The sequence below is a fragment of the Micropterus salmoides genome, unplaced genomic scaffold, assembly GCF_014851395.1.
Source record: "Micropterus salmoides isolate LMB-PRFRI ecotype aquatic unplaced genomic scaffold, ASM1485139v1 Ms_hic_scaffold_16, whole genome shotgun sequence".
NCBI lineage: Eukaryota > Metazoa > Chordata > Actinopteri > Centrarchiformes > Centrarchidae > Micropterus > Micropterus salmoides.
In genome coordinates, this window is record NW_024040707.1 from 21,026,573 (window position 1) to 21,148,468 (window position 121,896).

At 39.6% G+C, this 121,896-nt stretch overlaps 3 protein-coding genes across 12 annotated transcripts in view; 1 reads left to right on the forward strand and 2 right to left on the reverse strand.

The window, feature by feature from the left end:
* The window catches only part of exosc10 (exosome component 10), a 14,932-nt gene extending 13,267 nt beyond the window's left edge, over nucleotides 1–1,665 (reverse strand). Inside the window, exons 1-2 of the mRNA XM_038723492.1 lie at nucleotides 1,495–1,665; nucleotides 443–579 (exon numbers count right to left, since the gene is read on the reverse strand). Of these exons, the coding sequence (XP_038579420.1) occupies nucleotides 443–579; nucleotides 1,495–1,617 (260 nt within the window). The 5' untranslated portion in view covers nucleotides 1,618–1,665. The remainder of the gene's footprint in view (nucleotides 1–442; nucleotides 580–1,494) is intronic.
* Nucleotides 1,666–2,941: 1,276 nt separating this feature from the next.
* Nucleotides 2,942–41,345, reverse strand: cntn3a.2 (contactin 3a, tandem duplicate 2). Of its 2 annotated transcripts, none has more exons than XM_038723773.1 (23): nucleotides 41,175–41,345; nucleotides 38,131–38,268; nucleotides 37,450–37,585; nucleotides 34,304–34,479; nucleotides 32,729–32,824; nucleotides 32,332–32,535; nucleotides 31,387–31,489; nucleotides 30,846–31,030; nucleotides 29,881–30,017; nucleotides 28,490–28,619; nucleotides 27,840–27,990; nucleotides 27,345–27,472; nucleotides 25,901–26,070; nucleotides 24,487–24,604; nucleotides 15,866–16,024; nucleotides 14,030–14,179; nucleotides 13,843–13,913; nucleotides 12,985–13,219; nucleotides 12,410–12,519; nucleotides 10,715–10,901; nucleotides 10,361–10,473; nucleotides 9,783–9,954; nucleotides 2,942–8,631 (listed from the first exon to the last, which is right to left on the reverse strand). In XM_038723773.1, exons 2-23 carry the CDS (start codon nucleotides 38,183–38,185, stop codon nucleotides 8,534–8,536), a joined length of 3,084 nt encoding a protein of 1,027 aa, XP_038579701.1. In that variant the 5' UTR covers nucleotides 38,186–38,268; nucleotides 41,175–41,345; the 3' UTR covers nucleotides 2,942–8,533. The 2 variants fall into 2 exon arrangements, with proteins under 2 accessions (XP_038579701.1, XP_038579700.1); XM_038723772.1 differs by having other exon boundaries at nucleotides 40,899–41,345.
* Nucleotides 41,346–57,896: 16,551 nt separating this feature from the next.
* On the forward strand, nucleotides 57,897–119,025 carry LOC119906060 (neural cell adhesion molecule L1-like protein). 9 transcript variants are annotated; one of them, XM_038723552.1, is made up of 29 exons: nucleotides 57,897–58,148; nucleotides 82,564–82,735; nucleotides 82,961–83,069; nucleotides 83,232–83,419; nucleotides 83,558–83,680; nucleotides 86,302–86,472; nucleotides 86,765–86,800; nucleotides 86,989–87,103; nucleotides 87,217–87,398; nucleotides 87,543–87,677; nucleotides 88,842–88,982; nucleotides 92,419–92,530; nucleotides 93,411–93,577; nucleotides 94,295–94,460; nucleotides 94,963–95,087; nucleotides 95,286–95,390; nucleotides 97,546–97,743; nucleotides 98,554–98,624; nucleotides 98,715–98,937; nucleotides 99,816–99,931; nucleotides 102,238–102,442; nucleotides 103,142–103,264; nucleotides 105,298–105,480; nucleotides 111,648–111,710; nucleotides 112,161–112,274; nucleotides 112,596–112,757; nucleotides 113,144–113,329; nucleotides 114,583–114,655; nucleotides 118,527–119,025. In XM_038723552.1, the coding sequence occupies exons 2-29, from the start codon at nucleotides 82,654–82,656 to the stop codon at nucleotides 118,723–118,725; spliced, it is 3,873 nt and encodes a 1,290-aa protein (XP_038579480.1). In that variant the 5' UTR covers nucleotides 57,897–58,148; nucleotides 82,564–82,653; the 3' UTR covers nucleotides 118,726–119,025. The 9 variants fall into 9 exon arrangements, with proteins under 9 accessions (XP_038579480.1, XP_038579479.1, XP_038579481.1 ...); XM_038723551.1 differs by lacking the exon at nucleotides 57,897–58,148 and adding an exon at nucleotides 80,266–80,545; XM_038723553.1 differs by lacking the exon at nucleotides 57,897–58,148 and adding an exon at nucleotides 80,266–80,545 and having other exon boundaries at nucleotides 86,992–87,103.
* The last annotated feature ends 2,871 nt before the right edge of the window (nucleotides 119,026–121,896 follow it).

The window sequence follows — 121,896 nt, forward strand, 5'->3', positions numbered from 1 at the left end:
AAGCGTATAAGAGGAGGAGCGAACGCTGGCAGAAACAGGTCGAAGTCCTACTGAGGCAAAACTCAAAGGAAGCATCGACATACTATATACTCACCAGTAGAGTTGCAACAATTAGACGATTAGTCGTCAACTATTAAATTAATCGGCAACTGTTTTGATAATCAATTTATTTATTTAAAGAAAAAAAATACAACTTTCAAATTCTCTGATTTCAGCTTCTCAAATGTGAATATTTTCTGGTTTCTTTACTTCTCTGACAGTAAACCGAACATATTTGGGTTGTGGACTGAAGACGATATTTGAGGACGTCACCTTGGGCTTTGGGAAACACTGATCAACATTTTTCACCATTGTCCGGACCTAACAACTAATTGATTTATCGAGAAAATTATCAACAGGTTAATTGATAATGAAAATAATTGTTAGTTGCAACCGTACTCACCAGTGCAAGAGCTTATCTCCTTGACTTTCACAGAACTCCTGGAATCCCGGGAAGCTCCTATAGAAATCATATTCATCCCCTGCTTGAGGCAAGGCGGCGGATGCTTTGGTGGCGGATAACACAGCACCAAATCCATACTGCAGAGGAAGGACAATGCTATTTGTCAATACTTCTTGACAGGATTTCAATCAAATCAAATGCTGTACAATCAACTTATGGCAATGTCTAACGTCACAGTTCACAAGTGACTTTAGTTTCCATGAGGCACTTCATTTGTGCAGTGGACAAATAAGACTAATACAACAATCACAGACAACCACAGCACAGCCATAGTGCTAGTGTTAGTTAACAGGTGGGGACAGGGAACAACACTACATCTATAGCCGCTCAGCTTTTCAATTAAAAACAAGATTACAGTGACACATGTCGGTTGCACAGCTTATCTTTTAGTTTATATTTCACAAGTGTTAAGATAATTGGCAATGCCCCGTTTTAGCTACATATCTTGTAAAAACAACAACAATCTGCTGCTGACAGCTTCTAAAATTTTTGTTTGTTAACTTTCACGTTCCTCCGTTCACAGCCATCACTTTTGCAAGCTAACGTTAACGTTAAGTTAAATAGCTTTGAGTTCAGTTACATTGCTTCAGCTTTGGGGCTGTTGATCCAAAGTGAGTCATTTTAAACCATCACTTTCAGATATGTCAATATTTTTTGACGAAACCATTAATCGACATATTAGTCCAATATGCAAATTTGCTACAAGTAAACTAAACTCACATGAAAACATTTTAACTTGAATCACTTTTTTTTTTTTAAAGCTAATGTTAAATAACACACCAAAGAGGCTCAACTCTCGTGTTGCCGACCATTACCACGCCAATTACTTGAATAAACGTGAAAAGAGATCCTGTGTCAACACATAGCTGTGCGTGTTTTCTACCTAATTTATAATGTGTCTGCAGCTCTAGCCAACAAGCGCATCCACGTTGCGCACCTGAATGCTAGCCTGAACTCAAAACCTCTGCGTCCAGCTCGGTCAGTTCACTTACTTTAACAAAGGCGTCCACATCTTTAAAACCGGGACACAGGTCGTCTCTTTCCTCGTCGTTGGTGTCTGAATTTGTGTCTTGAAGGCCACTGTTTGTGGAATCATTGCTCTTTGAGGAAGCCATCGTCTAGTTTGATACTGTGTACATGTGAGCCGCAGGAAACAGCCCCTTTCCTTAACGTTTTCTTCTGAGCCCCTGGGACGGACGCAGAGGGGGTACAGCGCCACCTAAAGGTGTGGAGGGGACCGCCCGCAGAAGGACGGACTACATTTTCTAAAATTTATTGACATCTTATCGGACATATTGCTACATGACAATATGTAAAAGGATAGGTTTGTTCATAAAATGTATAACTTTTATTTTATATATCTGTAACATTACAGATCTTCTTTATTTTAGTGTTGTGTCAGACTGAGCTCCAAATCAAGACTGGTCATGAAACTTAGCTTTTTTCCACTGCATGGCCAGGCTCTGGCCATCAGAGTACTTATTCTATGCAGCAACACTGCAGACATGGCCTTATCTCCCCCTGGCTCACCCACCCAACCTGAGAGTGTTGCACCAGGATGCTGGTACCATGAGGGGGCAGTGTTGACATTTGCAATCTGCAGCAGCTAAGCCACAGAACCTGCTCTCTATTTTTGAGGATATGGGGAGAAGTAATATGCACCAATCACGTCTTAAATCTTAACCATATCTGAATCCAAAGCAGTTTTCAGCAACAGAGGTGATACTGTGGGTATACTAAATACGTAACACCGTCCCTTTAGAGTCTGGTGTAAAAAGCAGTAGCCTAGTGATTGTGATTCAGTGGTCAATAGCATGTGAAGAGCCATTGCCTAAGTATTGACACACCAGCTCATTATGGATGATCTGTGGTGTGTAGGGAGAAACCTCTCTTTTCTTCACTTCCCCTTCCTATTGATCTCTTCACAGGGTCTTCTTATTATCTTAAAAGCATCTCTGCAACACTGGCACAATCAATATTTCACAGTAGCTTTCCATATCATTCCGTTGTTTTAGTGGAAGGTATCTGAACATCAGCAGATACATGTTCTAATAATCCAAAGAAATGGATCAGTATTCTTTGCAAAGGCTACAGTACAAAGCCAACTGCTTGAGTTTTAGATTGTCTATTCTTTCAAATATTGCATTTGATAGTTATATTAGAAACATTAGATCGTGTGTGATCCTTATTATTTCATAAATCAATTAGTGCAGTATATGCAGAAAAAAACCCTTTTTGAATGTGTTATCCACTGCATCTGACATCAACGTTGCCATTTACTCTCATTTATATGCTTTTTTGATAACATTATGCATTTTATAGCTTTGATGGTGCCCCAAGGCGCCACTCAAATTCCTCCTGCAGTAAAAGACACTAAAACTGCTGATGCTGAAAATGACACCATGCCACACATAATTCAAAGAAATCCAAGAGAAAATCCTCAGTGAATTGTTTTTATTAACTCCTTCATTTAAAAAACACAAATGCACCAAACAATATCATACATGCACAGCTTCAGCATATCTAGATCAGCTGATGACTTTTCAATGTGAAAACATTACCGCCACGATCTCACGGAGATCACCCGGACATCAAATTACTGAGGAGTCACAACAGAAAGGCCAAGCGTTGTCACCCAGAGCTCTTGCTGCATTTCTTCACCCAGCTTTATGGAATTACAAATTTTGGGCAACTCATTTATTCATGTTCTGATCAATTCTGCCTTTTCTTATCTTGAAAGTAGCAAGAAAATTGTAAAGTTGTGTTGGTATAAAAAGACTTACTTGTAGATAGTACTACTTGTATCATCTGCTGTGCACACTTACCTTGTAACAGGTAGTGTTTGTGTCATTGCACCAAAAGGCAATGTGTAGTAGCAGCTGCTAAGAAATGTTACTCTCTGCTCCTGTATTTTTTAGATTCTGGGTATGACTGAGAATTACAATTGGAAGTAGGACACCACAGTTTGGGCTCCCAGTTGGGGGCGTTGCTTCAAATCACAACAAAATACCTACAATACTGTATGTACAGCATACAGTATGAAGACAAGAGAATTCTCATTCACTGGCTTTTGAACTAGCCAACACTGGCTCTTAATTGTTATTTTAAAGCAACACTTGACCTTTGTGCAGAAGTTTAGCAACAAAACAAATTAAATTGAACAATCAGGAACCATATCAAACATTGAAAAGAAAAGAGAAAATCGATGTCAAAATCAAAATCTCCACAGTACTGATACGTTACAAAACAAAGAGGTTGGCAATGCTTTTATGTACCCAAGACACAAGCTCATAAGCTGTGTAATGTCGTCTTTTTTCAGTTCATATCGCTCATAACGTTCATATCAATAAATCAGCCAGAAAGATGCATGTCCTGTGTAAACATCTGTTAGCTTACCAATAACATTCTGTGATGAAAGAATGCATACAGATTAACCACACGTAAAGCCACAAAAACAACATAACAAGATTCAAAGACTGCTTTCAGAAAGTTATCAACACTCGTCGTGGGAAGAGAACCTTTTATTTTCTACATTTAATACAAACTATGTCCTGCAAGTTGCACCTGACCTGGCCTTGGATTCTGGAGCTTTTTTCCCCATTTGTTCCTTTACATTGGCAATCCATTGCTATTTGATAGAAAAATAAGACATTTCAACTCGTCCCTGTATTAAACTTGGTTTTTCTACCTCCCATATCGACCTTGTGTTACTCTATTTGAATGTCCACAATGCTTCAGTTGCCCAAAGCCCTGAACCATGGTTAAGTACAAGTAATGAGTTTAAACTTTTGTTCTTTTTTTTATTTAACAAATAGTGGAATTGCCTTCAGTTGTCCATTACACTGTAGGGTATGGTAATAACCAAGCACACACACACTCACAGACACACACATGCACGCACACGCACACACCCTTGAATCTTCCTGGTGTCATCTTGATGGGACTGTCCTGATTTAGTCCTCTCTAAATTCTGATATATTAATCTTATGTGGGTGTCATTAGTACCATTACTCCTATGCCCTTTCCCATTGAAGCCCCCCAGGCCTGCTCTAATTTACTAAGATATTTGAATGTCTGCTAAACCATGGCACATATCAGGCTTTCCATTCGTCAAGTCAGACTGTTAAATAGACCCCTGTGTCGTGCTGACAGATTTGTGATCTATCTGCTCCTGCCACTTTAGTGCTATTGAAAGGTATGGTGAAGCAGGTCTGAATACCTGAGCAGTGGGGTTTCGCTGAAACATATAAATAAACAATGACAACACATACCACATTAAAAAGCCAATACAACTGACAAGAAAGGACAGATTCACAAAGTATTAGAACACAGCTGACCATACATTTTGCCAAATAATGTCTAAGCTGGTGGCTAGATTTCAATTATCAGACTGGCACAATTGGCAGCACTTTAAACCCCTCGTCTCCACTGCAATGGCTGATGATGCATGTTGATTGGCACGACTCCTATGTGTTTCCCAGATGGACGTGGACTACTGCTGCAACTAATGATTATTTCCAATTAAACGATGCGTCTATAAAATGTCAAAAAATGGAGAAAAATGCACATCACAATATCCCATAGCCCAAGGTGCAGTTTACCAATGTCTTGTCTTGTCCGACCAACTGTTCAAAACCCACAGCTATTACACCATGGCCACTGAGAATTTGGAATTCTGATTGGCTGGCAGGTGTCCTTTTATGTCTGGTAACAACCAGAGACCTTCTGACACAGGCGTTTATTTACTATTATAAATGAATGCACCACTATTTAAGTCATTTGACAAAATTATCTTAAGTCAAGGTAAATATAACATTTTGAAATGATCTTTCAGCCAAATCCCACAGTTTTCACGAGCAAATGGAGTTTGCTCAGGACTTGGTTTCACAACTGAAGTGACATGACTGACATAAGGAACCTGAAACTATAGGTGAAGACTGACTTTTCACGCTCAAAAAGTATTAAACTAATCCTTTTCTCTATTCTTGTATTTTGACTGTGTTACTGCATGATTTGAGTGCAGGGAAATATGCCTATTCGATTTCTTGCTGAGCGTAAGATGAGAAAATCAATACAACTCCGATGTCTGTGCATTTATAGTGTACTCATTTGTAAACACATAGATGTGTAAAAATGACAGAGAGAGAAGTTCAATCCCTGCTTACTTTGGTTTTAGGAACCCCCCTAGAAGCTGTTTCAGTTCTGATTTAGTATACTTGCCCCTTACAGATTCAACAAAGAAGATAAAACGTGTTAAATAGTGAGCTTGATGGTAGGCGTACTTGTGAACATATTTATGGCAAAATAGCCTAGTGGATTATGCTGCACATTTGAATTTGTTTTTTTGGCATGGCATGGCTGTTGTTACAGTGCTGTACTGTTACTGTTGTAATCTAACTGCCATCTGCTACAAAGAAGCATGCTGCAAACTTTTAAGGGCCACCTCTCAAGCCTACCAGTGGTGAGTTTTACATACTCAAAGGGAAATTTTAATGTGTGTGTGTGTTCAATACAGGGATAGGTCCATGATGTTTTAAGCCTAGCTTAGCACAAAGACTGGAAGCAGGAAAAAGAGTTAGCTTCTGTCAAAAGAAAAAAAAGTCACAGTAATTCTAGAAACTATTAACTTCAGTGTATTATTAGGGGTCCAAGCCCAGCGGGCTGGGGGCCACGCATGCAAGGCAGTATGGATCCCAGTACCAGCGGTGAAGCCCGTAACTCCCACATAGTATGTCCCACATCTGTAAAAACCTTATATTCACATGTTCCCTGAGTTGAGCTGCATCTCGTGATGTAGACCACTCCCATTTCCACCTATAATATTTTACACAGAATCTATGGACCCTTATGATGAAAAGTTATTAAATTAATTTTGGAAAATCCCCAAAATACACAAGTTGTAAAGGAACAACTTCCTGTAAGTTACGTTTAAAACAGTAAGTGATGTTATATCACCACATATGTCAGCTTCATTAACACGAAACGGGCCAGTACCTTCCCATGCTCAACTGAGGCTCTAGGCAAAATCAAAAGTTGGGCCAACAGTGTCCTTGGCCAAACTGAAGCACCAAAGTTCCAGTCTCTGTGCTGATCTCCGCCGGCAACTTGCGTAATACGTGTCGGGCTGTAGGTCCGACTTGCATTGCTTCTGCAAGCCACAAACAGCTGTTTCCCACTGCTGATTTTGACAGGCAATAGTTCAGTAACTCAAAACATATTAAGTTCTTATAAATTGTTATGTGAGTGCTCTGATTAATAAATGTATTTTTGGATTCTTTGAGGAAGTCATATCTGTACCGCTGTCAGATGTATCGTAGCAACACTGTCACTTACATTCTCTGTTTGGGTAATGGAACATAACATAACAGACTGGCCGAGGGATAACAGAGCAGGAGGGTTTCCTTTTTATCAATTAATAGTCTAACCTATCATATTTCTCTCCCATAGACTTGCACTGAATTTATTCTCAAACATACTGAAAGGCGCGTCCTGTCTCAGTTCAATACGGAACACATCTTTTAGTGCCCAACTATGGGATGATTGGCAACCCTAAGACAGACTAGCTGTTTCCCCTGCTTACAGACTTTATGCTAATTGGCTCTAGCTTGGCAATTATCCTGACATGAGAGTGGTGTCAATCTTCTCTTCTAACTTGGCAAGAAAGCGAATAAGTGCTTTCTCAAGATGTGGAACTATTCCTTTCAACATGATTTTACAGTTAGTGGGGATTTTGACTCTCCCTCAGCGGGATAATCAGACTGCATATCCATTTTGTTTCACTTCATTCTATGGAAGGTCTGGAACCAGGCTACAACTCGTAGCATTGCCTTGTGAAACGTTCCCCTTCGTAGCATCAGTCTGTTTGGTGCTTAGCTGCATGTTGCCTATCAATACAAGCAGCAGGAATTCTAAGATACAGAAGGAATGGTGCATTTCATGTTGTTACTGTAATAGCAGAAAATGGTGTTTTTTGGTTTATTTTGATGACATTTAGCAGCTTGTTGGCATGTGGCCATGGTATAAAGCGAGATAATACCCTTCAGATTGGATTCCTTGGAGACAAATAAATTGCAATCGAACACACACCTTATTGGGTATGTTTGGAATTTTTCCCAGAAAATGACTTAAATGATTGTTGTTGATTATTTTCTGTCGATTGACTGATTGTTTCAACATTAGTGTGGAAGGAAATACACTGGCAGTTGTATACCTCTCTCACTACTGCTGTCTACAGGCAGATGCAATCTTTGTGAAAGCAGAGTTAAGTCCAATCCATCAATTAGCGAGCTATAACAATAACTGGTCTGAGGCATTAAAACCTGTAGGAGCCCTCATGGTACATTCAGCTCTCCACAATCAAATGATAAAAGGTAAATGGCTAACACTGGCAATGTTTTACGAGTTTCATCTGGAACACAACCAACTTTTTTATGGAGCACGTAAAGATGAAGGTGGTTGCAGTATGTTCTGAAACACTAAGTATCACTGACTAGTGTCTATAAGTGACGGTGTTACAAGAATCTCCAAAGGCACGGCCATGGGTGAATGAATGTTCTGACTCACCAATTCAGATGTGGAGAGGAAAACTGAAAATATTCAAAAATACAACTTCTCATCACGACCCTCCGCAAAGTTCACTGAGACCTTCAAGAAACTGTGAGGAATTAAATGTTGAGGAAAGCATGTAGCTATATTAGCAATAACAACAAGAAGGCTGAAACTACTTTGGCACATGAATGGAAGTAAGGCATCTGTATCATTTGAAAAAAGAGTTGAAATGGAGCATTGTTCCCAACCGGCAAAAATGTCAAAACAGACCTACCCAAAAAAAAAAGCATTTACTGTTAATTAAGTGTCTGACAGCACTCTCCACTCTAGTGCTGCCTCATACCCGCAAACTAACACTGCAAAATAGTGTATGGTTACCTCCAAAAACAAGAGAGGAAAAAAAAAGAACTCAGCAACTTTCACGAATTAAAGAAAAAAATACCAATAAGAAGGTTGAAAAACAGAGCAGAGTTTGTCATTGTGTCATGACGTTGACCTGAATGTTGATATTGCGATGGCAAGGAGCAGAGAGAGGGGGGAGGTGTCCACACTCCAGGCTCTCGAGCCACGGGCACTCATACCTGGAACACACAGACAAAAAAAATAAACACAATACAATGATGTTAAACCTGCTAGAAGAAGCAGACAGTTGGCAGCAGCACCAACACTTCAGGACATCTATCTGAAATACTAATTTCTTATCTTAAGGTTTAGCGCTTTGCTAAGTTATCAGTAAAAACAGACTTGCCAAAAACATTCTGAACTGAAAATTAGATACTTAAATTTTTTAAAACATAAAACACATTAACTGATGACACAGAGGAACCTAAAATCTGTTAAAAATGTATTTATGTCCAGGCTTATAACTACGATTGTAATCGACTGTAGTTCCTCACTGATCACCGACTATTGCACTGTAATGATATACTTATAATAGACTTATATACATATAATGCCCTTTCCTGGATAAAATATATATTTTGATGCAAAAGAAACCTCCTGAACCACTTCTGGTGGTTCAGAGCTACTAGTTTATATAAACACAGCACTCTGTTTTGACTGCTAATGTGTTTTTGCCCACATCTTTTTCTCTGCAGTATTCAAAGAGTCTCTGAGAAAAAAGTATCCTTTTTCAAATTAAATTTATAAGAAAAGCCAGTGTGGAATTCTATCTCTCTCAACTGCTTTTTTCCCGTGATTCAAAACAGAATATCAACAATGCAAATTAGCATTTAGAGCAGAAGAAGAGCCCCCCTGGAGTCCCACAGGACAGTAATAGCATCTAGTAAAATAGGAAGTCAACCTCTGCGACAGAGATGGATTGTGCTGCATATTTTAGCAAAATATAAGCCAGGAAAAAACCAATTGGGGTGGCTGGGGATACGAGTAATGGTGAGTCAAAGGAGGACAAAATGTCCCTGTCAGGTTTAAAAAGTGCTAAGTGACTTCATTTACAAGAGAGGGTAAATCATAAAAAATTGAAGTTCTGAGAGATTGAGGTCCAGGTGGATGTATATGTCAAATGTTGCCATTCTGTTGTGTTTTTCTACAACATGGTGGCATCAGCATATTTCAGTGCAGTCTTTTTATTTCACCTCAGAGTTAATCAAAATATGCAGTCATTGTGTTTTTGTTTTCACACAAGAGAAAGCCAAACTCAAATGACTCCTTTAATCTACTTTTTAAACTCAGGAACCACTTCAACTTGGTAAACCCTCAGCAACGAGCTTACTTAGTTGGTGGATTCGTATGGGATCCGAGGCCGGGCCCAACCCTCCTTCACTCAGAGTCTGAACCTGGATGATGTAGTCGTCATCGTCGTCCTCTGGGAGGGTCAGCTCTGCTGTTGAATTGGCTGTTGTGAGTGTTTTTACCTCTTTGTGTCTCTGTCTCCTGTATGACAGCTGTATGGGCGAGAGAAAAACGCTGGGTAACGCATTGTAAATATTTATTCTTACAGCCTGACAGCTCAGAGTGAGCAACCACACAGGTAAACCATGTCCACATGAAAACCCGAGAACCTCAGATTTTTTAAATCAGTTATAAATATTTTGCACTCACTGCACAAACTACCATATTGCACATATTATTTATCATTATTCTCTTAATTCTTTTATAACATCTTAATTTAACATTTTAATATATATATGTTTGATGTTTATTGTAATGCACCAAATCACCAAACCAAATTCCTTGTATGTGTAAACCTCCTTAGCAAGTTAACAATGATTCTGATTCTGTAAGGTCCACACTTAAACTCAGTCTGAATAACCACTTTATTGTGAAGCATTTTGAGAACGTAAAACTCACTTGGTAGCCTGTAACTTCTGACTCTGATTCCATCGCCACCACAGGTTCCCAGTAAAGAGACAGCTGAGAGCCAATTAGGGTCCATTCAACATTCAGCGGTGGTTGGGCTGGCGCTGCATGATATGAAAACAATTAATTTCTACAAGTCAGCACAGAAACATCTTACTGTCACATTATTATATAAGAGTGATCATAATTAAAGTTGACATTGTTTCGACCAATTGGACTGCTGTGATATGAAGATGCAAACATGCCACAACATATTACCTTTGTTGTGGCAGCTAAGAATAGACTACCGTTCATGCTTTCCACCTCTGAATTATGATCAGAGTGACCCTGGGTGCTGCAACTTACGTGGCTTTTTTGTGGTGACATTGATTGCAGGGAGGAAGGGGCCGGTGCCTGCTGTGTTGAAGGCGCTGACTGTTAAGAAATACTGTGTGTTTCCTGCCAAGCCGCCCACTGTGACTGAGGTTTGGTTCCAAGGCACCCTAACCTTCCCCATGGTCTCTGGTTTAGTGTCATCTTCCCAGTACACTACCTGTTTGAGACAGAGAGCAGGTCGTCTGGGATTTAACCACGATATGTGGCTTTGGATTGGAGCGAGATGCGTAGCATGCATTTTCTACAACATACAGCACAAACATGTATTTCTAGTTGTTTTTGATGTCTTGAAAGAAATGTGGTGATTGCCTCTGTGTGCATCCTCTTAAGAGAGATTAGTTTTCTTTTACCTTTCCAAATTATGTGCTTTTACAACTCCTAAGACTGGATAATATTAAAAGAGTGACACAATGGGGAATACATTAATTATACTTGTTCTTAAATCTACTGATTTAATAAATGATCATTAAAATGTCAGAAAACAGTAATTATTTATCCTATTATAATATCCGAATACCCAAGGTTCTTTTGTCCAACCAGCATCCGAAAACACAAAGGCATTTAATTTACAATCACATAAAACAGAAAAGCAGCATATCCTCACATTTTGGAAGCCAGGAACAGTTTTGCATTTCTGCTTGATGACTGAAACGATTCATCAATCTTCAAAATTATTAAGATTGTTTTGTCGCTCAACTAATTGATTTATTGTCTAATCATTTCAGTACCATAATACATCAATCTCTGTTGCATAACGTGCGGGATGTGATATTTATTTTTCCACTGATGAAAATTGAGCTAATTATGATAAGCATTCAAATGAAAATATTACAGATCAAATACTAACTAAAGTTAGCCGTCCCAGAATAAGTGACCATCTTGTTATCACTCCTTCTAACCATCAAACTGAAAATAAATGATCCCAAAATGACATACATCCACCACCCATCTACTTTTCTGTCATCATTTTTCAATGTTAGCTGATGCTGACATCTCTGGGGTAGCTCAGATATGAAATGGCTCCAAAGCTTACTTTGCCTGACGGAAATATTGAAACTCTGATTTCATTGCGCAAAAGAACAACAACATCTTACATTAAAGCCCTTTGATCACCCTGATTATTCAGTCAGAAGGATGCAGGTGAGGCACTCAGACTGTCCCAGTTTTTGAAAGTAAAAGAGAATACAATCAACTGTTTTGGGTTTAAACTAGTAGTTTAATATTCCTATATTAATTTGTAAACAATGAAAAGAGTAAAGATCAATTCCCATTGTGCTGCAGTATTCATCAGTAGACAGTTCCCTGAATCATCATGGTGTGTGTGTATGATGGCATTTAATCGTAATCTGACATGAGGTCTGGTATATTATTGCAGCACAGACTATCATGAAGCTGCGTATTATGATATTCCATAACTGACAGCAACATGAAAAGGCATGTGGACAGGCAATTTTCTTTTGTTCTCTTGAAAACGCTCTGACACGTTTTCCTGTCGTGCTGGTACAAAGAACTGTATAATTTTGGCTACAACAGTCGCTGAAACAGCCATTTCCATGGCGACGCAGAGTTGGGAAAAGATGGCATTGAGGTACAACAAGGGTGATGACAAGCATTTGAATTGTGCTGTGTGTGATTTCTATTTCCATTTAAAAGGGTAAAAGGTACCTCATAGCCCAGAACCCTTTCAGGGGTGAAGGAGAGAGCCTGCCAATTCACCTCAATCTCAGAGGCTGAGACACTTCTGGCCCAAACTCCTGCTGGCATCCCACTTGGCTCTGAAATCAGACGACAGGAGACTGAGCATAGCTGCTTCCATCCAGAGAAGAAGAGTGAAAAGCAGAACAAATCTCTTTAATTTTTTACATTTACGGCATTCTTGTTCAGCTCTACTTGGATGAATCATCACATAAACGTGTTGCTGGTAAACAGACGACCACTACACTACAGACTGACCCACAGCGTAGATTTAAATGCCAATCTGTTTTCACTTTGGCACAGCCATTTATAAGAGTGGTGATATTTGGAGGCGATCTACATTTGCCAACATATTGGTGTAGCTATTTTTTTCTCCCCAGTTTTCTACCCTTTTTGACTTGTAAAAAAGATTTCTGCAGATCTATTTTCCTGCCCATCTCTTTATTTCATGGTGGAAAATAAATGTCGAATACCACTTTCATGATCTTTGTCCTTTTCAAACGGAAAAAGCTTTGCAAAAATCCCACTCACGTTCACTCCCTTACCTGTCTCTGCAGAGTAGATGGTGACCACGGGGCTGAAGGGACCCTGTCCTTTGCTGTTGTAAGTGCCAACCTTGACATGAAATGGAGAGAAGGGCGCGATGCTGTCGTTGCGGTACACATAGCGCGATGCGCCGGGGGCAGAGGTGGCCACGTGAGTCCAGCTAACTTCTCCGAAGGCGCGGAAAGCAATGATGTAACCAAAGCTTTCACCATTCTGTAGTTCTTCGGGGACAGGCTGAGAGTGAAACACAAAACTATAGTGATATTAAAACATATACAAACCACTCACGTTCACCCCATCGCTGGGCTGACACATTCACCACCCACTCTCATGGTGCCAAAAGAAGTTCGTGACCTACAAATTGCTTTTGTCAACCACCTGAACAAATGAAATGAGCAGTAAAATGCCATTTTAAAAAATCTAAGCTCATTACAGATCGTCCAGGCAGCTTTTAAAATGAAAAGTTATTTCTGAATTTAATGAAATGAGAAAACTCAAATAACGAGATTTAATATAATGAGCTTTGGCCAACTAATGACCTTTTCAGTCTCTACATTATTTTTACTATTTGAGCATTGCATATATGGCTGAACAACAGCTATTCACCACAGATCCAAGGCTTGTAAATGACAATAATAGTCAGATTCAGTGTTCTGCTTGTGTATGCATTGCTGCTGCCTTACATGCACAATGACTGGAGCGCCATACTTCAACTGACCCAAAATTGATGACGCCCACAAGCCAAACAGAGATGGGGCTTTGATTTAGCAAGAAATATTAAGCACCTCACTCAAGAATAAAAAAGATTAACTGCCGGTACAGACTAGACAGACTAGAACATAAGACTGATGACTTACCTCCCATGTGATGACCAGTTCAGATCGGCTTCCACCTCCTCCACCCACGTCACCTGGTGCTGCATCAGGAACTATACAACACAGACCTTGTTCACACCTCCATATAAGAAATACTTAGTTGCACAAAAAGTCTATCTGGTCAGGATTAATGATTTGAGGGTAAAAAAGTGAATCGCATCAACTGTACCTGCGTCCTCTGTCCTGGTCTTGACTGACACAGGGCTGGGTTCTCCAACCCCTACACTGTTTTTGGCCAAAACCCGAAACTCATACTCCACCCAGGCATTGAGGTCCACTACAGTAGCTGTGAGTGTGTTCCCATCGATTATCTCGGGGACTGGAAAAAAACAGAGGGAATAGCTCAATATGTGTAATGAAACTAAAACAAGAGAAACAAATCTATGCACAACTGCTAAATAATTCAATGAAAATGACATGCAAGTATCTCTTAAGAGGCCTATAAAGAAGATTATCCGTCAGAGTTATCCAAGGAAGGTTAAAATCAAGAGCAACTGGACTTGGTCAGAACTGAAGAAGCCTCTTCAAGTATCTTCAATCATAAGCAGTATATGTATCAAGTATATCTTAAGCAGCGTGGACTGATCCATAATGTAAATGTCAATATGATGAATCAAAAGTGGTTTTGAGTCTGTACCATCAAACGTCCGCCACAGAGCTAGAAAATAGACCTTGCTTTCCTTACCTTGTGTTGTGAAGTAAAAATAAACCAGAGCCACTGAAACACTGGGGTTACCAAAGAAATTTTCAAATCCTATAAACACTGGCTTTAACCCCACATTGACATATTTTTGGCTACATGGGGATAGCAGAAAAAATATGTAAACACAACACTAACTGATATTGATATTATCTATCACCTTTTAAGTTTACATGGGGAACTTGTTAGAAATCAGTCGCCAATTTATAACATCCAGCAGATATGGAAGAATATTAGAAATCATTTGGAGTTGTAGTGCTGTTCATCTGATACGTCTGATAATATTTTCTTTCATTTTAGTTTTGTTTTTGGTCTCCACCAGCTACTAATGGAAATATCTATCTTTAGCTTCTACGTTCGCTATGGGGAACTTATGGGGAAAACGGTCTAAAAGGCACATATCCAGCATATAAAGACAGCATATCCACTGCATGCTATCAGCCTTTAGTCCTATTTCGCTGAAATAGCCAAAATTGACGCTAACTAGAAGTGAGTGTGAACTAAAACAGTAAAGTTGCGTGCTGGACAAACCAAAAAACAATGAGCTGTAAGAAATGTGAAGACCTGTTGGGAAGTGCAAAGTTGGGTGATAATTATCTTTGGGGTTCATCAATATAAGCATCACCTTAAACATTACACATAGTCATTTGATCCCTCGTTAAAATAAAATTACTGATCAAAGCAGCTGACCCAATTTTTACCTTGTTATTTTCCTCTTACTTTCTTCATTAGTAGGAATTGTAGCTAACTACTGTGTGTTACATTGTGGCAATACATATTGGTGGGTGTGTGCTATACTCGTTTATGCATTATTTGATGTTGTGTATATGGATTTTATAGGTTTATATGTCATTTTATGCAATTTTAGGTGCCTATTTAATGTATAGGACAACAGATCAAAATGAACTTGTGGCTGTTGATCAATCCCATAACATTCATTCCACAGCCACTTGCAATACGTGCATTCAGCCTCCACAGGAACAAGAGCTACATGTTATCCAAAAAGACGTCACTTGACTTAAGCAGATGAAAAGGATTTTGGTTTTGTCTGAGGCAGGTGCAAAGGTCAATAAAGTGGTTTAACAGAGATCATGTAAAAGCAGCAACAATGACCCCTAGTTCCCTAAAGTAAGACCCTGAATCTCAACCATCTCCAGAGCCTTCCTTTTGTAGATGACCCTGCACTCTGACCTCCCAGCTGAAGAGAGAAGAGAAGTAAGAGAATTTCCCTGTGGGGATCCATGAATTATCTGAATAATATTCCATGTGGTATAAGATGAAAATTCCTCTTCAAGCACTGCCTACCTGTGTTAACCCTCTGCCAGCCCACAGTGAAGGGAGTCCTGGTCTGGATGAGGTAATTGGTGATGGGGCTGCCGTTGTCTCTGCCGGTGCTCCAGGCCAGCTGGGCCGTACTGTCTGTCACCTCCTCCACCGTCACAGAGTCTGGAGGGCTGGGGGGGCCTGGCTCAATCACAGGAACAGACGCTGTGAGGTACTTGCACATGCAGTGGCACAGACAAGACTACAAAATGTGGATGTAAATATGTGTGTTCGCACAAACTGCAAGAGAAACATGAGCAGCAAATATATTTGCAGAAAATACACATCCACCTAGCTATATTGCTATGAGAGATTACTATGCTTAGTTGAAAGCCTGTTATGTCTTGAAACCAACATTAGCAAAAGAAAAAACACTTTCAAAAAGCTTTGAGCTTGAGGAGAAGTTATGCCCTTCGCAAGGAATTAAAAGTTAATTCAAGACTTATCCTCCAATATTCACCTATCTTGTAATCCTTCCCTTACATAGTCCTCCTGGTACCTGATTGATGAAACAGCAGGCATACATAGATGCAGGAAGTCAAATTAAAAGGTAAAAGATGAAAAAGGGCCTCATAACCCTGAATAACCAGAGTTTTATCATTTATTTTCATTATCCTGCCAATTAAGCGGCGTGATGTTTTACTTTAGCCTCATCTACTCTTTCCTGTTCTAATAGACGTGTCGGCTCATCAGAAATAATAGACCACTAGAGAGCTGTGAGACAGGCCGCAGACTAATAACGCCCCTAGCTCTGCTCACAATCCTCACTGGCTCTGAAGTGATTTCTAATCTGAAGAAAAATATTCTAATTATTAAAGTGTAAAATTATTATTTCAATAAACAATCAATGCTTTGGAAACAACAACAACTGATTTTGTGGTTATGGATTATGCATGTATGTATAAATATTTAGCTGACTATGTTCAACATGCATGCTAAACGAACAAATAAACACAATTTTTTGTTTACAGAAGCCTTGAATGTGCTTCCCATATACATTTGCCCTTAAAGCCCTGGCTTTAGAGATATTGATCTTTGTAAAACTCATTAGCAGCTCTTGATGGAAAAAAACCTTTAATACACTGGCCTCATTAATACATATTAATGGAGCACACAATCAAGGATCAATTCCTTATCCTCTTAATTATATTTCATTGGCTGAGGCGAGAGGTGCTGTCAGTGTCTTGATGGTGTTAAAATAATCTTTTATTAATATGGACAGACTGTCTGGGCTTTTATTGTGAACTTGGCACAGGGCAAATTAATATCTGGCTATAATATGAATACTTACAGACACGGTAATTTTATATTCAATCTGAATTTAATAATACCAACATTTCTAATAAAAGCTGTCACAAATGTCAGAAGGGAGTCTTTGTAATAGTATGTTATAAAATTGATGGGATAATAACAATAAAACACATCGTTGTACAGTGTTGTATTGACTGTGTAGTACATACTATCTTCCTGGATGATGATGATGATGATGATGCAACTGTCAAACAAGCACAAGTGCTCACCAAGTGGTTTGAATGCTAATGACCATGATGATATCCGTATAACGTGACCTTCTCCATAACCACCACCACCACCACCACCACCCAGTGGAGTGTTTGTGAGGTATCATGGAGCGGTATCTAAAACATTTTCCATTGCCACTGTAAAAAACACAAACCCCGATGATCACTTAAGAGTCTTTGTGTCAGGAGCGATTATCATTGACCTTCAGTGCTGCGAGAGGAGTGGAGTGCGACAGGGTGGGAAATAGCACCAAGCAAAATTGATGATCTACTATCACTGGCTTACATGATTGCAATAATGTGTCTATTGCCAATAACACCAATAATCAGTGTCACTGTGAATATAATCATGAAGGTCCATATATGCTTGCTCCAACTTAAAGCACAATCTCACTGACACAGTTAAGTTTGTCCTGCATTATCTACATAGTTGTCTAAACATTAAAGTTTCAAGCGTATGTAAACGCAGCCACTGAGGGAAACTGGATACGGTGTTCTCTCCTACCTCTCACAGTATATAGCCATGCAGATAGTTTTGTTTTATTTTTCAAGGTTTTGAGCTATTCATCTATTAGATTTCTGCCTCCACTCTAAAATATTTTTTTTTGCAGTGATCCCTGCTTTGAAAAATGACATTCAAAAAAACAGCAAGATCTCTTTCCAGATCTCTTTCCAGATTCTGTGTCCCCATCGCTTTGGATAATACACACAACACAGGGCATTTTTTCTGGTAGAACGTACAAAGAAAATACATTTACTCAAGTAATATATTGAAGCACAATCCTGATATACTTGTTCTTTACTTGAGTATTTCCATTTTATCTGACTTTTTACTTTCCTTTACATTAAAGAGTAGGGACATAGCCAGGATTTTAGAAATACTGAGGTGTATCAACGTGAACGCTGTTGAACATTTTGTATCTTTTATTGATAAAACAGCACTGTGAACAAAGAGAAAAAGGAACTGACTGTGCAATGCAAAATCGAATTTACACTATTCAAAATGTGATGTTTAATTAACAATATAGCAAGAATGTGAAGTTTTATTTTAACATGCTGATTTAAATACAGGAACAGTAGAAACTAAACCCAGGAATGGTTTACACAGAGCCGCCAGTCCATAAAAGATAAAGATGTGATGTCTGGTTTTGTTTAATAGCAAATGAAATAGGAAATGTGAATATACATTTAAATAACAAATTCATTGATCATAGCTTGCAGTAAGGCAAAGTGTAAGTTGGAATGCCAAATCTAACATCCCTGTCTGTGTGCCTGCTGTCACCCTTCCTCTTTTCATCTCTCTCAAGGGGAAGAAGGCAAAGGCACATTCTTACTTTCTTTGAAGTAAGGTCATATGGTGATATTCTGACACTGACATGTATTGAGCTTTATTTTACTACATTAATTTGCTGTGCATATACATACACATATGCATCAATATAGACATACGTACATATGTTTGTGTATCAGCTGTTGTACAACATTTAAACCTGGGCTAATACAGAAATGACTTTCTCTTACTACACCTCTTGTCCCCTGCCTCTCTTCAGGTACTGCTCTTCTCTTCAGCTTGAAGACACAAATTTGCCCTAGCTGTTGGGTCCAGAACGCTACTGGGCCTGCCTGGAGATCAGCTGAATATCGAGCCGCACCAAAACGTACTAACGGCCAGCACCCAACCAACTCTGAAAAAAAGAAACCTTCTGCATAAAATCTGCTCCAGTCTGGCTGCTTAACACCTGCACTTCTAACATGACCCAAAGACCTGGAACATCCAGCCCATAGTTTTCCAAGGAAGGTTAAAGTCAACCACCGCAGCTACCAACAGTGACCTTATCACTGCAACAGAATCAGTCATGAGGAAAAACAACAACAAAAGCAGAACAGCTCAGGCTGAAAGTATTGGCAGCCCTTTCCAACCTCACCATCCAGAAAAGAAAGGCTGTGACATCACTGAGCAAGGATCAAAAAATCACTATCCTACCTGCTGATAAAGGAAGATACACAGTAGTCCTAAACTCAGTGGACTACCATGCCAGGGTCAACACACTACTCCGTGACACTAATACATATGAAAGTCTGAGGTGAGAGCCCACCAGTGGATACAAAAAAAAAAGACCAGAGAATGTCTATAACAGCTACAGAAAGAAAAACTCATCACCAGTGAACAAAACCACCACTTGTATCCAGGAGAACCCATCCCATGCACAACCATGATTTGACCTCCATGTTTACATGTATCCCCACCATGGTAGCAGTAGAAACCATAAGAACTACAAGACAACACCTTGAACAGAACCAACCTCCGCCCAAACCAGATTTGTTAACTGCTGGACTACAATCTGAAAACCACCTATTTCCAGTACAACAGAGTACTCTACAGAGAGAAGCATGACTGTGCCAGGGGCACACCAGGATCCCCTAATTTTGGCCAACATCTACATGAAAGAAACAGAAAGCAGAGCCCTGAACTCCTTCAAAGGAACAGCACCAAGTCATTGATACAGATATGTGGATGATACATGGGTCAAAATTAAAACCCAGGAGGTGCAAGCCTTCACAGAACACATCAACTATGTAGAAAGTAAGATCGCGTTCACATGAGTGGATGTCATCAACAGCAGTTTTGCCTTCTTGCGCTGTGTTGTACAAATTAAAGAGGATAGGAGCCAGCAAATTGGAGTAAACAGGAAACCTACACACAGACCAATATTTACACTTTGATTCGCACCACTTTCTGAAGCATGAGTTAGGTGCAATCAGAATCCAGCAACACTGAGGCAACAACATACCAATAAGTGCCCAAGCCAAAGAGAATTAGATCCAGGAAAAACACCAACAATACAGGTGATGAGTAAAAGAAAGTAAATGCAACTACATTATGATTCCATACATGTCTGGAGTATCAGAGAAAAGTCAAACATAAGAAAAGCAATCAAGTGTATCCTGTCCAATTCAGTGAGGAATGCACCGACCTACATATTGGGGAAAATTAACAACCACTACACAAACACATGGCTCATCATTGAAGGGCCAATTACTGAGGCCAATACTCCGCAGTGTTTTACATTTGAAGAATAAGGGACACCTTGTTAGTACATGACAACAATGTATATATTCTGGACAGGAAGGTCACATGGTTCGAAAGAGGAGTGACAGAAGCCATTTCTACCATAATGGAGAGTCCATTGCTAAACAGAGAAGGAGAGCTAAGACACCACTTATCCCTCACTTGCAATGCTGTCCTTTCTTCTCTTCCCAGGAGAGTGAACAAACACTCACATTTGGCCTCATGTGACAATGCCAATGATGGACGTTCACACGACCATATGACTGTCGTTACAACAGCCAGGATCACTAGCAAACCAAGCTGTATCCATCACCATGATAACAACCCCACAGAGGTTAAAGGGCTGGGATTCCCTACCAGTCAGTCAGAACGGAAGAAGTCCGTTGGATGAGAGATGAAACATCTTCAGGTATCTTCAACCAAGTCCAGCTGCCCTTTTAACTTTCCTTGGATAACTGTAATGAACGCTGAGTTCAACAAATTCTGAAAGCCATCATGGCTCCATCACACCAAGCCAAGGGGTGGGCGTAAAGATGTTATCGCCTAGCCCCTGCTGAACGGAGAGAGACAGAGACAGCCAAATCGCCATGTGGGATTGCTTGGGAGCTCCACATGAGAGAATGAAACATATCAGCTGGCCAAGCTGCAATGAGGGACCGCATGGGAGAATGCCCAGGAGTAGCCCACACAAGAGAATAAACTTTTGTCTCCCATAGCCATCTGAACCACCACGTGAAACTTTTCCTGTGACATTGGGTTGAAACTATAGATTACTACAAGTAATTTAGCGTTTGGTCAGGAGTAGGATTTCCCTTTGTAAAGTATTTCACTTGTGCCTCCCAATAACCTCTCAGCTGCTGAACGGTGCATTAAAGTGATTTCATTTGTCAATATTAAAGTTTTATCCACTTATGATTTCCTGTGTTTAAATACGTTAATACAGTTTCCCAAGATAATCATTCACTGCATCATGAGGTATAAAATGGCCCTCACTTCATGCATTCATTGTTTTCTGTTGTATTCATGGCTTCATTGAAGCACTTATTAATTGTTCATCGTTGTATTCATTCATAGTTTCATTTATCCATTCATTTGTGTGCCTAGTAGTTATTAGTTGTGTGTGTAGTTAATAGTTCAGTACGCCTTTCATTTATAAAGAACCTGACCATGTGTTTGTACATACACACAAGTCAAGAATTAGTAGCAACCTCCAGAACCGAGACTGAATAAATAAAATGGTGTCATTTTCCCTTGTCTAAGGGCGGTGCCCCAAGTTAAATTTAATGCAAGCTAAATTCTGTTATTTAGTATAAATACCGATTATTTCTGGTAGCCGAAGTTGAGTGTCATCCCTCTTCTTAAATTTTGTATCAATTATGAATGATCATAATGATCATCAATATCAAAATAAAATGAAGGGGTATTTCTCATTATTAATCAATGAATTATAGTGAGACATGATGTATCAATGAAACAATTTGGTAATAATAAATGGACAGACAACTATCAATGCTCATTTCCTGTACATTTCCTGTTATCAAAGATTCAGATGATGGAGCTACATTAGAGAGCAGAGGAAATATTGTCATTCTAAAATCTTTGGCAGCACAGTGACCCAGAAGAGAGTGACTTCTCTCTCATACATGTGACCGTATTTATTTTGGCAAGGGACGCTTTTTAAGTAGCAATGACAGGCAGCGTGACTGGAGCATGGTACGATAACTGTTTGTTCAAAGCTGCTGCCACGCAGTGTAACTTTATTATAACGCCTATTTCCCACGTGAATATTTCTGACACTGAAAATGTCAGAGCAGAAATTGATTCTGTACACAAAAGTCTGGATATGTCACATTCTGAAAGCATAAATGTTAATAGTTTATGATTGCTTCTGTTGCTGTGGTGTAACTAGTTACTTATATAGTTACTTATTTTGAGTGTGTAGGTCAAAGTTGGTACAGTCTACGGTAGGCTGTAGCCAGGCCTATCATTCATGGCATTGACTCCGTGGAGGGGCTGAGGTTGGGAATCACTGGACAAAACCACCATTAAATAAAGCAGTTTAAACTAGCTACAACTGACCAGCTACAACACTGAAATGTATCAGTATTAAAAAAAACAATGGCATTTATAATATAACAGCCAAAGAGGCCATTTTACTGCAGTGTGATTACTTTTGAAGTTCAATTTGCTGACAATACTTACCTTTACTTGAGTAGGATGTTGTATGCATTACTTTTACTTGTAATTGAGTATTTTTTACATTATTTTATTGCTTCTTTTACTCAAGTAAAGGTTCTGAGTACTTCTTCCATCACTGTTATTGTCGATTGTATTGAGGTGGCGGCAGAGATGGATATGTCACATCCCGGGAGCAAATAAAACCAAATCTACCTGCGTGGCTAGATACCATGCAGAGAAAACATGTTTCTTTGTAATTTAGGCGACCACAGCTTGTATCTTGGGTGTGTTGATATACCGCATGTGCTTAGTATGGTGTTGCACATTGATTGAATGTGAGTTACTTGTGTCCTTTATGGGTCATAGGTATGAGGGTAATGACTGGCCAGCTGCTAGATTGGAAAATCGACATGTGACCACTGTTTTAGGTCTGAAGTTGTGATCAAGCAAAGCCATTCTTTGCCCTCCATGAATGGTTTTCTATCCAGATTCATGCTTTGTTGCCCAACATTTGAAGCTATTCGATCCAAACAATGAGACATCCATGACAGCTGCCGTGAGCAGGAAGTGTAAATAATGCACAATCTGAGTCACAGACAAGTTTCTCTCCAGTCAATACCAGGCCAGTCCATTTTCTTGGCCTTGATATTGCTTCTACTTGATAAACAGCCTTATTTCCACTTAGTCCTCAGCCATTTGGAAGAGGAGTGCTTATTTATGCCATTTACATAGAAGATCTTCAACATGCCTTCAAAGATGAAAATATGGATCCAACCATTTCAAATCCTGACACTAAAATCATCCCTGACCTCATATGACATTTTACTGATTTGCGTAGTGTCAATTTGATGGGCTATTTGGTGCACTGAACAAAGCCAGAAACAACCCTCCTCTCACTCTGCACACAATACAAACCCCACCAAACCCCAAAACATATAACAAAAGTTATTGTATTTTGTTCTACCCGAAGTAGCTCTTGACAATTGTGTCTCTCTGGAGCTATACATACTGCATGAGTGAGCACAGACAGGCATCTAAACATTCCACTGTCAAGTACATTGCAACAATATTGAAAATTGGTCATTATAAAGAGAGCGAGAGGGGGGAAAAAACACATTCTAAAAAAAACGATATTCCTGTAATTTCACAGTTTTGTCAAGTTCTCTACTTCCAGAAACATCCCTGAATGCAATATAAAAGAAAAGCAAGCCTCATCTATTTGATGTAATCAAGCAACTGCTGCTAAAAATAAGCAGGACATAAAAACTGTATACCCCCTGATGACATCCAGAATGATGTTCATGAGGATATGGGCATTTTGATCACATTGCAATCAACAGCTAAAACGAAACCCATTTGTGTTTAAACGCTTAAGTGAACATTATACAACCTGACAGTTTTCTTTATATTCTCAATAAAGCATATCCATGTGATGTTTTCAAAAATATCTTTTTCCTTCATTTTTTATGCGACACAGCTTTATTTGGTAATCATTGCATAGTGCATACATCTCTTAAGCGTGGGTTGCTTCGTGGCGACATCCATCACCCACTTTATAGCTATTACGCGTCAGTGTCCTTGAGCAAGACACTGAACCCCAAGTTTCTCCCAATGTGCGAGTGAGTGTGTGTGTGAATGGGTAAATGACAGACAAATTGAAAAGCACTTCGTCTGTTAAGGTAGAAAAGCGCTATATATTTACAGGCCATTTTCCATTTATACTTATGTCTAGATTTTTAATTTCCCTTTTTTTATAAAACAGAAACCAAAAAACAATCCTGGCTGTAAGCCCTGTTTTAATTAGTGACTGCAGAACAGAGAGGAGGTTTTCTTACCTTTCACAATCAATACAGCCACGGCTGACAGGCTCTCCACGTCCGTGTCCACCACACAGATATATTTACCAGCATGGTAAAGCTGAATATTCCTGATCATCAGATCTCCTGCTGTTCTCTACCAAGGAGGAAAGAAAGCTTTATGTAGCATGAAAGATAACAGACCTTGTGACAGCTTATTAAAGAATGTAGTGAAGCATATATAAGTGTGCAGTAAATAGCGGTGCCAAAAACATTTGCAGATCCTGCAGTTATTTAGCCAGGGCTTTGCAGAAGAAAATCGTGCCTATTTTAAAGAGTATTTTAGACCAAAAACATTTTACACAGATCTCTTGACAGGTCTTGCAGTCAGAGCTGTGAAGGCAAACGTAATGAAACTTTTCTGACTGAAAGAAATTTGTGTGTCTGGCAAGGCCTTGGCTATTTCACTTGTTTTTTAGAAGTCGTCACCATGACCTTTAAGACATGTTGCGAGAAATACACAAATACACTTTTTTTACAAGTTTTTGCTTGATTGGAGAGAGGGGAAAAAAGACCCTCTAGATTCTCATCTGAGAAGACACCCTTAAGCAGCAAATGGTAAATTAGTGGTGAAATCATTCTCTTGGTATTGGCAGGGAAATGTGGCTGTAGAGCCAACATGGTTTAATTATGGAAATTAAATTCCTTGAAGCAGCAAAGTTAAGTTGATAATCTCTTTGGACTGGGGACATTCTAGCATTTCTGGGGAAGGAGTCTCTTTTCAGATAAGAACCTTGTCTGTCAAACACACACAGGAAGAATGGTTAATCTGGAAGGGTGTGAGGGTGTTCTGAAAGTGTTTTGTCATTTGCAGCTCTGCCATGCTTTCATTCCTTTAAAAGACACCTCTAATGATGTGTATTCCCTTTCTGTTATAAGGAGCTCTTCAGTAGGCTATGTCAAAGTAGAATTTTAAAAGAATTCAAGACCAGCCAAAGTATTAAAAATAGATTACTTCAGAAGGCTGAGCCTGGGTAGGAGAAGTGTAGTCAAAAAGATGACAACCTGTTACAATGGCTGAGCAACTAACGCATTACCTACACGATGATTTTTATGTAGGAGTGTATTTTGATATAGCTACCGCCATGTTTCCATTCACAAAAGTACAACTGAAAGCTTAGAGGATCTGAACGATCGAATGGTGCTTCCTTAGAAATATCTCCACACAGCTTATTATGCTTCCAAGGAGACTTTTAGATTTGTGAAAAGGATGGTGTCACACCCATTGCAGCAAAACTTGCCACATTAAATCTCTCCAAGAAATACCGTGATGTCAAACCACAAGCTGTCTCTTCTAACTAATGGCAGGGATGAAGTGAAGCAAGATGGGAAGGGAAGGGGTGCCAACTACCCATTCGCACGTTCTGAAGAAGTATGAATGCGGGTCACTCACCCCGCCCACTAGCTCAAAGTGACCGTCTCCCTTGGCGATGAGCTGTCCGTTGAAGGCCCAGGAGAAAGAAACGTCAAGGACGGGGTCACTGGCGACCTGACAGGGTAACACGATGCTCTCGCCCACAATGATCTCCATGTCCACTGGCCCCTGGGTGATTCTGGTTGGATCTGCACCAGAAAAAAAAGTTGTGGGAGGAAGTCATTTCTGACGGGGCAGCTGCCAATCTCACAGGGATCATGACACATTTCATTGCAACGACATGAGCAGTGCTTTGTTGATTTTCTGAAATAGACGCTGCTGCTGGAACACTAGCACATGCTCTGTAATACATTAAGTCACAGGCAGAGCGGTATTATCTATATAAAGGAAGGTCTCATGAAAGTCTTAGTCGAATAATGTGATAACACGAAGCTTGCCACTACTAAAATGGCCTAATACTCGAGGCTGACACAGCTAGAATAATCTTCTGAAATCCTGATAGTAATTACAATACACTGTGGATCAGATAAAACTTGAGGGGCACTGCTTCAAAGTCTACAATAGCATTCATTTGGTTAAGTCTGCTGTGCTCCAAAAGTCAAGATAATGAATCTGCTAGAATCAAATAAAGGAGCTTCAACACAAAGGAAGAGGATTTGCACTCTTACATCCTACCTCATAGACCGTAAAGGGATAAAAAAAAAAACACATGTAAAAAGTATCCCCTCAGTTCTGAAGCTAGTAATAATCAGTGTCTGGGTCATGGATCTGTATCACTGACTGCATTACAGCCTTAAAAAAAACACTCCAGTCATTTAAAAAATAACTGGCCTTGACAGTCACAGCAGCAAACAATGGCATTCAGCACATTAATAAAACCAATAAGAGAACACGCAACTATCACTCCTCTGGAAACACGCTCAACAATAACAGCATCTGTAACACCTCCTCACTAATGCATTCATTGCTTCCACTCAGGGCACTTTCATTTGTTGCAGTAAATTGGTTGTTTCAACTGCTTTGAAGAAAACAATGATCGAGTATTTTCTCAAACACTTTCCAAGTGCATTACTGCAGCTGCTGCAAAACGTAGCCAAAAATAACAGCTCAATAAAATTAAAGACAGGAGGTTGTTTAAGTTGCCGTTGAGTTTTGGTAACAGTTACACACCATCAAATAAATACATGCACAAAAATCACTTATGAAAATGTATCTAAAACACATTTAGGGATGTTAATTAATTATGCAAGGACTTTATGTATAGCTTTTCAAGGAGACTTACCAAAGTTTTGACATGCCCCTCAGAGCAAAACCTAAGTTTGTTTATGTTTTCTACCCACCAGTTATTGACTCAAGTCCTCGCAGTACAGTAGCTCTCTCTTGTGTTAATCCATACTGAGCAATAAATTCTGCTTACTAAGTGGGATGCACAATCATTCTGCTATTTCACTGCGGAGCTTACCGGTAACAAGGAGCCTTCCAGTTGTACTTGACATGCCAAATCTATTCCTAGCGAAGCACGTATAACTGCCTGCATCAGACTTGCTCACGTTAGCAAGCCTCAGCGTTCCATCTGGGGAAAGTGTGATCCTATAGGAGTGTACAAACAGAAACAGTAGTTTACAATCCAACTTCTAAGAACAAAGAATCGTTAGAATCATTAGATAAACTCTGATTGTGGATTTGCCCACACGTCAATGTTCTGCATGATCGTTGACACTGAACAGTCGAGCAGTTTTGGTATTTGCTGTGAATATTGATCAGTTAGACCAAACAAGGCTTGAAAAGAACACAGGTGGGATGAATAGTGCACCTGATCTGATATCTATACAGAAAAATGACTGAATTGGTTAGGTGCATGCATTACTATCACTTTGAACTATTAAGTTTTTGTTATGGCCTACCTTCATAAAAGTGGTTTTAGAACACATACATAAACTTTCAGTCCAGTCATTACCTGTCATTGGTGTGGATGGGAAGGTTTCCTTTCTTCCACAAAATACTGGCGATGGGATAGGCCTGGGGTTTACACTCCAAAGTCACTGTACTTCCTGCTTTGGCTTTGAGCAAAGCTCTGAGGACATTCCCTGTGAAGTCTGGAGGAGAAGCTGATGGGAAACAGTAAACTTTAGCACAAGACTGCAGCAGATCTCACAGGGCATTTGAAGCATGCTTCAGTTTGATCTGTGAAAATCTAATTGTAAAGTAATGGAGATGTATTAAACACTTAAACACACAAATAAATATAAAATTGAACCACTACTGATAATTTTTATTCCATTTACTATGTATAAAATGGATTTATGAATGAAGCATATCTGAACGGAAATATTCTCAAACATTTAAATGGTTTTACTGTAAAAGATCATGTTTATTGTTCAACTGGGAATTCAATATCTATTGCCTCATCCTCATATCAAAGTAAATCAAGAAATCAAGAAGGTGAATTCTTTTTTTTTTTAAATGCATTTGGCCCCACAAAACCATCCTCACTGACCCCATTCCCCGCTAATCCAGACAACCTTTAAGAATGACAGGAAGTTGACCTTTAAGATTCTTTGGCAACAATGATTTGAGGATTTAAGAGCGAGATAAATGCCATCCTACCTAAAACCATTAGTTCAGCAGCAAAATATATGACGCCGTGTTTATTCTCAGCCACACACTGGTACATGCCGGCGTCAGAGAGTGTCAGCACTGACACTGACAGGACTCCGTCCTCCACATGGATTCTGTCCTAGAAGAGGATGAAAGAAAGCAATTATTGTTTAAGACTTGAAGGTAGCTTTCGCTTTGCTCAGCACATTCTGGCAAAGCTCAGGGAGCATTGGATCGGGTTAGAAGCGCTGTCAGTGGGCATAGATCAAATCAGGATTATTTTGCAGGGAATGAAGAACACAAACCACTTTTTTGTTTTCTAAATCTGCTTCTTCTCACCATCATGTAAACCAGCTTGGCGTTTGGTCCTGCGGGTCTGAACTGCTTCTCAAAGGATGTTTTCAAGACTATTATCCTGTAGTGAAAACTGAGCTTGCAAGACCGGTGTCTATGTGGCTGAATCAATAGTAATTATATTATTTTCTGTATACTTTCCATTTTCATGCACCATCAAACATATCTGATGAATGATTTATCCAGAACAGATGATGTTTGAGGTGGTATATAACTCTACAGGCATCTGTCTGATCTTTTATTGTTCAATTTTGCCCATGAGGATTAAGCTCTCACATTCATTCTCAGTATCATTTTAATTACATATAAGTATAAACATTCACACAGCAGTATGCTTAACATAAGCCATATACTGCACATCTGAAACCGAAGCCATGAAAACTAGATAATGTTGCCCCTTTAATGATAAAAATGGTAATCATTCTTAAATCTTACAACAGTGAATATATTCTTAAAATCAAATTGACGAATTTAAAAATTAGTTTTTAATAATAAAATCAGGCTATATGTGTTAAACTTGCAGTTCTCCTCCTGAGCTTCATTAAATGCCATTAAGAAAAAAAAATGTCATTGTCACAAGTCAAGTCAAGTTTAAAGCCAGTGATCTCAAAATACACAAGACCACATGTATTTTTCTCCTGGTCTGGAGCAAGGTGTGCTGCTATATACAGTATATTTCACAGAAGATTAAACCCATTGTCCCTAAATCTGGAGGAGCTTAAACATGCACCATGAATAATGAAAAACAACCACTGATTCTCATTCAAATGAAATGGGGCAATCTCCCAGGGACTACACTGATCTACTCTCTAAGACTGTGTAATCTGCCAAGGTAGAGGAGAATAAGAGACAGTTACATCCATGTCTCATCACTGGCACACCTCAGCAAGATGTTTACGCTCTCCTCTCATCTCACTCAATGCTGTTGGAAAAACAGCCATGTGTTTGACACCAGGCTCTCTAAAATCAAAAGGATGAGCTGAAGCTGAAGATTAAGGCTTTAAAATGAAACATTGGTAGGTGGCAGAAGACAGGCAGTAATTTACCTCTGAGAGTAGCTGTTGGCCGTTCTTCAACCACGTGTAGGAGGGTTTGGGCTTCCCATTAGCCCGGCACTCCCAGTATAGTCTCTCCTCTATGGCCAGGGCCGTGTCCTTCACGGCCTGAATCCACTGAGGCTTGGCTGAGGGAACAGAAATATACTCCAGTGACATATCTGACGAGAACCACGAGGACAGATTTTTGAAGGAGCAGAATTATCTCATTAAATATGCTGCATCCAAAATAGTTCAAAGGATAGCATGCGTAGACTGACAGCTCAAGTAAGTGGAAATCATAACACTTAGGAGAGAAGAGTGAATGTAGGGTATCATTCAGTTTCATCACTTAAATGTGTCAGAAGCCTTTGGCAATTCAAGATTAGCACCAAACACTGAGCCACAAAGCAGGATGCTCTCAAGATGGGTGAAGTGCACCTGACATCATGGCTCACCCCGAGCTGTCACCTTAATTCTCTGTATAATAAACCATCACCCATCCAGCACACAATTCCCTGCATCCTGCCTCTTACATATTTACAGCTTTTCAGGAATTTTCATGGGTAGAGTGTTGTACTCATAATAAGCACAGCTCACTTCGCAGGCACTGTAAATGCCGTCAACTTCAATTTCAAGTGTCATTTTCCCTCTCTCACAAATTCACAGCTGAAGCAAGCCAAGAAGCCAAAAAGTAATCGCTGCGGTAAAATTAAAACCAACGGCCCTTATTATCCGTGAAGAAGGTAATGACTTTTTCCGGCTGTGTGTTTAACAATGAGCTGTTAAAATTGTAAATAACAATTAAGCAAATCTTGAAGTCACAGACAAACAGCAACTGCCTTAAATCTGGAACAGGATGGGTGGATTTTTATGTGTAATTCAACAATAGCGAAGATCTTACACAATTCTTAATAATTTTACAATTAGTAAGATTTTCTGTGTTGTCTCAGCAAGCCAAACAAAAGTCTTGGTACCATAGAAGGCCAGTCGACCAGTGGCTGTGTTCTTGCCCATCTTGTTCTCAGCCACACACTCGTATCCTCCTGTATCATCTTGCTGGAAGCTGGGGATCTCTAGCACGGCGTTTGAATACTTCATTTTGACTTTGCTGGGGAAGGGGACGCCGTTAGCCCTCTTCCACGTGATTTCTGGGACAGGGCTACAAGAGAGAGATAGAGGGGTATTAAACCTCAAGCTGAGATTCTGGTTCAAGTTCCTTTGAACTTTTAAAATTGTCGCTCAGGTTGCAGGTGTCTGTAATAATCCTGCAATAAAGTGTTTGATGGAGCTTAAAGCCTATTCGCTGTATTTTCTGCGGATGAATGGTTTAGAGTTAACCCTATCCAACAACAAAAAAAAAGCCATCTCACATGGATTTCAGACTAATCATGGCTTGATGCCACACTCTAAGGAATATAATTGCTACAGTAACTGTACTATATAGGAATCCAGAGGTTCCTCGTCTAGAATGCAAGGGAGCAAGATTGAAAACATGCTTCAAGGAATCCAGCTTACTTCCCAAGGGCGAAACACTCCAGCGTAACTGTTGATCCTTTTGCGGCGGGTACATTGTCAGGGAAATTAACTTCTATTTTCGGCTCGTATTCACCCATCACTCCTATGAAGAGCAAGCACAAGAACTTGCTCACTCTTCCATTATTCATGACTTACAAGCAATATGGCTTGCATTATGGACCAAACAATAGCACTGTAAAGCTAACAGAGGAGAAATAAAAGACACATGAGCAAACACTCTCTCATGGGTAAACTCAAAGCAGCACATCACTTAAGTGTGCAGACGCCGGAGTGCAATGAAATACCAGCAAGGAATAATTTAAATCTCCTCTTTGCGGAAAAGACAGAGTATATTTGAAACCTTGTTTTTTCAGCTAGTCCGGCTGTTTATCTATTATTTCTAAGCTTGAGTGGGCAGTCCCCAGCCTCTGGGGTTTTATTGCTTATATCAGTATTCGGGGAAGACAGTCGAGACAAGGATCAGAAAGTGATGCTATGGGATTTAAATTTATGCAGCTACATGTACAGTACACTGAGTGGAAACTAACTGGTTGAGCCACCAGAACACTCAATGTAATGGTCCAATGACGTATAGCTTATGTTTAATTCATTCCAAAGGCAATCTTTATTCACTCTTTCTATGAAAGCATAACAGAGAATAGAACAACAGGACCGGCCTGAGATTTCATGTGAAAGCGCAGGGAAAGCTTTTAAAGGCAATGCGAATTATAAGAAAGCTAAGTCAGCAAAGAAGAGATTTAGGGTGCTTTGTTTGCTGGCCTACATTGAGGAGCAACTATTTACATTAGCACTCAGAGACTCAACTACAGTGAGGCACGACAGGACAAAAAGCACTCATGCTAGTAGGGTGGCTAAAGCCACCTTGAAAGGAAAGGTACATGGCTGAAAGGCACACACATCACGGCCTTAAGCTGTGTGTCTTACCATCTGTCCTGAGGATCAGAGACGTAGGTGAGCTATGAACTTTGCCCTTTGTGATGCTGTTCATCACTACGCAAGTGTAGTTACCCACATCAGAGGGCTCCACCTTGGCAATGTAAAGGTTTCCTGTCTGCTGGGAGACAAAACGCCGATTGTCTTGTTGAACAAAGTACGGGTACTCATTGAAGACCCATGCATAAGTAAGGTCTGGAAGATAGACAAAAACACATAGGAGTCAGTCATGGACCACATATTGGCTAACGTGATATTAAAGCTGATTAAGAGCATTAAGTGTGATTATAAAAAGGCTAATCAATGGTGGCAAGATTATACTTTAATCTTGTTAAAACACCTAGAATTTAAATAACTGTAGTGGTGGAAGAAGATGAAAAGAGTATACCTCCTGACGAAGTGGGCGTTCCACAAAGTAACACCACTCCTTGTCCCTCTCGGACTGACACTGCACTTCTGGTGTGGACTTTGAAATGATCTAAGTCTGGTGGTGGGAATGAAAAAGAAAGATCACCGCAGGATCTCAGATATCAGAGTGGAACAGAGCTGAGTAAAAGCTTTCAACAAGATACTGACACAAGCCCACAGGGAAATTGTCATGAGAATTGCACTGCTGCAATGCCAGAGAGAGAGGAGAGACAGAGTGAGACAGAATCAGCTTGTACATATGAGACCAAAATATAGCACAAACATTTTTTAACCCAAGCCCTAAATAAGATATTTGATAGACATTTTAGGACATGGCAATTAGGCTGGTAGGATCAGGTTTTAACTCCAGCTGTGTTCACGTCTACATGAGCACAGCATGATGGGATATGCTGCAACCCAAACCGGGGACACAAAACAACAAGAATAAGTTAAAAAAATGTTTTAAAGTGAAGATGAAGACAGTCAGATGTGGATGGTTGCTTGGTCGAACATAAGCTTTGGTTGGTTAAAAAAGTAACTACTGCTTATTATAACATTATAATTACATTATATCATCACATCCAAATAATGATGAGATAAAACAAACTAAAACACATAATAAAACTTACACTCCTTAGGTGTTTATATTATTACATGTTGATAGTTAATGGGCCAGGGTCACAGAAAAAAAGTAATTTCACATTCTACCTCCAACTGCAACTTCGCTGCAATCAGTTTTCAATTGGGACTATTTTCATTTAAATGTTAAATTTGTAAAAGAAAATTTAAAAACTCAGCAACGTGCGTAGAAGTAAAGTGTAAGCACAACATTGTTTCGTTATTTTTAAATGTCATTATTGAATTTTCTGTGCACCACAAATGACAGCTGTGCACGTCTTATAAAACCAAAAATATCTGCATGGCGAGATACCACAAAGAGAAGGTGTGAAAAGGTGTTATGCTGTGATCATGAATAGGAACCTTAATGAATAGTACATATAAAGCAAGTATTCACTTCTTTATTCACCTGCGATGTTTGTTAGTTTCATCACCAAAAGATATGTTATGTGGAATTAGTCACAGTTTAATTACAGTAATGTATTGTGGCGATGCAGCTGAAATATAAAGCCATTTTTGCACAGTTTCCTTTACTCATTTTCATTACTCTTTTTTTTTTACATTATGTTCCAGTCAAAGTAAACTTTGGTTTCTTCAGGCGTCAGTCCTTAAGATATTCCTCATATACTACTTAAGCAATTTGGCTGACTACTTTATCCCAGAATACATCAAACATAACACCAATGACTGACTTTGATCGAGCTAAGCAATGAAAAATGAAGTAGTCGTTCTTCCATCACACGTACCACCGCAAGTAAAAAAAGATCATATTGTCCCATGTTGTAGAACTTCAACATTTAATACTGCTTCACGCTAACGTTGCAGCACTTTTATAAATATTGCAGTTATCGGCCACCCAGTTGGGTGTGCGTCGGCATTATTTGTTAAGTGCAGTTACACTTCAATGCCACGTCTAAAAACACTGACTGTGACTTACAGGCAAACTGCAGACTTGCTCTCCTGCTGAGGATAGCTCCTACAGTGTTGTACGCCATACACTGGTACATCCCTACGTCTTGGTAGCGGTCCAGACTGCTTATAATGAGGTTGCCCCCAGACAGACGCCGCCGGCGATCCAGGCCCAGATTTATGAGAGTCCCATTCAGTGACCATCTGTGAGGGCAAAGACACCATCAGTCCCTGGCAAAACGCACTGTTCTTTCTACCAACCAAGGTGGTCTGACAGGAGGTGAGGAGAGAATACAACCCACTGTAGTAACTCACATAAGAATAATACACTGTATATCTGTGCTGGTGTCAAGCAATTCACAGGCTTACAAGTTGAAGCATGAACAGAATGTGATTTTTGCCATTAATTCTTTTCCCGCTGTGCTTCAACTTTCCTGACAAACAAACAATGTTTCAAACAAAAAGGTTTTATAAAGTCATAAAGAGGAACTTGGAAAAGATAAATGTGTGCACGTCTGTCAAAAGTAAACATACTGATAAGCACTTGAATGGCCTCTGTAGTCTTAGCCGAGTTTTCTTTAATCCTAAATTCTTGTCAGCAGACATTTATATAAATTGCAAATTAGTGATAATTTCATGCTGCTACCTTAACATATTCTGCATACGTTTCATGATTTTTGTCCCTGTAATCTAATAATTCTGTAATCCATAATACTGCAATAACCATGCATCTAAGTCATTTGTTTAACTTACATTATTGGTTATGTGTTTTATGCAAATGTATTATTTATACTGCACTTTTCTTTTATTCTGTTTTTTTTCTATTCTGTTTTTGCTTTCTTTTGCTCTATCGCCATTTGCTGCCGCAGAGTTCCTATTTTCCCCCGCAGGAGTCATTAAAGTTTAATCTTAAAGAGTATCATACACAAAGCTGCCCTCTGCTATTTAAGGGAAGCAGAAGATAAAGGTTTTAGAAGCCATCCTAGATATTACCATCAGTCTTAACCATAATCACCTCTTTGCTGTCACATTATATTTACATAATGTGACATTATTCCACCTTTGACTTCTCATTAGGACAAACCATTAGCACTTGGCAAGCGATAACAGTGGGTTGATGTAACAAACGATGGCTTTTACACTCCTTTTCACCTTCCATTACATCTTTCCCACACTTAGCAGGCGTGGGAATTAAAAAAAAATACTAATACTTTTCGATTTTCAAAAAACATGAGGTTAATTCATTGATTTAAAGAAGTCCCATTATTCAGGATGAAAAGACTTTTCTTTCTCTGCCTCCACAACACTCACAATCTCTTTTTAAATGCAGTTCAAAAATGGAGCATTTATGGGTTCAAGGACAGAACACTTTTCAAGAATGTTCCATCATTTTTCTCAAAGGGTAGAAAATATTTTTTTTCTCCCTTCAGTCACATTTTCCTATTCTGCTTTCCTTAAGAGGAAATGAAAGATGTGGAGGCCATAATGGGCAACTTTGCAAAAGCTTTCAAGTCCAGCCTTCAAAATAATTTCTTAAAGAATTTATCCAAACAGCTGAATGTTGATGAGGGCTTCCTGCAAACGCTTGATGGCTGTGTTTCTGTTTGCATTGTGATTAGCCCTACTACTTCTTAAGGCAACACATTTTGAGAGACTGTTTGTACAATGTATAACTAAAGTGTTGGGTCGGCTAGTGTTACATGCCTGTGTGTTTAGGTGTTTGTGTCCACTTTCACGCATTCAGCTGTTTATCTACCATTTTCACCTCTTTTTGACCTGCTCTGAAGTGCCTCTGCTGTTCAGTGGTGCCATGAACATTGGGCAGGTGATTGAATAGCAACTCCGAAACTGAGTTACTCTGCTTGAGACTCATTTTGTGAACACATGTCGTCTGGCCATCTGACCAGAGAGAAACTCGAGTATTCCAGAGGATCCTACAGACCGGAGCCACATGCTTCAAACTTCAGGTCAAGTAGAGGTTGGGCAAGTCACCCTCTGTTTAGATTTGGAAAAAAAATCACTTTTACGACCTGCTGTGGAAAAGATGTGGTTTTCTCCCATGAGTTATTATGCTGCTTCAGTGTGCATACTATGAAATTCTCCTCTCTTTCTGAGTGACAGTACTGGCAGAGGAAAGAAGAAGGGAGAACAGAGAGGAAGGGGGAGGGAGCTCTGTGAGCCCATTTGCACTTCAAGAGAGGAGCCAAAGAGGTGCTGAGGGCATGCAGAGCCTAGCACAGCCAGCTTGAAAAGACACCACACTAAACATGCTCATCTCACCTTTAATCAGTACATGGAAATACCTGGTCTTAGGCGGGGAATGTGAAAAGCCTAAAATATTGAGCGTATGTACCCTACACCACTATCATTCACCTTGTCTGTGCTGGCTGTGCTGCAGTAATTCCACTGCTGAACGCCAAAGATGCTTGCAATCAATGCCTGTTAGTGCCAACTGGTGTCTAGCAACTGGAATGGGTCTGGTGGCGTTTTATAAAATGAGACTTACGATGCATTAAGATGCTACACGTGTGTTACTAAGATAATATCTGGTGAGACAAGAGGCAAATCGGCTTAAGTCAGTCCTAAGTTAGTCAATATGAATTAGTAAAGCCATAAGGACGCCACTGCTTAGTTTCTGTATGCATTTGAGTCTAATTTGAAGGAAATTTAAAGGATAGCAAGCACCTTCCTATAACATGTGATTAAGCTACAAGACTGACAGTAATTTGTAGAATATATCAGTATGTATAATATATTTATACCTAACATATTTTTAGTTTTTTAAAAGATTTGCACCCAAAGAATATCCAGATTTCTTTTAAAAGGTGAGCGGTGTAAATTGATTTTCGCACTTATTTTATGTTCCCGTACAACTAAAAGCTGTTTCCTCCACTGATCACCGTATTTTTCATGTAAACATGTAAATGTCATTATGACATTTACAGCTCCAGAAAATGCTTTCAGTGATTAAAGTGAAGAGGAGAATAGCGAGAAAGTGCAAGTGAGCTCCCGATTATTTTTATAATCCAGTTTTCAGAATGATTTGGGGGTTATTTATTTGTAAATCAGATTTCCCCTTGCTATAATTATCATAAACAAACATTTTAATCATAACAAGCCACATCGTTATCTAAATGCTTACACACACATTAAAATTAATCTGCATTTTCTTACCTGTACTGAGGAGGTGGTGTTCCCTTAGCATCACAGGTCAGAGTAGCTTCTTCTTCAATGGAGTCGACAGGAATAAACAGGTCACCTGGCTCCATTCGCCATCTTGGACCATGGTATGGTCCACTGTCCAGACAATCTGTCAGAGAAACAGTAACAGCCTGAGCATTAAGTCAGAAAAAAAGGTGCCATTCGAATGAATTAAAAACAATTGTATTTTCATATGATACAAAATGGATTTTTTTCTTATTTAATCATTCATTGGTAAGTCATTTTTCTATTTGTTGTGAATTTAGAGGAGCAATCATTGATCTCTGTTCCTGATGAACATAAACTCTATGATTGACATTATTAACTAATACATTTCTTTAGGTAACACAGGTGGTAGTCTTTGTTCTGTGTTACTTAAATGTCCCACCACGTGACAAGGATAAGAGTATAAAAGACCGTGAAACATGAGCAAATGTCTCTCCATCAGGTTACAATAACGGAGTAGTGAAGAGGAAGATTGAGAGTATTGTGTCTGTGTTGTGAATGAAAGTCAATATCGAGGAGTGTTCCTTTAAATCCGGGCCATCCTATCATCTCTGACACTGACATGATTTTCAGCTCTTCAGCTATCATCCCGCAACTGTAAATGTCTGAACATGAAAGAATCATTACTCATATAAAAAGGTGGTTTACCTGCCAGACAGTCGATGATTGATAACAGTAGAAGCTGTTTCCATGGCAACGTCATCTTTGGCAGCCAAGGGCAAATGAGCCTTTCATCCAATAAGCTTTGAAATGGCACTCGTGTTCTCCGAGAGATGGGAGCTTGACCTGTTGGAACAAGAATTTAGTTGTAAAACACTAAACTCAGCAAACCCCAAGATTTTTATCCCACTTAAAAAATTATGGTTTTATATCATCTATCAGAAAGAGACCTGGAAATTACAGTGTACAATTTAGTGGTGGATTATAACAAGGATAAAATTGGATATGGAGATTGGTGCAGGATGTGTCTCATTTCTTCCATCCACTCTAACATTCATAACATCAGAAGAGATCCAGGCAGTGTCACTTTGTGCCCTGTGGTTTGGCCAACTTGCACCCGGAGATGTCTGAGGGTGATACCAGAGGCATATGGGAAGATGCCCATGCCAATCTATTAGGGGAGTGACCAACGCCTAAGCTCATCCTTCACTTGGACGGATTCACTCTGGCTGCCTGAGGAGACTTGGACTGGGAATTGGGTGCCATCCAATCAATTAGATTCACCCACAGCAGCATGTGTCTCCCCACATGCTGGGGTGAATCAAGACAGCCTGATGAGGAAGCCATTCCACCCAGGTCCATAATCAAGGGCAAGTGTCTGTCTGCTGGTAGCATGTGTTGCAAATTGCAATGCACCCGCTTCTTGCAGGAGGAGACTGAGCGAGTAATGATGCAATTATGAAATGTCAAACATACACACAACGGAGAACAGGCAATAACACAGCAGTTAAGTGAGCAGTCTCACACACACACACACACACACATACGCGTGTATCTGCAGATCTCTGTACATTAGCGTGCACCTGCATGAAAACTTGTGCACGCATGTAAGCAGGTCTGCGCACACAGAAAAACACACAAAACACACATTTTTTTCAAGAGGTGTTCAAGATATAGTAAGGGCAGAATAATAACGCCTATCTGCTAAATGTCACACAGCCCACACACACACTTTCTCACCGTGTGCAACACATATAACACCTTCACACACACACACACACACACACACACTCACTTTCCATTTTCAAAACATAAGTCGTGATGTGCGGCTCATTTGTGGCCTAATCCCGGTGAGAGCCTGGTTCAGAGCGCTACTTATGGATGGTCTAATTGTTTGTCAGCTGCCTCGATGTCAAATCAGACACGTGGGGTCTCAGCCAGGATTTTCTTCCCTACCTTTCATGTTTGCTCAGTCCTTTTTCTTCCCCCAAAGTCTGCAAAATTGGATTGGTACGCTTCCTCTCAAGAAGAGTCCTGCATGCCATACCTCAGTGATAGGCCCATAGCATGCAAACTGCTGGCACCTCAGCACTGAGCATTGGTGTGTGGAAGGTACAGTGGGTATTACACTACTGTTGACTTTACATGTTTTGGTTTGCATTTGTAATGGGGTTTTGTCAGGGATGGCACCGTGTAACAGCAGATGCAATGTGTTCCTTTGTTTTTTTTTTGCAGATCTAATTAATAATTTACAAATGCAAAATACTGAGTTACAGAATTCTGTCAGTTACATTACATAGGAGCAGATCACTGTGATTCACATGTACATACTGTATAAGATTGTACACACACACGCACAAGCACTTAGACACCCGCCCCCCACACACACACACATTCTCAGCTTGCTCTCATGCATAATGGTGTTAAAGATATCGGTGATAAAAGGTGGTGAGAAAGATTTACAGGGTGAATCACTCTCAATCAAGGAGGGTACCTTCCTGTACCAACACACCACTGGGTTAACTGACACAAAAAAAATTATGTATAATCACGATATCTACCACCTCCATCACACTCCGCCTGCATCCAAGTAACACGCTGGTTGAACAAATAGCCCAGCTGGCAGAGTGGGAGTGTACTTACTTTGAAGGCCTGAGCTGCATTCATCACAGATATTCCAGCTGACATCGTGGCATACCAGTATGCAATTACCTGGTGAATGTTGGAGGATAGAAATAGTACGTGCGTGTGTGTGTGTGTGTGTGTGTGCACATTTTGCATTTACTGTATCTCAGCATAAAGCCATTCATTGCCATGCCACTTCTCAATATTTGAAGGTATCTTTACCTTTTTATACATTTTTATACATTGGGGTCCTTGATAACATTTGAATACATTCATGGCATATTTTCAGCCAGTGCATACAAGAACCATACATGTAAGTTCACGGGGGGGGGCTTAAAATGACAATTTAAGCCCTAAGATGTTGGTGTGTTGGCCTATAGCCACACATTTCAGAGGGTGAGGTGAAGTGAAACCGGGCTGCAGTGTGGCATCGCAGCAGGTAGGAACCACAGTAGCAGTTAAGAAGCAAAAATACCACTATGAGTAATGCAACAGCATCTTTGCATCACTTTGACAAAGAAAGGCATGGCTGAGCTACAAAACAACTACTTATTTTATTATTATTTTTTTTTTATCAAAGTGTCTGAATGCATGCCCCTCCAAAATCAGACTTATCAGTGTGGAGGAATTGGCTGCAGTTGGAGGGCACGTCACGTTAATCTAGCCTAAAACAAATAATTCTAATCAAATACATAACACTAGGAATTGATTGGCCGACACGTGAGCCTATTAAAGTAAATACATTATTTAGCATATAAATATCACTGTGTAAATAATTTAGCTTTCTCTATGTGTGCACGTTCGCAATTGCCAAGCGCGGTCATGGGCTATTTTTTTTTTTTTTGTCTTACCTCTTATCTTGAAATATCTTGAGACCAGCAGGAACCAAATTTAGCCCTCAGGGAAAAAGCGACAGATTGATCTTCCATGGAAACCTCGTTAGGAATATTTCGGTCACAATCGCAAGGTCGTTCATACAGGTGAAAAACTGATCCGGTGGTCAGTCAGAGATAACGGGTAACGCAGTAGGCATGGACACACACGTTTCATATCGCTGCTCTTCCCTTCTCCTCCACTCCCCACCAAAAAAAAAAACATACACACACGTACACACACACAACACCCACGTTGTTTGCTGCGCTGAATCACATTTGAAACATCCCCAGTGAAGAGGGTCGACTCTCGTCTGTGTGTACGCTCTCAAATCCAACACGCGCAGGTCTGAAATTGGGCTTGAAAAGGAATCTTGCAGAGATGATTTATTATGCGCATCAAGTCAGCTCCCCCTGCGAAGAAGAAGTGGGCTGCACGGCGGCGAGGAGGCGATGGAGCAGCCAGAACCAGCAGCGCTGGGATGGGAAGGTGCGGGAGGGAGAAAGACGCACCTGGCAGAGAACTGCGCCCCCCTGCGCCAGACTACGATATTGCAACCAGCCCCACAGCGGGTTAGCTCGGGAGTCTGGGGTCATTTGTATTTTCTTTGAAAGGCATTTCTCCCAGATTTATAAAACAAAAAGTCATCAGAAACCTAATTTCTAAAGATTGTACGTGTGCAGAAATCCACGGTAAGGTCCATCTGACCCACATGCAACCAATTACAAAGGGAGGAGGCACAATCAGATTTTATGTCTATAGAAAAGACCAACACTTTATTTAACCTTTATATTTCTAGTCCAGATCATGAAGTGTAACTTCAAACAACGGAGCATATAAAACTGATACCGAATAACTAGAATTGCATGCCATTTTGTGCAAGCGTGCAGAAGTCTTCATATGATTCTAATCCAAAATACTCTGTCAAAATGTAACTGTCGGTTTTGTGTGCACACTGAAAAAAATGTATGCAACTGTAAATAGGAAACAAATCGGACCGAGCCACACAACACTATTCCAGCCATGATTTGTATGTCAGGTAACATTAAATTACTTCCCCACGGACCTTCATCTAACTTTCTTGTTAGCCATGATATGCTGTTGTTGTGATATTAGCTATAGCAGCAGGAGAGTGAGCATCGCTGTCTATAGCGCTGGTGTGCTGGCTCTGGGATAGCTCTTCCTCTGCATGTTTTAGACCATTTACGCCTGGCATTAAAGTGCATTTCGGTTGGTGAGTGCAATGGGATAGTGGTTGAACACATGAAAGTACAGGTAGCCTAAATGCACCCAAGACGCATTGTGATTCGATCACTAAACCACCTCCAGGGGTGGTCAGAGAGGCCTTGTGACCACATTAAACACAAGTGTAAATGCAAATGTGTAAAAGTGGCAGTCTCGAAATTAACAGTTAACACATGCAGTGAGGGAAAAAAGTAGTGTTGTAAAAAATACTGAGAGGAGACTGAAGTGTTTCTATGTGGATGAACATTAAATATGTCATTTTAAGCATTCTGAATGGACTATGAGTGATGGGGTTGTGCGTAAACACACACTTTTCTGAAGTTAGAACAGTTTTGGTTATTTGTCATGAGAGATTTCTGTCTGTGCTTTTTAATCTGTTCTCTTTTCAATGATTTGAAGGGGATGGGGCTCAGATAGAAAAAGGATGTAGGCTACTGTATTTCTTCCTTTCTTCTGTGCACAAATCAGAATTGAGCAATTTCAAAATCTGGTCACATTTTTAAAGAAGTAGATAAGTTTTTGAGTGTAAAACACTTAATAATAATAAATAATAATAATAATTTAAAAAAAATACCTAAGAACCATTTTTTAAATTAACTTTAATTGTGTCTTATGCACTGATTAATATTTAATTTTATAGAGACATACCTATTTTGAAAATACTTTTTTAGGGGCTTAATAAAAACATATAATTTAAATTTACAGTGGCCAGAACAAGTTTCTACAAATATTATGCTCAGTATAAGCTTTTTCACAGAGGGTGTATTTCATCAGTGTTTCTGAAAAACTGAAACGTTGCTGTGGTTTTCTGTCTTTCTTTCCATTATTCTATAAGTTAAATCTTCTATTGTAGGATAGTAAGCTGCCCTTTGGACACGTTTTTGAATACTAACACAAAGTAAAAAAAATGTTTTGGTTAAAATGATGAGGTTCTCAATTTAATGTAGGCTTATATATTATTTTCCTCAGAATATAGGACATTTTTCATCTTTCAGAAAGGCAGATAAAAGAAATCCTAGATGAGAAACACCAGGTCCTATCTTGGACAGCCTATGTAGGAAAGGCATTAATACTAAACAATTTCATACTTACTTGGCAACAAAGGCATCCTTTGAAGTCCTCTTTCTGGCAAGTGGCTGAATTTAAGTTGTGTTTTAAATTACATTTACTTTTACTCATTTGGCAGACGCTTTTATCCAAAGCTTAGATTTGAGGAACAACATACATTCATTAACAGAGCATAAAATACAGTACGGGATCTGTAACTGACAATACATAATAAAAGCAGTAGTAAATACTAGTAAGCGCTAATGGCACATATCGCATCAATGGGGTAAATACCTAGGGAAAGAAGTTAGAGTTAACAAAAAGTGCAATTAATACAAGAAGGAGAGCACAGGAAGTGCATGTTAGATGTTAGGAGTTAGAGGTCTTATAAGAGGAAGTGTTTTCGGAAGAGATGAGTTTTAGCCTGGGATATCTAACCTATGAGAATATGTAAAATGTTAGCTGTGGCTTGCTAAATTGGCTATTTTCGCTCTATGATGAAGGTAGTGTGTACCCATTATGTGAATCATTAAGTAGCTGTAGGTAGCCTGTTTTTTACCAGGAAGTGATTGCTCATAGTTTTATATGAGCTGAAACCCACTTAAAGTTATAGTTGACATTTTGGGAAATAAGCTCGTTCATTTTCTTGCCGAGAGATAAATGAGAAGGTCAGATCCACTTATATTTGTCAGGAGACACTTACCCTAGCTTAGCATAAACTGCTAGCAGCTAGCCTGGATCTGCCCAAAGGTAATTTAAACATTATCTTGTATAAGTGTGGGAATGACATGTTGCAGTTTTATGAAGGGTTATGTCCCAGACTACAGCATTTATTGTGCAATAAATGGAGTCAAGTGTTGCTAACTCTTTTCCAATTAAAGTAGCCAGCTCTAGCAACAAAAGTCATTAAAAGTCGCCAGAAGGAGTCATATGCAAATGTGCCAATCAATGACCTCATCATGCATTAATTTTTATAAAGATTAGTGGTTGTGCCATTTGCACTGAGTGTACTGTATAGAGTGTATGGTTGGTTGCTGTGACGGAGAGATCACCTTAAGCCATATAAAAAGTTGATAGAGAAATCTCTAGCCAAATAATCACATAGTTAATAAAGTGTTTTTTAATCTACAAAGGTAGGGAGAAGATCAAACAAGCTATTTAAATATTTACAAGATCAAACTAACTATTTACATATTTACCAGCTATAGGAACACCTTGATTAGAGAACCCGAGAGAAGGGGTGAGAGAGAAGTGTCTCTGACCTGCCTGCCCCACACGCCACACCTACTGCTGAGAGAGGGGTAAGAGTTGAAAATAATGTATTTCTCGCCTTTTCTCTGATGGTCTGAATAAGTCGCAAAATTTGTTGCTAGTTGCTTTTTTAGGAATGAAGTCGCTCGGAGGGTCTGTAAAGTTGCTCGATCTAGCGAGAAAGTCGCCAAGTTGGCAGCTCTGCTGGAGTCCTGTTGTCACCGTGAAGCTGCCAGGCAAAAACTGCAACTTGTCACACATTTCAAGGAGATAATGAAGTGTTAATTAGTGAGATTTAGAGATGACAGTAGGCAGATGTTTTACCTTCGGACAGGGCCAGGCTACCTGCTATTTCACCCTGCTTTCAGTTTAAGTGCTAAGCCAAGCTAGTAGGCTGTTGGCTCCCTCTTGAAATAACGGAAACATACAAGGTTGGTTTCAATCTTCTCATTTAACTGCCAAGAAGCGTATTTCAAATTATTCCTTTAACAGCAATCAAAAGCTACGTAGGGCTGTAAAATAGGGCTTTCTCTCAATGTTATTGACAACAATTTTACAGAAGACCTTTTGATTTTTTATATCAGGAAAAGCAGGGGTGTTGATAATACGATTAAAAATGACTGCATTTCATTTAGTTGTGCTATTTTGCGTAACAGCTCACTGGCATGGTTTACTGCATGGAGTGGAGCCGTTGTCAATGTTATTACACCTGTGCGTGTCCTGTGATTTGATTTAATGTGTTAATATAAAAATAACTGCTAAATGCATCTAGACATAAGTACAACATATCGCCTCTGAGACTCGCTGAAACAGATTCCTGTGACACTGTCAAACAGTGCAGATTAAGCAGTAGTGCTCTGTCTTATTCCTAGCAAATTAAAAACAAACACATTTTTTTAAATCATCTTTTGTGTTAATTATCTAATATTTTTAGTTTAATCTGACACATAAAGCAGCACTAGGGCGCACAAAGTCTCCAAAACCAAACTGGGTCGCTTTGCTTTGACTTCACCAGTACACACTGTCTTTCACACAAGACAGGCAGTATAAAATCAGTGTGAGCTTATGATCTAGGAGTGGTTGTCAGTTATAATATGTGGGGTCAGTAAGAGCCACTGGGACTCGAGTATACATGGACCAGAAAACCAGTATAATGAGCTGCAAGTGGCTGAAAACATAGAGCTGTAGAGTGGGGTGTTGAAATTACTCCAACATGTGTGAATATGGCTTCTTCTTTGTGTGCAAGTGGGACATGCATGGGGGCTGAGCAGCATCACTCAAACAACTTTCTGATTGAAGGGGACTGAAGTGTTGTGGGTACAAGTGAATCTGTTTTCTACTGCACGGAAGAAGCACCTTGTTGTTATAGCAAAGTAATGGAGCAGGTACCTGCTATTAAAACACACAAATGCAAATTGAGTATACTATTAATGATATTGATAGCTGTGATATTTCTCCCTTTCTAATTGGCCTTTCACTGAAATTTGGACATATCACAAGTGGAAGAAATACAGATGTATATAACAAATTTAATGACGGCTGAATTCAAATGAGCTGCTTCATTTTCAGGATCCTGGTACTGAATTGAACAGAGACGTCATGAATGTCATTAGTAACACCTACACTTTTTGCACTTTGACAAATCAAAATGTTTGCTTTGAAAAACAAAGAAACAGTTTATGCATGTACCTGATGATACAGTAACAGGAATGTGATGTTTACTTAATTTACTGTATTAACCTTTACATTATTTACTTAATATTGTCAATATGTTTCTTTTCAATATACTGACATTTGACTTGACTTGACTTGACTATAATTCAAAACTGCATTCGCCAACTAAAACAAATTGGGTTGCCGTGTGTAAGAGTTACAGAAAGCTGACGTTTCACTGTTTTTGATAAGCATCGGCTGACAGCTTTAGTTCATGGTGAAAGGAGGTTTTTCCCATGACAAAACTGGAAAGAACTCCAACTCCCTCTCTATTTCTTCAGTCACACCTTCCCACTCTCTCACATACACAACTGCCCTTCACCACTCTCACTCCCACAAGCAGTGAATTCCTCTTCTTTACTAACACAGTCATTTTACCCTTGTGTACATCACCACCAGGTCAATATCTGTACCGGGCCTCAGTGAAGCCTAGCTGTATTATCGTAGGTCCTGTAGTTCCTCAGTCTACTAGGAATCTCATTAAACCTACATTGATCATCTTCATCTCAGACCCAAGTTCCTTTAACACGACCAGGGCGTCGTTAATAACACTCCATACAGCAGCCATTTGACATTTCCTTTAATTATGCCTGTAATTTATTCATGCACTTGATCCTAGGAGCTTGTTGTGAAAAGCTTCCTCCAGGAATATTTTATCCTGCTCCTCTTAAGGCCCACAGATTAACCATCTTAATAGCAAACCCCTGAAGCTATTACTTCCTTCATTGTGTGTGAGTGTGTGTGTACACGCACTTTTGGTATGTGCATGCGTATGATGGCAGTGAGCATTGTGCCTTGAATGCGCGTGTTAAGCTGCAAAAGTCATTAGGTCTTATTCCTCAACCATTCAGAGGACTAAATGTGAATCCTCCTGTATTACTAGGTTGTCTAATTTTGGGCAAGCACAAAGAAAAGTGCAAATGGTTGCAAGATCTGTGCTTATCGCACAATGCAGCGACCCCCATGTTTAACCCACTTTTGCAGAGGAAAACATCACCGCTTAATTTGCTCACTCTGCAGGTTGGTTAACAGACAGCGAAACACAGCAATTTTCCACAAAGTAGCGGAGGAAATCTCAAATTCACACACTTCAAATGGGATTTAAGATGTTAATTATGATGTTTCTTGATCACTCCTGACTGCACACCTGACAGTAATTCTTCAGGATGTGTGGGGAAAAATGTGTGGTTTGAAGACTGGGAAGTGGAGGCTCTTTCATGAAAAGGACACACACACACACACACACACACACACACACACAGACACTTTCTGGAGACATCCTAACTGGGGACCTGCTTCATGTCCCCAAAAGGAAGGCAAGTCCTTACAATGTGACTGTGTAAACAGATTTATGTCCCCACAATATAAGTAATTCACGCATACACACACACACACACACACACACACACACACACAGACAGGTAGAAATGGAATGCAATTTGTCACTTGTAAATGGAAAGTTATTTTACGATTTGTGAGGATTGGAGGAAACACTATATAGCCTACTTTATTATTTCATGAAAAATTTAACAGCTACAGTATTGCTTTAAATATGTAAACTTTCACTTTAGTTTGTAATCATTTTTCGCAAAACCATAAATCCTCTTCTTTTTTTCACATCCTTTTGTTCCAGTGTATAATACATGTGAACATAAAAACATATTTCATCTGCGTGGTTGTCAATCTAAAATTATTTTGCTGTTGTCTGCAGTTCACTTATCATGCAGACGCTGTCAGTGATGCTCTCTCTTTCTCTCTCATATTAACTCGGTAAGTTTCCTCAGTGCTTTCTCTTTTCTCCTTTTCTTCTTAACGTTTCTGGTAGCCTTAGTTCATTAGCCAGGCTGTTGCATAGAAGACTAATGGGCCAGCATACCCTTTATTGCATACTGCAGTTCCATGGCTGTGGAGGTCCATTACTTTAGAGCATCAAGAATTTACTCTCTACTGCTGCTCATAGGGAGGCCTTGGTAGGGGCTAATGAAGGGAAAGATCCACTTGGTGATAAATTCTCCTGCAGGTCAATAAAAAAATTGTTTGGCTACAGAAGAGACCTGAAAGTAGAAATCAGCTTGTGAAGTCTGGACTGTCCAGCAAATTCAGCAGGATGATTCTGCACTATCTGTATGTCTCCTTATTTATATATGGAAATGCATATGGCAGCAATTAATTCATCATAGGTGGTAATATCTTAGTTAGCATGGGATGCATACTGTATAAGATATCTTGAATTAAACTTGAATTTGTCATGAGTTTGATGTGGCCTAGATTTAATACATTTGTGAAATCCCATAGATTTCAGTAAAGGTAGTGTTTCACAATTCATTAATTATTACTTAAGATATTTTGAGACACTGATTACACATAATACCTGAACAAACAAACAAGAATTTGGAAGCATCTGCATGCCTTTTCACTGGATTTGTGAGTCACTGGCTACAGGAATTCTGGATTACACTACATTTATGGCACAAATAATAGCTGAAAGGGCGGACAGGACAGTATTTATAAAGCATAAAGTGAACTAAAGCTTTCTTGCAACAACAGATGGTGGTATGAGTGAAAAACTGATGAAAAATTTATTCTATCCAATATGAGCTCTATATTCTTCTTACTCTATTAAACAAACTCATGTGGAGTGATGCCTGGGGGAACAAACAGTAGCCTTCTCCTTTGCAACAGGACGTAATATGGGTTTAGGAAATACGGTCATGGTCTGGACCACAATTTACCAGCACTTACAATACCTCTGCTGTGCAACAAAGGCTACTAGTACTAATATCTCCATCACAGTTTCAGGAGCAGCATGGCTCAGGTGGTCTAGTAATCCTAGCTCCTCCAGAGAGGGTGTCGAGGTGTACTTGAACAAGACACTGAACCCCTAAGCGCTCCTGTTTGGCACATTGCATCAGCGTATGAATGTGTGATGTGTGGCATGTGTTGTAAAGCACTTTGAGTAGTCGGTAGGCTAGAAGAGTGCTGTATAAATGCAGTCCATTTCCCATTTCATTAATGATATCAAGGAAACTCAAGTAATTTACTGTAACAGTGATACATATTGATTGCAGTAAAAATGCCACACATTGTACAGTAACAGCTCTAAATGACATTTTCCTGTCTTTTTACACACATTGAGCAAAATAACAAAGTAAAGACGCATTTGGTTAAGCTCATAATGGTCACTTGTGCTAGAGACTGTCAGAGGTGTTAATTCAACTCGATGGTCATTCAGAGGCTGTAGTTTGTAGTGTTATTAAGCAAATGCCAGGTTAAGTGCTTTTTAGTCGGCGTTGGTGAGGGTCTACTTGTGAACACTGGTTGTCTGTGCTTGAGCAGAATCCCTATGTGTGGAATATGTTTATTGAGAAGTTGCCTTTGCTGCATTATATAATTTCACAGTGTTTGTCACTGACGCACCAGCAATTTCAGCAGTGACAACTGCTTAAACAAAAAGGCAGCTTCACACAAATGAGTCATTTCTAAGTTGAATACCAACCAGCAGGATGTGCCAGCTTTACAGAGATCTGAAAATCTCAGTTTTTACAATGAGTTTTCAAGTCAACATAAGGCAACTTAAAGCAACATTTTGTAAGATGTGTTTTTTGTGTGATTTGGCGCCACTACCGTTTGAGTGTAATTCACCTGTGTCATAAATGAGGACAGCTGTACACGTGCATTTGTTATGATGATATTGTGATCGAATACAGGTGTGACAAAACAAGACATAGCAATATTACTAGTAGTAGTATTAGTAGCAGTAGTAGTAGTCCAACTATGTACACAGAAAGAGTGCCAGCTCGCCATCTGTCTTGCAGCCTTTTATTTCACAAAGCTCTCGCCAGTGTCCAGGTATGGAAGCCCTAATCAGCCATCCATTCAAATGTGTTTTTACTCCGTTTTTGCGTTAATGAATGTTGTTTTTCTGTGATAATGGGATTATTTGTTTGTGATCTCGAGAAAACAAATGATAGCTTAAAACAGGGGTCGTGTCATCTAGTCAGTTTGTTAACATCAACTCCACATTTATAGCTAGCAGCTACACCTCTGTCTGTGAAACCTCTGGCTGATTTTCCTAAAGTCAACAACTTTGCTAACAAACTTTGCAAACATCAAGCATGTGCATACTAGCCCAACATCAAGAAGGCTGGCATCTTTCCCGAATCCCTTCAGCTCCTTAAGCTCATGGCAATGAGAAAAAGCCAGTCCAATATATCTTGTCGCGTCGCTTGCTTTTCACTCTCTCTTTTCTCTTCCTCACTTCCTCTGACATCTTCTTCAGTTTCTTTGCAGCCTCTGTTCACAATATCCATACTGAGAATACCAAGCTTGCTTCTTCCAAAGAACTTACATTGTACATTCTATACTTTTTATTCTTCTTCTTATAGCTTGCTTGCTGAAGAGTTGTGTTGGTGCTGTAAAGCTTTACGCTGTTGTCATGGTAAATGTCCTGCCCAGAGTGGCAATGACAGAGACTCCATTCACCCTATTACAAGTCAGTGTATCATCAAAATGATTTTAAAGCTGTTATTTTAAGATAAAAATACTACATAATGTTGCTTTGAGGAGGCCAGAAAGTGTCTTACACTTACAATTCACACAGCAGCAGTACATCAGCCTCGCAGTAATTTGGGGTTTATTGTCTTACTCAAGGGCTCTTTAGCAGTGTTTGTGGTCTGTAACAACAGACACCTTACAGCTGATAGTGTGCACATTTAATGGCCTACAGTCCTCACCCAGTGCCAAGAATTAACCCAACGGAATTTCTTACATTAGTTTGTTGATAGTCAGTATCTCTACCTCTGGGCCAACCTTGAAGTTTTGACAAGATTAAATTGCACTGACATCATCATCTTCCGATGCCTTTACGGCCCTGGTAAAAGGTCCCTAAATCCTAAACTCACAGTGCAAACAGAATTAGACTCACCGCCTGTGGCCTTGCACTGCTGAGCAGAAAACATTGGGAAAGGAGCAGGTGGCAGCAGACATTACTGCCCACGCCCTCATGCCAGTCGGAAGAGACATTTTCGGTGCCGCTCATTTGGTTATAAATTCTGCCAATGGCAATATATAAAGTGATAACCAAATCAAAATGCTTTAATACTTTCGTTTCGGTCAGGCCAGGGGGAGGGGAGGTGTTAAGTGTGGAAAAGGGTGGGAAGAGGAGATTGTTAAATGGAACAACTTGCAGTGTATTATGAATCTTTGGACTGGAAGTCTGTCCTGCTTTCATATTAAGTGATGCTTTATTTGACAGCATGAAGTAGATGTTCAGATTTCAATCATGCTTTTATACAACTGAAACTCTTTTTATCTATAGAGACTCCCTAGCCTCATGTACCACACGTTTATACTCACCTAGATATCACCGGTGTTGAGGTTATGCGGCTGATCCATTTATTTAAGCAGCTATAAATATTTTATCTGTAAAACTGTTGTGGGGGATGCTACAAAAGTACTCTCGGCAGAATATTCATTACCTATAAATATTTTAGCTCTCATTTCACCATCTTTCCATTGATCCACCTTGTGTGTGTGTGCATATATACGAGTACGTTGTTTTTAGGGTTCCATTTTGCTGCCCAATATTAGGTTGTCTGTCATCTGCGATCAATAAAGCTGCTGAACCTACAAGGTCAGCCTACCTCATGTGAGATCCCCAAAATTTCGGAAAGCTCCATGGATCCACACAATCACAGGTTGGCAACAGGATCTCATTTTCTTCTCTTTAACCATTTTAGAGACCAGCTATATCATTAATTAATATCAATTTATATGCAGATTATTTATTTAAGTAAATGTAGGTATCTTTCAACTGTCTTGCAAAGGGCCAATGCTTATTTACCCTAGTAGCCATAAAAACCTGAGTGAATATTATCTATAGTAAGCAACAAAAAAAATCTCTAGCTTCTCCCAACTTGCTTTGCCCATCAAGTGGTGCCTGGCCCTGTTGTGTTCCTCCTTAAATGAAATGTTTGCCTCCTTCATGAGAAAACGAGGCAGCTGGGAGTTGTGTTTACTTTCATTTTGAGAGCATTAGAGGCCTATACGTATGTGAACCCTGCAGTATTATGGAACAAACAAAGGGGATGCCACCTAAGTGGGTTCTCTCCTGTACATCTCTTCGCCAGAGAGAGTTCCTGCACATAGGCTTCCATCACAGATGTTCACCTAGTGTGCATCCCGGTGCTGCTGGCATTTGTTTTCACACATTGTTCCCAAGTGTTCAATGAAAATCTCTATCCTAGGTGATTGGGATTTAGATATAGATAAGTCTGAGGTGCAGACCACTGTATAGATTTCCAATAATGTCTTCCTAATGAATGTTTTCACTCTCTACTTGTCAATGAACCCCTGCACTTAGAATACATTATAAGCTACAAGCATATTAGCTTGTGTTTAAAAACAAAAATTATCTCGGTTGATTTTTAAAGATGTGCTTTAGTTGCAATTAGATACCAACACAACATGAAGCACACAAAACGGTCTCATCAGCACACTCAAGAAAATGCAACAACACAATCAGCCTCCAACAGCTGGCTATGAGCAACTACTCTGCAATTCTCAAGTGTTAACTTGCACATTTTTTGGTGACAAATGATGCAGAAATAGTGTGAAAAGGCAACGTTTTCTCATTATGGCCACCATGAACAGCGGTGGAGCTGCTTGGTTCTCAGATTTTCATGGGTGATCATTAGCTGGTTAAGGGTGAATGCATCTGTTTCCCAATGCCTTTGCATAGCTTAGCATTCAGGATGTCAAACACATGAATTATTCAAACATCTTGATTAACATAAAGAACCCCTTAATGGTCAACATGCTGACTTATGAGTGTACATGAAACAAAATCTATATTACAAGTGTACACAGATTATGCACATGTTGGTGCACTCTAAGGAAACTAATGGTGGCTTGCACTGTGTCTTTTTGTCATTGCTACAAATATATACTACTGACAACTAAAGAAGGCAGTTATTTGGAATACACACACACACACACACACACACACACACACACACACACACACACACACACACTGTATATATCCAAAGCAGAGCCCAGGACAACACAACAAAGCATAAATGCAACCCTTAGTCACATATTCCCAATGTGCACATGTATTAAAGTAATTTAACATTTCAATTTTTCCCTTGGGCACCAATAGTCTAGCGAGCTGCCTGTAATACTGTTAAGTGGTGATGATGTAACTTCTCGTATTCCACTGCAACACTGATTTTACACACACTCTCACACACACGCACTCACACCCCTGGGTCTTGAGTCCATAAATGGAGGCAGCTGGCTTTGATTGCACTTATCAGTCAACATTTATTCCCAGTCCATCTCCATTTAGCGCCCATCGCCATGCTGTTATCGTGTTGGGCAGAATATATGAGATAATCCACTGACAGTACAACAGAAATTTTGAATGAGGCGTTTGACGTTTCCACTGTAGTCTAAACAATAAGAGCGGTCATTAAAAAAATGCATGCAGCACAAGGATTCTCCTCCGATACGAGACACATGTTCTGTATTCTCGGAAGCATTCTTCTTCGGAGAAAACATTGCTCAGCACAGCATCACCTCCTTCCTTTCTGCAACCCTTTCTTCTATCTGGCACTCTTTTATGAATATGACGAATAAAGGTAAGGTTGGTCACAGCAGATGCTTTATTTTGTATGGCGGCAGATTCTGAAAATTGTATACTGAAAGGGAATTGATGCACAGAAAGATCCCTGACATCTTCAGGTCAATGTGCCCACATGCTGGGTCTCAATAGATAGAAATGCATAATTGGAGGAGGCCTTGTATTATGGATAATCCTTGAAGCGCTGCTAATATTCACAGTCTGAATGATAGCCTTGCGATGGCAAAAGGACTACCAGTCAAAAGCAAATGGCAGTGCAGAATGCTATTGAAATGTTGGTTATATGGATGAAGAAATGTCTATATGTGTGAATGTTATGATCTGTCAACTACATTTCACTCAAACAAACTTGTTATTGCACCACTATTGATGCAGATCATAATAACAATAAATGTTACTGAATCTGCCATTTAGTAATAGTCAAACATGTTTTAATTTACGTTCCCTAACAGTTATGTGGAGGTCAGTGCCACCATTTGGGGAAGACTTGCAACATTATGCCAAAAATTTCAAATTAGGTAGCATGATGTTTTCTGTTGGGGCCGAAACATAATACAGAAAACAAATTGTTAATTGAAAATCGCCACCAAGACATTTTTGGATAAACTGCGAAATGTATTCCTTAACTGCAAGGTCAGTAGATTGGATGTTTTGATAATGAATATTTGAATATGAATATTTTATTTCATGTCAAATCACTAACTGGATGGCTGAAATAACTACACAACCCTGTGGTCTGTGTAAACCACAGGGACAAGCTCCCTCTAGTGTATAACTCAAATAACTTAAATGTGCCCACAACAGACCCAGCAGCAGAAACTCCAGAAGAAAATTCCTTCTCCTCTTGCTTTACCAACTGAAGGATCCACACATATCCACATTCAACCAAGAACAAAACACTGGGAGAAGCAGTTGTGGTGCAATGTTTCTGCAGCTGGTAGAAATTATGTTTTAAGCTCAAATGCATTTTAGAAAAGATTCACTGTCTATCTATTGCATGCGATTGAAATAGTATAGTGCACATATCATCTTCTGTCATATAAAAATTGTACATAAATCTGAAATTTTAAATATTCTCATTTGGCTTAGTCAGTCAACTCTCATTTCCCAACTTTTCTAAAAACAGATGACATCAACAAGTGATGTTTGAACATGTCCAAGAAATACTAACATTTTAATTAAAGCCTGGGGAAATTATTTCAGACTTTCTGAGCTTGCTCCAACAAGGCTGTGAAAATCGTATTTCTGGATTGAGTAGCTGCTTCCCTGGTGTGCTGGGCCATCTGACATGGCACTAGGGGGCATTGTTATACCACAGGAGGAAAGACCCGCCACCAATAAAACATATGTACATCCATTACCATGGCAACTAGATTTTATACACTCCTCCCTCTATGGTGTATGTATGCATTTTCTCTGTAGTTCAAAAACATAGGGCAATGTGAACTACCACTGGGACTGTACCTATTGATAGAAATAAATTGCTATGAGGTGTCAGACTCAATACTTTGATAAAAAGTTTTCCATTTGGGATAAACCTTTTTCCCACATACTATAGAATTACTTCTGTTAATACTGTGACTCTAAGGTAGAGGGGAATCTACAGATCTAACTTATCAGCAGTGGAGTGCTTCAAGAGAGAAACACAACTTGAGGTCAAGATTACAGGTCAGCTCAGCACAATGGCCTTATAATGGGTGAAAAGATGTGATCTCCAAGCCGTGCTCTGTGGAGGGTAATGTCAAGGTTCAGGACCAAGTCTTCATTGCTGGTTCGAGTGGTAATTGGAATGTAAGCATCTTCTCTACTTACAACTAAGTTTGGACATTGTAGGAATGGAGCATGGCATGAACAACTTGAAGTGAAGAGGTTTATTTATGGTCTATAGAACTTTTTAGTATTTTAGTGTATCTGAAATCCACAAAAAGCCCACAAGGTCAAAAGTCACATCAAGGTTTTATAAGATTAAAACAGATGAACACCCCAGGTTAAAGCCTCTAATGGTAGGCTATATGCTATAAAATGCAAATGCTTGAATTAAGTTAAAAGAAATCTAATATTGTGGGATTTTTTGAAAACTAATGATATTAGAGCCAGTTTTCTTTTCTGGAGGGTGTATACATGTTATGTTGCTTTTATTTCAGCAGTTGTGCACAAATCCCTGTTATATTGAAGGTTCTTGCCTTTTGAAAGGTCTAACCTTGATTGCCAAAGTATGCCTGCAAATTAAAATCTTAAATTTATAGTCCAACTAAGAGCCTTTGTCAACAAAAGTCTATTTTTACACAGGTGTTTACAGGGGGAGGTAGAGCATCCTTCACTGTGGATTTGATCTTCTGATTACACAGTGAGTGTCAACAAAGACATGCTGTACGTAGGATGAAATGCTTAGTCTGTGTTGTCAGTATGTCCTCGACAAAATAAGGTAAATAAATTGTGTCTGGTGAATAAAGTGAAGCTGAATCAGATTCAGAGCAAAACATATATAACTGTTAGTTTTGAGGTCTTGAATTTGAGTAGAGAGTGCACTTGTTAGTAACACCACTGGTATTCAAAAGAAATCCATATACTGTAGATATTTTTCAACATCAGTAAATGCACTTTGTGTGAATAAGATTACACAGACCACTTTTATCATTAGTGACAATCTGACAATTATTGTCTTGATTAGCCAAGAAAAGGCAAATCCCATTTTTCTGAAGCCGAAGCTGATATATTCAAACAGTCCAAATGTTATTCAGTTTGCTATCATCCATCCATCCATCCATCCATCCATCCATCCATCGTCAACTGCTTATCCTGCCTACAGGGTCGCGGGGGTGGGGTGGGGGGGCTGGAGCCAATCCCAGCTGACATTGGGTGAAAGGCGGGGTACACCCTGGACAGGTCGCCAGTCCATCACAGCTGCTTGCTATATAGAAGACAAATAAATTCACTAAATATTCCATCCATCCATCCATCGTCAACCGCTTCTCCTGCATACAGGGTCGCGGGGGGGGGCTGGAGCCAATCCCAGCAGACATTGGGCGAAAGGCGGGGTACACCCTGGACGACCTGTCCAGGGTGTACCCCAGTCCATCACAGGTCAGTTTCCTATATAGAAGACAAATAAATTCACTAAATATTCATATTTGAAAAACTGCTACCAGTGACATATATCAATTAATCAATTATAATATCTTCAACAGGCTTGTACGTTATCTGTGTACTGGTGTTTAGTTTACTTTACAGATAATTCAAGCTGTTGATGTGCTCAAATGGTCTGGATTTGTATTATCAGATGGACATTTTCTTTGGGCCCATATCTGCAAGAATGCTCTCTCTCCCTCCACACACCTGCTACTGGCATTCCTCCACAGTCACATGAACAAACAGTCCTGGCAACAAAAAGTTTCAACTCTGACTGGGACAGTACAATACACAACACACGTTTCACTCTTGGTTAGTGTTAATTGTGTTTGTTCACTCACAGAGCTGATCGACTCTGCTCCAGCTGCCTGTCAAGTGAACTCGGGTGGGTGTGTCACTGCACAAACACATAGGTTCGAGTGCATTAACCTACCCTTTCTAAGTGTGCATGAGCGACATATTGTACAGTAGCGCTTGTAATTAATTCTAAGCTCTTTTCTGTATCGCTGTAGAGAGAAAGAAAGTCCACCCAGCAGCCATTCATCCTCTTTAGACATAGGCCTACGCAAAAGGTAATTACGTGCATGAATGAACTGTCATTGTCCTTTAAAATCACCAATAACAAATGTTACTGGCGTTTATAAGGAGGCTCAACTGTGTTTTTGCATATCAGAAGTAGAAGTGTGCGTAGGTAATGAGGGGAAAGTGATGATGACGCCTTTCTCGCGCATTTGCCTTTCCCTTGATTGACATTCGATACCCGCGCGCTCACACGCAGAATGAAATATTACATCACGTACACACATATTTTACTCAAAGCCTATGGGCGAATGCCGGTCATAGTTTATAAGAGACGTCATTCCACTCTTCAGAGTCAGTGCGTGTCCTTTGACCTCTGTCGCTTCTAAAATAGAGAAACGCACTTGTGGAGACTTGAGTCAGAGTTGCAGTTGTTGACTGCGCGGTTTTGGCAGCAGGTCAAAGAGTTGGGCGTCTGAGGTAAAAAAAAATAAAAAAAAAGAGCCTGCTGGAGTTGTGATGTTTGTTACTCCATCAGCACTCAGTCATATCGCGGACTAAAAGTTGCTTGCCATTACTTTTACATTTTGGACACGACAAGCTTCTCGTGAGGGAACTGAAGACGAAACGTCGATAGGTAGAAGACCCTTGTCATCACTCCGGTTGCCTCGTCTCATGGGTAAGCTGTACAACAAAAATGAAAAGACTGCTATTTCAATTAGGTTTGTGACAAAAAAGAGCCATGCGTTGCCATAGCAGGCATATTGTGATACATTGCGGTGTCATAAAGTAAAAGCCACAGCACTTATCAGACAATCAAGTTGCTACAAGTTGAACGTCTTATTTATCAGATTAAATCAGGGGCAGTTCCCAGAATTTAGCGGTGAGCTGTCTGATCCTTGGTGCTCAGAGACAAAACATTGCTGGGTTTTGTAGTGAAAGTATAACATCTTACAGTGAATGATATAAAAAAGTTAGAAACAAAAGGCCTGATTTTTATTTTGGCTATGCAGTGTCTGTGATGGAGATACAGTATGTTCACTATTGTGTAAAACATATCCCCATTAATATAATGTCATATGGCAGCTCTGTTGTATGATCATCTGTAATCTCTTTCATGTTTTCTGTAACCAGCATTGTGCATGGTGCTTACTAAGCAGAATTAACTTGTACATTATCCAAAATCATTCAAGCAAATTATACATTTTCACCCCTCACTTTGATTCTGATTCTGAGATTATTTGTGACACATGATTTTTTTTAAAGGGGTCTAAAAGTTAAGCACCTCTCAAGAGCATTACAGAGTTTGTACCACTTTTCACTCCTGTAGCAAGCTGCGTTGATTACCATTGAGATCTTATTCCTGTCCCTCATGCTGAGAAACATTTATCAATGCATTTCCTACAGCAGATTTAATTAGCACGTCTACTCTCAACAATTTTTTGGGGATTTTTGGAGCTGTTCTAAGTTGTCAGATTTACATGGTGATTTTGCTGTACACTGGCTTTCCAGCTCTTTCAAAAGTCAGCATTCTTACATGAATGCAAGTGGTTCATAGTGAGATCACATCTCTCTGTGTTCCTCTGTCTGGCCACTCAGAGAGTGAAGAGGAGCGGTGGTGGTGGGTAAGTTGCCCAGAGCATTGGCCACGCTCAGTCCTGTGAAGCCGGGCCTATTCAAGTCTCTGAAGCTTTGTCATAGCGAAATGGGTCGAGTCTCCCTCTTTGTGTGACCCAACTTGACTGAAATGTGGTAATTGGGAAATCCTGGGATCCTCGCTCCCCGTGGTGATGTTTGTGCCACGCTTTCAATAAATTCATTTACAGTACAACAAGTTGCTGCATGAGAAACAGGTCAGCTTTTAATTCAAACTTTGAAAAACATCCAGTTATGTGTTCATTCAGGCGTGGCGGGCTCTCTCTCAGATTCTCTCCTCTCTTCACATGTTATTCAGTCTTAAACGATGACAATGTACAGTATGCGATTTGATCATCAAAGTACCTGCTGATTAATTTTATGTCGATTGTTGCAGCTCTACTTGGATTCAAGAACTCAAAATGCACATTTCTCGCTCTGCTTTCTTCAGTGTAAAATATTAAAATCCTTTTTTCTCTTTCTCTAAGAAACATTGTATCACGCAGGCTGTTTTGAATAAAAGGTTCTCCACAAATATGGAGTGAACCTTCCAAATCCACAGCTCACCGGCATTTTCTGGTTTATTAGAGGCAGAGAAAGGATGATAAATTCTAAATGTCAGATGGTGAGTGGTTTGTCTGAGTGCACTTCTTATGAAGCAAGCACTTGAATGCAAACTGACAGTGGATTCACGCTGGAAATGTCATAAAGCTTTGACACCGTGAAATGGAAATCCAAACTTTCTAAAGCAAATAGCTCCCCAGTGGTAACAATGACAGAACATAAATGTATTAAGTGTCTCAGTAAATCACCTCCTACTACTTTTTCAGAGGCTGTGCACACCATCACCCTGGGACAGGAATATCCAGCATGTGTTGCCACATGCCAAGCATGCTGTCTCCACCTATCTACTCTGCTTACCAGAGAAAAAGAAGCGATAATAGCCTCTCAGCAACCTCTGTAATTGCATAATTGGAGCCTGTCAGAAGGGTTTGACAATATCCACTCAGTTCTGCAGTTCTTGGTCAAACCCTGGCTTTACAGAAGTGGTAAACTGACAAAAACACTTCCAAAACGTCAGAGTTTGTAGAATAAAGATTATATTATTACTGTATTATTATGAAATGTTGTATGTAGCCTATTTATGACACACTCTGCTATTGCATCATGCATCGAATGGGTATGAAATGCTGTCAAATGTGTCGTGACAGAACAGAGTTTGTTTAGCTGCTGTCAGCATCTGAGCAGCTCATTGTTATCCATTAGGAGCAGCTAGTGCAGAGTAAGAGCCTTACCAGGCAGGGGGTGGGTTTCTTAGCCACTTAATCAGTGTGGTGGTGAAGAGTAAAACTCCATGCCAGTCACTTGTAGTTAGCAACATTAAGGTAGAGTTGGTAGAGTAAGATAACCTAATAATCTTATTTAGTGGTAGAATAAACTGTTTAGGTCGCAAATAACTTTGCCCTTCTGCCGCTTCCAGAGGGATTTCAGATGGTTAAATGTGTGCATTTGTTGTTATCTAATTCTGAGAGCCGCTAGGATATCTGTGTTGGAACGTTATTGGCAAGGCAGACACAGTTAGGGATTCTTTAAATTAAAAAATCGGAAGGGAGGCAAACACACATACAAATGCTATAAAGACATTAACTCATAACATCAGACCAGTAGTTAGCTGCTTATAAAACAATTTAAGGCTTTTCATCTGGGAAAAATATAAAGGTTGTTTAAGGTTCAGTGTGTAAGTTCTAGTGACATCTAGTGATGAGGGTTGCCGTTTTATTGCCAATTAGCGATCAGCTGATTCTCCCAAACATAACATACAAAAAGCCTAAACAGAGTGCTAGAGAGAGAGAGAGAGAGAGAGAGAGAGAGAGAGAGAGAGAGAGAGAGAGAGAGAGAGAGAGAGAGAGAGTCACTACATGAAATTAATCCAACTAACATAACACCACAAGCCAAAACACAGTGCTGGAGAATAAACCAATCCAACTAACAAAAAACGTTTTTCTACCAGTCAGTAAAAGTTTAGCTGGCTGATGCTCTAAGCTAAAGTTACAGTTTTATTGCCAATTAACGTTACTGATCAGCTGATTGTCTCGCTAACGCAACTGGCAAAGCCAAACCACAGGCTGGAGAATAAGGCGACATGAAATTAATCCATATTTTACACCACTGACAGGGGAAACATGTCACAGCTCTCTGTGATTATGGCCAGCTTCTAGCTAAAGCTATCAAACAACAGTTTTCATTTGCATCGCTAAAGTCTGACAAACAATGTTAATTACCTGTCCAGCAGAAAACAGACAACTTCAGCACCGCTTTGAAAACATCTGTCCTACATTAAGGTTATAGCCTACCATCTGTGAAAATCCACAAAATCCATGATTTCTGCCGTCAGCTGTCTTTCCCGACTCCGTCTGGCTGTCAGCTCTTGTGCTAAATAACACATGTGCTCCTTCATTTGTCCAAATGTCACTTCTCTTCTTACTTCTAATAAACCAGAAGACTACTTGGAGACTGTATATTACTATTAATATTATTATTATTCCCTCTTCTTCTTCTTTGTATGTATTCAATGTAGTGACGGGCGTCTACACTACCGGAATTACACAAGCAGAAGAAGAACGCTGTGATGATGAAACGCGCTCTGTAGGGATGTTTGTTTGTTGACGGCTACGGTAGAAACATGTCAACAAAATACAGCGACCTCCACAGCAGGGGGTGCTTGCCCGTTATGTAAGGTCTTTACACACCACTGAAAACATAGTTATGGATCTTATATTGCATTTCTGTCAATAGAGCCTCAGAAATATTACACACTGGACCTTTAAGTTATACAATGCTAAATGATGTGCAGTAGGAACAACAACTGTGTAAATGAACAACAGACAACAACACAATTTCATTCATTCATTCATAAATTACCACAACCAATTTAAGAAATTGTCAGTGGGAAACAAATAGACTGCTTGAAAATACATGGCAAGGGCAGCAAAACATCTCTTATTCCTGAAGCAAAGAATCACTTGTATGTTGACAAGTGAAATGGGATTGTTTTTGCTTTTCTAGAGAAGTTCCATAATCACGCATTTTACATATCAATAGACTCAGAGAAAGCATTCATGCGAATTAATAATTAAGAAGATAATCTGACAATCCTGCATAGATGAATACATTTAGCAGGAATATAAGAATTGAGAATATAAGTCACAACAGTAACAACAGAAGTCAGAAACATGATCTTTGCATGTTTAAATGATGTTTTGTGCAAATTGAAATTGTCTGGTCCAGTCTTCAGTACCTCAGTGCCGTCCATCTTCTGCAACCAGCCCTCAATATAAAACTAATGAATAGGAAGAATCTAAAGGAGAATTTTTATGTTTGATAAAGAATGGCAGGTGGTTCTGCTGTGCCTTTCCCATGGCCTTTCCTGCAGTGGGTATTAGTTTGTGTAGTAACTCCCTGCTTCTTCTCCATAAAAGGACATGCAGGACTCCCTACCCGGCTTCGCGCTCAATAATTTAATGATGCTTGGTTGGCTTTGATCAGAAGATGACCATGAAAGAGAAACTAAACGTGTTGAGCACTGATGTGTGTATTTGGTGAGGGAATTCATTGCACTTCAGGGACGGCCAGTCCACATTTGGAATGCTTGTGAAACATTTACTGGAGTCACTGACACAGGAACTCACCACTGTCAACACTGTGGTTTAAAATAGAGGTGTCTCTGTCAGAAATTGACTGTGTGTTTTGTCTGCCTTGTTTTGCCTTTGTTGACAGATTTGTTAGCATGAAACTTTCACCCATGATGAGATAAAGCCTGCATCCTGTGGAAATTTCTTTAAAATTCCCAGTACATGTTTTCAAGCATAGATACCAGTAGTCTTGTTACCATGGTGTCTGGCTTTCTGCCTCCCAGCTCTGGTGCTTCCTAACAACTAAGAGCAAAGGTCATAACCACTCCAACCGACATCTGTTTGGTGAAATAAAAGCCTCACACAGCGGGCACAAATAACTTTGCACCCTGTCTCAGTAGGAGCAACTGAAGTTTCTCCAGCGAGCACAAGAGAAGCAGGATGATCTGGTTTTGAAGGTGGTCATGTATACCATCCTCAGCCTCCCCGTGCTGCACTTTCAGAAACTTTTGCACAAGTTCAACTGACAATAGGCTGCATTCCTCCTAGTGATGAGGAACATGGTTTGCTGGCACTTGAAATGCTCTTCACAGCATTCATCTGGACTCTTGCTTTTGAACTGTGCCCTCACTGTGAAGGTGCCTCTTTCGGGACAAATGCTCACTTTGAGAGAGAAATACAAAAATAAGTTGTGGCATATACAGCACATCGCCTTGTTGACAATGACAGCGTGTCCCAGTTACCAGACTATGAAGTAAATATACTCTCCGCGTGTGGTCGCCTCCCACTGATTTCTCAGTGGATCATTGCAAACTCTGTTTTGTTTTGTTCCTGGAACCTGTAGAGAAGGGGCAACTTTAGGCCTGTTCAAAATCATGGCATGTCACACAATCGTCACTAAATCTGACTGTACGCAGGCATATGTGCGTGTAAACAATGATAAGAGGTCTCCTGTGTTTAACAGGAGTAAAGAATTTGGCTATGATACATGTTCATTCATGTTCCCTTCCTCCCGTGCTTTAAGGCTGTGACGATCTATATGAGCCACAACAGGTCCCCACCAAAGAGTTGGCTCAAAACATATCTCTTTTAGTTTTCTGCTGTGTTGTATTCCTTGGTTTTTCAGTAATGCATAAAGTGGACAGTTGTACATCATGCCACCAAAAGTGGATTATTAATCATTTATTGGTGTGGATTTGGATTGTTAAGTACACAAATCTTGAATATACAAGGTACAAGGTAGTGTATTTTTTCATTATACAACACAAGTTTGTAGTCCCATCCTGCTACACAGAACTTAACAGATAATTTAATAGGCTATATACAATTATTTATATACAAAGGCTAGGCTATATACACACATACGTATACACCCAGAACATTTCACAGTGCACTTTTTTGAATTTGTGTCTGAGGAGAATGTAAATAGCAGCAACAAGATGATAATATGTTGTTCACATTGAAAAGTCTGACATTTGGAAAACAGTGTCCATCTTGACTGTGTTGAGCACCAGTTCACCTCCTCTTATCATGCCGGAGTCTTGCGCTGCCTGCTCGGAGCAACACGAGTCCCATTTTTTCCAGACTGGACCTTTAGGAGCAGAATTAAGTTCAAGCTGGGCCAACAAGGCTTCTATCCAGGCTCTCTTTCCTCTCCTCTGAGTGATTACCACACCCTCCGTGGTGCCTGGTTCGGCTGATCTGGCTGGTGCGTCGTGGTGCGCTGCTCTTTAATCCAATAACCCCGTCTTCCTTTTCCAATGACAGTATTTCTATCATAGGTAATATAGAGCTGCAACTAACAATGATTTCATCATCAATTAATCGGCGGATTATTTTCTCTGATAAATGTTTTGTCTATAAAATGTATAAAATGCCTGTTATAAGGCATATTGTTTTGTCCAACCAACCGTCAAAAATCCCAAAGATATTCAGTTAACTATGTATGTATGAAAAAGAAAATCCTCTCATTTTAGAGGCTGGAACTGACAAATGTTTGGCATTTTTGACTAAAACCATTATTCCATTATCTTAAAAGTTTGATGTAAGTCGACTAGTCGATTAATTGACTAAGCTTTGTTGGTCTACTTGAATCATCAAACTAAAGTGCAGAAAGCGTAGTCATGCACAAGATATGATTTAATTAATTAAAACACGTTGAAAATATTATCTTAGTGGCTTCTTTTATAACCGTTAGAAGCAGCAGCCTTTTTAATGCTCAAAGTTTCACCCCTATGGTGAGCACATCACGCAAGTGTTGTACAAGCTTGTTTGAATTCCTACAGCGTGTCATGGTAATATATGTTGTTTTATCTTTATCATATTTTCCCCAGGGCTCTGAAATCCTTCGTTCTACTTTTGTAGCACACCATGTGAGGATTAACGTTGACCCTTGCACTCAGTGCAATGATTTTGGTCATCTACTGCTGGTATTCCTAACAACGGGCTCTGAACTGAATGTCTGTCTTTTCCTGCTGCTGGAATTTGATTCATATGCTAATGAGATGAATTCCCATGGATTTCTCTCTCCTGTGCCGTAGATATCACCTCCAACACTCGATGCCTCCCCCACTCGCTTTCTGTCAGTTTTTGTCTCTCTCGCGCTCCCTAACATTCATGCTCTCTCTGGGTCACAAACTTGCTCACAGTAATCTTCTATATGGTAGTATGCAGTTCTGCCTTTGTCAGGTTGTGGAGAGGTTCCGGCAAATCAGCATACATCTCTCTGTTTGTCTGAAATGCTTCTTTCCAGTGAATAGAAATCCCTCAGATAAACATTTGGCTTTGGCTAACTTGAATTTCTGACTTTCTTATGGAAAGATTCTTCACATCAAAGTGGAAAATTGTTTATTTTGTTACTTTATTAATAAAAGGACTGTAACTAAAATTATACCATGGCCCTATACAAGGACATGTGAACAAAATCAATCTGTGTTTACAGGCAATAAGACGTGAGGCATGGGAAAACAGTGGGCTCAAGACACTCAGTATGCCTACGTGTGCTGCAAGCATTTCTTTTCAAACTGTAGAGGCTGAATCTAACTAAACTATGCAGGGCCTGGTTTTGTTGTTTGCTAGTTTAATCGTGATCTTACCTGGTGATTTGACTAAATAGTTGTAAATATCAGACTCATTTCTGGCTATTCAGTGGGATACTTTTTCCAAGAAAAGCAAGGTAAGGATAAGGGACACAGAGGTAGACTGACAATATTGAGTTTATCAATGTTTTCCTCGTTTCCTCTCTGATAGTAATAGAGCTCTAATAATCATTTAGCATGCTGAAATCTAAGGTTTTTAGCTGGCTTTAGGCATTTCCCCTACAGTGGGTGTTGCGCTCTGTCTCTATGTTGAACCGCATATAACAATATAGCAGCAGTTCCTGTGTTTCCTTCTAAGTTACTTGTTAATTCTTATAGGTGAAATAAAAGTTAGGAGCAGAAGCCTTTTTAATGCTCAAGTAAAATGAACTACAAACATTTTTTTTCTGTGGTAAGTAACTATGGTATAATAGTGATAACGCACTCTTAGGTGTCTGTATATTAAAAATAATGGACTCCACCATTGTCCTGCACTGTTGTGAAAAAACTGTTGTGTTTTAGGCATAGACTGTTTATAGATGTAAGTAGAAGTAAGAAGTAGATGTAGTTATCGTAACGTCACCCGTTGGTTTGTGGAATGCCATTTTGAAGCCCAGAGTTTGGCCGATGGGGCGCCGCTATGTTGAGTTTTTGCAACCAGCGGCACCGGACGTGACCATGTTTGGACGAGACGGTGGAGCTAATGGCCGTGTGTGGAGCTAGCTAGCTTGCTTAGCTAGTTGCATCTATAATTCACGTTAACTGTCACTTTAACAGGGCTGACAATTTTGTGTAGCGAACAACAATCTTAAAACTAAATGTACTCACCAGAGAAAGTGAACAGCCAACTCCTAATATGCTTTTTCAACGCCGCTGGTTAAATTTACACGGTGCCATGGGTACAAGTCGGCTCTAGCCTGATTGACAGGTCGCCATGGTAATGACTTGTCAATCATAGATAATCCCGCCCTGAAGCATACTCTGCTTTATGGTCTATTTTCCTAATTTACTAAATGAACATCATGTTGTATTAAAGAAGACATGAAACTAGTGATTAAGACCATACACTCATTAGGAAAGTGTTTACTGAGGTAATAATTCAGCTGAAAAGAAGGGTAATTTAACCATTATTTCTAATAGGCCAGACTTATTTTTGCAATCAGAAGAGTCGCCCCCTGCTGGCCGTTCAATAGAATGCAGGTTTAAGGGACTTCCGCGTTTGCATCAGTTTGCTGACCGGAAGCTTCCCGCTTGGTTTTAGGACACCTCATCGTGTATCATTCCCTACATACACCCAGTGGCCACTTTATTAAGCACACCTGTACAGTCTAATGCAACTGTTCTGCCATAAAGTCTACTTTTATAATGTCTATAATGTTAAGTTTTTGTGACACTGTCATAAAGGTCTTTATTCATTTATATGATTTAGCATTGGTGGAGCCCTCAAAAAAGTTTACCTTTCTAAAATAAAGCTATAAATAAACCACCAATGTTGCTATACTGTACTAGCTTCTAATTGTGTCTAAATGCCCTCACACCTGACAGTTTGTGTATGAGCACATTTTGTAAAAACAACCAAAAACATATTTCTCTGCATTTTCAACATTAGCTCTTTGACCAGCAGCTGCATGTTGGATGTTCAGTAAAACACAGCACACACACAGGACACAGAGTGGTAAGGACCATCCGTACCTATTTTTAGACCAAAAACACAATGATAAGCTGGTCGGTTCACTATGACAGAGTTTAGTGACAAATCAAATGCAGACCCAGTTTTCAAAAGACAAGACACAGAGTAAAACTCACATTACTGCCCAGACTGTTACATTGAAAAACATCTGACTTTCTTTTAGCTTTTGGAGGCATTTGATGACTGGTTACATTACAAATATTGGGGGACATGACTGATGAATACACACTTGATTGTACCTCCCTCTGCTTCTTGCCATGAAGAAGAAGATATTACGACCAGGGTGTTTTCTGGTTGTAACATCCAAATGTTCTCCTTACTCCTAGCAGTACCTTTGTGTGAGAAAATCAGGTATTTGTTAGTCAGCAGTGTTGCCAGAGGGGTGTTGCAATATCTGACTTGCCGTAAACAGGCTTCAGTTGATACTTGGCTTTGCATGTGAGACCAGCCACCCAGTTTAATCACAACCTGCCAAGATGTTCAGTGTCTGTGTTGAAACATTTATTAAGCTGACTGATGTTGGCACTTATTTGGCCCACCTGTTCACACACTGAAAGATGTCAAGCAGTGCATCAAATGCATACGGATTGATCCGGGCCACCATGTCCTTCAGAACATTTTTTTCTTTGTCAGTTTTCCTCCATAGACCAGCTCCCAAACTTCCGACCCAACACAGTGGAACCTCTAAAACACTCTTTAATGGACCCCTTCAACTGGGCACGCAGACCAGAATAAACACTTTCATTCATGGTGTTCCAAAAATGCTAATGAAGCGAGGTCCTGACACTTTCACAGGGGTACCCCTGTCATGGGCCTGTGTTAGACAGCAGTGAGGCTATCACTCACACGGGGTGTGAATGCAAGGTACAACTCCTATCGTTGCTGTCCTAAAAGTAATTTAGACCTAGCAAGCTGATGAGTCTCCTCAAGCGGCATTGGCTAGGAGCCATAGCATTGATTTGAACTTTTCAAGCCAGTTTAAAACAAGCTGAAAAAGGAAAGTGGAGCAACTTCCCCGAAACAGCTTACGAAAGGCCTCATCTGCCTTTAGTGCTGCAATAGTAGCTGTAATGCTTATATTAGCATGACCCTGGTGGTGTTTTTAGTTGACTTTTCTCTCAGTGATTGAGATAATATGACTTATAAATTATGTATCAGTGGTCTCTAATAGTCATTGTAGTTTTAAAGGCCAGGGCTTAATTCATTTCCCTTTTAATTCAATTTGATTTTGTGTTGTGAGTCCTTGTCAGAGCTTGCTTCACATGGAATGATGTGTAATGAATTGCTTTGAGGGTGCACATTAGGGTGACTCATGAGCCTTCATCTTTTGACATGTTGCAGCAGATGCTTCAAAACTCATTGAATGCCAGCTCATCATAAGTAGGCGGATAAGTAATTTATTTCTGATGGGTTTCTCACAAGTGTGATGCTTTGTAAATGCAGAATTTGCCAGATAAATTGGCTTTGCGGATTTGTTTCTCCCAAAGAACACACGGGTTATGAAGAGAATTCCAACAATTAACTATCAACACGTTATTTATCTTCATTTAGTTGTTAAGAAATATTTCACTTTTATTTATTTTTTGTAGAATGCTGTCATGTGTTTGACTGTGTATCATCATTACCCCATACACAATTAATTAAAATGAATTATTTTTTAATCCGCACATATTATGCGTGATGCCTACCCAGAACATCCTGAATGTTCCCTAAAGGTCCTCCAAATAACGTCCCCAAACCATATAAAGAACTCCTCATCGTGACTGTCTGGGAACGTTGTGGGAACATTACCAAGCAACATTCTTGACACCAGCAGGACGTTCTCAGAACGTTCTGGAAACATTGAATTTCTGAATTAAATATTGTCCCCTAAACGTTCCCAGAACGTCCTGAATGTTCCCTGAAGGTCCTCCAAATAACGTCCCCAAACTCTTTAAAGAACTCCACATCATGACTGTCTGGGAACGTTCTGGCAACGTTACCAGGTGACGTTCCTGACACCAGCGGGGATGTTGTCAGAATATTCTGGTAAAGTAAAATTTCTAGCTGGGTAATTCACTCTACACAATTTTAAGCCAGATTTGCCGGTCAGAGAGCTGGGTGACCGGTGTCAGGCTGTGATCAGGGGTAAATTAGCGATCAATCGGCGGTCACAAGTCGTTATGTGTGAACTACTCAAAGACGCACCCCTGATGCTCCCTGATGCAGACGCCAGCCAGGAATATCGTGCATGCCAAATATCTGGAGGAGTCGGCCGACTCGACATCCACATCCAGCCAATGAGAGCAGGTAGCTGGCAGAGCAGGCACCTTCTTTTCTCTGCAAAACACTTTTTACTCACGTCCAGCTCTCTCTGTAGCACAGACAATCCCTGCTACCTGCGTGTGCTAATCCATTCTTTCACCCATATTCTTTTCCTTTATAATTACAAATTAAGAAACAGCTTTTTCGTGTGTAGTATCTTGTCATTGCTCAATTTCACGTGTTTTCTTGACAAAACGTGGTTTGGAGACCAGCATCAGGTGACACAGCAGCTGTCAGCTCGTGTAGTGTGCGACCCCCCTGTCTACTATCAGTCACGTAGTGTGAATGGCACAACAACTTCAATACTCCCGTCACAACACGACAAGTTGTGTAGTCTGAAGAGCATGGCGATTTGCCGACCCTGAAAGTCGTGTAGTGTGCACAAGCCTTAAATGTCACACACATGTAAGAGATAGGAATCCTGGCTCAGACTTTCAGACAAACAGATGTTAAGGTACAACTATTACTCGTTTTCTGACTTGTCTGAGGAGAAACTAGGTTGCAGGTGCAACCCATTTGAAGAAAGACCCAAATGTGTTTGACAGGAAAATTGCTCTTATCATTTTCTTTTTTCCTTTAGTCTGCCTAAGGCTTGAGCAATGGCACCCACAAACGAAAAAGTAGGATTGGAGAAGACCATGGGAGGGTGAGAGTGTTCACAATGGTGTGTGCATGCCTCAAGACCAGCCAGGTCTCGCCCTGAATTGAGGCTTCAGTACGTTCTGTGTCAGAGCCCTTTGGATGTTTGAATGTTAATCCCCAGGATCAAGCTGTTATTTCCAAACATCATAAAATGCCATTTATCACAACTTGTCACTAAGTACATAGACGTATGTACTCTGTAGCTTCATGGGTGGCTGTTCTTCCTTTTCTTCCCACCAATGAGAAGAAGAGGGGGATGAGGAGTTAAGTATGTCAAGTGGTGTATTCCTTGTAAATTTCCTGCCATAACGTATGGATAAGAATTTGTATTGGCTGGATATGTGCAGTTGATGATTGTTATGTATTATGTATTTGATTAATAAATGCATTAGGATTTATCTATTTCATTTCATACTACAAGCTACAATCACAATCCCTCTTGATCCATTAAAAAAAAAAATGTATGAATAAAGAATGAAAATAACATGTACAGTGCAAACCATTTAAACAAGTTCCCCAACATTTCAAGTTCTCTAGCAGGAATGCATTGTTATACTTAATTTCCCCATGCAATCTGTATCCGGATACGTTGTCTGGATACTAAACGGTTCGATCTTGCCTTTGTGTTTACACCTGGGGCTTCAAGTATAAAAGACTGCGCAGCTTTCATAAATAAAGGATGGCACACTCACAGAATTTGAAAAGTACGTACGGACAGAAATATGTATGTATGTATATAAAACCAGGTGTACTGCAGGACCTGCACACCTTTCCTTTATACATCTCAATCAACGTGAAATTAGGCACACATGTACGAGCCACATACCCCGCCTTGGCTTCTCCCAAAAATTACTATGCAAATGACTATAAATATGCCCCCCCCCCCTTACCTCCTATGGTCCAAATAACAACGGCCAATCTTGCTGCAAAAAACGTGAAAATGAGAACCTTTACCGAGTGTGAGATCGAGGTGCTGATCACTGAAGGGGAGGCGAGAAGAAAAATCTTATTTGATGGTTTGAACCCTTTGATCAGCATCAAATGCAAAACGACAGAGTGGCACAATCAGAAATATAGTCTGACATAAAAGTAGATGTCAAAAAAGACAAGGAAAAGAGTTTTTCAAAAACAGAATTCGAGGTGCTTGTGAGATGGAAGTTAGAAAGCACATATATTTTGACGCAGCATGTTCACAAATAAAAGACAATTCTGCAAGTTTAACAGAATTATATTTTTCCCAAAAGGGGCTTTAGGTAGTAAGGGAAACATTATATATTGTTGATCACAAAGACACACTTGTTGGCTACCGCAGCTAAAGGCCGGATGCCAGAAACTCCACAGTGGTTTTATGCTACTTGTATTTAAACCAGGATGGTGATGTTCTGTCAGGTTGGTCTGTCTAATGCTGGACCCAGTTCAGCATACAGATCCGGCTCTTGGGAATCTTAATCGACATATTAGCCACTCATCATCACGGGCCAGGAAATCTTCATGGACACTCTCATATTGTTCCATTCCTGTTGTCCTCTGCATTACCATAACGCTGCAATCATGCAGCATTAAGCACAAGTGCTGTATTTATATTTTTACAGCAGTCAGACTGAGTACTTCGCACCTTGCCAAAATGATCGCTTCAATCAGTGGTATGCCCCACCCTGCAGGTTTGACAGGTTTTTCAACACATTTTCTTTTATGTTGGTTTTGTTATGAATGGCCTGCAATATGATGAGGGCTGATGGTGAGGATGGAGTGTAGCGATTGTTTGAGGTCATTTACACAGTCCATATGTGCAGATAGTGAAGATGTGCCGGGTAAGTCGAGGTGTGAAGACAGATCTGTTTCCGCGCCACCGCTGTGTCTCATTGCGCTCTGTTCGTCAGCACAGTCATGTTCACTGATGCGATTTTACACACAAAAACTAAACTGAAGACTAAATAATAATAATAATAATAATAATAATAATAATAATCCTTATTTGTAGAGCACTTTTCAAAAACAAGTTACAAAGTGCTTTAACAAGTGTAAAGAATAATACAAAAAAAACAAAGAATAATACAAAAAAATAAATACAAAAAAAACAAAATATAAATGGTGATATATGCACAGAGGATATTATTAAAAACTACTGACGCTCTGTTCTGCAATACTTAAATTCTATTTGATGTTATCTTGGATTTTTACGATGATGATAATTCCATCAGTTAGCTGGTTAAAGTCTTAAATGGGACTCGGTGGCAAAATTCATGCCTAAAATCGGGAGTGAGTCTGCATCGTGCCACCTGACATTACACTGGCCTTATGCTGGCAGCTCTACAGCTGTGGTGCCATCCCTCCCTCTCCTCTCTGTGGGGCTGATAAAATATTTAGCGGACATGGATTTGAGATTTGAGTTGACACTTGTCTTATCTTTTACTCCTTAAAGGTGCAATTTGGAATAGTTGGCTCTAGCGCAAGCACAAGTAACACTGCTGGATTAAATAATAAAGTGAAAATGTGTGATATTTAATGCGAGAGGCATCATCATACCTATTCCTCTCCCATTCAGTATATTTATTTTGAAATTAAACATTATCCACATACATGATGAATCTTTTATGGTGAATCAGCGGACATAATTAGGCGTGGTATGTTTTTACTATCTGTAGTTGCTTGTTTCTTATTTCACCATTTTAATTATACTTCATTCTCCATCTTATTTAAGTGTCACTAATTGAATCTGCCTCCTTTCACTGCCTCAGTTCTCTTTTCCCCCACTCTCACAGTCCTGACGTACCTCTGTTGCAAACACATCAGCGTGCTCCGCTTCTTTCCATCTCTCTCTCCCTGTATTTGTCTTCTCTGTGGACTTTCTCCATCAGTTGTAGGCTACGTTATGTTAAAAAAAAAAAACAGAACTCGTCTTCTGAGTTCCATTCACAGAAGCAGTTGTCCTGCACGTGGAGGAGGCGTGTTGACAACATAGCCTATCAAATCAAAACAAAACCACGTGGCAGCTAACTAATGTAATCTGTACTGGTGTGTTCACTGTCACTATCTGGTCCACGCTTGTAAAATATCCACCGTGTCCCTTACTTGTAACGTTAAAGATAACAACTCTGTGTTTCTCTGCAAAATGGCTCCCCAAATATACCTGGGCGGCCATTAATATACCTGGGCTGCCCGCCAAAGTAAAGTATGGGAAACACCCACTGAACAGTTGTTTTTCTTTTTACAAGCCAGGTCTTCAGCAGTGTGCAGCACTGAGTTTCCCTCGATGTTGCTAGATAGTTTGAGAGCTAGAGAGGGACTGCACAGATGCAGAGGGAGAGTGGGGGAAGGGTTGTGTGGTAAGGGAGAGAGAGAGAAGCAAATGCTGGCAGGACTTTTTTAGGGCTGTGGATATACAACACAACCCTACAGTGATACTGCAGGATATGATTCTCTTATATGCTTACTTATTACTTATGATTGCTCATATGATACTCAATAGTGTGTGACATGCTTATTTTAGGTAATTCAACAGTTAAGACAGTTAGAAGCTTGTGCTGAATGCCCGGACAATAATACACTCTGACACACTTCTCTTAATACAGTCACACACACACACACACACACACACACACTCACATGACAGCCCTTAAGGCACACTAGAACATTCTATACCAACTGTCAATCACCATATATGGCAAACACGAGAGACACACAGGGGTGCAGTTTCCAGCATATAATCATTGCTTAGCAGGAAGTAGTCAGACTTTGTGTAAGGGAGTCTCCAGATATATCTGTATTGGGTTGAATAAATAAACATTGTGTGAACTTGATACCTTGTCTCATCTGATCCTTCGCATCAACGAATTCGGGGAAGTCGTTGCACTTCAACAGGGCTGTCAAACGATTAATTATTAATTAATTCGCGATTAAGCGCTGAATTTCAATAGTTAATCGCGATTAATCGCATGTTTTATCACATGATTAAAATTTTCTTCTTCTTCTTCTTCTTCTTGTTCTTCTTCTTCTATTTCTATTTCTATAACTGTTTTAAGTCTGTATTAACAATGATAACAGTTCTTGCCAGTGTATCTCGATTGGAAATCAAATTAATGCACAGATAGTTAGTTTTTGAACTTGACTTTAAGATTAATTTGATTATTTCAAAAACAGCAAAAGGTCATGCACAAAATGTACACACATTATGATAAAGTGCATAACAAACAAAATACTCCATTGCTACATTATTTTTGAATTCAATTGAAACCAATGAGACAGCACTTGCTTTAAGTAGGAGTTTCAGTTTGACTGCTTTCTGCGTTTCATTCAGGTTATGTATGCGTGCAATAATTGTCCCCTGCGACGACAATGTATATAACTTGCACTCTTCAAAATAGTGCTTTGCCTCAGTCCGCTAGCATCAGCCTGATTAGCTGTACTAGCTCTATGCTTAGCTCATTGATGATAACGTTAGCTTAAGCTTGAAGTTTTGATAATATTTTAATTCCATTTCACGCAAGGTGCATACTGCTTTTGACTTGTCAACGCAGCCATCTGGGGCTGTGTTGTTGTTCATCTCTATGGCTGCAGCAGGAGGTTGGAAGTGTCTGTGGCAGCATGACAACAAGTAATGGTGCATCGAAGGGTCAAAATAGTAGCAGCCAAAGATCTATTTAGCAAAGATTCTTTGTTAACAGCACCAGTGACGGTGTAAAATAAGAATATTTGACACATGCGATTAACACAATTAAAATGCGTTATGATCAGTCCTTAATCGCATCGTGATTAATGCTGACAGCCCTAGTCATTTTATGTCTCTTTTGAAATTATATCGGTATGCCTTATGATACCGATATACCACACATTCTCTTGGCAGCTCAAGACTTTGCAGCATGGCCCACACATTCTCACGTCACATTCATTTTTATACATCATGTGAAAACCCATGAGGCCCTTGGCCTTTTAAGTGTGTTCTTGTCATCCTCATTGAGATAGGATCTCTGCCCTCCAGTGCAAAACCTCTATGAGTAATTTGAGGTGGCAGCAAATCTGCCCCAGACTCACATAAAACAATCACATAGTTTTGTGAGTTATTCAGTTAGGGGAAACTTTGTGTCAGTTTGTCTCGGTGTCTTGCGGTACCAGTGTGTACGCTACTATGTGACTAAATAAATAATATGTCTTGTTTACTACAGTCGCACACCCAGTTATTAATCACTGTATATCATTTCATTCAGCTTACATTTTTCACACACTTCTGTTGAATAACGCATCTGGCGCTTTCACGGCACAGAATCAGTCGAGACACGTCTCTTTCAGCCTTCTTGCTTACTATTAAAACAAAACCAAAAATCTGTAGGCTATAATGTAATGTTGTGTATGGATGCCAGCATGTTGTATGGATTGTGTTTACACCTACCTAAGATCTGAACACAATGTGAGCCAGACTACCTCCAGATATGGTCAGGCAGATCCGATCACTATAATTGCACAAAATGTTTATGTTTTATGTCAAACATTTACAAACTTAGCTTTCATGAAAAAAAAATACTGAAGGATTGGACCTATGCAAATAATGGTTTAGAAGCAAAATCTCTTCCATGTGTTGCACTCTTCTAACCCAACAAAATACCACTTTAGGCCTTCAAGATTATCCCATAAACTAATTACCAGCTTAGTTCAGACTATAGAGCACAACACTGCTCCCTTATCTGCCTCTCTGCAACAGTGTTGAACAATGTGTCAGAGTGAAGGAAGGTGTGAAGAGGTCTTCTCGTGGCCTCAGTGTTTGAAGGGAGGAGGCTGAGTGTGACTGTTTGTCTCCATGCCATCTCTCCCTGTGCTGCAAGCTGTGGCAAACTGATTAGGCTCCTGAATGCCACTCTTTGTCACTCTTCACTACTGCTTGGGACTTGTTTCTGTAGTGATTCGTGTTGTTTACTACCCCGTGTCGCTCAACATTCTTGAATTCTTTTTAAAGTATGAGTGAGTGAACTCTTCCAACTCTACATGACATTCCACAAAGTGCTGTGTGTGTGCCAGCAACCACTTAAAGCACAGTGGCAATTAAATGAGCGTTACACCTCCATAAGCTCCACGAGTAACATTTACATTAATTGATGGAGGAAAGAAATCACTGTTGTGGCGTTAATGTTGGGAACTGAAGTGTTTTAATGAAGTCAAATCCTATGTGGGGTTTAAATCCGCTATAGGGATCTGATCACTGATCACAGACAAAGAGTACAAAACAGTGTGTGTTTAAGTCATACAAATCACAAGCCAGTGGAGTATGAAAAAAATGTTACAGTAGGGTAATTATTAAAATTATTTTTTTAACCTCTAACTTTATGTTTTGCTTTGGAATGTTTTTGTTGCGTTTTAGTTGTTTCAATATGAGCTGCCACACGCTTATAAAAACCTGTTGTACTTGTACAATGTAAATTGGGGAACTCTTGCCTCCTGCCTAATACTGGAAGCACAGGTTTGATGTGGCTGTGTTTGATTCGTGTCAAAGAGATGTTTGTATAAATTCCAGACTTACATGATTACTAGCTTGTTGAAGGGCTCGGGGGGCTGAAACAGAGAAGCACTCGTCACTGTACCAAAGAGTTATGACGAAATGTTATGACGTGTTTAGAGAGAAACACAGGTATATGCTGTTAATCCATTTTGGTATGCTACAGAGGCTTGTATTGCATCACATAAGCCTCGTAGAGATGGAGTTATCTGTGTTTTTAAAAAATTCTTCAACAATCAAAAATGCACTGGAATCCACTTTCGTTTTTGCTCCTCATTGTTACAGAGAAAAACTGTATATCAGACTATACACTTTAAAGATGGGCTTTCTTTCATTTTAAAATGTGGTTTTCACACTTTACCTTAACCATAATAAGAATAAATTACTATACTGAATGAGCAGGCTACTGTACCTGACACAAAATGTGTTTGATACAATCATTGAGATATACTGTAGAAGGCACAACAGGAATTGCGTGATGTTTTTGGACGAGTTCAGTGCTTCTGTGTTGTTGAAGAAGCCAAGACAATGAAATGTAGATAAGCAATTTGCCACACAAAGAGTAATTAGTCAACAGTCAGAGATCAAACAATTTGTGTCACTAATATGCCAACATCTAGCAAAGATGGTAACTATGTCAGTTCTACCAGACAAAAACACAGACAAACTGGTCCTGAGTCACATTTTCAGAAACACATTCCTCATAGACACTTCCCTTTTGCATGTGTTTTTTATTGTTTGTGTGTCTGCTGCCAAGTATGTAGATCAAACAAAAAACTATTTGAAACAAATGACACTTTAAGTATCAGTTAATTATCAGCTCCCATCACATAACTCAGTTGCGTGGATATATGCATGAGAGGTTTTCTGGAACAGCCGGAAAATTTGCTTGAATACACATCCTTTACTAACATCCTGAAGTTTAAGAATGGGACCTAAAGCAGCCCAACCCAGTGAGTTCAAATCGTTTAGTGTGCTTTGACAAAACAAAGTGCAAAGTGTTTTTGTTTGTGAAAGCACTCTAGTATTTGTTCATGAATAGAGTTTGTCTGAAGGCAGCACCAGCAGATGTTTATGGCATCTGAAACCTCTGCTAGCTGCTATTGTGACAGCTTTACAGTACATACTTAGGTGTGTCCTGGTATTTAAAGATACTCATTACACTCACACTCATTCGTCATTCAGTCAGTCATGTCACTCATCTCATGCGGCAGTAGGTACTGCGTTGTTTGTTTGAAAGGTATTTGTAATTAATGTGTCATTTATATTAGTTAGCTTTGCATGAAAACAGAAACAAAATACTTGTAATTATCAGCAGGCACCAGAGGCAAGAAGGAAACAGAGGAAATGCATCATGACAAAAGCATGAGGCAGGTCAACCTTTTCGGTTACTCACCACAGGGGATTGAGATGTTGGTGGAGACGCGAAGTTGGAATTCACAAATGATGTTGTCTGTGGTTTGTTTTCATCATTCACGTTAATTTAACAAGTACAATGAAACTGGTCATGAGCAGAGACCCTGAAAACTGGCAACGTCCTGTGCATTTCCTTTTGTTTATTCCATTGTGTGAGTGTCTAGGTGTCATCTGTGAGTCATAATTAGAAGGATAATATTTTGAATCTGAAATAAGTTAATGGATGTATTTTATACATAATTTGCAGTGCCAAGTAGTGTTTCTACTGTATTTCCAGTTTAATCATTGTTTGTATAATAATTCTTTCTTTTTGTCTGATTGTTGTCATTAATCTGGAGATTATTTTCTAGACTGATTAGTTGTTTGTTCTGTAAAGTGACAGAAAATATTTTATATTTTTACATTTTTTGCTTGATAAATGGACTACTTGTTTCAGCTCTATGTGAGTGTAAATATGTTTCCCTAAAAATATTTTATGAAAATATTTTGTGTTACTTATTTATCACCCACAACATACAGCCAGGTGACTCTTTCTATATATTTACTTAGACCAGACAATGTATGTTTGACCAGGCTACAGCTGCTATCTTGAATTACAATAATCTTTTGTGCACATGGTCCCATGTCTACATAGTATGTCAAGCTTTGACTGGACAAGTCAAGTCTGTTAGGCTGCCTCTCAGGTTTTTTTTCTCTGTTTACAGAAGCAATGCTCTCTTAAACCTGGAAAGGCCCATTTGGGTGATGACAAATGGCTGAAATGGACTGCTCAATTATGTCCAGCCATTCTGCTAGAGTGAATTGTAGTTGAATTGCTGGTAGGTGTGAATCAGTCAGTGGTTTAAAAGAAAGAAAAAAAAAACTGAAGTAGAAATTGTGGAGCTTCCTAATTAATGCCATTTTTTAAATCTGCAAATAAATAGACAAAGGCCAGATAACATTTTGGAAGACACTTCTAATTTCTTTACTAGTGACAGTAAATGCAGTTAAGAACTGTTCACTAAAGCGTTTTTTAAAACGTAAGTAAGTACTATTCTTCACTTTAGAATAGATCATCTGAGGGCTATGGTGCTTGCACTGCCTAATATCAGGCTTTAAGATACTGGGGCTGTTAATGCTGTTTGGATGACCCCGCAAGGCAGTGAGAGCATTGCTTACCCAATTGGTGCAGCCATTATGTCTCCATTAGGCTTAGAAAATGACTATGTAGAGCCAATCTCCATTATTCCTAATAGAATTCAGATCTGGAAACAATTTGGAAAACACTCTAAATTCAGGACAGTGGCTGTTGTGCTACCTGTATTGCAAATCCCTGCTTTACTCTTTGGAATATAAATGGGGACTATTAAGAGAATTACAAATAGATAAAATCGGAGACCTCTGTATAAAAGGAATATTTAGGTTGTTTGAATAGCTTCAGGAGAAATACAGATTTAACTAAATCATCTTTACATCTCCAGATAAAAAAAAAGCTTTTCTTGCACAATAAAAACCTTTGAAAGAAAAAAAAATGGAAGGGAAAACCCAATGCTATTGTTAAAGCTCCAACAACAACATCATGTCTATTTCAGGCATGTTCTCCCAAGCTTCTGTATATCAATACCCTGGAGCATTGCATGAAAATTAAAGCACACTTCCACAAAAGCGCTTGTCCTCTGAGAGAAGATGACTCCCTTCCCTTCAATGGAGCTAAGAGAAATTGCATCAAATTCATTGAGTTGGGGCCGGGTGTAAATGGGTGTGCATAGTTTGTGGAAGGCAGGATGGAGGGATCCATGAAAAAAGGGAGAGAAAGAGAAAGAGAGAGAGGCAGAGACATGCCTGAACTTCCTCTCTGCCCATTCTTTAATGCTCGCTGAGTAGCCCCGCAGTGCAGGCTTTGTCCCAGTCATTGTCACAGGCTTAGGGAGACTCTTTGCCAAGTGAGAGGCTTTGGCGACATATGTCACTTCAGTGAGTCTCCTGTCGCTCCTTTAGCCGCTTGAGTGGAGGGGCGGGCAGGGAGGCGTGTCTGTGCACCAGGAGAGGAGCAACGTGAGGTGGAGGAGGAAGGACATGTCAGAGTAGTTGGTTCAGAGAGAGTTGTTGGAATGATCCCTTGATGGTCCTGCCCTGTCCTGTTTTATGGACTTGTAGCACAGCTGCCTTGGGCCTCCGCTAAAGGTGGACTGAAGATGTGGAATCACTCAAAATCCAGTAGGTATCAGTTACTTCATGAAAAGTGTGCTTTGATTAGCCACTGGCAAATGGTTTCTTTTTGTGCTTACTGTATGTGAATTTGAGCAGAATACCGTGTGTACAGATCAGTTCTGCATTACATTCCAGTCTGTACTTTGAGACTATATGTACATAGTCTGTAGGGGTGCAGGTATGCCTGAGGGAAGTGGTGAATTTGAGCTTTAGGGAGGGGGGGCATTGTATACAGTGTGTGTTGCCAAAGGATTAGTCATGTAGGAGTCACACTGTTAGTACCTTGGTCAACTATTGGCTTAGGGAACACAATCCCTGCAGATTTGTGGCTATGATCTGCCATATGTTCAGGTAATAGAGCCTTTGCTCCCAAAACAAATGCTTTATCTGTTTACATAGAGACTCCATCTCATTTTACACTCTAAGGATTTTACCTTTTACTGCGTCTTCTTTGTTTGAGTTATCATTAAAGTGGCAGGTTTGCAGATCTCCACATGCATATAAAGTCATTTGCCTAACCCACAAGGTTCTTTGGGTGTGCACTAGGCGGTGGATTTGCTGCACATGAATGAAAGTTGCCTGTTTGATTGTTTCCGTGTTTACAGGATCAGCACAAATCTGGGTAAAAAAGTCCCACTTCTCATGTCAGTGGTGGACTGTGGGCCTCCTACCTAGGACTCTGCATGCTCTGGTGGGCTGATATGGTTTTCTGTCTGTGATTTAAATCACAACACTATCACTGAAGTTTTGGCCTGTACAATAGTACTGTAGGTGGTCTCTAATGGAAACTTCTGTGTATCTGTGCGTGCAGGCGTGCACATGTGGGCATGTGTGTGTGCCTCTGTGTGTCTGAAATAAAGTATACAGCGCCACGCTAAGAATGAGAGAGGCTTACAGCTTTATTACAACATGAAAATGTATGTTTACACCACTGGAACAAACATATAACCAGCTTTGTTTACTATTCAATCCGGTGGAAGTTAATCACCAAAAGTCCTTATTGCAAATAATACTCTGCCACAATCTCTCAATTTGTTTAATTGATTCTAAATTCAAGCAGCTTAATCCTGCACCTAGTCTAAAACAATCAGGACATTAACCTTTCTCACTAAGAAGGGACAACACATGTAGCTTTGTGTCCTGAAAAGAACCCTGAGTAGCACTCAGTCATTGTTAAGCAGCGTACTGTATGACTGCTGGAGCTCCACGCCTTTATTCTCCTGATAGCAGGATTAACTAGAGGGTGAACCCATTTGGCATTGCCAGGGCTGCCGCCACAGTCTCAACACTGTGAGAACTAAGCCGTGAAATACTGATGGGCTTAGACCAATTTATAGTCTGCCATCTTGGATCTAGTGATCGTGGCAGACAGCAGCTTTGTGCCAGTAAGGTTTACTGTAATCATGCCATGCGATGCCACCAGCCAGGCTTTGCAGTTCAAAGGGTAATCTCCAGACAAGCACTGTGCTGTGTTACAACATCACAACAATGAGGGACAACTGACTCTAAATGGCTAGTGTTTATTTGACATATATTAAGCACCGGTTCTTTAAATGGGCCTTATTACAAAACTTGAAATGCCTTTTTTATATACGAAAACCAAAGGTATTTGATGTGCAAATGGCAGTAACACATGAAGGATTTTAGATATTTAATTTGAAATGATTTAGTCTGCTGCTGTTATTAAGTCTTTACTACTCCTTTATGACCAGCAATCCTTTGAGTGCTTAGCCTTCAAATGAGTACAATAAATGCCCTTTATGTGAGTACTCTGAGGAACAGCATATTTGTATTTAAATTAATTAACAGAACAGAATGGATCTATTTAATATGTTTTAAGTGGTTATTATTATTGAAAGACATTGCAAAGTACATTGCCATCTGGCTTTTTTTTAACTTTCACCTTGCAGTAAGCCAAGTTGTATAAAGTGCCTGTTTTCAACACCTCACCTACCTAAAAAAATTTTTCAAATTAATTAGTCGACTTATGACCATGTATTTTGATCTTATTCTGAATCTTCCAGGTCCTCTGTGCTTTACAAATTCCAAGTGACGCCAGTTGATCAGAATCAACACCTTCTCCTGATCTCTACTCTATTAACCAGTGGAGGGTGATGAGGTTGGTGGGGAGCCTGCAGCTTGCTCTGCTGTTGGCCTTGACCTCCAGGTCAGCAGGCCTTGATATCCCTCTGGAAGGTAGGATTGTCATAATACTCATTAAGGCCATGCTTAATTAATCACTAATTACCTACTAATGTTAGCAGCATTTTAAAATCATGACATAATGAAATAACACCCCAAAGTAAATTGTTTAAGTCAAGTGTGCAACAGAGTGTAATCTTGTAACAAAAATGTAATCACCAATGTTTACATTTACCTTTTTTTGTGATCATTCTGTGTGTATGTGTCTTCATATTATAGTGGAGCAGCCTCCAACCATAGTAACTCACACATCTGGTCCCGTTGTTGCTCTTCCTTATGATCACACCGTAACTATCAGGTGTGAAGCGAGGGGCAACCCACCTCCAGAGTAAGTGACATCAACATGTCATAAAAGACAAAAAAAACAACCAAATACCATCACCGATTCAGATTATCTGTCACAAAAGATCATATCTTTCATCAGTTGCACAACCTATTCAGTATATCAGTGAATTACTGAGGAAACCTGCTGTTTATTTTGCTTCAACAGATACAGATGGACAAAAGATGGAGAAGATTTTATCCCTCCACACGTTACGACAAACAAAACACACCACACAGATGGCACTTTTGTGCTTCACACCAAGGACCTTGCCCACTTTAAGGGTAGATACCAATGCTACGCTTCCAACAAGCTGGGCACTGCCATGACGGAGGAGATTGAACTGATAGTTACCAGTGAGTAACCTTTAAGAAGTTCATCTATTATGTGATATTGCTGTCTAATACTTTTCAAAGTCACCATATGTGGGCATTTTCTTTTCAACTTATCACAATGAGGTTTACGATTTCTTTAATGTCTGTTTTTTTGATTAGGTATCCCCAAGTTTCCCAAGGAGGCAATTGCCCCCATTGTGGTTAAGGAGGGAGAGCCAATCACACTGCACTGTAACCCTCCAGAAGGCGTGGCCCCACGTAAGATCTACTGGATGACTATTGGTAAGTCAAGAGGCAACTGTACATGCTTAGAATTTAAATGGTTGATATGTTGGATGGTTGACTCCCTCCAAAAAGTAGTTAATGTTCTTCAACTATAAAGACTCTTCAAGCCACCACCTCCCGTTCACTTTTGTTACATTGATGGTGCACGGATAGAAGAGGCAAAACGCTCGCCCACCTTTGCCTTCTTCTCGGTTCAATCCTTGGTTAGTGGGTACATCTGACTTGATTGATCTAAATTAACTAAGTCATACAACGTTTCAGGAGGCCATGTGAAGTGTTTATACCTGTGGGTTGAAAAGCCTGCCATCACAGATAGAGTTGATGAATCGTACAAATAGTGATAACGTTGCACACATTTGGACGGTCTCTCTTCAAAGGAAAAGCTTGTGTATACATGACAAGTGTCAAAAAGGAAAAAGAGAGCATGAGATGGGAGTTTAAATCCTGGCTTCTTTCTCTCCTCTGCATACCTGCCCAATACCTGGCACAAGGTGGGTGGGACTGACTGTTTTCGAAAATTAAAAATCTTGATGAATGCAGGATGGAGTGTTTCAGAAGCTACAAGACAAACAAGTATTCAAAGCATGAGTGGGAATTCTGTAAGGGATCACATCCATGTCACTACGCTAGTGTTGTGCAGGGTTCTAGGCTGGGATAGTGTGAAGTTCTGTCTGCGTCACAACTTGCTGAAGTTTCCCACAGATGAAAAGAATAAGCTAGCAGCACCATGTGCTTGGGAAGAGGCATGTCCTCTGGCTGTCCTCACCCTCAACTGGACATCAGTGAAGTTAGCAGTGACAGTAAGGACAGTTAAGGAAAGGTACACACTTGAGGCCCACAAGTTTACCTCACACCAGGGCCCTTCTTCCCACCACTGTCAAAAAAGTCACTGACTGTGTAAAAAGTAACCTCAGTTCTGTCTGAAGTGCTTTGTCAATACAGAGTTTTCTGTCCAACCCCTTGAGAGCTCCTCAACCGCCTCCAACAAACCCGACTGATGTCAGAAAGTAAAATATATGAGTTTGGGTACGGGTTGAGTTTGCCCAGAGGCATGGGACAGAGTGAAAACACTTGTTTTAAAGTTAGTTTAAAATCTTTGTTTTCTACCCTTAGTCTTAGTTTGACACATTTATCATCATCGAACATAATACAGGATACACAGTAGCTTGTCTTAAAAATATGCACATATCAAAGAAAACCGTGATGATATGTGGCTTCACTCCGTTGCAGAACATCGGGCTCTCTGCGTGAAGTCTATGTGCATGAGTTGGAAGAATTTTTTGTATTAGTGAACTATCTTTCCCTCAAGTGCCATGTAACATGAGTCAGAACCAAACATCCAAAAATCAAAAACAAGCCACCAAAAACACTGAAATTACTTTACTATACTTATTATGAACAATAATTTCTGAGGATGAACTTAGGGTTTATAGTGACTACATTAGCAATACTTACTCTGCTTTGCATTTCACATGGGCATACAGTCCTAAAAATGGCCAATTTCTGGATCTTTTGAGCACAGTTAATGAAAACAGACAATTGGAGACATCTATCTATTGAGAAGAAACTGACAGAAGTACTATTTTACATACCACTAGTTGAAATCCTGAACATATGATCAGTAACATACCATATGGTCAGTTTGTAAGATTGAGAAGAATATGTAGTGAAGAATGGGATTATTAAGTAAAGGCTATAGAAATGTGGCGGAGATACTGGGTACCCTGCCCTTTCCGTTCAATGTTAAAAGGACAAAGGTAGGACCTACAAATTATTTGGCCTACGGCACTTAATAGTTCCTTGTCAGTGAGCTTCATAATAGTCTGTTAATGGACTTATGTGATATGATATTATATTATTATTATTTTAAATTTTGTGATATTATTCACATGTATGCTGTTTCTATTATAGTATTTTGTGCAAGATGTTGATTTTATAAAAATTAAAAAAGACAACAAAACGTAAGAGAAAAAATGGAAAGTGGGAGTACATGTGACCTACGCAGTGCAGATTTAGCACACCTGTGAGTGTTTTTGCAATTTCACTGTGTGAACCTGAAGCCATAGGCGAAACGAGTTGTTCCTTAACAAAGATAGTAAAGTCGTTTCAGCGTGCAGTGACTTGTCTTTGATTTTTCATTGCCAAATCCAACAACTTATCAGCACCTGACTTTTGTTGCTGCTCACTTTCTTGTTTTTTATTAGTTTGCTTTGAACATTGACTAAACAACCAATGACTTAAGGCTATGTCATAAATGAAGCTGTGAAGCGCTGTGAATGGGCTGACCGAGGAGTGACACAGAGCGTCACTGACCCGTGGCTTAAATAACGTCTCTATGTAAACCAAATATGCGGTCACAGTGCACTTACAGTATGAGTTCTATACAAGGAAACTCCTCAGGGCATTTCCATTAGCGTCTAGCATATGTGAGGCTACGCTTTGTTGCAATTTGTTATCATGTGTCTCATTATGAGGTTGTTGCTACACCTGATGGATGCATTTAAGAAGTTCTATCCAATGTGTGCTTTCTTACCATTCAAAGTGAATCTCAAAAACATTATGCACAGACATTGTCTACATTGATAACATATCATTAACACAAATATGCTCTTTTCCAGGTCTCCAGCACATTGAGCAGGATGAGAGGGTTTCCATGGGCATTGACGGCAACCTGTACTTCTCTAATGCCTTACAGAAAGACAATCGTCCGGACTACTGTTGCTTTGCCTCCTTCCCCAGAATACGCACCATCGTCCAGAAAAACGCCTTGGCTGTCGTTGTCAAGAGCTGTACGTTTGTAGCAAGTAGTCTATTTAGCTTTAACTGAAATACTGTAGCTCACAGTTTTAGCCTGACGTCAAGGACAGATCTCTGAGACAAAATAATGTGAAAGATCAGTACAGCCCATTTTGGCTTTATTTCAGAAGATATATTTTAAATGTTCCTCCATTGCATACCAAGAAGCAGTGCTTGTCTTGTCATGTTTATGCTCTGCTGTGACACTGGATTGAGCAATACATGTTGGTGAAGACAATGACTACGACTGCCAGTATTATTCTCACATTGTTGTTTCCATTCCAGTGAAACCTGACAATGAATCTGCTGACAGCAGTGCCCGTAAGTGATATTCACACATCAAAGCCTTCCCACTATAAGTCAAAACAGGTGTCATGCAAAGAGGCCGCATAGTTAGGTCTTGTATGTTGCAAAAGGTTGCAGATTGACTGTAATCTTGTGTGTTGATTGTATGACCATTGAAAAAAATTATACAAATGACTGAGAAAGACTGTTCTTTATGTTCAAAGCAGCTGAAGCCCCCCCAGTGAGAATGCCTGGCCTGCTGCTGCCCTCTGGTGTTCAGACAGAGAAGGTGCTGTTGAAGGGAGAGAACCTGCAGCTTGAGTGTATATCGCATGGATAGTATGTATACATGCTGTATCATCCCAACTGCAACCACTTTTTCACTAAAGATAATCTATTATTATATTTATCTACCATTTCAGCTCATAACATGTCTTTGTTTCATGTCGAAGTCCCACTCCGAAGATAGGATGGATGAAATTGGGAGACAGGCTTCCTCCACGGGCACAGCTGAACAACTTTGGGAAGATGTTGAAAATATCTGCTGTAGAAGAGAGTGATGGCGGGAAATACATGTGTACAGCCAAAAACTCTGCTGGAGAGGCTGTCCACTACTTTGACGTAATAGTAGAAGGTGGGTTAACATCAAGAGCTAATTATGCATGAATGTGTGGGGGGTGCTTTTATTTTTATTTTTTGTTTCAAAGAGAATGGTGTTGACACAGGGATGGCAGTTGTTTTGACTCAGACCAACGCAGCTTTTCTTAACATCTCCCAGAGCCGCCAAAGTGGCTGACAGAGCCTCCTCAGAGCCAGCTGACTGTGATCGGGTCTGATGTTCACATCAAGTGCTCGGTCAGTGGAAAGCCACCGCCAGACATAACATGGAGGAGGAATGGAGAAGTTTTCAGAGGTGAGTAGGAATAATTCTGGCTGTTGGTTTATGCATCTTTTGCCATAAAGGGCGGGAGGACAGTGCAGCGAGCAGCTGCACCAAACTTTGACCTCACAGCCCTCAGTTCAAGTCCACAAGTAGCTGCTATTGGGTTCTTCAAAGCTCATGAGACAAGCTTGATTTCTTGACAGAGAATGATTTGTACATTTTCAGAATTTAGAAGACAGACTACTCTGAATTGAAGTATACACTGGTGCCATAAAAAGTAATAGTCCTCTTCTCTTTACTGATTATTATTTGCACATAAAAGAAAATGTGACCAAAAAATGTCTTGCTGCCAAAATGTCTGAGTAAGAATGATTTAATTTGATTATTGTTAAATGTCTTAGCTGGAAATACAACACAATCCTGCAGGAGTGGTGTAGTGGTGTAGTCTAGAGGTTACGGGTTGATATTGGCTTAAGATAGATATACTGGAGTCGGAGTATATTGTACAACGTGACAGTATGCAAAAAGAAACTGCAGTCCATACTGTAAATGTTTTCAAGGATTTGATCTATTCTTACGATTATATTTCTTAACAAATATCATTTCAAAATGATTTAATTTCCAGTGAAATTTGCTTTTCAAAATTTACCATCAAACCTTATATTTACACATAAGCTGTAGTTTTAAGCTGTAGTTTTTTGTTCAGCTGCAAAATGTCCTGCCTCAGTAGATGTCTTTGGGTCTTTCTTTATGTTAGGTGTTTGTGTAAAAAAGAAATATTGGCCGACACACTTTTTTAACGATTATTTTCAGTATGGGTTAATCTGACAATTTTGTTTTATTAAATGATTAATTTTTTGGTTATAAAATGTCAAATGATGTCAAAATTCAATCCATTTTCTTCCTACTAACAGCCAAAGATATTCAGTTTATATTGTTAGAAAACTCAGAAAAGTAAATATTCACATTTAAGAAACTAGAACCAGAGTGTGTTTGTCATTTTTGCTTGAAAAAGTACTTGTACAGTTTGTTGATTATCAGAATTGTTGCCAGTTTTCTGTTGATTGATTAGTCAACTAATCGTTTCAGCTAATATTGACATTAGTGTTAGCCTGAAAAAACATGTTATGTTTAAGTGCAGTCCTTGTAAAATGATTTTGATGTTATGTTTCTTTGTCTTTATGTTGCCGTCAGATGACCCATCCAGTGACACACGAGTGCTTGATGATACTGTGGTGATCCATAACGCCAGGCCAGAGGACAGTGCTGTCTACCAGTGTGAAGCCTCCAACAGTCATGGCAGTATTCTGGCCAACATTAACATCATGATCATGAGTGAGTATTACAGTCCTGCACAACCAGCGAGGACATAGTTACTACCTAATAAACACAGAGGCCACTTTATCAGGTACACCCTGAGTCTGGGAAATGTTGTGCAGTTTATGTGGGCTAACTAGCATTTCACAGTTCCTTCAGATTTTGAGCTAGTTCATTCCCTCTTCAAACCTTGTTTTATCTGATCCCAAACTTTCTAATGGTCCATTATCATCCTGGAGGCGTTTGCCAAAGGTAACATATTGCCTTTTTCCCCTGTCCCTGAGAAGTGCTTCCTTTAAACAATTTGTATATGCTGTCCTGTCTGTCTAGGTCTTCCTATTTTCTTTTATTTTTGTTAACTTATCTTTAAAGTTTCTAATTGTCTGTGACTGAAGCTGCCCGTTACTGGAAAGCCACACTCTTTGACCCAAATGTCCAGTTGGTCAGTGCTTTGGTTACCATAGTTGTTAATCATGTAATCAATACTAACTATTAACTCCATTACTGGAGATATCAGAGGATCTCGTTCCTTTTAGCTGTTAGTTGAACCCATTTTCTTTGTTTAGTTCTTAAATACCAAATTACCCAAGTGTAATAAAAATGTCTCTCTTCTCTTTAGGCATTTAACTAAGAATTAATTTACTAAAAATCTCATTTTGTTTTGAATTTTGGGAGGTTTGTTTTGTCTTACACTTATAAGGACCTTGAAGCGTCTGCTTGGGAAAAGATTGTTAACAGATCTGTAATTTTGAGGGTTTTTTTATAACTCTGTATTTTCTATATCATGGAAAAGCTTTTATACTGAAAAAACGTTTTTATTCTGTTTACAAAAGCATTTGTTCAACATTCACACATGTTCTGTTAGTTTGGTTTTTCCTCATTCACAATTCGTTCACACAAGGCTGTTTTCAGATCTCACTCAATTTTTTTTCATTCGCAGTTCAGTCATACATCTGCAGTAAACACATCCAGCATTCAACAATACTGTATATCTACTTTGGATTCCCTTAGAATACCATCCCCAGTAAAAACCCTTTTTACTTAAATTTTGTATTGACTCCTGTGACTCACACACCTCTCTTTTTATTATGGGTCCCAGACCCAAAAGAAAACACAACACAACAGTGATTTCCTGACTATAGTACTTTTACACCAAAGCTTTGTGGATTCACCCAGGCCCAACCTGTTGACACGTCTGTCACGTACACCCTGTTTGGTAGCGAGAATCGTTTCACTTGAATAGCCTACTCACCAAAAAGAAAGTGTTGCCAGCCATCAGGTTCTTATGGATCACAGCGGTGAGCAAGCCTCGGACACTCAGGCATCTCACCGATAGTTTGGAGGAGAGGTTTGAAGTCCAGAGCCCAAGACTCCAGCCGTGCACGGTTTTACCTTCAGCTCCGAGTGTCAAAGTCTTCTCACGCGTGTGATCCTGCCAACAACGGCAAAATTTGTGATGGCATTTCCAGTTTTCAAATAAACAGCTTAGGCAAACACTTGTCTTTCTGTGAATTTTATTTAAGTCTTCTGCAGAAGGAACTCACTGGGACTAACACGCATCAGAGTATAATCCAAGTGAGCTGCAGTGTCTCAGCAAATGCAGCTTTTATCCTAATCTCAGGATCATCACTATCTTACCACTGGAACATGTTGTCTTTCAGAGGTCCTCTGGAGGACATTCAATCTAAATCTATTGAAATGACCCCCTAGGCACATCGTAAAGCATCACACACATTTGCCTCCCACTGACTCGGTACCCGATTAACCAGAGGCCCTCAGTGAGTAACATTAATTACATGACTGTGTTTGGAGATGGTACTCATGGAATTCCCATTACACTATGACAAACGGAGCCTGGACAGGGTTTATATTAGATGCAGCCTATTTGGAACATTCTTTCACTCTTCTATAGAGCTGCAACAATAGTCAATTAATCGATTAGTTGATCAAAAGAAAAAAATATATTTCGATAACCGATTAATGGTTTAATTTTTTGGTTGTCATTTTTCAAGCAGAAAATGTCAAACATTTGCTGGTTCCAGCTTCTTAAATGTAAGGATTTGCTGTTGTTTGTTGTTTATGATAGTAAATGAATAATCTTTGGGTTTTGGACTGTTGGTTGGACAAAAGAAGCAATTTGAAGAGGTCACTTTGGACTCTGGGGAATTTTTTATATGTTTTTGACATTTTATAGACTCAACAATTAGTCAGTTAATAATGAAAATAATCAGAAGATTAATCAATAATGAAAATAATCATTAGTTGCAGCCCTACTTATCACTCAATTTTTGCTCCCTTGCTTACTGTAACTTCCTATTGGGTGACAGATGTAGCTCTGCATGTTTGTATTACTCGTGATTTGTCTGTTGGCACAAATGAGGAGTTTTGTCCCCAAGCTGATATATAACTGGATCTTTTATTTGTTGTAATATTCCTTAAAAGATATATGGCATATGGCTGCATTTATATAGCGCATTCATCCAAAGCACTTTACAATTTGCCTTTCATTTACCCATTCTCACACACACACACACACACACACACACAGGCAGTGAGCCACCATTCAAGGTACTGGACTGCACTTTCAGGGTTCAGTGTCTTGCAACACGCGGACAGGAGAAGCAGGGGATCCAGCCACCAAGCCTGTGATTGGTGGATGACCTGCTCTACCTCATGAGTCACATCCACTGCTATTAAATATACAACCTTGAACAAAAATGCCAGGCAGTCAGTCCCCTCTCAGATTATATGGCTCAAGTATTTTGCACTCACCTATTTCCATTATAACACTCAGTTCAATATCACTTGTTAGCAGGTCTGTGTACTGTGTACTTAATGTATGTGAGTCACCGTCTGGAGGAGTAGACTTAACTTCAGTGGAGGTGTACCTGATAAAGAGGCCATACAGAGAGTGCCCCCTCCTGGGTAGCTTTTGTTCTGCTAGCTGTAGTCTGTAATTCATTGCAATCTAATTGTTTTCATTTGTGTTTCAGAAAAATGAGGCATTTTATGATCAGCGTTCTAACATAAATGAGTATCTACTGCAGTACTAATTATGGGTAGCTGGAAGCTTTCTATCTTTGTGATTATCGATTATCAATTTATTTTTGTTTATTATTTTCTTGATTAATTGTTAATTGAGTGGCCTAAGTACAAAAAAAGGCCCATCACAATTTCCCAGAGCCCAAGTTTACATATTTAGCTTGTCTTGTCTCGTCTCATCAATGGTCCAAAACTCAAAGATTTTGCTTTTACTATCTTAGAAAACTAAGAAAACAGCCAATATTCACATTCTAAAATTTGGAATTAACAAAAAAAAATGTTGGCTGGCAATTCATTTTCTGTCGATTCATTGATTGATTGACTAATTATTTCAGCTCATAATACAACTAAATCGATAACTAGTAACTTGACATTTAAGCAGCTGTAATTTCCTCTTTCCACTTGCTCCCAGATATAACTCCTCAGATACTGACAAGGGACTACCAAGAGTATGCTGTAATACTGGGAGGGGACATCATCATGGACTGCAGTGTTTTCAGCTCTCCACCACCCTCCATCAGTTGGTAAGTGACCAGGGAGAATAGGTATTAGTTTCACAAAACATTTTAACACATATTGTCCCACGTATTGCAGACAGGAGAATGTCACCCCTTCGTTCTGTGTGATATGTTTTCTTCAGTTAACTGTGGTTTTTATTATTTAAATCACTGTCAGTCAGTTCGGTGTAGTTTGCAGATGTCTGTGCTGTAGTCTAGAGAATGAACCAGAGCACATATTGTATCACAGCAGTGAGTCATGCTATTAATCCCACACTGCTTCAGGTGTCTGCATGACATAGTCTGATGTTGACACTTATGTCTGTTTAATGAGATAATCCTCTTCCATTCCTTGAAATCGGGCTAATTAAATCCTATCAAGCACCACTGCTGTTCTGTTACATTTCTACGGAAGGGTAATAGGATCTCAGACAGTCTATGACAACACGCAACGTTACAAAGACCTTCACTATATTAGGATAGTTCTTCTGATTTTAATAGATGATATTCCACTTGAATTCAACAATCTTAAGCATAATTTGTTTTATGCTGTAACTCAAACCTGCCTGAGTAATCCGAAACCAGAAGCTTTAGTTCAGTGTTTATTTTGTATAGAAAGAATGTTGATTTATTTCAGTTGAAATTCAAGGAAAGAAAATAAATATTGAAGATAATATGGATTGAAGACGAATTCACCTGGACTGACAAAAATTAAATAGACAAGATTAACTTGTCCAGGGTGTGCCCGCCTCTCGCCCAACTCCAGCTGGGATTGGCTTCAGCATCCCTTGCGACCCGGTACACAGGATAAGCTGTTGACGATGGATGAATGGATGTAGCGAAATGGCACCTTAACTTCTGCTGTCGGATAAGTTGTACCAACACTCATAAACACTTTCTTTCCTAGGACCAAAGATGGGCTTCCAGATACCATCGAGGGGGAACGGGCTTTTGCTCTCCAAAATGGATCTTTGCAAATCTCCAATGCAGAAAAAAACGACAATGGGAAATATTCGTGTATTGCCTATAACACGGAGGGCTTGTCAGCCGTCAGTGCTGTGCTTCATGTGAAAGGTATCTCAGCAACATGATCAGTGCTTTCTAAAGCAGGAGTAGTACTAGTCACTGCACACAATTATTCATTAGAAGGCCATTTTGCCCAAATGATAAACAATTTCTGCTTAGCTAGACCAGTGAATTCAAGGTGAATTGACCCTTTAACGTTAAAGTCAATAAAAGTGGGGTTGTGTTATAACCACACGTGGCCTAGAAGATTTGTGACTGATACATACAAACCTGCAAGTTTGAGATCTGGGAGGTAGAATCCTTGTTTTATTTTATTTTCACAAAGCTCTGCTGTGAATGATCAAGTAGTTACAAATAAGTGGTCTGACTCCATCAGGGCATCTGAAATATGTTTGTGGTGAAAAGCCAATAAATATCTTTAGACTTTAAATTCATCTTTCATTGAAGTAAAAAAAAAAAAAATATGCAGCATAAATAATGCGGTGGAACATTTTGTAAATATATTTTCATGGACATTTCATAAATGCAAATTACCATGGACATTTATTGAGCAATGTCAAGACATTTACACTTTTATTACCGATTTTACTCACAAGGCAGTTACTTTGAGAAAAACTCATTTACAAAGTAAATAATTTGGCTCAGCTTCAGATATTCACATCTTATTTGAAGCATGCAGGAATTATGAATAATAATAGCCTAACAAGTCATTATTTTATGTTTAATGTATGTGCTGTTTGTGGCTTTCCCCCCCCTTATTTTTAGACCCCACGAAAATAATAAATCCACCTCAGGATGTACAGATCATCAGTGGGACCACAGCTCAGTTGATGTGCCAGGCAGAGTATGATAAAAGCCTGCTGGGCACCTTTGAGTTGGTATGGAGGAAAGATGGGAAGGAGATCCCACTTTCCTCTGAGGAAAATTCCAGGTAGGTGGCTGTGGTTTGATAGTGTTCCCATTAGTTTTCAGGGGCGCTTGTGTTTAAGATGGCTTTGTTTGGTGCCTTTATCTCTATGCTAATGCAAGGGAAGAAAAGTGCATTACAACTCCCTAAAAGATTTGTACCTTATCCTGATCAGTAGAGGGTCAAATACAGGGGATTTTGCTGGTCTTTTGTCTGCTTGATAAATGACTGATAACCTCCTTGGCAGAGGTAATAATTTTGTTTGCCTGGTTATTTGTTATCTAAAAAAAAATGCATCAAACAGTTAGGCACATAAATACATATCTGGAGATAGATACACACAAAATGTGCATATTGATGCTGATCCAGACTGAGGTATACAGGGAAAAATTTGAACTTTCCCTAGTGTTAAAATCAATGGCTAAGGACTATGCAGATTTGGTGGAGGTATCTGCTCACCGACTACTTTCTTCTTGATTGAATTTACATTCCAGCTATATACTTACCAATGTGCTTATATGTTCAGATATTTTGTGGCCGATGGTATGCTGCACATCATGAATGTGAACCTGAGTGATCAGGGAATATACACATGCATTGCTAGAACCAGCCTAGATGAGGACAATGCTACTGCACTGCTCACCGTACTGGGTAAGAGGGTTTGTAAATAACATAGTATCGAATCATCATTAATTATTGATTACACATTCTTTGAAAAGAACTTTGAATATAGACCGATATAAATTATTTAGTCCGAAGTGCTGCATTGTGACTTGGATGCCTGGTATTGATGTTTTGGGTATTACATTTGCTACTAAACAACTAATGTGTTGTAAATTTGTGTTGCAGACGTTCCTGATGCTCCCCAAAATTTAGAGATATCTGAAATTAAGAGTCCGAGAAATGTTCGCCTGTCTTGGGTACCAGGGAGTGATCATAACAGCTCGGTAACAGGTAAAAGTGAAAGTAGAAGAAGTAGAAAATCTGAGGTCTGAAAGGGAGTCGGGGCTGCTAAATAATGCAGAGAAACAACATTTACTCAAGAGATCATCAACAGTTGCTTCTATACTTTGTACTGTTGTGAATGTTAGCCGTTACACTTCAGATCACATCCTATAATGGTGTAATGACAATGACAATTATGGGCCCATGCCATCTCTGGCCAGCCCTATGACACTCCCCGGTTGAGCAAATGTAATATAATGTCTGAACACACACACACACACACACCCTAAAGTCTGCAGACTTCTGTTAAAAACTGGATTAGAATTGTTCTTTGATGCAAGTTCTAATTCAGTTACTGTACATGACTAAATTATGTCACATCTCCTTTGTTGTGAAAAGGAGAGATTTTGCTGCAAATAGCCTTGAAGTACTGAGGACCCTGGCAGGGAAGCTTATTTCAAATGCTTCAAAAAAGGGACTAATTTATTCTGGGAACTTAGTGATGATAAGAAGTTATATTAACTGATAAATGTATCCTCTTGTAGGCTTTTAATGTTTGCTAGCTTTGGAATGTGTTATCTATGATCAGATATTAGAATAGACATGCCTGAAGAAGATCCCTTGTTAGAGTGAAATGCACAGTCATTTTATTTGTTTAATTAAGAATCTTCGAGCAATAGACATCAGTTGAGGCCAGGTCTTTTCTGAACAATCTCTGTATATCACACAGTTCGGCTCAGCACCAGGTGGATGTGTGTAGAAATATTCATTTAATGTAATTGGTTTGCTAGGGAAATTGCCAAAAGCTATGACTGTGTCTGAAATCACTCCCTTGTTTACTCATTGATCATTCCCCACATGATAAATAGTCATTTGGGTACTCTTAGCAAGTAGTTAACTGAGACGCTTATGAATCATCCTAATTTTTGATACACTTAGTGTTGCATAACTAATTTATACATCTTTCATTTCAGAATCAAGGATTGAGCCATGCAGTAGGGGATTTTTGGCAAAACGTATTTATAGTTTAGTTGCAATAGCTTATTTCTTTGGCCTCTCGGGAAAGCGGAAACAAGTTTTGATTGAGCAAGTCGTGACAACATAATACTGACTGAGTTGATCTGGTGAACTTGTTAGCAAACAGTAGCTTATTTACACACCCAGCGACATTGTCATTTATTTGGAGTCATGTTTCTGGCCACGTGCTGAACGCATGTCCAATATTCACTCTTGTTTTGCTCTGGTTTCGGTCTCCAACTCCTGAATGGAAATAGCTGGCTCCTTAGCTGCTAAATGCTCCACTGTGTGTTGTTCACCAGCTAAGTTTGTCTGTTGTCTGGTGCTGAGCAGATAGTGTAGGGTTTTTTGATCACTCCGCTGCAGCAGGTACTATGAGAACTGTAAAAGTAAACCAAAACAGCAAAGTTGCATGCCGGACAGTTAAGCAGTTGAGCTGAAACACGAAATAAACCTGTTAGGCTGAGAAGAGGTTCATCACTAAGTGCGACCGGTTTTTCATCGTCAAATTATTTTATTTAAGTTTAAATTTTTTTTGATTAAATCTGCTTCAAATCTATTTCTGAGGGTGCAAATTTACATTTGAATGAAATAACAAAAAGATAATTTAATACTGTATTGCATTGGTGCAGGAAAGTAACTTTTTAAGCTATAGTTCAAAGTTGTGAAGTTTTGGGAGATGCACTTTTTTAGATGAGATTAATACCACTCGTCTGTGAATTAAGTACAAAGCTGGAGTCAGGAGGCAATTAGCCTAGCTTGGCATAAAGAATGGAAAGCCAGGGGAAAACAGCTAACCTTGTTCTCTCTAAAGTTAAAAAAAATTCTCTTTCCCCACCCCACATAAGCTTTATGATAAGGTAAGCTAATCGCCCCAGACTCCAGTTTTGTACTTAATGCACAGACATGACATTGACATCTATCCTCATCAAGTCTCAAAGAAATCAAATAAATAGTTATTAGATGGTTGAACTATGCCTTACTGGCCTAGTAAAAGCATTAAACGTGTACTGTAATCAATAATGTATCATGGACTGTACTTTAAGTGAAATTAATAAAATGAGTTTAATGCATGCTTTCTCAGCAGTTGTGATTATCACTTGTATGGTAATGATTGAATGTGTATGTGTCTCTTCTTCGAGCACAGAATTTATAGTAGAGTATGAGGAGAGCCAATGGGACCCTGGCAAGTGGAAGGTGCTACAGAAAGTACCCGGTAACCAGGCAACAGCAGAGCTTGCACTACATGGACACCTAAACCACCAGTTCAGAGTTTATGCTGTTAATGCCGTTGGACCTGGACCCCCCAGTGAGCCAACTGAGAGATACAGAACACCCCCTGCTGGTGAGACTCGCTCCCTTTAATTAACATTTCCTGCTGTGGTTATCTGTTGATTGTGAAAGCTTGCAAAGTTTTAAAATCTTTAAAATTGTGCAGAGAGGTGCTGTGTTTAGAGGCCAGCCTTTGGCTACAGGACTTTGTAGTGGTAGGGAGAGTGGATATTTCTGAGTCTCAGAAGCCCTAAAAAGCACCAAGTATTAAATCCAGCACATGTTGCTGCTTAACCATGGTTGCTTAACCATACTACACTTGCCAAAAAGTCTGTTTTGGCTTAACAAAATGCATAGATATGTTATGTTAAACGCTGACTTAGGAAAACAGGGGATTTGGACCCAGGCGCAGACACCAGGCAGAGCAGATACAGTTTAGTTAATTGACACAAGGTGAAACTTACAAGTGAGATGAGGCAGGCAGTTCAAGATAAAGCAACACAAATCCAGAAACACAGTCAATAAGCCAGAATCCATTGAGGAACAGTGTTGAACACTAAACATAAACTGAGAAGTAGTGTTATGAACTGGTAGAGTGAGGGGAGCACACCAACTAAGTACCCTCTTGAGAATGAGATAACAAGACACAGGTGAACTTAATCACGCAATCAGGGAGCACACAGACAGGAAGCAAAACATGACAGTTACACCATGGGCTGGGCAACTTCAAAATAAAACAAGAAACAAGAAACAAACAAAATCATTCCAAAGCCGTGGAAGATATTTGCATTTTAGCAGTAAAATACTACAGTCTAAAATAGTCAGAATCCTTCATGCTATTTTTTCATTTGTTAATATATGATTATGTAACTTCTCTTCAAAGCCCCTGATAGGAACCCAGAAAACATCAAAATTCAAGGTCATCATCCTTATCAAATGGACATTAGCTGGGAGGTAAGAGAAAGAGAATATGTATCTATAAGATTGTAGAAACCATTAGAGTATGCAAGATTTCTAAGTCATCATCACACTGTCCTGTTGTAGCCACTGTTGCCCACTGAACACAATGGCCCAGGCCTGGAGTACAAGGTGAGCTACAGGAAACTTGGGGTGGAAAACAACTGGACTGACCATCTAGTCAGAAGACACCTTTTTGTTGTGAGGAACACATCTGCTTTTGTCCCCTACGAGATCAAAATTCAGAGCAGGAACAGCCACGGCTGGGCACCAGAACCTAAAGTTTTTACTGGTTACTCTGGAGAGGATGGTGAGTTATAGATTTAATACTTCCTCTACTGTATATATTCACATCATTCATATATTTAATGACAGAATTTCAGTATATATGTTTATATGTTTATATGCAACTCACTTCACTTCTGCTCTTTCATTAAACCATACCTTAAGGCTAAACTAACACATGTAGCTGTTGTTTTGCTTGTGACTTACTGTGAACTCTTTGTGTTATCATATTCTACCCTGTCATCAGTCGTCTTTTGGCATTGTCTGCGGGAAAATGTGTCAGGTTAAGTTTTTTCCTTTTTTCCTTTTGCCCATTGTTTTAACCCCGTGCAGGTGCGCAGTAGTGACTTTTCCTCCCCTCTGAAAAAAGACAAAAAAGAATAAACCCCTTTGCTGAATCCAGCGGGAGGCAGATAGCCTTTGTAGAGCAGAGGGATGTCAAATTTCCACTTCTGTCTCAGAAGCTGTGGGAGATTTGACAGATCACGACACACTTTGTACTGTAGACTTACTGAAGCACAATGGCTACTTTTCTCTCTAGTGTGTGCATTGCTTCTGTCCTTTCCTACTACCAGTACATTAACATGTAGAGAAGAAAGTACTGAGAGCATTTTCATTTCATGTTATGTGTTGGATTTATTACTGCTGAAAGTATAAAAAATACTCCAGATTTGAACAATGAAGCTGCCTAATTTGGTGTCCACCTGAGTATGTATTTGTGCACATTATTCTGATCTACCAGCATCACTGTTTTTACTTACCTCTTTCACCAGAAACAGATCATTTCTGAACAGTCTAAATCCAAAGAATATAAACAACTGTATTGTTTCATTATGGTAGGGATAGTCTCTGCAAAAGTGGCCTGTTGTCTGTATTTCTGACTTTCCTCTATGTGTTCTTCAGTCCCTACTGCAGCACCACGGAATGTAGCAGTGGAGGTGATCAACACCACTGTTCTGAGGGTTAGCTGGACCCCGGTTCCACCTGCCACAGTGAGAGGTCATCTAGGGGGCTACGATGTAAGTTTTCATGGTCTGAAAGCTTGATTTCTTTTACTCTACATTGTATAACTGACTGACTTTCAATGGCAACAGAGAGACTCTAAACAGCAGTGTTTTTTAGTGCTAACATATTACTTAGGCTGATGATACATGGGGCAACTTTTTGAGCAATGTTGCTGGGCAATCTTGTTAGAGGCAAGTCCGACTGTGTTAAAATGGATAGCGGCGGTGTGGGGCAGGTGGCGGGTTGCGGTGGGAAGGGGATTACGGTAGTAATCTTTACCCATTACCATTGACGACAATGTTGCCCTGCACGATTGCTGTAAAAGTTGCTCTGTGTATCATCAGCTTTAGTGCTTATATGAGATAGATACAAAGAGGTAATTAGCGTTAGTGTCATGAATAATGTAATATATAATGTGCAGTAATGACCTAATATCGACTTAGTAATCCGACCTATACAAAAATGACTGGTCTATGGGCACCTGCCGTTACTTACTAGATAATACTGGTGCCAAAATATAATGAGCTGCAGTTGCTACGGCTTTGTAAATGCAAACTAGCTAACTTACTCTCTAATCTGTAATTATAGCTTTTAGGTATTACTGTAATCTAACATAAAGTGCTATCAGTGTTTTCCTTTAAGTAACGACCATTATTGTTATAGTTCTTAAAGAACAGCAGGCTTCAAATAGTTGTTAATAATACTTGCTTAGATTTAAAAGGTTAACTTGGAAGGTCAAAATCATTTACCTGAATTACCCGGTGAAAATTTATTCTACCAAATTTTTTTTAAAGTCTCATTATGTTACCTATTCCCTATCCGTTTTCACTTACCTGTCTTTAGTGTGTCATAACCAAAGAAAGCTCACCATGAAAGAGACACCACTGATTTCCACTGTTTTGTCTTTTGTGTGCCGTTTTCAGCCAATAATGTAAATGCACAAACATTTTAATGTAGCAGGAGACAACTGAGACAACTGAAAATGTTGATTATGTGATTTTACAACAGTGTATCTTCTCCTTGTTTTAGTTGCTCCCCCATACCTGATTCAAATATTTTAAAGGAGACCTGTTATGCTGCATATCCAGTCCTATATGTTGTTCTGTGACTCCTGTATGACAGCTTTGCATGATTCAAGGTTTAAAAAAAAATCATTTTCTATCTTATACTGGCCCTTCATGTAGGCCTTCATTTCAGCCTCTGTCTGAAACAAGATGTGGATGCTCCTGTCTCTTTAAGGCCCACCCTCTCAAACTCCACTGTCTTCTGATTGGTTACTGTCTTCTGATTGGTCAAGACCTGAAGCATCTTACCAGGCTGTTGTTACCCTGAGCTATACAATACTGGCTCCATGTAGTTAGTAGAAAAAGCAGTTTAAAACAGAGCGTTCAGAACAGGAGGAAATCAGAGGTTTTGGCTCACAAGGATTTCTTTTAAAACTTTTACCTAATTATTTGAACCTGTGGCCATGTTTAACATGAACATCCAACATTGTAACATTGTATATAAGTCATTAAATATAGAAAAGCATTTAAGCAAAGCTTCCATAGTATTGTGAAAATATAATGCTGATTGTATAATCAAATAGGAATATTATGAGTGGCACATTAATATTGATTTAAAGCATAATACTCACTCTAAAAGAAACATTAAATGTCAGTTAAATTTGACAAATTAACATCTGTTAAGGACAGTCATTATAGTAATTAGCCCAAAGAGATTCAAACCCCCCTAACAGCCGTTTTCTGAGTGGTGTACTTTTTCTGGTGGAATGATTTTGTCATTAGTAAGGTAAGCAGTAGCAGTCACAACCTGTGGAGGATGAACTCAACAATAGGATTACTGCATGTGCTCACAGAAGCACCAGTTTTAAGAGAAGTAGCAGTAGACTGAATTAAGCAAGAAATAAGTTCACAGATTGCATTTTTGCAGACTGGTGTATGATTTGTTTATTTAGTTTTTAATCTAATACAATACCTGTAAAACAAATTATATTTTCCTTGCTTTCTTTTTTTAATTTCTTTTTGGCACATTTTCCTTACTTCTCTCTGTCACCTGTGTTGTCATTAAAAGTGTTTACACAGCACAGTGGTTGACAGTGTGACAATGACAACGTGAAGTAGCTGTTTTAACATATACCATCACTTGAAGCTTCATCTCAAATTCACAGTTCATATGTGATGCAGGCTTTAATTGCTGCTCCTCAACATATCCCTTTTCACTGTTGTGTCTCACTTTCGGTCTCTCATTCTTATTCCCTTCCTTCTCCTCTCTGTGGTCTCTCAGACTTGTTCCTCACCGTTGTCCATTCATCTCACAGGTTCAGTGGTTGAGAAAACGAAGTCTGCTGAATCCCAACAAGATTTTAGATGAGTGCCAGTCTCTGTCTTTTCCTGGGAATAGGAGTCACGCAATTGTGTCGGGCCTCCAACCTTTCTCCGAGTACAGACTCACTGTCAATGTTTTCAACAAGAAGGGGAAAGGACCCAACAGTGACCCGGCCACTTTTAACACTACAGAGGGAGGTGAGGCAACGCAAACACATGGTGGACATTGACTCAGGCAACTTGACAAGGAATTTTAACAACAGCACACATTTCATTTCCGGTGAAGTCCTTCTCCTCTCAATAATGTGTTTTGCTTATTGTTACTTCACTTTGATCTTTGTGCTTCGCTGTGCAGAATAATACATGTGCAGAGTTTGACAGTAGAAGGCTGTTTTCACCTTCATCTGCTGAAGGGGGAAATGTTTTTGTGCTCACCTTAACTCTGAGTTTAAGGCGTGCAAGCATGATTCTGTGACATCACAACTAGTTTGGGAATCAATCATGATCCAGGATGCAACTTACACAAGAGTGATGTGGACTGTTGAATGTCCCTTTCAGTGAAGTAGGACACATTTTGTGTCCAGTAATTAAACTTGAGAAATGAAAAACACCTTTATATTTATAGATTCTGACAGCATGCTTTTCATCTGTTTAACAAATACAAAAAGCTTAAAAAAAAGTTGAATGCACAGAAAAAATATCATGCATGTAAAGACACTTGACATGAATCTTAACTTATTTGGACATGACTGACTGTCATGATTCAAGCATCCTAGAACTATTTTTGGACACTAAAACATACTGCCACTCATTTTTAACCACCTCCAATTAAATAATAAGCTGCTAGAGAAACATGTCTGGACAGTAGATGCATTGACATTACTGTTGTTTTCATAGTTCCTGAGCAAGTGCCCATCCTGACTGCCTCCAACGCCCAGAGAGACTCCATTCTGCTGGTATGGGGCCCACCATTGGAGGCAAATGGCATCCTCACTGGTTATCTCCTGCAGTACCACCTCAGTATGTACACACACACACACACACACACACTATTGTTTGACTAACTGCTCATTGGCTTAAACAGTACAGACTATACAAGGCTTTTCATTAATAGATAGATTAATTTCTCTTTGCTGTCGCTCAGTGCTATGTGTGAAGTGCGTGAAGTGTAATCAAGAGAGTAGCTGCAGTGTTAGTGGAGAGCAGGTGAGAAAAGATCAAGTCGGAGGGGAGGAAGTGTCGAGGGGGTGTATCTGAGATACTGTATAACAGTTTACTTTTAGTGCCTACGGATTTGATGCTCATTTGATAAACCTGAAAACATACTGCATACACTACCCTCTCTGTTGTGTTATCATTCCAGACACTAGGTTGCACTGTTTAACCCCAAACACTCCAAAATGGTCTGCAACAGTCCAATTGAGCAGGGTACTTTACATTGTGGTTTGACAGTTTCCTCTGTGTTCCTTATCTCCTTTCCTCCTGGACTGGTTCTCTTCCAAAAGGATAATTTAAGCCTGTGCCGTTTGTGCCTCTTCTACAAATTTCTTTGGCATTTGTCACTCAGCAGCATTTCAGAAGCAGAACCCCACCTTTAGGCTTACGCACCGTTCGGGTGAACGAATGAGGGGCTTTCATTAGGTTTCTTCCGTTTTCAAAGGCTACACTCTTGTTGGCTGACATTTCTGAAGTCTTTTGTGTAAAAATGTGAAGGCAGAGACAGCCCGTTGCCGCCTCCACCAGTGCCCACGGAGTCTGGCCAGCTCTTCAATACACTCTGTCCCCCTCTCCTTTCGGCTTTTTGCCATATCAGATGTCAGACTTTACACAGATATTCCCACACAGTGCAATCTGTGGGTGTTGGAGGTTTTTCGGTTGAATTGATTCAACATGTAACTCAAGCATATTTAAAAAAAAATAATAAAAATTCTGATAATTCTGTGAATGTAATATAATAAATGTCGTACTACATGCACAGTGTGCACATCCAGGTGAGTCGTGAAACTGCTGTGTAATTAATCAATGACTGTGTTCACAAACACATAAAATATCCAGCTTTCTGTGCTGCAAACAAATATCTGTTTTCCGAAGCAGCACCAGGCTTGGCACACATTCAGTTCTCACCTGCATGTCAACATTAGCACAGTAATCACATCAACAAAGGGGGTTTCAGGAGAAGTATGCTGCTTTCTACAGTCTGCACACATACTGTACACATACTTTGATCTGTAATATGAGTTTGGCGATGCATTATGCTGCTTGTGATTTCTTCAATTCTGATTTCTTTCTACTGCTTCTCCTTATGTTTAATTTTTTTCTTTTGTCTCTCTTTGTCTTCCTTGCTTGGTTTTTCGACCTGTTCTTATAATTTTTTCCCTTTCTTTTAGTTTTTATTTCAGCTTTTCCTTCATCATGTCTCTTCCATTTCCTCCTCCTCTTTTTCTTTTTTCTTTTCTCTTCCTCCTTTCATCCATTGCCACTTGTTTATACCGCACCCCACCTTGAGCTCTTTATCTCGTCCTCTTTCATCTCCTCTCGCCTTTCTTCATAATGTATTCCTCCTCAGCTCACCTGTCACAACATGTATCCTCTACATTTGACACTTTTTTGCATGAGCTAGCATGACATCTCTCCATTTTCCCGCTCCCTCAACAATTGACCCTCATTATAGCTGTGTTTCATTAACATACACCATGAGCCAACAGTTATTATAGGTGTAATATCTTATCGAAATACTTTAAGACACTGTAAGAAAACAAAGAACTCAAACAATAGGTTAGTGCAATGGTGGAAACAGCATCTTACGAATGTATACTATAGAATAAGTAGCGATCAGTTCCTCCAGTTTCCAGTTTTGTTTACTTTTTTCTGGATTTATGTATGGGAGTCTGCCTCCATAATATAAAAATACATGTATGCCATGTGCCAGGCCTTTCAAAAACTGATAAAAAATTTAAAAAAACAACAACATTGATGACTTTTTCTGCATCTGTCCGTCGTATCCTCACTCATGCCATGTGAAATGACCTGACATCTTTCTCTTTCCTCTATAGTTAATGAGACCACACTGGAGGCGGTTGATTCCCAGGAGATAAACATCACTGGGGCTGACACCACCCAGCGGAAGCTTGAGGGCTTAGAGGAAGGCAGCCTCTACCGCTTCCGCCTCAGTGCGTGCACTCGAGCAGGTTGTGGACCTCCGTTGGCCCAGGAGAGTAGCACCGTTGTTGTTGCGGGTGAGTAGATGAAATCCATGTACCTGTCAGGGTAGTCTGTCTAGTAAGATATAATTTGCATTGGTGTGTGTATGAAAGGCCCACCAGTTTTGAAGCATACAGTTGCACACTCATAGACTGTAAAAAAAGAAGTGGACGTAGTCACCCATTAGTTTGTGGACTGCTGTTTTGAAGCCACGAGTTTGGCTGTTAGGTAGCCGTCATGTTGATTTTTTGCAACCAGCGGACCTGGATGTAACCATATTTGGATAAAACGGTGGAGCCAACGGCTCTGTGTGGAGCTAGCCAGCTTGGTTAGCAAGGTGCATCTGTATTTCACGTTAATGGTCATTATAACAGGGATGATAATTTTGTCTAGCGAACGAGAGGCTTAAAACAAAATGTACTCACCAGAGAAAATGAACAGTAAACTCCTAATAAGCTTTTTTAGCGGTGCAGGTTAAATCACTGTAGCATGATTGAAAGGTCGCCATGGTAATAACTTGTCAATCACAAAATAGTCCCGCCCTAAAGCATACTCTGCTTTCTGGTCTATTTTCCTCTAAATTGGACCATAATTTACTAAATGAACATCTTGTTGTATTAAAGAAGACATGAAACTAGTGATTGAAACAATAAACTCATTATGAAAGTGTTTACTGAGGTAATAAATCAGCTGAGAAGTAGGGTCATTTTATCATTATTTCTAATGGAACTGTACTTCTCCTGGCCGTTTGATAGAATGCAAGTTTAAGGGACTTCCGCGTTCGCCTCACTTCTCAGACCGGAAGGTTCCCGCTTGGTGCTAGTGCTGTAAACACCAAGCAGCATCACGAAAATGCACAAAAATGCAGTCCCTCAGCCACTTAAGGCTGGCCTGCTAGTCAATCCACATAGACCCCCATGTTAAAATGCCCAACTTTATATTAGAAATTAACATGTTTACAGAGTGGTACAAAAATGGTTTTGGCCTCTATAGCTAATTTCCCATTCATGACAACTATACAGGGGATGATTTTTTATATAACTCACCTATTTGGGGAGGGATTATTAGATTATTTCTTATTCCACCATTTTAATTCTACTTAATTTTCCACCTTATTTTGGGGCTTTAGCATTTACTCACTACTTGAATCTTCTCACCTTACTTTCCCTTCAATTCTCTTTTCCCCACACTCACATACATGCACAAACCTACACCTGGTCTCTGGATTTGGTCTCTTACTGCAAACATACCAGCTTACCCCGCCTCTTTCTGTGTCTCTCTCCCTGTCTGCTCTCCATCAGAAGCATGTTTTATAAAATCACAGAAAAGACACAGAACTGGTCTTTTGGATTTTTCCACCCACGATTCCCTTTTCACAGCAGCAGGTGTGCTGGATGTGGAGGAGGCTTATTAATGATGTAGCCTATCAAAACGATCGAAACCAACGTGGTACTGAAAGACATCTGCACTTGTGTATGCATTGTTCACTGTTGCTTTGGTCCGTGCTTGTAAAATATCTACTGTGTCTCTCTGTGTTTCTTAAAAAATAAATGCTAAAGTGGGTCTCGATACTTTGGCGGCCATTATAATACATGGGTGGCCCGCCAAGTATAAGTGGAAAATATGTTGTGACTAGCTTGGTCAAATTCTGTATTTAAATTCATGTATATGGGTCATATATATGGGATATGATCGTTGTGTTTTGGTTTGTTCTAAAATTTCACTGGAACGTATCCAGAATATTAATTTTAAAAGCTGTTAAGTATCTTGCTTTTAGAGGCAAGTTTGAGACTAATTTCTGAGAACCTTATTGTTAAGGTTAGGTTTTTTAGGATTAACAACCTAGCAACAGCACAAAAAATCTCTGTCTCATGGGTAGTATTTATACTTATCAGGACATCATCTTAGACACTGTTAAAAACACATTCAAAGCACTAACTGAATCAAGACGACACATGTAGGAATTACTCTCAAACTTAATGAGTTTTGAGGCAAAAATCTACAAAAATTAGACATAGTTGTTGCCTGCCTTTTGAAGGAGTGGAGGAGTATAGTAATCTTTAACTACAATACCAGCTTTGATTATAACGTACTGTATATATTGTTTTTTACTATTCTCACTTTCCTCACAGTGGAGTCTTAAAAGTGACATGGGCAGGTTTTAACAGCTGACCCATTATAGAGAACAATACAATTACTCTGATTATCAGAGAAATATGCTCTCCTCTCAGTGCACACAGCTTTATTATGAGTAGGATAGTTATGGGTTCTTTGTAAATTAAACATCAACCTCCAGTTTAGCTTTTCTGAATAACGTTTCAGTGGCTGTATATGATCTCTTTAGCACTTGAATAGTGTTGATAAATCATGGTGATGTTCAGTCACATGACCTTGTGTATTCATCAGGTTGTTGTTCAGAGTGTCATCCATTTAAGCCACAGAGCCAGTCTCACTGAATGAATTAATGAGCTGACAAGTTCAGAGAACTAAACCTCTGCTGTAGCATCTCTGAACCTATTCTGAACTGTGAACTGTGTGCAGCCTGTCACCTGCAGCTTTTCATCTAACAGCTCACTGTGGCTGCTCCTTCTTGTTCCATTACTCCCAACTCGCAACATTTCAAACTGATCTGCTGACAAAAATCTTTGAGAATTACCGTTGTCTTGTTTTGTAGAAGGTTTATTTGATGAACGATAGTGGTCAGTGCTAATCTCACTGACAAAAGCATTGCATTTCCTGTGACTACTTCAGAATAAAAGTCAGCCAGTTAAGTCACCATTTAAATGCTTTTAATTTTGAAGCTGCAGCAGTAGGAAAGTTCGGTTTGCATTGGTAATAAGTTAATACAGCATTTTTTTCGGGTAATGTGACCACTGACACCCAGTTTGTAATAACGGAAATTTCTTTCATCATTTGGCTCCATAGGCTCACTCACCATTGTGTCACCTCTTTCAGAGATATATAGTAACTTAACTGACATTTATTTAAATGAGAATTTCGAGATTATTACTTTATTTTGTATCTTACATCAAGTAAAGCCATGCAGACCTGTTTTAGTTCAACACTTTGTTGATACTGGTTGCATGCATGGTTGTATGTTGAACCATATAATTTAATACAGCCAATATGTCTAGTAGATTGACCTCTTTACCTGTCAGTTCAGTTTTCAGGTGCGTTTGGCAGGTGTTTGTTTCAACCCTGATAGTACACAAACTCTGAAAATGAGTGCTAGAATTTCATGGGGGGAAAAATGTGTCCACTATCTCTGAATGTTTTAATGAAAGTTATTCATTCCTCTCTTTTGTTTTTCCCTTTGGGAGGCTCTGCATCTTGTAGGTGGATGTCCAGTGTAAGAGCCATTAGATGCATTGTTTGTAAATATATTTGAGCAGAGGCTCAGTGGAGAGATAAAATGGTTCTGTTTTGGAGCTGTGCCCTCGGGGCATGTTAGTCACAATGCAGCAGAGTAGATTTATGGATGCCAATAGCACAGAGCAGAGGCACCATGAATTCGGAGATGATGAGTGAATGCATGTGAGTTACTGAATCTAGTCTATGAAGTGTACCTTTTTAGATTTCACCTTTGTGAATGAGCTTTTAACACTTCATCATCGTTTAGTTAGAACAAACATTTGTCTTGCTTAAAAATAGCCTGGACAAATTACAGACACACCAGAACAGAAAAAGCCATAGAAGTATCAGCAGATGTGCGTGTGTGTCCACGTGCCTTTGTTTAAAAGCCTTGTAATGCAAAGAGAGTGGCTGAAGTGAGAGACAGAAAACAAAAAAACAAAAGGATGGGGTGAAAGATCTGTGAGAAAAAGGAGCAGGAAAAACGGGAGAGAACAGCTAACAGCCAAAACCGAAGAGTGTAACAGACAGAGAAAAATATCTATTTTTCTCCATCAGGTCTCATGAGATAACAAAGAAGCAGAGATAAAGTGGACTGCAAACATGACAGAAAGGACAGAGACACACAAAAATAACCAGCTCCTCCAGAGATTAAATTATTTGCTCTCTGGCACAACATTTGAACACCCAAGTTGTTCAAGTCTCCAACATATATGCTAATGGCTTGAACTTTAATGTTTGAAAAAGTTTAGTTAGAAACATAATAATAATGAAGGGCTTCATCTCCTCTGCAATCAGCTCAGGATTCAGCAATCAGTGCAGGTCAGGCTGTGTCAGTGTAAAGCAGTGTTTATTTTCGGTTCAGGTTGGGGCACATGATATTCATACTAGACAATAAGAGAACTAATACAGGCAACATGCAAATTAAATGATGTAAAATGAATGTATAAATGGAAAATTACTCAGATTAACTGACCAATATGATGAGTGAAAATGAGTGAAAGCCAAAACATCTAACTATGTATTCCCATAACCTAATTAATAATAATAATAATAGTAATTTAATAATCATTCATTAAATTCAGGTAAATCTGATCCCAAACAGTTTTTACATGTCATTACGTAGTGTACAAATCCTGAAAATTATTAACTAATAAAAATGCATACAGTATTGACTATGAAGCTGCTAGCTACTAGCTACTGTGATAAGTTCATACTGCGATAATTACTTTTAAACGCACATTGTATTCCCACCTTTTTAAAGAAAAGCAATTGTAAGCACTAAGCTGAGAAACTGTAGCTGTGTTTCAGTTCCAAACCATATATGAATACTATAAACCACACCTGCATGTACTGTACTGTACTGTACTGTAATGTGTGTACAGTGTACTGTTTGCATTTAGTGTGCAACAAATGAATTAAAAGCTGCTATGACAATGTGAAAGGGGTCACTCGAAGTGATAAACCTATAGAGAATTATCACCTGAATCTGCAACTCCCTCGGCTTTATGGAGTTCCAGCTCATTGTTTAGCTGTCCAAACCACAGCTTTACTGTTTTAGTTCAGTCTCACTGCCCTCACAGTGCCATATCCAACCAAAGCATGCAGCAGTTTTCAGTGGAAAAGCTATAAAAACCCACTGTACACTACAAGCTCAGCATCAAACTGCAAACGTAGTTGGTGAACATATTGGAGCATTTACCAGCCATTGCAGGTTTAAGAAATACTACAAGGTGGATAACAGTTAAAGTGATTTGTGAACATTTTAGGGCTTCAGCTAATGATGATTTTAGTAATTGAGTATTCTACAGATTATTTCATCGATTCACTGAGTAATAGTAAAATAAGTACTTTTGCTTGGTGGTGCGCCATCCCCCCCGGGTCAGCTGTGTAACTCATAACGTTGCAACCCAAACTCACGGCCCAACCAGGCAAAGACCAATAACAACAAACGCACTTGTAACGTTATACATTTACGGCTGAGGATTGCAACATACTTTTGCTAGCCTTCAACTTAACAATCAATCGTGATTTAACTTGAATGGTAAAGTTGCCGTTACTGTTTCTTTGTAATTCATTTTCTCCCCCGATATATTCCTGGAATAAATATTTCAGTTTTGAGTAGCTTCTCAGGGATATTATTGTCCTTCAAATGAGTACACTGCATTTGCCAATACACTACATACTCAAATCCTGCTCAGAATCAGTAATCTCAGCAATTACGAGGAAAAAGTGTCTGCTCTTTTTTTCTCCACAATGCCCTCTGGTGGTGTAGCTCCCCACCCAGTCAACAAAAACAGACCACTCACGCAGGCATCCACCTGCATGTGGCTGTATTTGCGAGGATGCACTGCCCACGTATTTGTGTGCGCCACTGTGTGTGGATGTACATGCATGTGTGTGTCTGTAAGCGTGTGTGTGTGTGTGTGTGTGTTGGTGCCTAGTCTATAAACCTTAAAGCTGGCTTTCCATATATTTGTAATCTTCTGCTGTATTTCATTTTCTTTTTATCCCTCTGAAGATTTGTCCTCGACTCCAGCTGTGGCCCCTGTTCAGAGCAGTATGTATCGCTGCCTGCAGCCGGTGCAGCTCGCTAATATAGAAGTAGTGGTAGAGATAGACGTGATTGTAGGTGTGTTGGTGTAGCGAGTAGCTGGTCATAGTCTCTGCCTCTGTTTGTCCTTTCTAGTTGTACAAATATAGTTCAGGCAATCCAAAATACCAATTCTGGAAAGATCCAAACCCTAACAATCCTACCCTCTTGTAGCCTATAGAGCTTGCTTATAGCACAATATAGAGCTGACAGTATTGTAGCAGGAATCTAACGTCTGAGGCTTCTCTTTTATTTCAGGCCACAACTGCTCTCACCCCTCTCCCAGCTTTATCGCAGGCAATCCAACTCATCTTCCTTTAGGTATATAACTCACACTCACACACGCACAGCCAATCATATCCTTGTGATCTCATCTTGATGTACCTCGACTTTCAACTAACAATGGGATTCAATGGAGTCATTTCAGTCTATTCTGATATCTGCTCATGGTGGAGGGATGTCAGGAAAATCCAGCTTTGCTTAAGAGAGAGAGAGTGTGAAGACAAGATGTCACTCCCGCCCACGATCTCTATATCTACCCTTTATGAACCCAAATCCAGCTCCGCTCAATTAAGTCTAGGGCCCAGCTTTGCCTTTTGAACTGTCGTCTTGAAGGGTTTCTGCTAGCTGCACTGTTCTCAAGCTGCGGGGGGATCCCATTTTGCCTCTGTTAATCCTCTTTTCCTGCCTTCTCTCTCCTTTTCTCTGTGCCTGTCTGTGTTTTCCTTGCCTCCTTATTTTCCTCCTCCTATTTCTTCTCTCTTTTATCAGTTCCAGCCCTGTTGAACATAAGCTCTTATGTGAGTGACACCTTTGCCAAAATCAGCTGGACTGCCACAGAAGAGCAGCAGGACTCGCAGGTTTATGTGGCTTATATGAATAACCGTAAGCTACTTTTCCTGTCCCCGCCTTGCTCAACATTGATAGGAATTTTAGGTGGCATCATTTTTAGGTGCAACTGGGAAGGTTTTATAGAAACATCTAAAAATATATCATAAGCCTAATGTCTGCATGGCTACTTCCATCATTTCCATTATTGCCTAAAAATGTAAAGATGTATTTAAAGTTTTATATAGTGCAACAAATACATGTAGTAACTTAGGGAACATGTATTACTTGGCTACAGCTCATCCTATCTTCTTTTTTGATAGCATGAATGCTAATACAGAATTGCTGCTTGTGCACTTGTTGTGCTTGGCTGTGTAGGTGATGGTAACTGGCGGATTTCAGAGGCTGTTAACACTTCTCAAAGTTTCCACATAATTGACGGGCTCAAACCTGGGGCGGTGTACACCATACGCCTCTTGGCCAAGAGGCTGTTCGATAACGCTAGCATTTTCGAAGATGTTATCCAGACTCAAGTCAAAGGTGAGAGGAGAAAAAATGTTGCGGTCAATAGAGTGTAGTGATTTGACTTCCAACCTGCCGTAACAATACAAGCACATCATTTACAAATTGATAATGACTGTGGTGAATGTGTGAGTTTATTTTATTTTTCTTGCATCTCTGTGCATTTGTTTTGTCTTGTTCCTATCTAATATTCTTTCAGAAGAGCTAGAGTTTCATAGCTGAAGGGACTGTGAGTCAAATACGACGTGAGAACATCTTCTCAAACTAGGATCCATCATGTTTTTCTGTTTTCAGTCAAAGATAAAGTTGTATGAGGAGCGCTTGAGGGGACTGTCATACTCAAATAGGCAGATTTGGAAAGTCGATCCCTGAGCTCTGTGTCTCTTTGCTGTTTTTGTTCTCAGGCGTGGAAGGTCAGCGGAGCGACTTTTCAACTCAGGGCTGGTTCATTGGGACCATGTGTGCTGTGGCGCTGCTCACCCTCGTTGCTCTCATGGCCTGCTTTGTGCAGAAAAACAAAAGTGGCAAGTATGCAGGTACGCCGCCGCCGCCGCCGCTCCAGCGACAAGACATGTTCTCCATGGAAAAAGGTCAGTTAGTCTTTGACCAGGGTTGGGTCCCCTTGTTGTTTCGCTTCAGATGAACCAAAATTCAACTTTTCATTTCAACAATGAAATGCATAGTACATGATATAGAAGACACCAATCTTACTTGGTTATAAGTGATTTAATTATCTTTCAATATTTAAACATCACCAATTTTTCAGCGTGACGCTTTAATTCAACTTTTGAATTTGGTTGACGTACTGAAAGAATGAAAATGTGCAATGGGCCTCAACCCTGACCCCAGACCTTTATGGAAATGCATTATGCATGCTTGTTGGAAACCGCATGCTAACCCTGCCAAGCCCAATATCACTTACTATGAATGTTCCACGAGATGCTTGCAGCTAGTGTAGGTTTACCTCTTGTGAAACAATTTCTGTGGCCCCGTTAGTTCTGCTTGGTACCTCTGATTACACATCTTGTCAAGCCAGATGAGTGGGAACCAGCTGGCTTTGTTCCACACCTCCCCACCCCTCACCTGTGCAGACCTTCCTTCCCCTGTGCCTTTGTGCTGTCTTGAATCAGAGCCAAATTCAGTCTCACAACAGTACCTACCTGCAAAGTGTCTCCTCGCTCAGTTTCTTTCCTCTCAACCTGCTTTCCCGTCATCTCCTCACCATCCTACTTCTTTGCCTGCAGTAGCTTTTGACATGAAGCACTGAATATTTCATCAGCTCCTTTGGATTCCCCCTTTGCCCATCCTGCTCTTTTCATGAAACCCCTCTTTTGTCTTTCTCGAAAGCAACTGATATTTCTTAAAGCATACTCACACAAAGAGCTGATGTGTAGCACGCTGTGCAGACACACAGAAGTGAGGCTTTCAGTGTACATACTTGATATAATGTTTACACAGTCATATTTAGTTGGTCTCAAAAGCTTTTTGGTTATGACTTTTGAATTTCAACTCTTATATATACTCAAGTGATGTAAAAGTTCAGATAATTTATTCCTGTACACTTACTAAGCATTAACGTTGAGTTTGCTTTAGATCTAGTTTCCAAGACTTGTCTGACAGAAAATCACTGAGGTTTATTAAAACTAGCAAAAGGCCAGTGCTACTGTTTGGTTTATTTCCCTTTGGAAAATGTTGAAGACATCATCCTTTATAGTTTGAATTTGAAGCATGGCAAGTGATTTTATGTCCCAACACTACAAGTAATATGTAATTACATTTAGGGATGAAGTTGCTGCTCTTTGACAGTGACGCTGCAATATCTGTCTCTCCCTCTATCCCGTAGTGAAAGAGAAGGAGGACCTCCACCCTGATGTGGAGTCACAAGGAATGAATGATGACACCTTCTGTGAATACAGGTGAGCTGTGCTCCTGCTCTGCAGAGGAAAGCTGAAGTGCCAAAGTGTGCTGAGGAAATTCCATTTTTTATCTCCTTGAAATGCAATGTTATTATGTTAATATAACAACCATATGTTAAATCTTTTCAGGCTGAGAAAGTCATTTGTCATCTGTCACAGTAATGTTTTTCTCTTCCATCCCAAAAGCAAACCATGCATTCATGAGCTTTACCATGATCGGCCTAGAAGCCAGTGTTCTCATCATTTAATGGGCTAGGTAATCACACTCTGTAGTTAAGAGTAGTGGGTAAGAAAAGCTTGAGATTTGCTCCCCTTTAGTTGGAATTATGTGCATTTACTTTGTTGCCGTATATACTATATCTATACTGTATGTATGTATATATATATATACGGGCTTACAAGACATTACTTACATTACCTTCAGAGGCAAGAGAAAACAAAGCAAGCATACTGTATTCATGTGTCAAACACATTATATCATATATAAGTAGGGTAGTCTACTGTATTGGCCAGATGACCCACCTTTTCCAAGATACAAAACAATTTTAGTCTAGCCCTGTTGGGTTTCCCTGTGATGCCATAAGTTCAGCGAGACATTTGTTCTCATCTTTGAAGCCTTCTGTTACATAAAATACTGCTTTAATGGAAGTATTTCATTAAAAATGAATGTAAATCCAACATTTATTTGTGTTAAAAGTCACACCCTGTCCAGGAAGCTCTTTTTTAGAATTATTTTCCTCTAATATAAAACAACCCCCACTTTTACAAACAAATGTTGTCTTATAATTGGGCCAATACGGTAATGTTGTGCAAAACAGGGTAGTAGCCGACCCTGCAAACCCATGTGTCAAACTTGAACAAAGGTGAACTTTGACCTGCAAGTTTGGTAAGTTAGTTAGTTACTTAATTACGTGTTTAGCTTATACCAAAACAGCAAAAAGATTGGTGGTAGTGTGACTGCACTTTGCAACCAAGACATTTCTTAGACAACAGCTGTAATGCTATTAATTATTTAAGCTCTTAGATATGCTGCCTACTGAACCTACTGTATTAAGGTCGTGTTTTAGCCACATCTTATGTAGAAAGATGTACACTATTTGAGGTGATTGGATGTTAGTGAAACATAACTTTTGATTTACTTTTGAACTCTAAATTCACATTGTGTATTAGGGTGTATTGTGTGGAATATCTTCAACACAGGCCACTCTTTTAATTGTAATAGAAGACCCTTCCACTGCACACACACAGATTGATTCTAGATATATAGCAATTGCTGATGGAAAATATCTTACATTCAACAAAATGGGCATAAACTAAGCACGGTAAATGGGTTGAAAACCGGAGCCTTTAAGCCCGAAGCAGACAGCTGTTTTACTTATAATAGCTGTTGAATTCCCATTGTTTGCATTGTTTAGCTGCTACGGTGACAGTTTAGGGAAATCGTCTGAATCCTATTTTGCTTGACAGCGCTGCAGCAACTGTGTGACAATGGCGTGTTTGTTTGTGCACACGCAACAGAAAACACCTAAAATAGCCTCTTCTGTCTGCTTTGATTCTGCTCGTTATCATATTACTCAGAACATGATTACTCACAATTGTGTGGTTGCTGCCAATTGCATTCCTGTGATTCTTGCCAAGACTGTAGTTCTGTTGAACAGGAAAGAATGCATTGTCTACAGTCATGTTTATAGATTTTATAGCTTAAAGAATTTAATATTATACATCAACAGTGAAATCTTATTATGATGATTAGATTATTTTGTGCTATTGTTTTACGGAAAGTCCAAATTAATAATACGAAACAAGTTTTAATTCAAAACTAACAAAATTTGTTATTGAGGTTTGTGTTTTACATATTCTTTGCATACCATTGGTGCATAGTTAATTGTGTGAACCATCATGATGATATTAAATGGAATTGACATATAACTTTATAACATATACATCTCCTATCAGAAAACATTTGTGATAGTGATTTTAACTCTGACATCAAGTTTACTTTGGAGCTCATCAGGCAGGGGAAGTAATATGAGTTGATGAGTTGGTGCAGATGTTTGGCTGCAGCTGTTTAGAATGCCTCTCAGGGTTGGTTTCATGAGGTTGTTCAGAGTACTGTCTCCCCAGAGTGCCCTTAGCCTTACTATGATGTTGTTTTCCTGGCTTTAGAGCTGGATTCAGGGCTCTCTTGTGCCCTTTGAATCTCTGAAGGCAATAGACCACCCACTAGTATGCCACGTGTCTGGGGAGCTGACAAGTGGTAATCAGCTTCAGACGATTTCTCTTTGGAGACAGCCCTCTGCTGCGTAGCCCCTCCGTCCACTGCAAGAACAGCAGGTGTCATAGCTTGAGATGGCTGTTAGCCAACAGTGTAATGCAATTTCTTCCTTGGATAGTTTATCAGCTGTTGTTTTTGCAGCAAATGTGGCAAAGTTCTTCTTCTAGACACCTTCAAACTAAAGAAAATACAACTTTAGATGCAATGGGGTGGAGGGCCTCCTTCCCTCTGAAGTTTCCGTGCTGCCCCCAAACCAAGTCAGCATGGGTCAATGGCAAGACAGATTACCTTCTGCCAGGTGACGTGCCTCCATCTCTCACCTGTTTGTGAGGCTTAAGGAAAGCCCGGCCAAGGTCTTGAATGAGAGCCGGGGCTCAAAAGCACCCGGCCCCATTTTATCACTGTAATAAAGTCACTGTGGGCGGGCTGCTGCGGCTGTGGCATTCCACTGCTCATAGATAACAACCACTTATCTTCAGCGCTCTAGAGTCGTCAGAGAAAGAAGGCTTGATAAAAGCTGAAATGCGGACCTTATGCAGCTTGCATGGTAAACGGCCTCATGAAATGGGATAGATAAGATTGGTTATTAAAAATCCCAGCGAAGGAGAAGCAATTTGTAATCAGAGCTTGAACCATGTCTCTGTGCTAAAATGCTGCTGAAAATGTCGAGCTTTTATTTGACACAGGTGTCAACTACAGTACGCCTCAAATGGCGCTATCATATACCAGCCACCTGACTAACGTCTCAGAACACAGCAGACAGTCTGTGTTATGAATACTAAAATCAAAGGAGAGAGAGAAGTGTTATCAAACACTGCTGGTTTAGGGAATTAGAAAAGAGCACAGGGAGGAGAAATATCCTCAGTGTTTTGAGGTGACCCCGCATCTTGTAGTGAGACACCTGCAAGTTGGCCAGTTGCCCAGCCTTAAATTGGCATCTAATCTCCTCGGCCTGCGTGTGGGCCCCTCGGGAATACCAGGAATGACAGGCTGTTAGTCTGGGATTGCATATGCCCCACCTCTTCCCCCCTGTTCGTTCTCCCGTTCTCAATCCCAGCCACTACCCCCTCCCCCCCCCCCCCCCCCCCCATATATGCACACACACCTCCCACCCGTCTCCTTTTTCACTGCACTGCAATTTCCATCGCTGGTTCTAAAGAGATTTGAAATTGCCTTTGGTCCTGAAGCCTTGGCAATTAGCAATTAGTGAAGTGATTGTACCAAGCCCTCCCTCCTCCCTTGTGCTCCGTTTCCCGCTATGCATCCGCCGCATCCACCCTGCCTATTGCCTGTAGTGATGTATTGAAACCATAAGAACTCCCTTTGTGACTAGGATCATGTGTGTGTGTGTTTTAGTGCAGACAAACATTTAATAGTATATATGTACTGTACAGGCTCTGCACACTGGTGTTTGCATGTGTATCTGTGTAGCTTTTGGTTATACAGTATATGATATTGTGTGTGTGCTTGTGTGTCAAAGACCTCTTAGGGGCCCTGTGTTGCTTCCGAACATCTGCCTGATGTACTATAAAATGTGTTTGTTTATGCACTGCACCACTGACCCCAGCCATCCTTCTCTGTCGTTGTTGATGGCAGTGACAGCGATCAGAAGCCACTGAAGGGCAGTAGCTTGTGTTCCCTGGTGGGGGACAGCGTCAGCAGAGACAGCCTGGTTGACTATGCCGACGGTGGAGAAGAATTCGATGAGGACGGTTCATTTATCGGAGAATATTCCGGACCCAAGCACAGAGGCTCTGTTAGTGAGCCCAATGGACCCAGCTCTGTCACTGCATAAAGCTATGCTCCAACTGAAACTGTCTACTTCAAATCCTTTCAAAATCCTTTTTAAATTCATCTTCCATGGCATCAAATATAGCTTGAATTGCCAAATATATGGGGGGGGGACTCAAATGTGCAGAAGTTTTTACAGCAGGCAGAAGAAGGGACTGGAATGGGAAGAATAGACCCACCATACACATCAGTGTGAAAACCATGTGAGTGTTTGTACATACTTTAAGAGAATGACCTGTATCATTTGAGTGTTTCATGATTTTGTTAATGATAATAAAGATCTTTTTGTACCTATCAGCCAAAATCTTCTGCGGTACACATTGATTTTCGTCTTTCACAAAAGGCAGAAGATAAACAATAATTTTCCACAATGTATAAAAACACTGAAAATCTGATATACAGTATGTATTTTTTACACAGTGGATGAGAATAACACATAAAGTACATAAGCATCTACAACTCTGCAGGATGTCCTATTTAATGAAGACAGTTACATTCACATCGTGAAATGGAAACAATATGTAGTCATATATGACTGTCCATTACTGTATATTACTGTATATTTTATGTATGGTTTAGATTGTGTTAATTTGCAAATGTGTGAAAGTTGATGATTTGTTTATAATCAAAATACTGATAATTACGGTGGCCCTGAGAGGCCAACGCACTGCAACTTAAGAAAACACATTCAAATTCATCACAACACAACACATAAAGACAATACAACACATTAAGACAACACAACACATTTAGACAACACAACACATTTAGACAACACAACACATTGAGACGACAACACAACACATTTAGACAACACAACACATTGAGACGACAACACAACACATTTAGACAACACAACACATTAAGACAACACAACACATTTAGACAACACAACACATTAAGACAACACAACACATTTAGACAACACAACACATTAAGACAACAACACAACACATTAAGACAACACAACACATTGAGACGACAACACAACACATTAAGACAACACAACACATTTAGACAACACAACACATTAAGACAACACAACACATTAAGACAACACAACACATTGAGACGACAACACAACACATTGAGACGACAACACAACACATTAAGACAACACAACACATTGAGATGACAACACAACACATTAAGACAACACAACACATTTAGACAACACAACACATTTAGACAACACAACACATTAAGACAACACAACACAACAAAACACATTTAGACAACACAACGGAAGTGTTTCCAGGGGACCCTTTTAAGTGATGCACACAGCTAGCTTGTTTTGGTTGAACCTGTAACCTGAAGTACATAATACCATGAAATGACACACTCCGGGACAGTAGGGGGCAGTGTGCACCTAAACAACGTGGTTGGAACCTGCAAAACAGAGAAGAGAAGAAGAAGAATCTTGTTTTGGTTGTGCTCCCATGGTTTTGCAGCGGCAGTTCAGGACTTTTTTCCATCAGCAAATGAAGCTAAAATGTGTTTTTTGGTCCTTTTAACATTGTTGTGCTGTCTTAATGTGTTGTGTTGTCTTAATGTGTTGTGTTGTCTAAATGTGTTGTGTTGTCTAAATGTGTTGTTTTGTCTAAATGTGTTGTGTTGTCTTAATGTGTTGTGTTATGTATATGTGTTGTGTTGTCTTAACGTGTTGTGTTGTCTAAATGTGTGGTGTTGTCTAAATGTGTTGTGTTGTCTTAATGTGTTGTGTTGTCTTAATGTGTTATGTAAATGTGTTGTGTTGTCTTAACGTGTTGTGTTGTCTTAATGTGTTGTGATGTCTTAACGTGTTGTGTTGTCTAAATGTGTTGTGTTGTGATGAATTTGAATGTGTTTTCTTAGGTTGCAGTGCGTTGGACTCTCAGGGCCACCGTAGATAATATATTTTAAATGAATATATTTTTTAATTGCTTTTTATATCGAGTAGGGGACAACAACATAAACATAAGAACGATACTAACACAAGAACAAATTCAAGTATCAGTTTTACCAACTATGCTCCTGGTTGGGTGGTGTAATTACAGCAGGGATATATATGTTGCTTAGCAAAAAGGATTTAAGTGATAAGTGTACTGCCGCATTTATCTCTGGAGTGTAATAATGAATAATAATTTAAGGAACCTGTGAAAAGTCTAATTGTGAATGACGCTTTCACCTTAGTACCTTCCCGCTACTGAAGAGGAATTTCTGAAACAATTTGTCATACTCCTATTTATAAGGTTTTGGACTATTTTAATCATGTGCCTTTATTCTGCTGGGTATCCTAGTATGAATCACTCTACATCTCTTTAAAATTATTAGGCAGCTGAGCTATTTATGATCTTGAAATTGTTAATGTCGGGTACTTCCTTCCCAATTTTTTTTGACTTGGTGCAGTGATTAATCAGTTTCTATTTGCCGCTCCTTTTCTGTAATTTAAAAAGCACCCACTTTTATGCTAAACCTGCTTTCAACATGGAATGTGAATGCATTATGAGCACATTCCTTCCTCGTTGCTTAGCTATTACCAAAATTATACAGTAAATGTTGTTCATAAACTAAGTGATATTGGAATGATACAAACATGGCTGAATTAAGCTCGATATTCTCAAAGGTCAAACACATTGCAAATACCAAAAATATTTTACCCGTTATCTCCCCAATACATGCAGTAAATCCTCACATCCATAATGCATGTTGCTGAAATATTCATCAAGGATATAACTCAAATAAAGTTGAGATTTGACCTGTTCAACAATCTTACTTAAACAGATGTATTAAAACAGGATACAGCAGTGGTTCAGGCTACAAGGTACTAAATGTTTAATTGGCTAGAGGCTTATTTTTCATGTTTAGGATCCACCACTGAGTTCTTTTAAGATACAAAGACTTCTTTAAAACCAAAGAACATTCTTAAAAATCAAAGCAATCCAGTTAGATGTTTAACTTTGTTGACAAAGTCATGTAGAGAGTTTCGATAAAGAGTTTTTACTTCAAACCAAAATGAGCAAAACTGATCATATGGAAGAAAGTTCAGCTATGAAATATAGTCAACATCTGTAGTCAATCTCTTTCCCATTACCAGGAAATCTCTTTCACATTATACTTGGTACTGATAATTGGAGCCAGGTCCCATGGCTCCAATTATCCGAACCAAAGCAGTGCTCGCTCTCACCTTCATTGT

Excerpts from the sequence above, each read along its gene's own strand:
- cntn3a.2 (XM_038723773.1), bottom strand. The coding sequence starts at position 38,185 with ATGACGTTGCCATGGAAACAGCTTCTACTGTTATCAATCATCGACTGT. Across the intron at positions 10,902-12,409 it reads AAAGGGTTCTGGGCTATGAG|GTAGTGTACTGGGAAGATGA; the intron begins GTACCTTTTACC and ends TGTCTCAAACAG. Across the intron at positions 8,632-9,782 it reads CATACGAATCCACCAACTAA|GTATGAGTGCCCGTGGCTCG; the intron begins GTAAGCTCGTTG and ends TGTGTGTTCCAG.
- LOC119906060 (XM_038723552.1), top strand. The coding sequence starts at position 82,654 with ATGAGGTTGGTGGGGAGCCTGCAGCTTGCTCTGCTGTTGGCCTTGACC. Across the intron at positions 83,420-83,557 it reads GATTGAACTGATAGTTACCA|GTATCCCCAAGTTTCCCAAG; the intron begins GTGAGTAACCTT and ends TTTTTTGATTAG. Across the intron at positions 112,758-113,143 it reads TATCCAGACTCAAGTCAAAG|GCGTGGAAGGTCAGCGGAGC; the intron begins GTGAGAGGAGAA and ends TTTTGTTCTCAG.